Here is a 112,585-nt window from a genome sequence, read left to right on the forward strand (position 1 = left end):
AACATCATGATGGTTAGTTTCAATGTCAGTTTCACACTTTTTGACATGGAATAAAAGGAAGATATTTAAAAATATAAAATATGCCAATATATTCATGTGTACATGTTGTTTGTGATTGGTACAGTTTGTGCTTGGTGAGGTTACTGTCAGCTCTGTGTTCAGTGGTCTGTGTCAGAGTCTCTTCCTCTTCAGCAGCTGCCGTCGGTTCCTGCTGTAACAGCTCAGTGTCTCTGCAGACTGACTGAGGGAGGTTTTTGTACGACTACAAATCACTGCGTGAACACCCAAGCACTGTTTATATAGTGTCCACTCTGACAGTAGTAAACTGCTGCATCTTCAGTCTGAACTCCACTGATGGTCAAAGAGAAGTCAGAGCTGCTTCCACTGCCACTAAACCGAGCTGGTGTTCCTGAATGACGTGTGCTTGCAAATTTTATTAGGAGTTTTGTAGTCTGTCCAGATTTCTGTTGATACCAGTGCATATAATCTCCACTACTATCTCTATAAACAGCCTGGCTGGTTTTACAGGTCAGAGTGACAGTGGATCCTGGAGTAGATGTCACTTCTGGAGGTTGAGTCACAGTCACCTGACCGCTGCATCCTGCAGACAGAAACAAATCTTTCATTTATCAGCAGAAATTAATGACAGAAAAGGCAACACATCATGTTTGAAATGTTGCTGAGTGAATGAACCTGTAAAACAGCAGCAGGCCAGCGTCCAGATGAGGATGGTGATGAGAGTCATGGTGGTTGTGCTTTCTGCTGTGTTGACTGACAGATCTGAGTCCTGCAGTGTTGTATTCACAGGACTATAAACCTTCTCAGTTCACTGGAGGATCAGCTGACGATGCAAAGCCTCCTCTCTATGGAAATGATTTCTCTGCTCTCAACAGACTGAAGAATATTGTCAATTCAATATAATATTAATTCTGGTGTGTTATTAAAAGAGAAGAGATATTTTAATCACTTAATGAGTTTGTATCACTGTGGTGGACATTTGGTGGAGGAACCAAACTCATAAAGTAGCACAGATTTCTATTTTGTATGATTTATAGTGTATATATCTTATACCAAATTGTGCATAAAACTGTGAGTTCAGTGTTTGCATGTTGTTATTTTTGTTATTCATCAAACAGGGCTGATCTCACACTGATAAGAACCTTTATAGAGATCAATATTCATTCATATTGCATCTGTTTACGTCTGTTATGGTAAACTCTATCTGAGGTAGGCCAATGACATTAGTTTAATATTTCTTCAAAACTACATACAATGCATTCTCTATTCCTTTATTGCTCAAAAATGTACAAAACAGTACACAGATTCTATGTTGATACAAGAGAAATAAGTATATTCCGCATTCATTCAGGATCCGTGCCACATTTTTTTTTCTTAGCGAGGACGACTGCTATAAAAGGTAACAAAGTCTGAATGTCAGGCTGATGAAAATCAGTTTCACTTCCCCTTTAACTGGAGATGAACTATCAAGAGGTTTCTGTAAGTTGTGGTTTTGTCTTTGGGAAACTATTCGGGTGAGCAGTCGTGCATATCCGTATCTCCTGCAACAGGTCACAGCTGCAACACATCGATCTGTATGCAGCCTAACTAAGGGAGGTTTTTTTATGACTCCATATCACATAATGAGTAGTAATCTTCTGCATCTTCAAGCTGGACTCCCCTGATAGTCAGAGTGAATTCAGGTTGGGATCCACTGCTGCTGATATGACTCAGAGTATCAGATTGATGACAACTTATTTTGTAAAACAGCTGTTTGGGAGGCTGTCCAGGTTTCTGTAGGTACAAGCTGAGATCATCATCGACTCATGTACTCAGAGAGACTGTCTCCCCCAGACTGACTGACTTTGATGCAGGAGACTGAGTCACAGTTGGATTGCCTGTCGATCCTGCAAAACAATAAAAAATTACCACTGTATCTAACATATTACATGAAGAATAATCCAATGTGAAAACTTAACTAACTGTAAAGATTGGTTCGTATATTTGAGTCAAATCAGCATCAGCACTTGGACTGTTAGTATCACAAAGAAAACCAGTAACATCTCCGTTATGGATGAATGTGTGTGAGGAAAAAGAGCAAAATTTTATGATACATAAAACTTGGCGCCTTTAAAGCGGCTGATAAGCAGGGAGGCAGAACAGATATTCAAATTATAACATCTGTGGACATCAGTGAGTTGTTTCTGCCATAAATGCTTAAATACCGCCCTCTTGTGTCAAAATAGGAGATCATAAATACATTTGAATCATTCACATTGAAACACGAGCCAATTTAAGTCAATTTTTAATAATAATTTACATACTATATGGATTTGGTTTCATGATGAACAACAGCACATTCATTTTAAACTCTTCAATCATTCATGTTATGCATCTAGCTGGAATGTGTGCTCTGGTCACATAATGGTGTATTTCATTCTGCCAATAGTATTTGGAAGCACTCTTTATTTGTGTGAACCTGTTGAGATCCATAGGAGTGTGTTTTATTGAATCATGCATCCGTTAAAAACAAATTCAATGAGACGTTTTAAATGCTTTATAGGGATTGTCTAAACATGCTGGAAAATGAGGTACTGTCCCATTTTGAAACTCATTCGGCACCCCAATACAGGTTAAAACAAACAATTATTTCCAAATACTGCTCGACTCAGGTCTGGCTAGAGTGTCTCAGGCTTATCAATACATTTAATGGTTTGGAGTCCATAATTGTGCAGATCAGGGAACTAAAGATAAATTGGTACATATAAACAAGTTGAAAAAAAAAATTGTCCTCTGTTGTGTTAGTTACAAATATAAAACAATGATATACATACTTTTAAAAAGCTGCTAAAAATACAGGACATCACCAATACATAATATACAAAAAAAAAAGCAAAGTCTTTCTCCAGTTCAACACATTCAGACAGACAACTTCACACAGTATTTGTGTTGTACTGACACCAACACACCAATAGTAAGGCGTCTATTGGAAAAAGGCACGACTAAAGACAAACAGAACATCTAGACGAAACATCATGGTGAGAGAAATGTGGTTTTCAGGTACAGTAATCTTGAGAGTTCAAGGTTTAAGGAAATGTTTCAGACGGTAAACATCTGAGTGATCAGATGGATTTGCATAGTTTGATAACAGAGGTGTATGAAGTTGGATTAATGATATTGTGTGTTTTGGTTCCTGGTGACACCCTAAACTCCCGACACCCTTAACAAATGAAATCTGGACATTTTTTATCTACTATTATAAAATAAATGAGTTTCATGTATAAAAGCAGACTGAAGAAAAACTAAATCCCATCCCTTTACTGGAATGGGTTAATTTCCAGTGAGATCCAAGGTCAAACAAGGACACTTGAATGGCTTTTTCCACTGCACAAAGACTGCATTGTCCCAGGCAGGGCCACAGTACACTTTCTAACCTATTGGACCCTGTCGTAATGCACATGTGTAACCATAGCAACAACCACAGAAAACCAGTTGCAAAGGTCCAAGTATCTCCATACACCAAGAATCCTCACTATCGTTATCCTCATGATGAGCATGTCTGATCATGTCAAAAAACTCTTTAATTTGATTCAAAGAATGTTTAATATTTTAAGATTTCCTTATTTGTAAAATATTCTAAGGCAAAAATTAGATACCAGCTTGAACTGATAGTGTGTTTTAAGTCTTGGTAACACCCTAAACTGCCACCAGAGGGCAGACACCCTCAAAAAAAAAAAAGAAATCTGGACAAATTCATGTTGCAAAATCCCTCTTGGTGCAGGGAAATGAGTAACATCACCCTTTTCCAACTGAGGCCTGCCCACATTCCTTAAAACCTGCTTTGAACTACCATGTAGTATGGATTCAGGACACAGTTACGTGTAACGTTGTCCATGTTTCTCAGCTTCTCAGGAATAGTTGCTTTCAGCAGCTTTGTGAAGAGGTCTTAAGATAAAGAAAAAAAAACCTTTGTGAATGTTCCTTGGTGTGCAAAGAGTCTTGAACCTTAACAACAGTGATCCTGTGTTGCTGATATGCATAGTAACCAGTGTCAACATCAACAACATACACATGCTATGGCTGCGACAGACATTATGGCTGCCTGCAGTTTTAGAAAAGGGCACAGAAGGTGCGATTAATCTGGCATCAGTACAGAAACACTGGGAAGAGTCGAGAGGCATTTTATGACTCTTTGAAAAAAAAAAACAAAACAAAAAAAAACACTAGCAGGTTGCTGACGACCGTCATACGTAGACCAGTAGGAGATGCTGGTTGGATTGGCTGTCGCTGGCGAAAGCTCTCATAGTCTTTAGAGACTGGGATTTAGCGGTTGCTCCTCATGGCCTCCTTGGCTGCCAGGATGAGGGGGGTAAGACTGGACAGAGGCTTGGCCAGCTTCAGGAAAGGATGCTACGGACACACACAAACAAAAAGGAGCGAACACATGAAATATAACTGTTGAGGAAGTTAACTTTATTTTCAGGATTAACTCTGGCGAATATGTGCAGTTACCCACATTAAGTGCAAGAAAACTAACTTTATGACTCTAGATGTGTCATTTTTCAAACACAAATGCCAAACATTCTCTAGTTCCAGCTTTTTTAGTAGTTATCTTAAGGTTTTGGGCTATTGGCTGAAAAAAAACCCAAACAATTTGAAGATATCATCTTGGATTTTAGGAATCATCTTTTGATTTCAACCTTCTTAAATTTAAGAGTATGCTGCTTTCTTTGTTTTATAAATTAGTATACCCCAAACTACCAGTTTGAACAAAGCATTTTGAATGTCACCTTGGGCTCTAGGTAATTGTGATTCACTGTTTTTTAGAGATGTTCCAATCTATTTTTTTTCAACCCCAATTCCGAATTCTCTGAAAATGAGATAATATCAAACTTACTTCATCCAGAAATACAGTATTTTTTGTGCCAAAGATGCTCAGTATACATAATAAAAAGAATTCTATTACCTACACAGCAGTAGAAGATATGCTGTGTTGATTAAATATGTATATAGCACAGGTGTAGCCGATATTTAGCACACCTTACTTTTCATGAGCTAATTAATCCAAACACTGTCACTCACTGCTCCCAAGTCATTTTTCACATCGACAATTTTCACTCACATATGCAGTGAAATGCTCCAACTGCAGGCTGAGGTTAAAATATGCCCAGTCTAGATATGGGACATCCCCACTATTTTCTAACATTTCTTAGACAAAAATGATCAAACGATCAATCAAGAGAATGATCAGCATATAAGTTGTTGTTGTTACAGCGCTAATGCACAGTAAGTTTTTTGAGAGACAGATACTCGCATGTTGAGGCAGTGTGCGAGTGTGTAGGCCCCCTTTACCTGCAGCAGTTCTCGGCCCGATCCTCGTTTCTCCACGTCCATCTCCAGACAGCGGGACAGGAAGGATCTGAAGACAGGAGACAGCTTCTCTGGACTCTGCAGCTCAGGAGTCCCGTTGGTGGCAATTAAATACAAAGCCTACGACCAAAACAATATAGCATGGTAAGAAAAGCTGTTTCATATTATTTTAAATTACATATCTTTGGGGTTTAAACCGTTGGTGAGGCAAAACAAGCAATTTGAAGACATCACTTTGGGCTCTGGGAAATAGCGACGGCATTTTTCACAATCTTCTGACATTTTATAAACTAAAAGATTAAACAAAAAATATTCAAAAGATTAGGTTCACACTCACCCTGAGAGGGTTCTCGTTGAGATATGGAGGCTCTCCCTCCACCATCTCTATGGCCATAATCCCCAGAGACCAAATGTCCACTTTGGGTCCGTAGGCTTTCCTGGTCACCACTTCTGGAGCCATCCAGTACGGAGTCCCCACCATGGTGCTGCGTTTACTCTGCTCTGGTGTGATCTGGGCACAGAAGCCAAAGTCAGCTGCAAAGAGAGAAAAAAAACAAACACACATGGTTTAAGATCCAAAAATCCACGATTCTTACTACAGTTAAAAGCACACATTCATGTGCTATTCAGTCAGATATGTAAAGTATGTGTTTGGGGATCTGTGCATGTTTGCGTGTGTGCTCCCTCACTGAGTTTGACTGATCCGTCCATCCCCAGCAGTACATTGTCACTCTTGATGTCTCTATGGATGACCTGGTTGGCATGAAGAAACTCCAGAGCCTGGAGGACCTGGACACAGAGAGGGAGGAAGGTTAGGATCCCCAAAAGTTAACACACAAGTATCACTAACAAATAAATGAAAGTAGAGAAATGCGCACAGCTTTTTTAGAGTCTTTGTGTGTTTCGGTGCAACAGATACAAAGAGGTGAGAGCCTCATATACTATTATTGGATTTGTTCATTACAGTAAAATAAAGCCTTTCATCTCCTACGCATCTGATGGAACAGATATGCTTCTACTTTAAGCAATACAGCTGTCTGCACAGGCTGCGTCGTAGCTTACTGAAATCGATCTAGTGTGGAGCATGTTTGGGGCCCTGCGCTCAAATAGTGTTCTCGAACACATCCTGTGCACACACAGACTAAGGACTGAAGCTGTTGCTGCTGCTGCTGCTGCTCTGCTGACATGCTGTGCAACACAAGTGCTTTGACAGGTTTTCACTGATGTTTCAAAAAGATTTTGTTAACCACTTTCATAAGCTAAGCTGTCTGAGAAGAATCCCACCTCTCTGCACACGGCGGCGATCTGAGCTTCGTCCATGCACGTCTCCGTCACAACATCAGTTAGGGAACCACCAGCCAGATACTCCATCACCACAAAAAGCTCATCTCCTACAAGGAAACTAAAAAAAAACAAACAAAAAAAAACGCACACACATTCATAAAGCAGTCGACTCACAGTTGTTGCTGTGTTGATGTGTTGTATGTCTGTCTGTACAGTTTGTGTTAGGTCAGTGTTACCTGTCTACGAAATTGACAATGTTGGGGTTCTTCAGCTCCTTCATGACCAGGATCTCGTTGATGATTAGCTCTTTCTTTGGCTGCTTCTGCAAGTTGATCTGTTTGATGGCCACCTGCAGAACACAATATCGGGTAAATTGAACGGTACAACTAATTAGCTTGTAATGCTAACAGTCTACACTGTTTAAGGAATAGTTTGAGTTAAGTCATTTAAATCCCTGAAATTTGCTCAAAGTCAAATTTGGACAATGTAAAACTGTCAAGACAACATACATGGATAGGTTAGGTTTTAAAACTGTCTACTATTTCACAGTTCAGTCCCACCTCTTCATGACTTTGAGGGGAACCTGACAGGTGACTTTTGTAAATATGAGGACCCCTTACCTCTTGTCCTGTCGCAACATCTATAGCTGTGTAAACTGTTCCAGATGCCCTGAAAGTAAAAAAACAGTGGGACATGATATAAAAGTCTTTTCCTTATTTCTTTCCACTCTTGTGACTATTTTTTCAGTGTCCATACACAACTCAGAGTTGGTTTCCCTTCTCCTTTGGTCAAGAAACCAGTTTGGATGAGCGACCTGCTTGATAACCTCTGTTAAATTCCTGCCCGTTTTCAATGTTTACATGATTTTGAATTCTGACTCACCCCTGGCCGATCTTCTCATAGCGAGTATATTTCTTCTTAGGATCTCCAATACTGACAATCGTTCCTAAGAATCACAGAAAAAAGAATTGTTTAGTCAGCTCTGGAGCCAAAAATAGATGTGGCTCTGCCTGTGATGTGTCATATCCTGTGTCTATCTGTGTTTGTGTGTGTGTGTGTGTTTTACATACTGAGCTTCTCCATGATTTCCTCATCAGTCATCTTGCCCCCCTTCTTCTTCTGTTTGTCAGCTGCCTTGGAGGCTGCGTCTCCCTCTGGAGCTGGAAGTGGGTCTATCACCGACCTCGTGTACACCTGACACAGCAAAGGAAAAATTCCTTTTCCTTTTGTTCTAATCATTTCCCAAGGAACACTGAACCTTGGCTGACCTTACCCATCTTATTTTTGGCTGCTTGTATTTTTTGGTAATTGGATTATAAGCTGTAATTCTCACTAAACCTCATTATGGGAAACAGTATCAACTGGTTTTACACTTCCCAATTTCATTGTTCATAGTTCAAAATGACAACATGTACTTCTGTGTTGCTTTCTTGTACTTTCATGTTATAAAAAAAACAAAACAAACAATCTTTTTATCATGACTCACTGATTTTGTGTGTTCTGGCCGCGGTGCCACAACTGGGGGTGGTGTATCGTCATCGTCATCATCGTCGCCATCCTTGCCGCCTGACGGGGAGGTTGTGGTACCCTGCTTGCCTGGCTGCAACAGCGAACACACCCAGATATAACACAAAAACAGTAAGAATATACTGAACGCATGTAATGTAACGTTAGGAATGAGAATGGAAGTAATGAGTGAAACCACTCACCGACTGCGAGTCTTTATCTGAAAGAGACAAAATTACAGAAGAGAAAGTGTGAGAACATGGTGAGGCTTGCAAATATTTTGACTTTTAATAATTTGTTGAGCAAAAGAAAACTGACCCGAGGCGGAAAGACTGAGGTATTTCTGTTTTCCACTGGTGGAATCGTAGAACTTGAGAATGTCGAGGACGGCCTGAGGATTCTGTTTCTGCTCTGATTTACTGATGTTAGAGGTTTGAAGGAGACGGGCCCACTGCTCTGGCATGCCCTGGACAAACACACACACACACACACACACACACACACACAGACAGACAGACGCACAGTGAAAACCTTTTACATAGATCTAACCGGAAAACAAAGAAAACAAGTGTAAGAAACAGGAGGAGCAGTTCCTGTATTGGAGTGAGTCCATCCAATTTCCTGATATTAAGTACTTCACCACATTTCTAACTTTTAGGAGCTTTTTTTGCAAATTAAATATCATATCACTTTCGAACATATACAGAAAAGGTTGATCAACAAACATAAAAACATATGTTATGGACTTAAATATACATACGTCTGTTACTAGCTCCCAAGAGTACATTATGTATGCATATGTGCTGTGCTTACACATACAGGTAAGCATAGACTACTAAAAGTACCATTTGAGGGTTACAAGTCTGTAGCTAAAGCATCACAGCAACAATACACACAACCATTAGAGAAAAAAAGAACTATATAAGCCTTGGTATCACAAGAGGCTGAGCTATAGATATGCCTTTAAAGTCCATTAACGTAATTAACTTTCAGTTTTCAGGAGTTAAAGAATAACATACGCTCACTGTACATAAGCATTTTGCATGTCTGACAGAAATTACAGCAAAAAAAAAAAAGAAAATTCCTTTGAATTTCATTGTGTTTTTACTTGACTCTGGAAGACTGGCTCAAGGTTTATAACCACAACACAGAAAATCCCATTAGCTTGTTTTTGTTTTATCCTGCCAGCTAAATGTCTATGTAGCTGTATGGATTTCTGAGTGAGGCAGCAAGTCTGAAACAAGAACATGAACTGAAACATGTTAAATTACCCTGGCTGAGTTTTGCAATAATCTAACGGCAAAACTAGAGTTATTTATTTCCAATGAGTCAATCACTCATTTGGTCTATAATAAAGCATTTTGTACAGTATTAAAGGGGCACTCTGCCCATTTTACATGTGAAGATATGTTTACTCAACACAGTACAACTGAACCTGTAGAAGCAGTTGTGTAACGTCTTCTGTGGCTCTGTGTTAATAACCCAGATGATATTATCTTGCATCTCAGCTCAAATTTTTAACAGAAAGCCTGCGTTACAATCTGGAGATCTAAAGGTCTAATAAAAAGGTGCTTTTTAGTTGCATTATGGGAGTTTTAGAACAGAGAGAGAGAGACAGCGTGACAGTGGGCCATGCACAGAATTATATAATTAGTGTTACATCCAGGTAATTTCAATTTCACCTTGTTTTCATTACTAAATAGAAGACAACTGCCGTGCAGTCACAGAATTTGCATCCATTCATTCACTGTTATACAGAGCAATGACCACAGTGGGAGGAAGGTTTAGAGTAGAGAAGGCTTTGCAAGGTGTGTGTAACTGAAAAGGAGAAGACTGCCAAGCCTTTCTTCAACTTCCTTATTGTTGTCTTCACTATCAACTGTTACTAACTACCTGTGTTTCAATTTATATGAGAAACACAAGCAGCTGATAACAGTTCTTGTGGTCCCCGTGTGATATATCAGTAGCCATTGTAACCCTGACGTGTAGCAACGTTTTTAAAAGGAGCTGCATGCCAGTTATGTTGTAGCCTAAAGCTTCAGAGCCTATGCATCTTGCTGCCAAAAGCATAGAGTATCCCATTAAAGCAGAAGTATAGATAAAGCTTATAAGTCAGGATATCTCTGCCTCTCTTGCATCTGTTTTTGACCAATTTTTTAAAAGTGTGTCACTTGCTATACTAAATCTCTGGAGTAGCCCTTTAAGGTTAGGTACTTACAGTGAACTCTCCAGTGACAGCATCAAAGCCCACATGGATGGTGTGTTCAAAGTCCGAAGGGGAGGAGATCTCAGGCCTGTCCTTATCCCGATCTTTCTTCCTGCCTCCTGCAGGTAAAGGTCAAGGGTCAACATGTTGGTCATCCACTGCCATGCATGTGGTTTTTTTTTTTTTTGCTTTACAGTATGTACGTCTACATATATGTGTGTGTATTCATCATGTCTCTCACCTTTCTCAGAGGCAAACATGGATATGATCTTGTTTCTCGACTTTCTCTCCTCCGGTACAGACGGCAGCGGCCGAGAGCTGTGATTGGCTGACTGGGGGTCCTTGGCTCCTCCTTGGCTGCTCATCCTGACAGGGGGGGCGGGGGGCTTGTCCTCACACACTCCGCTGTCACACATCTACACACACGTACACCTGCGGAGTCGCACAAATGCAAACGTACACATGAAATACATTAAGTCTGTTGCACGCTCAATCACTGGCTCACTTCTTCCTGTTTTTTTTTTTTTTTAACCTTTCACAATGCTAGTCAAAGCAGTACATGCTAGCCCAAAATGCTACTGAGAGACGCTCGTTTCCCTTTGACAAATCAAGACAAGCTTAGCCTACATTACACAGAGTAGAAACAACTAAACAACAAAGTCAGAAAAACACACAGACCTAAGTGATCCATCCATACCACAATCTGTGGATCAGCAGTGAGTGTTGGAGCGAAGGGAACAGAGAGTGTGAACAGGAAGCAACGCTGAATGGGCGAAATGACGTGTTGAGTCTCGCTCACATTTAGCAATGAATGAGGAAGGAAAGGAGGCAGAGAAACAGAGAGAGAAACAAGAGTGTCGACGAGAGAGTGGGTGACTGAGAATGGTATAACAAAGGATTTAAAGGGAGAGGAATGAAGAACGGCACCGTGTGAAGAAGAAGAAGAAGAAGGAGAACTGGGCTGTGTGGTGTCAGACATCAGAAACATGATATAGACACCAGTGGTAGAAAATAACTGAATATATCAACTAGTAGTAATATGCTTAAGTACAATTTTGAAGTATTCTCATTTCATCCTACCTAATAGTTCTACTCCACTACATTTCATAGGGAAATATTGCAGTTATACAACGTATAATAACCTTATAAAATACAATGCATTGTTCCCCATTTTGACCAGTAGTTCCACTACTTTTTGGCTTGTGGCCTTCTGAAAAAAAAAAAAGCATTGTGTCTTGGGGCCCCATTTTCAGCTGTTGGCAGTTCCACCAAAGAGACATTTCCACTTTTAACTTCTGTTTCAAGTCTCAGAGAAGTAAAATGATCCAATATTTCACAGAAAAGCACAGATCTGGTAAAAAAGACCCTATCTTGAGACCCCTTTGGAGGAGGCCTGACCCCTCTGTTTTTGGAGGCCACTGGACTAAACCTCTTAACTTTACATACAGTAGTTGAAAGTAGCTCCACCTCAACCAGCTTCAACATTAAAATTATACTTATTAATGCATCAGTATTGACAATCTAATAATGTCATATTATGAATCATATATTAGTCATAGGGGCCAATTTTCTGCAGAATGAGTGTTTAGCTTTTTGATGCTTGAACTGCATTTTGCTGACAATACTTCTGTATTTTCACTTAATGATTTTAAAGTGTTTTACTTGATTTTTTGGCACTTTTACTTTGGTAAAGGCTTTGAATACATTTTACACTACTGCTTGTAAAGAGTTGAGTTTCACCCATTAGCCTAATATGGTGAAAACTGAGATTGTAGAGACACATGCACACGCACAGTCACACGGACATGCACGCACACACACACAAACACAACCAACCACAAGAGCACCTTGCAGAGCAAGCAATTTGATCCACTCGGAGCTGCAGTCTGCATTCTTGGTGACATCACAGACAGGAAACAGGAAACAAACAAAGGTTTCCTCACTTCCTGTGTCTGACCACCAATGACACAGCTCGTAAGGAACCCGGATAGTAAACGTGGCTAAGGTTTGTATTGCCTATGACCTCGTCTTCACACATAAACCCTCCACCTGCAGCAGCCGCCTCTGCTGACCTCATTTACCTCTCATTCAAAACACCACAAAATAAAAGAAGTCAGGTACACGATCACCAAAATACACCATATTAGGCCTTTGAGGTTATTGAAAGAGTCAACTCACACAAAATGTTTTGTGCTGTGTAATAACCGAGCCTTCGGGCCACGAGCTGAAACACATCTGCACTATCCTCCTCACTCGAGGCTAGAATATTCACAACCCTGCATCATTTCTGAAACATTCGCAGTACTGCATGTCTAACATTACTGAGCGCCCTACTGTGCAATGATTTTCAATTTTCCTGGTTGGCTGTGATGGTTTTTTCCACCTTTAATCATGTAAACTGATCTTAAACTTAAATTTCCCAGCGTGGCAAGACAGTCAAACTATTATAAAGACACAATCCAGTGAGCTAGTCCAAATGGAAAAAATGAGACACTCCCCTAGCTCTCTTTACACCCCAAATATCTTTTTCAATGCCTTTCCTTCTCCTGCATTAAGTTGCTAAGTACTCACCAGTTTGTCGCCTCTTCTGCGTCTTACAGAAGACCACGTAAACAATAAAAAATAGTTGTATTCCCAGCGAGTGTGTGTACCTCTTTCTCTACTGCTCATTTATCTACTTAGCTCTCGCTGGTTCCCTCTATCTGTCTTTTCACCCTTCTCAGGGCAGGTCCTAGCAGGCTGCCTCATTCCTCAGCGATTTTGGATGGGACAAGTGTATTCTTGCCCAGGCAGGATAAAATTAGACCCAGTCCAGCCTTAATGTGCATTTTCAAAGTCTGTGTGTGTGTATGTGTGTGTGTGTGTGTGTGTGTTGGACTGAATGTTGGGTGCTGGCTGGCCAGGCCGCGACAAGTTGTCTCTCAGTAGGAATTCCATAGCTTCGGGGCTGCTGGGGTTTGGGCGTGTACTCCTCTTCATCTCACACACACTCACTCACACACACACACACTCACACACACAAAACTCCTCCTCATACAAGCCTCATCTCACACACATTCCCTGCCCTAAAAAACACACACTCCCCTTGCCAACAAGGGGCTCCATTGTGAGCACATGTAAGTCTTTTATGAAGTGTAGCTCGGAGCTAAGCTTACTGAGCAGCAGCAGCAGGACAACTTTGAGGGGAGCAGGCAGGTGCAAACATCAGCACTGAAGGCTACAGTGTTTGTATAACTGCTTATTGCTGCTGAAATGATGAAATTAAATAATCATCTAAAAGGAATAGTTCAACATTTTGCACAAATACCGGAAACAGGAGAAAACAACTAGCCTGGCTCCGTGCAAAGGTAATAAAAATCCGCCCGCAAACACCTCTAAAGTTCAACAAATAATACGTTATACGATTTATTTAATATGCACCAAAACTTGAGTGTAAATATATCAATTCTCTGTTTTCAGGGGGTAATGTGCCAGAATATTTCTTGACCGGGACCGGTTACAAAGACTCCAGGAAATTGCTGGTCTTTGCAACAAAATAGTCTGGCACAAAAGTAAAATGCTCAAGTAAAGTTTTGGACAGAAGCAGGCAAGCTGTTTCCAGTCTTTTACGCTAAGCTACGTTAACAAGCTGCTGGCTTTGGCTTCATATTTAACAGACAGGTGTGAGAGTGGTGTCGATCTTTTCGTCTAACTCTCGAAAAGAAAGAAAATACGCTTATTTCCCCAAAACTATTCCTTTAAGTCGTTTATCAAGCACGAAGGCCAAAGATTTGCCGGCTTCAGACATGTGAACAGCTTTTCTGCATTTCATATCGTTATACCATAAGAACCAGTGGTTCCCAAGCTGGAGGTGGGGACACCCCAAAGTGGTCGCAAGATAAATCTGAGGGGTCACAAGACGATTAAGAGGATAGGAGAGAATCTAAAACATAGGCTATTCCTTTTACACAAAATTATGTTTACTTTTTATGACTTTTCTCTGGATAGTTTTACCCTTTCAACATATGGATGGGTGGCGTTAAGCAATCGTAAGACTCTATTTTGTGTTTTGCCAACTTGTGTAGGGAACTGGTGATCATCTTTATGATTAATGGATTCATTATTTAGTCTATCAAGTTTTAAAAACAGTCAAAAATGCCAACAACATTGTATTTAAATTGGTTGTTTCGTCCAAACAAAATATAGTGATTTACAATGATTCAAATGATCAAAATTGTAGTTTGTTATTTTTCTGTCATTTGAGAAATCAATCAACCGACTAGTTGTTTCAACCCAAACTTTTGACCTGCGTTTATCATTATTTTTGACATGTTATAGAACAAAATATTGGTTTCATTGCTATAATTAAAACTATTACTGGCCAGCTGTCTATCCCTCACTGATGTGGATATGTTCCTTTTAAAATTGCAGGCTTCAGTCTTTCTTCACAGTCCTGCCTCTGGGCCTTTATATTTCCAAATTTATCTCCTCAAACTCTGCCTACTTGGCTACCAAACAGGCTATCTTACATCCAGACAGCACACTGCATCTATTTTACATCACACTGAATCTCCTGTTAGATTCACAGACTCTCTTCTCATCATCGCTGTGCCACAGAGCCTGTCACGTCTGTCTGTCCTTTATCATTTCTACTCCTCAGTCTCTGCTCTCTCTCTCTCGCCGCATCCGAGCACTTTCTATTCCCTATAGCTGGCCACCGTCAAGGGAAGCCCACTTCCTCATCCTGGAACTCCCCCGAGCCCCCGTGGGTCACAGGACCAGGTTCGTCCAACCAGAGCGTAGCAAACACAGCCGCTTAGCTGTTTACAGGAAGTGGACAGCAAGTCTTTTGTATTCGGCTTCTATAAAAGGAAATTCTACAGAGCACTTCCTGGAAGGAGTGATGAAGCCTACACACACACACTGAAACACACATTCAATCACACACTCGCACACAAACGCTGCTCCCTTTCATTCACTGACACGGAAACATACTGTACAAATCACCACAGACAGACACAAACATACATACACACACACTGTTTGAGCTCACCACCTTCTACAGGCACTTCACTGATTATGGCTCTGGCCTGCGAACAGGAGTGTAAACACACTGCCCAGCCGCCGCACGCCCACACTCAACAGCTTATCCTGTTATTGAAACAGCTGGCCTCAGCCCTGTGTCAACATTTTGACAAATCAAATTACCAACACTGTCATAACTTGAATTTATGATTTGAAACCGGACCAGGTACAACAAAAAACTAGCCTCAGGACTCAAAGTCGTATGTTAGTTTCATGGTCTAGTGCATGAATGACTGGCACGATATACCTGCAGGATTACCGGCATGGACTGTTTCCATCAAGCAGAAAAATAAGTCACAGATGTAATCTCGGTGTCCTCAGTTATAGTAAAAGGATAGGTTCATAATTTTGCTGTAGATAAACTTTTAAATACATTTTTGCACAGAAGAAGGACTGTGGATTTCGGCCTCCCCATCACTTAATTGTAAGTGCATTATGAAGGGATCTTCTAATGGTCAGTATGAACAGGAGGAATGATTACAGCAAAAAAAAAAACCTATTTCAATGTTCATTTGAGCACCTGACAGTTGTTTTAAGACAAACTTGAAAATTTGTGAACCTGTCCTTTAAAACCCCTATTTGCAGGTATTAAAGTCCCCCTTCACTGAAAATGTGTTCTGCTTATTTTTACCTTAATATGATGTTTGAGCTTCACTTTGCACAACAATGTATGTGCAAAGTTTGTCACATTCATCAGCCGAAGGGGGGAAGTTTGTCCGTGCTCACCTTAAATCAGAGTTTAGGATATGTACATATGGCGTGGATGAGCATGATTTTGTGACATCACAACCGGAAGCCAATGGTGGTGGTCCAGTATGATGTGGATCAGACACATCAGACAAATTAGCGCTCAAAGCATTTTAAAGGATGTCTGGAGTGGATCTTTAAACATTTAGGAGGTAGCAGAGGAGGCAAGCAAACTAAACTTACTAGGTAAAATTGTAGATTTACAATACATTTCCAAGTGCTTCAATCTGTACTGAGACAGCTTGCTCCTTCTTTTAAGACTCTGAATAACAAATATGTCCAGTATGTTCAGACTTCACCTTGAAATTGATTTAGATTCCAGCTGGCTGAAGTCACAAAAGAGATCATTTCCAAACCCAGAGCTGAAAAATCTCCATTAAACCACACTGCAAACATAAAAAAGGCACTGTGCACATACATTAAACTGTATTTTTGTACAGAATACACTATAACTTAAAGTAACCGCGCCTTCTGCTTCATAAAAACACATTTTATTGATCCAGCTTATCAACTTATCAGACATGTACAGGCCGCTTTAGACCAGCTGACCCCATTGTCTATTATCGCAGATGTTTTGTATTAACCTCACGTTATTTCAATACTACAGTGCTCTCCGGTAGACTGTCATTACTTCGGTTTGAATTAAAAAGAAAGCAAACCACAAATCCCACTAACATCTGGATCTCCTGCCTGCTGTGCTTTATTTTTATCCCGTTAGACAGGAAAAGTGTCTCCTTTCCAGTCTGAAACCTTCCAGTGTCAAAGAAAGTCTTTTTAAACAACGTATGACTAAATTAGTAACGTGTACATAAGACAAAAGTCGGACTGTCTGTGTTGAATGACCAAATCTAAACTCACCGGTTGCTGTCAACCGCAAAAACTCAACCGCACTCCGGCCAAACTCCCGAAACTCCGCCCAGCTGCTGCTGACTTTCACGCCGTTTAAATAGCCCAGATTTGCCGCAGAGATTTCACTAACGCTGCCTGAGGTGTGAAAAACTAAATCGCCTTTTACCACACTCACTTTTCTCTCTCTCTCTCCCCTCTCTCTCTCTCTCCCCCCGGAGTGGTCTCGGCTTGGCTCTTCGCTTGTCCCGGGGAGGAACCCGGCTGAGAGGAAGCGGAACGTCGTAGAACAAACCGAGGAATCGGAACCTGTCGGCTTCCGTAGTGCTCATTGGGCAAAGCGTAAAAGGCGCGTAATACGCAGCTGGCAAAAAGAGAGTGCAGTTGCTACGTGTTTACGCAGCGTCGGGCTGTAAAAGTTAACGGACACAACACCAGAAACAACGTGATTTAGATTTTCAGAATAAAAGACCACTTATACTTGTTTTACCCATGTAGAATATAAAGAAAGATGTCTTTTTTTTAACAGTTAATAAAATTCAATTAGTACGATATATATTTTTTAAAATCTCAAGTTCCATAAAAATGATCACAGTGGAATAAAATATAACTCAGTGCAAAAAATATGACACAAAGAATTGAAATATTACAATGTCCAGAACAGTAGAGCTGCAACTAAAGATTATGGAACTTGACTTTTATTCTTAAAACAACTCAAAATGATTAATTGATTATCAAAATAATCGGTGATGAATTTAATAGATTAATCAACTAATCATTGCAGCTCTACAGAACAATATTGAGTATCAAAATACCAAGAGGAATAATATTATAATATTAATATGGAGTTAAGCATTTTAACTTATTTCTTTCACAAAATATTGATGTTGACACACACAGGGTTCCACAGAGTTATAAGTATCAGTGAGTAAAACTGCAATATAAGCTGTCTTTTTACATTAAGAACAAAAAAAGTCAAGTCATTTGGTTACTTTAGTCATAAAGCAGGTTTTAAGACACATTTTAAGCTTCACCAATTCCGGCTTTTTAATCTGTTTCAGTCGCTTGTAGAAGCTATACCATGACCTGCATCACAGCATTATCACATGCCAATGTGGTTATTAATTTGACTGCTACATGACAGCAGCGAATACATATTTGATAATGATAGAAATACAAATAAATGTTTAAAACAAATTTATTCTACTAATAAAACATAACGATTTATTTTTAAGCTAACGACCGGAAGTTCTATACTGACTGCAGCTAACTTGACATTTCCGGATCGCCAAAGCAACAGAAAGCAGCACCAAAACAAGCTGCGCAAACAGTAAATCTGCCTGAAAAGGGGAATTTAAAAAAAAGGTATGAAACTGTTAATTACAGATAAACAACGCACTTTGTGTATAACTTTTTACAGAAATGTGGACGAGACAGCGTCGAACTAGCTAGCGTTAACAACCTAATTACTCAAATCAGCTAACGTTGAGATTAACTAGCTGCACATCCAGGCAAATTATTCAGGTTCAAGACAAAAAACATTTTCATTGCAGGGTACAAAGGAGTGAAGTCTGCACACAGGGCATAAAATTAACACCAGCCACCAGCCAAATACTTGTAAAATATGCAAGTGGCTGGTAGATTTGCTTCACTCACCAGCCAAAAAAAACCAATAACAATCTGTTGAGTGGCTGGTAAAATCTGAACATTCACTAGCCATTTGACCGGTTGACAAAAAAGTGAATTTTGCACCGCATCTGCACACTCTTAAGCTCCCAACAAACACTTTTATTCTCTTTTTTGAGGCAATGTTTTGATCTGTAAGCTCCTCCCCAGGCAAATGTAAAGGAGAACTTATGGAGGCAGAAATCACGTCAAATCATTACCACCTGCTGGTCAGCAAGCAGCAGGGAAACAAACACCACAAGATTAGAGCTAGATGACACTAGATATTATCTTAGTTATTGGATATAGTAATATCGTGATATGGCATAAATGTTGTCTTTTCCTGGTTTTAAAGGCTGCATTACAGTCAAGTGATGCAGTTTTCTGAACTTAACAGACTGTTCTAGCTGTTCAATTATTTGCCTTCACCCACTTAGTCATTATATCCACATTACTGATGATTATTTATCAAAAATCTCATTGTGTAAATATTTTGTCAAAGAACAAATCTTAATCCCTACAATGTTGTTGTAATATCAATATTGAAATATTTGGTCACAAGTATTGTGATATTTGATTTTGTTCATATCACCAAATCCTACACAAGATGCTGATTGCTGCCTCTTACAAGAAAGCCTTGTTCTCTTTTACTTTATTGAATTAGCTGACATTAGATTACCGTTATGTTATTTTAACGGTTATGTTATGCTATTAAACAACAAGTGTACCATAGTTAAGACAATCTAGTGTTAGTTAAACAGCTCATCAGTCTGTTGGGAGACATGGGTTTCTCTTTGTTAGCTGGCTTTACTATTTATCAACATGTAACATTTCGGAACATTTTGATGTTAGTGTCCTGCACTTTAAGCAATGTGTCCTGATTTTTAAGTAGGTACCTGGAAGGGATGTGCAGGTATCAAACTTTCATGCTACGATTATTGTGGCCAAAAATATCACGGTAAACAGTATTATCATGATAATCATTAAACTTTTCTGAAACACTACTGTATAGTAAAATTACTTCATACCATGGCTGGCCTGGATTTAGCTAAACCAAACAAACTGAAGAATGAACTGTATTTTTCTGCACCCTGCAAATTAACTTGTGTCAAAAACACTAAAAACACCCCAAACAAAAGCAATCTGGTTGTTTAAAGTTTAAGTCAGTTGACTGGAAATGACTTAAAATCTAGATGAGTGTTTCTTTCTCTTAGATTTTCTGCACGTTCTGATTAATTTTGGGTTTTAATAGTGTAATAAAATAACCCAAAAAGTGGCCCAGTCTGGCTGTGTCTCTGTTTGACTAGTAAAAAGGACAAGAGAGCTGTGCTGTGTTCACAGTGCCCTCAGAAAACAGTGATAATGACAGTAATGGAAATGGTTAGCGGTATTGTAACCATCAGAATGTTTCATCACGGTAATAAAAACAGTATAGCAGCACATCTCTACATTTACTGTAGTTACAACCTGCAGCTCCAGCTCTGTGCACCCAAACGTCAGGAGCTGATGGGTCATTGTGTCAGTTGAAGTTGCTTGTATACAGTCTGTTCTCTGTCTAAACTTACATCCTTCTTTTTTGTCTGTTTGTGTTCCAGGCATTATGTTTCCCAGCAGGTGGCGGTTCAGTTGGGACAGGTTCACTGAGGTGGACCTCTTCACAGACCGCTATGACGCCAACGCAGAGTCTCTCTCTCAGGCCATCAGAGCTGCGGCGTCTGAGGAGCCGGACGCAGACGGCAGCGTGCTGTTCGGCCAGCTGAAGGGCACTGTGGTCGGCCTCAGATATTACACGGGGGTGGTGAGTCCTCTAGTTTTTCATAAAGGAGACAAAAGAAAGAATTGCCACACATTGACCCGAACTTTAAATCATGTGTGTTTTGCTTTCTCGGACAGGTGAACCAGGGGGAGATGGTCGGTTTAGTGCGAGAGCCGCAGAATCCATACGACCGCAACGCAGTGAAGGTGACCAACGTTTACGGCAGCCAGGTGGGGCACATCAAGCGGGAGCTGGCAGCAGCTATGGCCCACGTCATGGACAACAAGTTGGCTAAAGTTGAGGGGTGAGTTATTGAACTGTCAGTGTCGTCCACCACTGACACGTAGCAGGTCAGCATCTATCAGGAATGTCATCTCTCGCACTTACACCCATCCAGTTATTCACTCCATGATCATCTATGAACATCAGCGTGTTTGTGTGTATATTGTTACATGCCTCATTGCTTCGTCAGGGTGGTGCACTCGGGGACAAATAACTCATTCAACATGCCGGTGATGCTGTCCTTCTGGGGGAAGGAAGAGAACAAAAATGCTGTGAATGAAGTTATGGCACGTCGTGGATATAAACTCAACACAGGTGGAATTAAACCAGCAGGTACACACACACACACACAACCATCTAATCTTTCTTTTTTTTTCTGATGTATGTGTCCATGTATCACACATATCATCAAACATGTCTGTGTGTTTCTGCATGTGTTTAATTTCAGGTGTAAATCAGAAATCATACAACAGTTCAGGTGCTCGGGGGCCAATGGCGTCTAAAAAAGGTTTAACCATCCCACTAACTGCAGACGAGGTAAACCACTTAAATTTAGTTAATGCTATAGAGTGATCACAAGTGCATTTATAAAGAAAACTGCAGAGCAACATCCTTTCCTGTTAATATTCTGGTTTATCATCCACCTCTCTAAGATTATTGTCAGAATTTTTTTTAAGTGCCAAGAGAAGTCATTGTTTTTTTACATCAAAGTGCCGAATACTTGTTATGATAAATTGATGTTGAGCTAACTGGGTGTAACAGACTTGGATTAAACTTGTCACACCTTTGTTTGCATGTATTCTTTTCTCTCAGCTAAAGAATGCATTTGACAATCTGTTTGAAGGCTTGATGGAAAGTAAAGATGGAGAGAAAGAAGCAGCCAAGGTATGTATATTATTATTATTATTATTATTATTATTATATTAATCTGTGTTTTCAATATTCAAACAACAATTTTGTCATTTCCTAATAATTGCATGATGTTTTTATTTATTTATTTTATTTTATTTTATTGTAATATTGGACACATGTCATGTATGTCACTGTGGATATTAGCTAAATGTCTAAAATCTACAATGTATCTTTAATTAGCAATATTTATATCACAAGTTACTTTGCTGAATGTCAACAAAGGTAACAATGCACTCTGGCAAACCCTTGTGGTTGCAGTCTTTAACTGTTTTAAAAAGTTTAAAGGGTTGATTTCCCAGAAATAATGTGACATGATATCAGCAAACCATAAATGTCTCGGACCTGAATTTGTTCTTCCTCCTTTCTGCTTTCTCCGGTGGAGAAACCGCTTCTCATCTCTCGAGCTGTCAGCTCCTTGCACCCTCAAATAGTTACTCATCCTATAAAGACTGTATTTTTTTCCTTCTCTCGTTCTCTGCAGTCCGTGGGTACTCCCCTCCTGCTCCACCAGAAGCAGGCGCTATCTTGGATGTGCGCCCGAGAAAACAAATGTGCACTTCCACCCTTCTGGGAGAAGAGAGGCGAGCTGTATTATAACAGCCTCACGTGTTTCTCTGCCAAAGAAATACCGGAGAGGGTTCGTGGGGGGATACTGGCAGATGACATGGGGCTTGTGAGTGGCGCATAAACGCACAAAAATGTTTTATGTATGGTTCCAGATTCAGACATACAGGATTACGTGATATTTCCTCCCATGAAAAGACCTGCATTTACTGTGATAACAATTATCACACTGCAGCTATTTAAGCAGATATGAATCAACACTAAAAACCCTGTTTGTTTGTTTGTTTGTTTGTTTGTTTGTTTGTTTGTTTGTTTGTTTGTTTGTTGGTTTGTTTGTTTGTTGGTTTGTTTGTTTTGGGGGGTTTTTTCAGGGAAAAACTCTGACAACCATCGCTCTGATCCTCACCAACTTCCACAAAGGAAAGCCCCTGCCTGTGGAGAAATGTGTAAGTGCGACCCAGGAGTTAGCACAATCCTAATCACAGAGAATTAATAATAATAATAATAATAATAATATTAATAATAATAATAATAGTAACGGGCAGCATATTTAATCACTACCACAGCAGTCACAATCATATATGGTCTTATTTACCATCCTACATCATTAAACCCTCAAAACATTACAAGTTTAGGATAAAATGGGGAAAAAAGTATGTGTTCTCGTCCTTTTTCTGTACTTCCTCTTTCTTTTATTCTGACTCAAGAGGCTTTAATGATGTATAAGTGTGCCTGTTAAGGAGCGTCTGGGATTACAAATTATTTATCGTCTCCATGTGTGCAGGAGGAGCAGTCTTCACCTAGAAAAGCGAAATCACAGATGGCCTCCAAACCGGAAGGTACCCAAAACTTTCAATAAATTTCCTGTAGCAGATTTAATAATTTCAGATTTTTTTTTAACCTGTCTGATATCCAGTCTCCATCTGTCTGTCTGTGTGACGGCGTCTTTGTTTCAGGAAGCAGCAGTGCAGGTGATACAGCGGCTGGCTCTCTGCGCACACACCCGTAAGTGTGATTTAATTGATTATAGCGTGCTGAAATTATGTTCAGATGTTGATGGGTTTTTTTTTAATTAATGCTTTATCCTCTAACATAACGTGATATGTTTCTGTGTGGGTCAGTCCACAGGCGGAGGTGATCTGTGTTGATACACCGGATGTCGCGGAGAAAGCAGGCAAGTCAGAGAAAAGTAAGAACAAAAAGTGTCGTCTTTTTCGTAACACCTCGTCGCTTTTAAACATGTGGTTATGCAGTTTGTGCTTTTTTGTCTTTTTTATTTATTATGTGGCGACCATACATTTTTACCTGACGTTTCCACTTACAGGTACAGACAAAGGAAAGATGAAAGCCACCAAGCGAAAGCCCAGTAAAGGTGCAGTAAATCTTTGTATTTGCGCACTAAAAAAAGATCAGTGAACCAGTGTTTTATTTTAATTTTGTTGGGGTCGCATAACTTAATGCTTTTGTTTATTTGGCTTATATAAAGTGTAGTATAATGCTTTCTGTGCAGAGGGCCCAGTATTGCTGGAGGATCTGGACTTCGCTGCAGCGCTGGGTGGCTCAACATCGGATACAAGCTCAAAGAAGAAGAAAACTGACAAGAAGGCAGCTCCCTTGCCGAGTAAGTTTTAGCAGCGTATTTCTGCCCGGTGTTGTTTGTTTGACATATTAATTTAATGATAAAAGTCATAGTATGTAGTGATATCGGAGATGTTTGTACATCTTTGTTGTCGCAGGTGTGGTATCCTCCTTCACTGAAAGCGCAGATGACTTATCAGCCAGAACGACTCTCATCATCTGCCCGCTCTCTGTGCTCAGCAACTGGCTGGTAGGAATACACACAAAGACACATTCTGTCAATTCATTCCATCTACATGCAATTTGGAGATGAAACCATTAGTCCATTGATTAATTATTTGTTTGAAAGAAAACTAATCTACAACTATTTAGTTTCAGCCAAACATTTGCTTGTCGCAGCTTCTCAAATATGAGGATTTTCTGTTTTTCTTTGTCATATATGATAAGAAATTTCAGTTTTTGACTGAAATACATCACTTTTGGCAAATCATAATGGGCATTTTACACTACTTTTTTGGCATTTATAGACAAAACAATACACCAAGATAATTATCAGTAGATTAGCAATAGTTAGTTGTAACCCTAATGCAGTCACAGTCCTGTTATTAATATTGTAGACAAGATAAAGAGAAAGGATAGCTTGTAACCTGCTCGCCATATTGTAAAGCAAGTGAAAGATGAACAGATGGCCAGCATTGTAAAGAAAAAGTCGTCTCTATGTTTTTGGGAGTTTTTTGCCATATAAAATAGTAGATTAGGCATTTATTAGTCATTTCATAAAACTTTTAAAAACAGAGATGCCAGATTCAATGCCACCTTTGCATCCCTAAAATCAGCATGTGTAATGTTTTCTTCCTCTGTCCTGTGTGTGTGTGTGTGTGTGTGTGTGTGTGTGTGTGTGTGTGTGTGTGTGTGCGCGTGTGCACGCGCTCAGGACCAGTTTGAGCAGCATGTGAGGGCTAACGTGAAGCTAAACGTGTATCTGTATTACGGCTCAGAACGCAACAGAAGCAAGAAGTTCCTGTCCTCCCAGGATGTGGTGATCACCACTTACAACGTCCTCTCTGCTGACTTTGGGGTGAGTGAACACAAGTCACACGTACATCAGGAGCTTTGAGGTGAGCCAACGTGTTCACACAGTCAATATGTTGGTACAGATTATGCATCCATTATTCTGATAAACATCTGATTGTCACAAAGGAACGTCACTCTGAACAAAGACTGTACATTTCAGTTCAGTTGAGATTATACATTTTTATAACAAAGTGTGTGTGTGTGTGTGTGTGTGTGTGTGTGTGTGTGTGTGTGTGTGTGTGTGTGTGTGTGTGTGTGTGTGTGTGTGTGTGTTTCCCCTGCAGAATAAGAGTCCCCTCCATGGGATCAGTTGGCTGAGAGTTGTGCTAGATGAAGGACACATCATAAGAAACCCCAACGCTCAGATGAGCAAGGCTGTGCTTGACCTCAAAGCTCAGCGGCGTTGGATTCTGTCTGGTATACATTTACCTAAAGACACACACACACACACACACACACACACACACACATAATCCAACATATCAATACACAAACATGGCTACGTGATAATTTGACATTACTGTTTGTTTTGTTCTAATATAATCATAGTTCACTGTCACATGATAAAGCACATACACATACAGTCAATCGTGGGTGTGTTTGTCCTTTCACCAATCCAGGGACCCCGATCCAGAACAGCGTGAAGGACCTGTGGATGCTGCTGGCCTTCCTGCGTCTAAAGCCGTTCGATGTGAGGGAGTGGTGGAACAGAGTGATCCAGAGACCCGTTACACAAGGAGACAGGGAGGGCCTGCAGTGAGTGGCCATACATATATACATGCATACATTATATTACACTGCTGCAATGTAGCAGCACAAACTTGATATCATTTGGGCACCTCTACAAGTTTTTGTTCATCTAGAGTTTGGAAAAGTATATTTAGTCACTTTAGATTAAATTGATTAAAGCTTTCTTCACTGTTTCCACTCATAGTTTTATTTCTAGTGTCTTACATGTTGGCCTTGTCTATTGTCAGAAAAAGCCTTTCAAGCCTAAGTTAACATATTCAAAAGTGCTGTTTTATTTGAGCAGAAGTCCCAAACTAAAATGTTCAGTTTATTTTCATATATGACAAATAAAAGCATTACATTTTGGCATTTTTTCTGGAAAAATGACTGAAACAATTTTTCGATTAAAATCAGAAATAGTTGCCGATTAATTGTCTGACGATCAGCTAATCAATGAATCATTTCAGCTCTAGTAACTCCTCAGTGTCAGTAACCTAGCTAAATGTCGGAACGAAAGTCTGTTATTTATGCAGACAACTGTTATATTCCAGTATTCATATTCAGACACAAGATATCGGTAAACTCAGGCGAGTGATAACTGTGTGCAGGAACCTTCAGACCCTGGTGAAGTGCATCACCCTGCGACGGACCAAGAGCAGTGAGGTGAATGGGCGCCCTCTGGTGTGCCTGCCCGAGAAGACTGTGTGTGTGGAGCAGGTGGAGCTGAGTCAACCGGAGAGGGAGGAGTACGAGCTGGCACGCAACGAAGGAAGAAACACCATCCGCAGGTGTGTCGAAGTTTGTTAAGTTCAAAAATCAAAAGACCAATCAGAGAGAGAGTTAGTAGATAAGGACATTTTGACAGGTCATGTGATTGTTGGTAGATACACATTAGGTGTTTTATAGTGAACTTTTCCATATAACTGTATTTTTTTTTAATTGTTTTAACTGTGTGTGTAGATACGTGGCTGAAGGGACGGTTTTGAGGAATTATGCTGATGTCTTGGCCGTCCTGATGAGGCTCAGACAGCACTGCTGCCATCCCGATCTGCTGGCAAAGACATCCTCAGATTTAGGTAAAATCTGCAGTTTGATATGATAACGATTTATTCATTTGCTTGATATACTGTGTATTTAAAAAGAAATCATGAACCAGGATCTTTCTGTATAGTGTTGTGGAAATTTTCTCTCGAGAAAGAGGCACATGGAGACATAAAGAAAGCATTAAACATTGTTACTTGTCGAAGCAGTTGTAAACACTGTACAATCTATCACATCATCGGTAACAATTATACAAATGTCCACACACAAACAAAATAAATCATCTTGTATTTTTAGAGTGAAAGCATGTTGTTCAGCTGGCCCTTTCTCTAAAGATCGAACTCAAACTAGACCGCTTTATACCTCTGCAGAAGCAAAACTAAAAACAGTCTGGTCCCTAAATGGACACCTCCACAAACCGTTACACCTTCTTACAAACAAGTATGGTCTCTAAAACAGAAGGCTCAAGACAAAGATATCTCTAGCTAACCCCAGAGGTCAGCAAGCAATCCTCAGATAGAAACAGGTTCAAGAGGTCAACTAGCCTAGGAGTAGGATTTCTTCACCAACACGTATCCCCAAAATGACAATGACATTACATCACATTCAGTTGACAACAAACATAGACTCCTTAGTTTGAAAACATTTGTAACATATATACAAAAGATTTATAAAATGATAACCTACTATTCAATTTTCTTTCACAATAGTTTTTGACTTCAACAGTCTTTTCTATTTAGATAGTTCTTAGATAGTTCTACATATACGGACAGTTACCCCACTAAAATTTAGTAAAATTGAGTATTTAAGTAGGATTTATTCATTTTAACTGTTGGTTTGCATTTTTTTGTAAATCTCATCTCCATAGATAATTGTCAGGTGGCAGGCATTTTGGTGGAGTATAAATTATTATTATTATTATTATTATGAATATTAAATTCATTTTATTTTCATTTAGTCATTTGCCTAAAGACAAGTGAAATTTAGTCTAAAAGTATTGAATCAGAATTTTTAAGAAAACCCAACATGTGTAAATATAACAGAGCCCAGCCCTGGCCTCAAAACATGTTCATAAAGATTTCTTTTCCTCTGTGTTCATCTCCCCATGTAAATTTCTCAAATATTTTTTTCTTGCAGGTGTTGCAGCCACTCCCGCAGAGCTGCGGGAGCATCTGATAGAGAAGCTGCGGCTGGTGTTGGCCAGCGGCTCTGACGAGGAGTGCTCCGTGTGTCTGGACTCGATCCGTCTGCCCGTCATCACGCACTGCGCCCACGTCTTCTGCCGGCCCTGCATCGCGCAGGTCATCAGCAGTGAGCAGGTACATGTGCTGCCCTCTGCAGACAGCAGGGGTTTGTAATTAGCAGCTGATTAGTATTTAGCAGCTACTTATTAACATATTCATCTTTTTTCCTATGATTTGTGCATGTGTGTGCGTGCATAGGAGACGGCCCGCTGTCCTCTCTGTCGAGGCGAGATAAAGGCCAGTGAACTGGTGGAGTTTCCACAGGAGGAAATCGAAGAAGAGAACAGCGCAAACTCTGTGAAGTGGAGGACCAGCTCAAAGGTAGAACGCACATATCTAGGCTGCAAAATTAACCGGGTGATTAAACACTGTAGACTACAAAAAATGCACAACTATGTCTTTAATACTTTGTCTCTGCAGGTGCAGGCACTGATGGGAAACCTGTTCAGGCTGCGATCTGAAGACAGCAGCGTCAAGTGTTTGGTCGTCTCTCAGTTTACGCGCTTCCTCAACATACTGGCGACTCCACTCAGGTAACACACACACACTCACAGTAGAGGTTTGGCTTTTTTAGAAAGTCTATGCTATTGGTTTGTTTTTTTAGAAATAAGCACTGGCCTTGTGTTGGTTTTCATTAGCATCATTACTGTAAAAAGCTCTCATAAGTGCCTTCAGCTCTCTTGCTTAATGTTATTAATTCATACATTTATTGGATTTCACAATCACTTTCATCAGAAATCGTGGTGTATAAACAGTTACATTTGTGACTTTTAGGTGACTTATATGTTTCTATCTTACACGACTTCTATTTATACCCTAGGAAGATTGTAAAAAACATTAGTAGTGCACCAGCAGATATTGTCTTTTAGTTCATACATAAACTGGCAAAGATTTCTTTCAGTACTTCCTCTTCAGCTCAATGTATCATCTACACTTCGACTAACATTCCCGCTCCTTTCAGCACTTTCACTTCAACTGATACTTTAACTTCACCCAGCTCCTACACTTTAAGACTTCAGTGTCATCCAGTCCTTACACTTAAACTTCTTCCATCACTTCCATTTGAACTGCAATTTCAACTTTTTTCAGTATTTGTATCTCGACAGCTACTTGAACAACTTGAAAAATCTCAGCCATGAGCACAAGTACCTTTTCTTCAGGATATTTTGCCTTTTCTAGTGTTCTAATACTTATTTGATTTTGACTTGTCTCTTGGTATTGTTGTCCTCCGTCCTCTTCACCAGAGAGCACGGTTTCAGTTTTGTACGTTTGGACGGCACCATGAGCCAGAAGAAGCGGGCCCAGGTCATCCAGGAGTTTCAGAGCTCTGCGGCCGACAGCCCTTCCATCATGCTCCTGTCACTCAAAGCCGGAGGGGTGGGGCTTAACTTGACTGCCGCCTCTCATGTTTTCCTCATGGATCCTGTAAGTACTGGAACCAAACACATTCAGACATACAACTGCACTTACAACAGATTTTATGTCTCACATTGTGCATGTTGAAGTGAGTGTGCATGAATATGGTACTGTATGCTTCTTACGCTGACCTTTGGGCCACCAGGGCAGCCTGTTCTAAAATTATTTTTATGAATTTTGTTACCACATAAAACCTCAAATAAAAATATCATCAATGCAACTATGAATTATCGCTCCTAACTCCTGGTTTAATTACTGGAAATACTCTGATTTTCTTTACATCAAGGTTTCCAGCAGTGTTTACAGCAGATGTGGACCACCTCATAAAAAATTAATAGTTTTATGGAGTAAAATATGAAATGAGAAAAGAGCAAAACATCCAGATGTTTATCTTCATAGACCTTTTTCACAGCAGATATTTTGACTTGTCCTAGCAGGAAAAGCACAAGTGGAACTGATAACATCAATGATGGTTCATGTGTCCAAGGAAGCCATAGTGGTGAACCAACATGAACTATACCAGGGTCATGACTTTGGAAAGCCTAAATGGCATCCGGCCATCATTTATGTTAATAACTGCACCTGTACTTTTCCTGCTTTGGCATGTCACAATGTCTGCTGTGCAAATATCCAGTTGATTTTTGGTCACACGGACCTTTGTTAGAGCATTAAATGATACATCAAAAGGAGGGAAAAGAGTAGGGAAGAAGCATGGGAGTACAAATATATTATCAATATATCTGATAAGTGTTTTGGGGGTGTCATAAAATGTTTTCAGGTGAAAATGAACTGTGCATTGCATAATCACTTGTACTTAACAGAGAGTGTGTTTATGTGTCTGTGTGCGTGTGTGAGTGACTTAAGTCAATTTCAAGGACACATGCCAGACTTAAGACCAGTTGATTGCAGACGGCTTATGCAATTGGGGACAAAAGCCATGTCCCCAGTTGGTAAAACGCTGAATTTTTTGGTCAGAGGTTAGGGTAGTTTAGGCAAGTAGTGGTGATGGTTAGGGTAAGTACCCAGGAAATTAATGTAAGTCTGTAAATATCCCAGAAGTGACTTAAGTAGACCTGTGTGTGTGTGTGTGTGTGATTGTGTTTCAGGCATGGAACCCAGCTACTGAGGAGCAGTGTATTGACCGCTGCCACCGTCTGGGTCAGAAGAGAAAAGTCTTTGTCACTAAGGTCAGACAACTGGGACTCAGTATGTGTTTACTGTATTATTATGGTCTGCACTGAGGGCTTAGAGCACATCTTTTTAGTGGCAAGGCACATTTTCAGTAACATGCTTTGTACTGTGAAGACCTATTGTATGTGTTGTATTGCCTTCTGATTTATTATTTTAAATATTAGGCTAACAGCATTTTTAGAGGCTAGATACTACTCATACTAGACAAACAATTATGAGAAAGGTTACTGGTTGTGGAATATTATGCTTCAACCTACAGTACCAGTCAAGAGTTGTGTGTGTATGTGTGTGTTGCTGCAGTTCATAGTGAAGGACTCAGTGGAGGAGAACATGGTGAAGATCCAGAGGCAGAAGCAGGACCTGGTGGAGAAGGCTTTTGGCTCCACGAACACCGACAGGAAAACATCTCGGATTGATGATATCAAAGCCCTGATGGAGCTGTAGATATCTGACAATGGACCAATCTCATGTTTTGTCATGGAAACAACACAAGTGTTGAGTTGTGTTTAAACTGTACCAACAGTGTTGACTGCTCCTTTTTTGGGAGGGGGGGGCAGACCGTTCACATCTGGAGAGTCTCAGTGAACTTTTCCACACTGTCGTCTTTCTATTCATATTTCAGTTTCTTTTATACCTGATCATTAATGTGCAAAATTCTGTTTTATTTCTACTTTTTTGTAAAAGTTTTTTAATTTAATGATTTCTGATTCATTTACAAGATGCACCACTAGTCAAGCTTTCATTTTTGTTCATTTTGTGATGCTTCGTGGTCTTATTTACAATTTGTTCATGAAAACATCACATCGTTTCTATGCGTGGAGGTGAGCTGATGAGGATTTTGTCAAAAACTGTAACATTCTGGGATAAAGAGCAGAGAGAAAAACACATCTGGTCTAGCAACTTTTTTATTGAGGAAAACTTAATTTTAATAGTTGTGAAGATTCAGATGTTTGGTTGGTTGGATTTGCAGACTACTGATTTTATACATTTGCTTTCAGTGTATTTAACCAAAAATAGAGCAGCTTTCAGAGCACTCATTGCTTTTCTATGTACATTAAAGGGAAAAATATGTTTACTACACAATAGTGTGCATTATTATTCCAGTTAATCAATTTTGATAACTGATTAATCATTTAACACATTTAGTCAAACAAAAATGGCAAATGTTTCCTGGTTCCAGCCTCTCAGGTGTGAAGATTTGCTACTTTTTGTCTTCATTTGTCTGTAATATAAGTTTTGGACTTTTGGTTCAGAGAAAAAACAGAAATTTAAAGAAGTCACTTTGGGCTCTCAGGACATGCAAAGGTCATTTTTCACTATTTTGACATTTAAAAGAAAACAAAATGAATTGGTAGTTGCAGATGATTAAAATTATAGCATTTAATAAAAAATGAAATTCATGACAAGAGGGTGGATAAAAGTTGTTTTTCACCTTTCTTTATTAGCAACATGGATGTACAGTTAACAGCTGGGCAACAGGACAGATCTGCATTAATTTAACAGCACTACGTTGTTCCACTTTCACACTCATGCATATTTGGGTTTAGCAAACTGACAAGATTAGAAACTCATATCATTGCTCTCAATCTTGCCAGTTTCACGGAGTGAGGAAAGTTTTATTATTATAAGAAGCTACATTTATTTTAAGGGCACACAGCTGGAGTGAATTAAAGGAGGTATTGGCAACAGGAGAGGACGGACTCAAAAAAAAAAATCTGTTTTGCTACTAGCAGCAGTTACAGTAAGTGAGGTTTTGTAAACAGTGAACGGCAATAAGGCAGCTGGTTACACTACAGACAGAAAGTGATGAAACTCAGGTCATGGCACAAAGATTTACTGATGTGGGTCTGGAAAGGACATACATGCAGTCACAAATACAGTTGACAGATGTTCGGGGAGCGCACTAGTGTTTAATCCCACACAAAAACATAACACAAAACTGACTATCAACATCACTTTATGATGTGGTTCAAAGTACTTCATTACTGACCCACGTTTCAACTCTGTGCCATGCAAATAGAACACAACAGGCCTAGCCCTAATACAGTGTCAGACATTACAAAGCAGAAGTCACGAGGAGCTGGTGAGTGTCAGAGGCACAGATAAGGACGTTCATCTATGTACTCCGAGGTGAACACTGTCAGATTAAATAAAGCAGGATTGTCGGTTATAACTGGTTAAAACGGAGAGCAAAGAGACTGCAAAAGGGACGTGAGCCACTGGCTGCATATCTGCTTCGAAGTGGTTTGGAAAGACTTATTGCAGGATAGGAACTGTGGTTAAATCCAGGAACAACAGCTAAACTTATTAAATTCCCTTTCCTTCCAAAAGTTTGCATTGTTGCTGAATGTTTCCACAGGCAAGGAAGACTCAGGACTATGAATCCATTTCCATCAGATCCACAAGAACACTTAAAGGAGTAGCTGACTGTTTTTGACATTAATGAGCGTATTCGCTTTCTTGCTAAGATTAGATAAGAAGATTGATATCGCTATTAAATGCGTGATATCAAAATTCTCATCTGACTCTTGGCAAAAAAAAAAGCAAATAAGAATATTTCCAAAAATGTCAAACTTTTCCTTTGAAAGACCAGTGTGTAGGATTTAGAGGCATCTAGCAGTGAGGTTGCAGATTGCAGCTAACTGAATACACCTCGTCCTCACCACTCCCTTTCAAGTGTGTAAGAGAACCTACGGTGGCCTTGAAACTCGCCTTAGCGTAACCCCGACCTTAACCCTAAACCCCAGACCTGCCAACACTCCTGTATTAACCAGGGTTTCTCCCGTATTTCAAGGCCATCTCCCAGTGCCCTTCCGGGAAACTCCCCAGATCATCTATGAAACACAATCCACACACTACAAATCATTTCAACTCTTCTGTCACTGCAACCTGGCAACCCACAACCTGATTCAAGAGGCGTATGTGCAGCTGCTGTCTGCGCAGGTAGGCGAGCCAGCTAACTTAGCTGTTGTCAAAATTCATGACAAATTGCATGACAATGTTCCACCTTAAAAAAAAAACCCAAATACACTTGCAAATGATGGAAATGTGATAACTTGATGTTGATGTTTTGTCATTACATAAACATAAATACAAATAAATTAATCTGGTTATTTATTTACTATCTATCCCCCCCGCCAAAAAAACCTGCCTCTACTTTGAAAGCTAAAGTAGGCAGGCATGTCTAACCTAATTGATCCAATCTAGCATTTACCCTTTTTTTCCCCCACCCACCTTCCACAAAGACCCGCCCTTCTCTGCATCTGATTGGCTAGTACTCGTTGCCTTCGTTGGTTAGGTTGGTTAGGTTTAGGCACGAGGAGTGAGATGGTTGGGGTAAAAATATCTGGGTCAGAGCCAATCAGAAGCAGAGTAGGGGTTAGGGTTAGGGTTAGGGGGTTAGGGTTAGTGTGCGGGTTGGAAAAAAACTAACATGGCGTCTCTGTGGTTGAAGACCCGCTCCCTATGTATGTATAAAAGGCTCATTCTAAGCTAACGAATCTTATTTGCAGGTGATTATACACTAATGACAACATACTTATGAATATTATATTCCGTTTCTGCCAATAGATCCCCTTAAATCTCACACACTGGTCCTTTAAAGAGAAAAGTGAACAGTATACTCTCTGTAATTCATACACACACTGACAAGATGCAGAGAGTGAGGCTCAAAGTTGCACAGAGGCATTCATTCAGTCACCTGCTAATCAAGCCCCTGTGATTGGCTGAGCGGTGGTTAATTCCCGACCCACACAGAGCTTCAACTGGCGCTCTCTCTGTCTGTCGCACTCCCTCGCCCGCCTCCCCCGCTACTTTAAGAAGGAGTCAAGTTTGCGCTCGATGTTGACGAAGGAGTCGTCACCCAAGTAGTCGATCTGGCCCGCTTCCCAGCGCTTCTTCCTCTCCTCTGACGAGACCTGAGGACGAGGAGGAGGAGGAGCGGAGGGCGCCGAATGCTCCCTCACTTCCTCGTGAAGCTTAACCTGCATGACACACAGACAGAGAAAGAATGAATGAATCATTAAAACGGTTGTAGAGAAATACTTTATATGGTCTGCTTTCCCCAAGTTCAGCCATGCTCAGCACTAACTCAGCTGGAATTACCTCACAATGGAGGAATTTTGCACATACAGTGCTTGCAGGCGTTTCCTCAGAGGAGTCAGAGTACAACAAGAGTACAACAGATTTTGCAACACACTTGCGGCAGATAAGAGTTGAGTATGTTTCTTAGATAATATAAGCAGTTTATGGTAAAATTATTTTAAAAAAGATAAGCTCAGTTTCTTACAGTAGATGTACATTCAAGTCAATACCAATTAAATTAATAATGGCTGCAGTGAGTAGAGAACACAGAGTGCAAGATTCAGAATAAAAAATTAAGGACCGCCTCCAGACATCCTTTCAGACATAAAAAAAATGCTCGAGTGCTTTGAGTGATAACTTGTGTCTGATATGTTTTTTATTCCACAAAAAAAGTTAAATGACCTTATTAAAAACTTCAAATCACACAAAAAAAATCACAAAGAACCAAGTCTAAATGTACAGCATTTGATCAATACCTTTTTTTTTTTTTTTAAATTGTCCTTAATCTCTAGCTTACTTTGGTCTACAGGAAAAAAACCTTACCCTGAGCCAGTGGAAAACTTTCCCACAGTAGCCGGGATGTTTGCCTGTATCAACTTGTGACACAAGATGACACAGCTTTGAGTAATTGGGCAAAGCAGCAGGTTTGCCAGGATTTCTTGTACCACCTGCTCATCTATCATTTGTTTTGACTAATTCACAACTATTTCACTGCTGCACTATTACAACAGACATCAGGGCAACTTCCTGCCATTCTGCGAAGTGCTGAACAGTCGTTGGAGGCCCGGCAGCACGTTCGCCCCTGCATCTTTCATTGACGACAGAAAGCTTTTCATAATGTCTTGACGCTACTGAGGAGACTGGCTATACCACCGGGCCACAAACACGACTTTTGGCAACAGATGGGAGGCCGAGGAATGTGGAACCAATCAACTTTTACTTGTTACTATGACAACTAAAACTGGCCAGCTTTTTATTTGGAGCTGAAGAGGAAGCTTCGATATGTAGCTCTCTAACCACTTGGTAATTGCAAACCGCGATAGACTGACACATTTTAAAATATGTGCTAGAGAAGCAAGAGTTCACCTAACAATTAAAGGTTTCAACACACTCGGTGCATGGCGATTATGCAACCTGCTGCATCAGATAAACACACGAGCACACACATTCACAACCATCCCACTATGTGCCTTTACACATGCACACTCACAAAAGCCACACCTTAAATCAAACACCCTGCTTTCATACACACACACACACACACACACCACAACCGGTGACATACTTCTTCATTCGCCTCCACAAAGCCGCTGACGAAGGGAGTGTCCCCGTAGGTCTGCTGCAGCAGAGGCAGCACAGATTTGGTGTACAACTGCCACCACATGAGCAGGTAGTCCGGGTGCAGATGGCACTGGTCAGGGGACATGGAGTGACCTTTGACTTCACCCTTCTGAGCGTCGTAGGAGTAGCTCCACGGCTTTGCCTTGCCAAGGAAGTGCACCACTTTGGCTTCATGGCCGTACCTGTGAAAATACAGCATTGAAAACATGGGATGGCAGGAAGGAAAAATTCTTTAATTTCAGGAAAGCTTAACAGCAAATAATAATGTAATTTCCCCTCTAATTGTGTTACAGGATGATTCTGGTTTATTAAAATTTGAGTCCTAGTTTTGTAGTTTTGGTAATAATTCAGTCATTTCTATCACATTAGTCATGATAAAACTTTACAAACTGGAGTAAAAGCTGCGATCTGGGGACACAGCAAGAGTCAGATGGGGGAAAAAACACAAGCGCTTTAGTTCAACAGTTTATCCAGATGATCAAAACCACTTTATAATGATTTTAGGTAAAACCAAAAGTGCCTACAGCTGAAATGTCAGTAATGATCCCTCATTACACCAGAAAACTGTGTGTGCACCGGTATTGGAAGTATAGTAAATCAAAGTTAAACCAGAAAGTCTTTTTGTAAACCGGGATGTTTACAACAACAAACTTTTTGCAATAATTTAACAGTTTGCCTTTGTTTATTTTCCAAATTGGTTTGGTTAACCAGGAGGTTTGTTTAAAATCTGTGATTTGACTTTTTTGTAGCGATGTTGCCATATTTCCAAGTCTTGGCAGTTATTATGTTATTATTATTGATAGAACTGATGACTAAAACATAAGACCCAAGTTGACATGTCTGGATTGCACCATTAATATATTAATATTATTGGGAAAATACAGTATGATTCCTTGCACTGAACTAAACATCTAAACAGAAGGACACGTACACAGAAGTGTAGCTCGCCCCTCTATTTTGTAGCTGGTTCTGGAAAAATGTGTGTGGTGCTTGCGGCTTCTTGTAATTCAACACCCACACACTCACACACACACTCACACACTCACACACACACACACAAATACACAATGACCTTGAATAAGCATTACACCTCCTAACACACAAACACACAGAGAAAACTACAGAATGAGGGCAATAAGCTGAGCTAAACATGGACTTGGACATGTGTGTGCATGTGTGTGTGTGTGTACTGACTGTTTGAAAGCTGGCAGATAGGAGTAGATGGCGATACTGCTGAGGTTGTAGATGAAGGGGAGGTGTTTGGATATGTCTGCCGTCGCCCAAGTGTTAAAGAAACTGTTGAGAACCCCCTGATCTCCACCTGCAGACGTGGAAAGACAAAAAAAAAACAAACAAACACAAAAAGTATTTAGACATAAAACTAACTTCTGGCAAAAGCAGGACAAGATGAGAGAAAGCTAGGAGCTCTGATATGGCATGTAAAAATAAACAGACCCACAACCAGGAGAGCAACGGTCATGTGAGAATGACTTGGCGTTCTGCTTCGAGTAAAAGGAGCTTCAAAGACAAGAAAACAAGCTGAACAAGCTTTTATTCATCGAATTTTATTCTGATCAGCTTTAGATTATCTGAAAGACTTTATACATTCTCATTCAGTAACACTGACCTTATCTGACACACGCATACTGTACCGTACATTCCCACAGACTGTGTCCTTTATCACGTGTATTAATAGAAATTGAAAAAAAGGGTGTTGACAATGCTGTGAGAGGATGCTGCATAGAGTGAATGACAACGTATGGCGAAATCAATGCGCTCACTCACAAACTGATGGCAGTCTATGTGACAGAGTGTTAATGGCAGGCAAAGGGCAGGGGTGAGCTGGCAGGCAGAGCGAGGACAAGGTTAGACCGAGTCAGGGTTAAGATTAGGACATTTACAGTGTGTGAGTGTGTGTGTGTGTATGTGTGTGTGTGTGGAGAGGGCAGCTGCAGGAACCTCTGGGTATCAGTCTAATGATGTAGTGACTGTCCAGACAAACAAAAGTGGCATATAATCATATATACTGTAACTTCAACTGAATCCTGTCCAACTTGTCAACCAGTCCTCATCCCTGCAACTTTAGTGAGGCATTATGAATGTGTCTTTTTTATTGTTCTATTGTTCAAACAATGAAAACTCCCACACAGTTTTACAAGTTTTCTCTCAAAACATCAATATTTTTTTCTGCAAGAATGAGTCATAATGGCAAACTTCATTTTTTGCGTGTGTGTGTGTTTTTGGCGGAGATTTTCCAAAATAATTTTCCAGTAAGAAGAGGAAATTAAAGGGTACGTTTGAGGGTATAGTTGCATCAGTAGACAGGCTTCGACACTCGATCGGGGCGGTTGCCGCTTGTTTATGCAAAGTTGGTTATACGCAGAATGTGGATTTTCATGCCTCAAATAAGTGGTTAGGGGCTGGTGTAGTAAACCAAAACCTCCATGATTCAGAAGTGTAAAATGTCCCTTCAGAAACCTGTGGTTTAGGTCACACAGACTGTACCTATGATTTTAGTTTTCTTATTACCGATATCAGCATCTGCGTTTCGGTGTAAGTCCCTCTGATTTGATTAGAAGTGAGATTATGTTCTGATTTATTTCAATGGATCAAGAAAGGAAAGAGATGAAAAGAAGAGAATAAAAAAAAAAAAGAAAAAAAGAGGGAAATTCGGGTCTCACCGTCGAAGCTGCCGTTTTCAGCACAGAACGTGAGTAGCTTCTCGTGTGTTTCGTTGGCCGGTCTGAAAACGAACACCCCGGAGTTGAAACAGTCTGGCCAACCAGGATCCGGCGCTGCAGATAACTCCTCCCTCTCAAAGAGTTCATCTATATTTGACAGCACCTGAATACATTTAAATAAAATTACTTATTTACACAAATATATTGAGTTTTATTTATCAGTATTTCCATTTTTACCAAGAAGAAATCAGACAAAAGTTCCTCAACTTATTCAATATTTAATTACAATTACCTCACATTTACTCCAATAACAGTGCATTTCCTCTTCTAATTTTTCACTCAGAAGTCAATAAATGCATAAAAATAATAATGAAACATAGACTGTTTTATGTTATTGAAGGACAAAGAATTGTAAGAGCACAAACAAAAAAATGGAGAAAATCTGACAGAAAACATATTCAAACCTTCTAAACTACACTGTGATTTTTCATTGTTCGTTTCTCACCAGTGTGTCTGCATCCATAAACACACACTTGCTGTACTGTGTGAGTGTCCAGCAGTGCAGTTTTGTGAAGGTCACTCCCAGGTCCGGACGCTTCATCATGGACAGATGAGCCGTATCACCGGAGTCCATAACATCTACCACACACACCTCATCGAAAATGGAGCGCAGCGCATCTCTGCAACACACGGAGTATGATTTACGTCAGTGTGTCTGTTGACTATATCGTTTGTGTTTTGAGAGAGAGAGAGAGAGACAGCGGAAGAGACAGAGTAATAGCTGAAGAGCTGATAAGTGTTACCTGCTAGGTTCTGCAACATGAGGTCCTACAAGGACGACAAGTTTCTTTGTTGTGTGAAAGTTTCGTAATGACTGGCCAAGAACCATCGCTCCTTTGGCGTAGCTGTCGTTGGTGGCCAGCGTCACAAAAGCTTGGTCTGCTTGGAGAAAAACACACACACACACACACACACACACACACACAAAATGATCAGCCATGATAATGATTGTTATCATATTGGTGTTATCACTCTTTCCTCTTTTCAGAAAAACCAAAAGCAGATTTTTGGCCCTGCCTGTTTCTTATGGTTTTTAAATGAAGCTGCATTGCACATTGTCTTATCAGAATAATGACAATGAAGAATTATTTGATGAGAATAACTGCATTCATGATAAATTGTATATATATAAACTATGCTACAAACTGCATTCTGTAGGTGACACTTATGATTAGAGCTGCAACAATTATCTGAAGGAAAGAAAATGAATCTGCAACTACTTTGATTATTGATAAATCATTTCTTTATCACATCTTTCAAGCAAAAATGCCAAATGTTTGTTGGTTCCAGCCTCTCAAATGTAACGATTTGCTGTTTTTCTTTCTCATATATGACAATGAATTGAAAATCATAAAGTTTTTTCACCATTAATCAGACAAAGTAAGAAAATTGAAGGCTTCACAATGAACTCTGAGAAACTGTGAATGCTATTTTTCACAGCTTTTTAGTATTTCATTGAAACAAATGATTAATCGATTAAATAAATTGGCAGATCACTCGATAATGAAAATAATCATTAGTTTCGGTCCTAATTATGATTGTTCATTACAGAACAGTGAGCCAATTAACAGTTTTTTTGGTCAAACTGACAGCAACTAACAACAGCCTTATAAAAATTAATAAAGTGCAACAACAAACATTTACTCAGTGTAACTTTTCCTCAGGTTTCACTCCAGTCGAACCATGACTTCTCTGACTTCACAGGGGACAAGAGTGAACACCTAGACTGAGAATAGTTTATAAAACCATCATATGCAATAAATTACACAGGCAACTATTTAACAAGCACTTCACAGCTTCCCCCCCGCCATTAAGGAGAATGATATACAAGCAGACCTTGATGCACACATGCTACTTGAATCGCTATAGCAACACACAAGAAGGGGTTACCACCACACATTATAGCTAATTTTGCTCATAAGGAACAGGGATATTTATATGAATAAGTTCATTTGCAAGAATCACATGAACAGCCAGCAGCGACTGACAGGTGTTTCCCCAACTCTCCCGGATACTCATGTTGTCAGGCTTATCTTCTGTGCTATAATATGTAATGTGTCTGTGTCTTTGCTATATTAAAGTAATGGATGACCTATTAATCATGCTCGTGATTAAGATAAACAAGTTGGCACCAGTTATGTAAATATATCATTTTTCTGTGTTCATCACTTCAAATAAACATGCAGCTGACATATGACTGTTTCAGCTTTCATTGTACATTTAAATTTGCTATTAAAGTGAAATTACAAATTGTAAGAAAGCAGTCAACAATCAATCAAACTTTATATTTGACATTAAACTAAAGTAACTACTACCTAACTACAAGTCAATAAATATTTTTTCCACTTTTTCACTGTCTAAATGCTTCCTGTATGTACTGTACAGCTCACTGCAGCCTGTTAGCAGTAGCCTATGTCCCATTCAGCTGCAGGCCTACTGTGTATAAAGTGTATAAATTTGGTGGAAATGCCCGTCTGATGAGTGCCCCATGAACACATTAACAACAACGGGGGGGGACACACTGTGTTGCTGCTTGAATGAAAGTGGGCCCAAAGCCAGCAAGATAGTATTCATCAAGTTGATTGAGTGTGTTTTCGGGGGGGGGGGGGGGAGTTCTGGGAAACCTGATCGATGAGTGTGCGAGTGCTGCACGGTTGCTAGGGTCTGATTCAAGGAACTATAACCCAACTATCAGAACAGTGTAACGCCTGTTACACCCTCGAGGCCATACAGGAAGCATGTGCTGTGTTTCCACAGAATCTACAACTCACATCTGGGTCCGATAAACAGTTCATAAAATTATATTCAGTAGTAACACATTCAGTTTTAAGTGTCGCTATGTGGCTGTAATTTATCTTAGAGTGCATAGAATGGAGTAAATACATTAATAATCTATAATGGGATACATTTATATATTAAATAAGTAAGTAAAATGCATAGAGAACACACATAAAGTGCCTTTTTCCAATCTACATTGAATACTTAAGTGTATTTTACTATATATGTTTGAAAATATAGGCTACAGTATTCTATATTTTTGTATATCATTACTGTTGGCATTCCTTTATCGCACAGTAACTTTTTATTAGTGCTTATCATTTTCTGTCTACTGACCACATTAGCAGTAATACAACATATGAGGTCTGACGATTACGGCCTTTTATAGTATTAGGGAAAAAAAAACTTCGAGGCCACACACTGAAGCGCACGTCCGCACTGAGAAACAGCTGTGTCAAATCCTTGACAACGACATTGAACCAGGAAGTCAACAACACCTTCTTTAGAAGTAAAAGAGAACTAGATGAGCACTTTATAATTCTTACTTTATAATGAACTTTTTATCGAAGGGTGTTCAGACCCAATTTCTGCACAAGAATTAGGCTAAAGGTTTCTTCTTTCTTTCTTCTGACTTAATACAATTTATTTTTCAACGTAGGTGCTTTAGATATATGGGATGATAAATAATGTTTATATATAAGATGTATGTTTGATATTTTGAAGTATGGCTTTTGTATTACTGCTTTTTTCTATGTACTTTATTGAATTGTTCATTGTTTTTGGATGTTTATCACCCTAGGCAGTTTGGATGGTTAACCACACCTGCCATCATAGAGCTTTTCAGCCTATTAGTGTGCATGATGTATAAATATGAGTGTGGTTTCCATCTTTTAAACATTCTGACCTGACGAAGATCTAAGTAAGATAGAAACATTGTTGTTATTAGACTTTTGTGGCTTAGAGGAGTTGTGCAGGCGTTACCTGTTTATCATTGATGGTGTTTACTGATAGCCTTTGCACCTACGCGCATTATTCTGCCAGAATTCTATCTTTTCAACAAGTGTGCATAAAACTGTGTGTTAACCAGTTAAAATGAAAAAGAGCCATCGGGTTTTATGACGCAGGGCTGGAATATTTCCCACCATTTCTCGCACTGTCTGTGCATTTTTGTATAAGTAACGCTGCAGCAAACAATTATTTTCATCGTTGATTTATCTGACAATTATTTTCTCGATTAACCGTTTGGTCTGTAGTGAAAAAGAAAAATCACATTTTCTTGCACCAAAACACAAGCTGACATCAAGTTGTTTTATTTATTTTGTGTGTGTGTGTGTGTAACAGTCCAAAACCCAAAAGTATTTAATTTACCATCATAAGAATTAAAGAAAACCATTAGCCTAAATATTCATATTTTAGGAGCTGAAACCAGTGAATGTTTGATTAATTGTTTAAATGATCTTTTACAGTAAAAATGACAAATCATCAAAATTGTTGCAGATTCATTTCCTGAAGAGAAAGACGCTTATTTGCTTTCTTGCTAACTGAGACAAGAAAACCATGACTCTCGTTTCTGTATGGTAAATATGAAGCAACAGCCATGCCGACAACTGGTTTTTTAGTCTAAGCTAAGACAACCGTCTGCAATTCAAAATGGAGAAATTGGCAATGTTGGTGATGCAATGTGAGCAATTTCCACTTACCCACTTTGTGTCATCCAGTGTCACAATCCACACTTCCACTTTGACTTCACTCTACATATTAGATCTCAGAACTACACCAATAAATCCACTGGGCCACAGTATCAACCAGTATCAGATTAGATATATTGGTACCAGTGTCTGGCTATGTGTCGGCCTATAACTTACATGAAATTGAGAGTAATAGCACTGATAACGTTATTTTTCAACTGTAAAATGTAGAGCATGAACAATTAATCTTTTAATCAATTAGTCAATCAACAGAAATAAATCTGCAACTATTTTTTAATAATCAAATAATTGTTTTAGTCAATTATTAAGTAAAAATGCCAAGAATTTGCTGGTTGCAGCTTCTGAAATGTGAAGATTTGAAGCTTTTATGAGTCACACATGATAGAATACTAAATATATTTGAGTTTTGGACTGTTGAGCTGACAAAACAAGACATTTGAAGACATCAGTTTGGGCTTTAAGAAATTAGAAAGGGCATTTTTCATTATTCTCTGACAGTTTATAGTCAAAACAATGAACTGATGAGTCGATAATAAAAATAATTGGGAGTTGCAGCCCTAGAAAAAGGCCTCACCAAGTATATATATCTTGGTCATTATAAGCAAATTTGAGTGATCCTGTCTGTGTTGTCATATATCACATCAGATTTTTTTACCCAACCCACAAATATTGGACCAAAACCAACATTAAAATGTCAGTGACAATCTAGGATTAAATGATGTGACAAAAATCTATTCATAATATGGCATTTTAAAGAAAATTTATGTATTTTTTTTCTCAATATGACCCTTTTTTTTACATTTTGTGTTGCTCAACTGCACTAGTTGCATTCAAAACGGTTTGACTTTGAAAACTGTGGGCGGAAGTGCTGCTGTTGATGATCAGCAGCTTCACTGTGGTCCAAACCGCTGCAGCAAGTCATCAAATCAAACACATCGACCCATAAAATATCCACAACATTGACTACACCGAATATTTAATCTCAACGCCTCTTCTCTGTCCGTGTGAGAAGAGCAGTGAGCGTTGTAGTTTATGTTTTCCGCAGCGTTTAATAAATTCGCGATATTCTGGGAGGATCAGTTCGCGCAGCTCCGGTCCGGTCCGGGGTCGAGGTGTCCGGTGACAGTGCACTGCGGCGGATGCGAGTGACGGCGGAGAACCGGTGTCTTACCCGACATGATGCGCTGAGGAGGGTCCGCCCGTGGGTCGGGGGTCGTGATGGGGCAGATGGAGGGTTTGCACTGCGAAGCGCAGAGGCTCAGCAGCTGAGAGCAGTCTAACACAGGAATTAAGTCCCACATTTTCCGGGTCAGGTGGTCAATGACAGCTGACACGCCCCCTCTCTGCGTAGCACTCAATTGTGTCTGGATGATAACCCTCAATGTGCGACACTCTCGCGAGATTTATCATTTTAATCTGAATCATCACATTCCCTAACCCTAATCAAGTGTTTTTTGTGCCCAAACCCAACGAGACCTTTACCTCAGCGTTGTCACATCATAAAAACATAATTGTTTTGTACAATGACGAATTACGCGCACAATGAATTAACGTCTACAAATCTCGCGAGACCTTCGTAAATAGGGTTACCATTTGAACATCCGTTACATCTTCTCTCCCTTTCTCTTGTCAGTGATTATTGTGATGGGCAAAATCACAAAAATCAATAAGAACAACAATAACACCTGGTAGGAGACTAATCTAGAATTGATAATTAACAATAATGGTACTCTTTAAATTACGCTTTTCAGAAAATATATTTATTTTTAAATGAATTAAAAGAAAAAAATAAACAAAACACATAGGCCTGTGTTCCTACTTAATGGTACCCAATGAAAAAAAAAAAAACTGGCCCATGGTAGAACCTAATTGCTGACTCCTGCTTAGTGTATGAAAATGCAAAAGCTGAAAACCTACGAGGCCTATATTTAACTATACCTGCAGAATTGCCTTGAATTTTGAAAAAAAAGTGTCACAAGAGGGGCTGGAGGTCTATTTCCTGGACATCTATGCCTCTCACTGTCTGTGCAATAAACTGTTGTAATCTGGCTTTACGGTTTGCTAATTTAATACTAATTACTTTAGGAATGTCTAACATGTAAGCACAAAATGTAATGTAGCTACTTAACTTTAATAATGTAACAGGAAAATGGCAACAAACTAGGACATTCAGTGCGTTGTGGATGTATTAGTAATTAGTTAGTGGTTAGTGGCATTATATATAAATTAATAAAGGACTTCAAGCTAAATTTCAATTTAGGGCCTCTCTGTAGTCCTCAATAGTGTGATGCAGGTGTAAGGCCTGTATCATTTCCCTTCATAATGTGCTTTAGTGGCAAGTATTAATACTTTAAATCAACAAATTTGAAATTAATCATACCACAAACTAACTGCCTCACCCTGCGTGTCTGGCTTTTACTTGTTACAGGATATTTTTAGAACGTGATATTGTTACTCGAGTGATAATGCATAAAGGATTTGAATACTTCCTCCACCACTGGATACAAGGTAGTGATTGTTTCCCTCTGGTGATCAGGTTTACAATGCAACACATACACTACAGGATTTGCAGAGCCTGATGTTTATTTATTTTCAGAAATGTCATCTAAGTATATAAAACACATGTCCTCTCTGTTGCAGTTTAAGCTGCGACATGTCAGCAGCAGGATGACCTTCACTATACTGGTCCACTTTTCTAACAAAAACAGGAAGATCCTCTGTACTCCAGCAGCTGAGCAGCTCAGCCTCAGATGTCAGATCAAGCCAGCACTGCCTCTGAGTGGACATGACTTCACATTACACATGAGCGAATCATCACAGGCTCAACCAAACATGGACATGCAGGCTGGTGTAGGGGTGGAGTATTCTTCATTACAGTTCCAGCTACTATGACAGTAAAAATTTATAATACAATTGGAAGACATAGAGTATAATAAAGTGAATGTTTTGTGTACGTCTTTCATACGTTGTTTTAAGACAGGCTTAAAAAAACTAAACCTAACTTTTAACTTTTGAAGATGAAATGATGACAAATGGATCAAGAATAGAGAACGAGAGTTTTAAAAGAAGGTTAGGGTTTCTTCCTCGTGTGTTTCATCCCATATTTTTCACATTTGGTCAGTGAACATCTAGATTTCCTATTTTTGGTTATTGAAAATTGAGTAAATATACCTGCACAAGTAAAACTCTACATGTGAATTTAGACAATTTTATGTTCTCTATAGTCTCTGTAATTCTGTATGTCTGTATGGTTTTCACTCTATTCACCTTCCTGCGCATGAGCTCTTAGGTGCCGGTGAATAATGCAGGAGGCTTATGAGAAAGTCTTTGGCCGTTACGCTTTTACACCAACGACTGATCCTGGCTCAGGAGCCGAAACCAAAGCTATGGCTGGTACATCGACAGCCGGAGGTGAAACGCTTGCCTGAGACCGGCAGTTAGGAGGAGAAAGTAACCGGAGCGCACCTTTCACAGAGTGAAACTGGGCTGATCAGGTGTCTGAGGAAGAAAAGACCTGAACTGGAGACAGAAAGATGGAAGCCTCGGGCCTTGTGGATTCACAGGAAAAACTCAGATATAACTGCGTAGTGATCAGGTATGAAAATGTCTTCAGTATGTTTGTCTTGGAGCAAAGAGGGAAACATTTCATGCAGTTCTGTGTCTTGTTTTAGAGTGATTATGGGACTTTATGAGGAGTGGCGGAGGTGAAAAGAGAGGTTGACAGGTAAAAAAAAGAGAAGAGAAGGGGAGGTAAGAGAGAGAAAAGGGTTGATAAAAAAGGAAAGAAGTGAAAAGGAGAATAAGGAAGAAAGGGGCCCAGAAGTAGCCCTCAGCAAGCTTCTTTTCTACTTTGGACCAGCCCTTGTGACTCCTCAGCAGTATTCTGGACTATAAACCCTTCAGCTTTCCTGGAACTAAATGTAAGCTCCTTACTCTCTCTTTTCTTACAATTTCACAACTCTCAAACACAGGTGAAGTTTGCTGCACAATTGGCAATGGAAAGATGTTGCCTCTATATTTTCTGGCCTAAACAGACAGGTGACACTGATTTAAGAACAAGCATCATGAATTAAACTAAAAGTAAATGGAAACAGTCTGAAAAATACGAAAAGAACATAGTCTGCTACTGTTGTAAAGCACTGCTGTGTATTGAGTGCTGCAGTAGAGCGGCGCTGTTGTTGTGAAGTGGGGCAGTTTCATTTAAGTGATGCATTTGGCTCCGTGCCTCAGGTTACAGGGCATTGTGTAGCAGTGAGGCAAGCTGTGCAAGCAAACACAGGCCTCATGTTTTAAACATGTGCGACAGAAATGCAAAATGTGACCATGGTCTGTTTAAAAACCTGTGACAGAAGACGTCATGACAGACAGTAGAAGTGCTCCTTCTCAAATGCTATATGTGCAGCAAGGTGGACAACAGTGTAAGTTAGGATTTATTGTTTCATATTTACTTATATATTGTATATTTATCAACTGAAATGCCCTCTTCCACTGATGACTGTTGGAAATTTCCGCCCTGAACTGATCCTCATAGGCAACCCTCATAGTCTGAGTACAGGTGCTATAACACTCTACCAAGTAAATGCTATAAAGGAATAGTTCAGCATTTTGGGAAATACTTTTATTGAATGTTGATACCACTCTCATATCTGTCAGCTAAATAAGAAGCTACAGCCAGAACAGCTTTAGCTTAGTTTAGCATAAAAACTGGAAACAGGAAGAAACAGTGAGGCTGGCTCTGTTCGAATGGTTACCAAATCTGCCTGAGGAGCATCCTTGCAACATCTGCAACATCGGTGGTTCGAATTCAGTTGATTCGATGTGTGTGTGAGTAGCAGGACTTGGTGGTCAATCCTGAAAAAGACAGGGAGGCAGTGCGATGAAAACAGAATTGATGTTATATATTAATGTTTCCTCATCAGGATCCTGGCAGCACTGTTGTGAATGTACTGGAGCTTCTGGATACTCCTGCCAGGTATTCCAGTGAAGAGCACATTGCAGTAGTCAATGGGGAGCATGTAGAGGGTAAACAGGATGGGGCTGAGAAGCAATGCTTGTGGAACACCACAGGTGACATCTAGACCTGTATCCTCTGAGTGAAACCACTTAAGTGTAGTCCAACGGTCTAAGGGTGGTGAGGAGGTGCTCTAAGAGGACAGTGTGGTCCACAGTGTCAAATACACTGCTCAGATCAAGGAGGATCAGGAGAGAAGGGGACCCTGCATCAGCAGGTTGTTTCAGTGCTGTGTGCTGAAAACCTGACTGAAATATTTCAAATAGGTTGTTGTATTTAAGGTGCTCCTGAGGCTCAGAGGCAACCACCTTCTCCAGCACTTTGAACAGGGAAGGGAGGTTGGAGATAGGTCTGTAGCTGGCAAGAACTTCTGGGTCCAGGGTGGGTTTCTTGAGGAGGAGGTGGGTGGGTGACTGCGATCTTGAGGGCAGGTGGAACACCCAGTTTAAAGGGAGAGGTTGACAGTTTGGTGTGACAGTTTATAGAAAATAAAATGATGACACAGCTGAGGTGTTAAATGTTAACCATCAGACTACGCCTGTCTCAGGGGCCAGGCAGGCCAAAGGTCCATTCTGTTCCTCTCCTGAGTGACTCCTCCTAGACGAGATAACCAGTGCTCTAGCCTCTCAGGGATCCAGCTTCCTCTCTGAACTGGTCTGAAGCATTGCAGAGCTCTGGAAAACCACAGTGCTGTACCCAGGCCGGTGGGATCTGCACTGAGAGGCAGCGGACAAGACTAACTGGAAACACACAGGCTCTTATGAAGGTATCTATCTGCCTTTCCTTTGTTGTCTCAGTTTGGTTCACCTTAAGCAACCAAAATATACTTTACTGGAAAACGCTAAGATCTCAGAGTATTTATGAGAAATCTATGTTGTGTGAATGTGCCTATATGTGTAAATAGTTCACACAAAGCTGAGAAATGTAAGTTCTCAGCTCACTGCTGGTGTGAACACTCACAAGGTTACCTGGACAGGTTCCAATAAATAACCTGACACTGACTTTATAACATCTAGCTTGTCAAACTTCAGTGAGCAAGGTTTCAGAGCTTTTAATGATTTTAAGTCTCTACATCTCAAATGTAGATGATATATTGTTCTCTTACAAAATCAGTTTCTACTTTGTGCCTATTGTGACACAGAGCGGTATGTCTGTGTGTGTGTGTGTGTGTGTGTGTTTCAGGTGCACACAGCAGAAGTGACAATGGATCATTTCACACAGATTTCCCGAGAGGGCCTGGAAGAGCTCAGAGAAGCTTTTAACAAAATCGGTCAGTTTCACAACCCCGTGCACACTCTCTAACACATAACTAACTTAACGAAAAAATTGTATTGATGGGAATTCTGACCAAAGTTAGTGTTTTACAGCTAACCATAAAATACGACTCTTATATAAGTGATTTTTATTGCTGGGATTATGAAGTTTATGTAATTAGAGTGTGCGCTATCCCCAGATTGCCAGATTTTATCAGGTAATTGTCTATATAATTAAAAAAGATGCTGATAATAATGAGCAATACATAGTAAATGCAGTGTATCATCCTCCCATTACTCTATGATAGACAAATACCTTGTATGTAGGTTTAATAGGCAGAGGGAGGTGAGACAGAAATTTTGTCCAGTGTAAAAATACCTTTGGAAACTTTATTTTATTCGTCCTATAGTTTCCTACAAAGAAACAAAGATATGTAACTGTAAATTTATGAGAAGGATCCTGGCAAGGACTATGTAATTTGATACCGCTCATAGGGGAAATAGATACAGTGTTTAATTGGTACATTTCCAATCAAGTTAATTCCAATTAATTGCTAACATAACGTAGAGCAGCGACCTGGGAGTAGGTGTCCTCCCCAAGGTGTCTGAAGACAAATGTGACAGGATCATTGAAGGGATGAGAAAGAAAAGATATGTTAAACAAATTTTCTAACTTTTCTCTAATTTCAGCCTACTTCATGTGTAAAAACTGGATACTTTGTCCTCTTGAGGCCTGTAAAATCATTCAGACGAGACTCACGACTCTTGTCCACACTGAGGCAATAACATGTGATGAGGGGTCATAAATAGACGTTGCTTCATTTTAGGATGTTGCAAGCCAAAGAGTCCGGGAATTGTGGAGGTGGCCAGTTAGTGCGCACGTGCAAAAATGTAAAAATTTGTCTGCATACATTTGTCTGGCTTGTACAGTGTTCCTAAAGTCCAGGGAAATGATTGAATTTTTTGTCTTGTCTGCACAAGTTATTTCAAGATGTGGATCTTGTAATAAGCTTCCAATAATAAATAATGAACAATGGAAGATTTATTATGGGTTTGAATTGAGCAGTTCTTTCATTTGTCTCAGATCATCATTCAGATCATCTTGTCCTTATTTTCCCTACATTAAGTACCAAATTACATGGAAACTATTAGGGAATTGTTAGAAGATTACAGACCTGTTAATAAAGCATTACCAGACTTTTTTTGTCCTTGCTTTTATCATCTGTAGATTATGTTTACCAATAAATATTCGGCTCACATTATTTAATGATATAAATATATTTGTGAAGTAAATTGACTGACTGTATCTGTGTGTGCATTTCTCTGTGTGTCTGTTTGATATCAGATATTGATAACAGCGGCTATGTGAGTGACTTTGAGCTTCAGGAGCTGTTCAGAGAGGCGAATTTCTCCCTGCCAGGGTACAAGGTACGAGAGATCATAGAGACCTTCGTCGCTGGAGACACCAACAAGGACGAGAAGATCAGCTTTGAGGAATTTGTTTCTGTAAGTTCTAGTACAGATTGTGAAAAGATATATGCATATATGTGTGATTGCCTCTTTCTCTCCAATAGTGTATAGAGTAACACTGCCTGTCCATATTCAGATCTATCAAGAGCTGAAGAGTAAGGAGCTCAGTGAAACGTTTAGAAAATCCATCACAAGGAGAGATGGGATCCGCTCCTTTGGAGGAATGTCAGGAATCTCCAGCGAGGGAACGCAGCACTCCTACTCTGGTGCGGGGGAGTAGATGCATTTTGTGTGTTTGTGTTTGCTAAAAAATTGTTTCATAATTATTGCATCCATGACTGAAACTAACGTGTTCATATATAATAATACTCATAATTAGCTCCAGGTTGTGCCTCTCATGAATTACTATTACATTCCAGTCATAAAGTTAAGGATCTGAAAAGAAAATAGTGATCTTTAAAAACCATCTTCTTCTAACCAAATCATCTTCTAACCCTCTGGATGAAAAAATATTCTGTCTGTTGCACAATAAACAAGATTTTTAAGCCGTTTCCCAAGGTGCACCTTCCTAATCCGAACAAAGATGGAAGCCGGAAATGACATATCTCCTCGCTCAATTTGAACAACATGAAACAAAGTTTAAAAGTTTTATTATCAGTTATATTTGACTACACTGATGTTACATTGTATTATAACGTTTTCTTACAAAACAACATTTATATTTTTCTTGTGTTGTAAAAATCCGACAGTAATGTACTGTATGTCATTTCCAGTTACCTGGGTGGGAAATAGTTGCAACTTGTAAAAAGGGTTAAAAAATCTTTGTTTATCAAGCCGTGGACGCCGTTTTTTTTCATCCTGATGGTTAGAGGAGTCTTTGATTATTCTGGAAACACCTCCAGAGCAAACAACTTTCTGGGTTTTTCAAAGGTCAATTTCGGAAAATTGGATGTTTAGTTTATTGAATGATATACTATCAATATCAATTTTGTTTACTTTACATATGACTATGAATGACATCAAACTTTCACATGTAGGGCCTGGCATGATTTCCTTTGTTTTCAACCATACATTGTTGGGCTGCAACTAACAATTGATTTGCAGATTTGTTTTTTGATTAATGGATTGATTGTTTTGCTTATTAAGCCTCAGAAATAGTAAAACAATCTCCCAGAGCCTACAATGAAGTCTTCAAATTGCTTGTTTTGTTCGACGACCAGCCACAGATCTTCAATTTACTGTCATATAACCTTTGACTGGTACTGTAAGACAAAGAAAAGCATCAAATCCTTTACAGTAGAGAAGCTGGAATCAGAGAGTATTGCCAGTTAATTTTCTGTCAATCTACTAATCAACTAAGCAAAGTGTTTCAGCTCTAATACATACTAATGTGTGTGTGTGTGTATGTGTGTGTGTGTGTGTGTGTGTGTGTGTGTGTGTGTAGATGAGGAGAAAGTGGCATTTGTCAACTGGATCAACAAATCCTTGGCAAAAGATCCAGACTGCCAACATTTTCTTCCCATGAACCCCGACGACGAAAGCCTCTTCAATTCTGCCCGCGATGGCATCCTGTTATGGTAACACACACACACACACACACACACACACACACACACACACACACACACACATACACAAACACACTTGTACTCACGCACACACACACACATATAAACAAGCCTACAGTAAATGCATATATAACCATGTGCACATCCATACAGTGTGTTTTATATGTTTGTTGATAAGTTCAATAAGCAGGTTGATAAGCAGGTCTAATCTGGGTGGTCCCTCAAGAATCCTTTATCTGCCATTTTACTGATTACAGTTATCCTATCTGTAAATGTAAATTATTTTAATGTTTACTCTTCTTAACATATTTCATTGTTGGAATATGGTTGGAAAGACAAAGTACATTATAGTCTTTTACATGGCAACAAAGATTAAAGTAGTGATGGTGTGATGTCAGAGATTACGCACTTCTGGACATGAAATTTAGCAAATAGCTCACAAGCTAACTCAGTGTTTCACCAGCTCGACATTCTTGTTCTCTTTCAGCAAAATGATCAACATGTCTCAACCTGACACGATTGACGAAAGAGTCATCAACACTAAGAAACTTACCACCTTCAAAATGACAGTGAGTAACGTGAGGATAAAGGAGTCATTGCATTAGGAGGAATGGTCTCAATCAAAAATGTAAAGTGCAAGTGTCCTTCAAAATGATCCAAGGCACGCTGTTAGGGTTTGTGCAAAATTAAAATGCCATTATTTCACATGGCAATATGTACTTAAAATGAACAACATTTCCCTTCTCAGACAGTAGGTAGCATTTTTAGTTTAGTAAATACACACATTAAATGCACTGTGACACTGATGTGCATAATGAGGGGAGAATTAATTTTGTATTATTTGTATTTTGTATAAATTGTTTTCATTTGTAATAGTTGTATCATCAATTAAAGGAATAGTTTTTGAGTTAAATTCCTCTCTCGTAGCAGCTGATTTGCTTAGCTTAGCATAAAGACAGGAAGCAGGCGGACACAGCTAGCCTGGCTTTGTCTGAAGGTAACGCAATCCACCTTTCAGCACCTCTAAGGCTCACCAGTTAACACATTATATCTTGTTTGTTTTAATCTGTACAAAAGTATAAAAACAACAATTTGTGGTTTTACATGGGGTGTTGTATGCCGAACTATTTCTTGGACGGGAGCTGTGAGTTGCTGGAGTCTTGTTATCAATGTTATGTTGCCAGGCAACCAACAAAAACCCCACTAATTTGATTTTACACTCCTGTTTTTGTATGGATCAAACAAACAATTTATTAACATATTAACTAGTGAGCTGTAGAGCTGCTGGTAGGCACTCTTTTTACCTTTGGACAGTGCCAGACTAACTGTTTCCCCCTCTCTCCAGTCTTTATGCTAAGCTAAGCTAACCAGCTGCTGCTGGTAGCCTTATATATACATAGTCGTCTTGTCTAACTCTCTGCAAGAAAGTAAATATGTCGAACTATTCCTTTAAATAAGAAGTCATAGAGAACTAGAAACTCAATTATAGTATAACTTAAGTATACTCAGACTAGTTAAGAGGAAATGATATGACTTAGAAACATAATGTATTTTGTTTTATTTGGCAGTTTCACATACAATTCTTGTGATCCTATGCTATGAAATGCTAAGTATTCTCTGTATGAATGTTAACAGTTATAAGTGTAAATCTGTAAGACAAAAGAGTTGTAAGGTTGCTCAATAATTCTGGACTGTGAAAAAAGAAACTGTCATAGATTAACTTTTTACTGCACACTTTTTCCATATCTCTTTTATCTCTGTGTGATTCTGTAGCTAATTGCTCCCTCATTGGAGGAATTAAGAAAATAGTATGGTGTTCCAGTCTTGCCATTTATTTCTGACTGGTTTTGAGTGAAGCATTTTATTGCTAATAAGTCAGCCATTATTTGGAGGATTCAGGCCCCAGTCTTTGTTTTTGCTGAGCTTGTCAAACAAAGAGAATTAAGTTTTACCCAGTGAGTTTTACTTTGAGCAAAAATGAACGCACTGATACACAATTTGTTTGTGTTTATAGGAGAATCTGGTCCTCGCCCTGAACTCAGCCTCAGCAATTGGCTGTACGGTGGTGAGCATTGACGCCCATGATCTGATGGCTGGAAAACCCCATCTGGTCCTGGGACTTTTCTGGCAGATTATCAAGGTTGGCCTCTTTGCTGATATAGAAATCAGCAGGAACGAAGGTCAGCACACACACACACACACACACACACACAGTCTCACACACACACACACACACACACACACACACACACACACACACACACACACACACACAGAGTTTCTAATCTAGTAATGCAGTTGAAATGCAGTTCATGTTCTAAATATTAAAGCTGGGGTAGACAGTTATCTGGAAAAGACAAAAAAACCCACCAGAATTTGAAAATACAGCCCTCCTCCTGCAGCTCTTCCTCCCTCCCCTCTCTGTCCTGAGCCTCTCCCACCAGACAAACACGCTTCATATGCACATGCAACACAACAGTTACTGCACTGACTCACACACATGACTTCCTCTCAAGGCACAACCACCTTTTGTAAACAGTAAACGGTAAACAGGATCACCTCTCACCTGTTCGAAGTCCCCCACAAAAATAATAAGTGTCACATCTATCTGCTTGAATTCGCTTCCAATCATTTCATGCGGGCGCCGAATGAAATGATCGGACGTACTTATTACACGCCTGCGACAGCTACAGATACCAGATTTTTTTCTTTTTATAGTCAGAGAATTTGATTTATTTATTGTTGTTGGAATGTAAAGAGAGTTTTAAAAAATATAACAAAAAAATGCTTCTAAAATAAGTTGCCTACCCAAGCTTTAAGGATGAAGCTGAATCAACAGAAGAGTCAGTGACAAAACATCCTGTACTCAAGGTTCACTTACTGTACTGTGCTTTGATTGATGAGAAGCCTTTGATCATAACACAATCTTCATCAGCAGATGATGCTTGCTCAGATCTCAGGAAACTGAAAATGTTAAAACTTTCCATCAATCTAAGCACTTCTGGGAGTTTTGAGGTAGTGCATTTTTAGTAGACGTTGCTGTTTTCAAGGTCAAGAGTGAACTCTCGAGCTCTACAAAAGAGTTGTTTAATGTAATGACATCTCATTAATTAGTGTCTGTGTTCCAGCATGAAATTGTTATATAATAGTAATACAAGCTGTAATGCAATGTTTATTTTATTGTCACTTTCACCAGGGAGTATAGACATTCACAAATTTTATTGCATCAGTTTCAGAGATCGTTTCCTCTCCTTTCCTCACTTGCATAACTTTTCAGGTGAATAGAGACACTTTTAAATGCAGGGGTGAAATACGACGAGGACATTGGGGGAAGAAATGGTCAGATTAGTGCTCACAGTAGACAGAGCGCAAGGATGTGTTTGTGTGTGGGGTGTATAAACAGCATAAATCTGACACAGCCTTGCTGGTGTCTACTTTCATGTCATTTTGGCTCAATTTGTGTAATTTAGTGCTGGATTTTTGACAAGATATGAGAAAAAGTTATTTACAAAGCCTAGTAATCAGACTCTATTGCTATTTTGTTTTATTTATATTATTTATTCTGTTAACTTGCTCTACAAATCAGAGGTGTTCTCAGCAATTCAGAGGTCTGAAAGCAGGCTAGAAACCAAGTTACAACAACATTTCTCTTCTATCCTATTTTTGTAGTAATAAATGCATTTACAAAGCAGAAAAGATACACAAGATACCAACACAATCAAATGTATGGTGGTGATATAGGTTGGGAACCTCCAAATGTTAGATATCCAGCCCTTTACCCTTAATGGAGAGTTTTACTGTGGCAAAGTCTAAAAACTATCTCTGATGAATTTCTATTCAAAACTAACACTATACATTCTGTATGTATATAGGTCTAATTGGCCTTATGACAGATGGAGAACAGCTGGATCATCTAATGTCTCGCTCTCCTGAGGAGTTGCTGCTCCGCTGGGTCAACCATCATCTACACAACGCTGGAACAGAGACGATCGGCAACTTCAGTGAAGACATCATGGTGCCCTGAGGAACACACACACAAACACACATACCCAAGCAAACAGTCATATCCAGTTTGTAACCCCCCCCCCCATTCTCCCCTTCTTGTACTGCACCACTGTAGGACTCACGGGCATATTTCCACCTGTTGTACCAGATAGCTAGCCAAGAAGAGTATGAAATGGGCGGCAAAATCGACATGAGAGGCCTGCATGTGAGTCAGTTTGTTTCTGTAAAGTTTTCAAATTACAGCGAGAAATTGATGAGTGAAAAATGAGAATGAGAAGCTAATAAATTAATGAAAATGTTAAAAGTGAGTGAAAGTTGCTGTGAAATGTGATTGGATGATGCATATAATGCAGTAGACGGTGTCATATATTTTTGTTTCAACTTTAAAATGTTATTTGCTGATCTTCTGATTAATGACCTTCCTTTTGAATTCTGGCATGACTATGTGTCTTTACTATGTCTGTGTATGTGAAGGAGCCTGATTTGGATCAAAGGGCCGAGCTGATGCTGCAACAGGCGGCCCGGCTGGATGGCAGACAGTTTGTTTCTGCTCACGATGTCACATCTGGAAACATCAAACTCAACTTGGCGTTTGTGGCCAACCTGTACAACATGTACCCTGCTGTGAGGGCTCAGATGAACGGAAACAGCATAGACGCTGCACAGATAGAGGGTGAGACACACTTGTCATTGAACAAAAGCTTTTGTTTGCTTTTTAGCTGTATTCATTGCATGTCCTTGAGGCTGTTTCAGTGCTTCTCCATCAACACAAAACCAAAACTCATTTAAAAATGCTGACATGTACACACACTTCATGTGATCGCAATATATACACGTCGCATTCCAATAAAAAGTCCAAGAAAATACATGTTTCAGGGTGTGACAAGCTATGGCAGCCATAAATTTTTATTTAATGTACGTAGGCTAATAGCTGAACTTCAAACACTCCTATCAGCTGACAGCATGGGAACAGCTGGGAGAAAACGTGATTTTGTCTGTCGTATCATGATGTCTTTACAGGTGAGTCCAGAGAGGAGAAAACATTTCGCAACTGGATCAACTCTCTTGGCGTCTCTCCATATGTCAACCACCTGTACTGGTATGTCATTAGTCAAACATCAATGTGACTAACCTTATCAGGGATTATACGGGCACCTTTTTATACCCGGGGGCTGCCCAGTTTAATCAGTATTTAGGGTAGTAAAGAGAGGGTAGAAGGGCACTTAGTATCTGGGCAATGTGGAAATCAGGTGTGCAACATAAAACTCAGCTTTATGCTCACCTTTTATGTTTATATATTCAATTTAAATGTTCTTAATTACATATTTTCTTTTGTAATGTATTTGTATTTATCATGTACGTTTTACATGCTCTTGTGAGTACATTTATTGTTTTATCTGTTCTTATGCACAACATGAACAAAGGTTATTATTATTATTATTATTGAGTACTTCTGGTAGAATTTCTGGTTCTGTTCACATATTTTGACAGCCTCTATATCAGCACCTTATTCTAAAACTGCACATTAACTTGTACAAAATAATGATTTTGTCTGTAATACCTACATTACATGGCACATACATGATAAAAGTCTGTGACAGAGCTATAGCCAGGATTCCAAGTCCAAGTGAATCTAGTGGGGAAATATTGAATCCTACACTAATTGATTTATTGGTTGGCCTGAAAGTAATCAAAAATGTATTGGTATTAGCCTGTAGAATATGAGTGTACATAAATGAATACCGTTAATTAAATTATATAAATTGTCAAAGTAAACATTAACTAAATAAGGTGATCTACAGAATGGTTATTTAGAAAAATAAAACCATGAGGCTCTGTATTTCAACATATATGACATTTATGTCAAGGTTAAAGGAGATAAATAACTGGATAAATAATGTAAACCTTCCTTGTAAACTATCCCTGGGTTGCTAAAACTTCAAATTCTCAGAAACGTGCCCTTGTTGTTATCTCAAATACTTGTAATCTAACTTTCTGGATATGGATTATGTGTAGATTTTTTTTTTCAGTTTGTCTATGTGTTTGTTCTCTACAGGGACCTGTGTGATGGTTTGGTGATTATGCAGCTTTATGAGAAGGTTAATGTACCTGTCAACTGGAAGAAAGTCAACAACCCGCCTTATCCTGTCCTGGGGGCCAACATGAAGAAGGTACAAACATACAACAGAAATGCAACCCTGAGGAGCACAAAAAACATTTTTTGGTGGAAAAATGAAAGGAATGTATCATTGCTTTTCTTCACATATCGCAGCTGGAGAACTGTAACTACGCTGTGGAACTGGGCAGAGACGTAGCTCACTTCTCTCTGGTCGGCATCGGAGGGGAAAACTTGAACGAGGGCAGTCGTATGCACACCCTGGCGCTGGTCTGGCAGCTCATGAGGAGGTACACACACCATCCAGGGCTGTGGGACATTTTACTGGTTGTAGTATATTGTTTGCGAAAGAGAAATTGTCTATTTTCAGTGAATTTTAAATTCTTGTCATGTTTTACTGTATTTGATTTTTGATCAATAGTGTCTGAATTTGCACTTTGCTGAGCTGAAAGTCCAATTTAGCTGTGGCACAAGCTCAAAACATGTTCCTTTATCTCTCCTGCTTGCTCCTTCAGGTACACAGTGCTGGTTTTGTCAGATCTGGGCGACGGAGAGAAGGTTGGAGATCAGATCATCCTCAACTGGGTGAACACCACCCTGAGCCAGAAGCGCAAGGACACACAGATCAGCAGCTTCAAGGTATGTGTGTGTGTGTGTGTGAGTACGTACAGTATGTGCATATTGTATTTGTGTAAACACATGGCTGCATGCACACTCTGTTTGACTGTCACAGGACAAACTGATCAGCACCAGTCTGCCAGTGATTGACCTGATCGACGCCATCGCTCCTGGTTCTGTCAAGTGGGACATGGTGAAGAGAGGAGAGAAAGGAATGCTGAACGATGAAGATAAACTCAGCAATGCCAAGTAAGAGTCCCGACTGGTTGAGTCACATTTAATCATTAACTTCCTGCGGCTTAGAAACAATTTCACTGCCTTTGTCCGACTTCCCGCCTCTTTGTATTTTTTACTCTTCCTTTTCCTCTTCCAGGTATGCAATCTCACTGGCCCGCAAGATTGGTGCTCGTGTCTACGCGCTGCCTGATGATTTGGTGGAGGTGAATCCCAAGATGGTGCTGACGGTGTTTGCCTGCCTGATGGGCATGAAAAAGACCAAACCACTGAACCAGAAATGAACAAACCTCTTGAGTACTATCTACATTTCTGCATTTTGTTTCTACATGCTACTTTTGCACATTTTTGACATCATTGTGATTTCTTTTCTTTGACCTTCAATCTTGCTAGTGGCATTCACAGCAAGAACATCTCTCATTCTCTGTTATTCTATCCATGAAAACAATACACGGACCTAAAGTTAGAAATTATGTCTCATCAGCAAAACTGATGCCTTTGTTTATCTGTGATTTCATAGAACAATCTCTTAATTGTTCTTTGTTGTATGATATTAAAGAGGAGATGAGCAAAAAAGAGAAAAGCAAAATTACACACACATCTCTTCCTTTGGCAAAGATATTTCTGTAAATGTTGTGCATTGAATATTGCTATTTAATTATTAAAAAGAATCTATTAAATGTACTGAAGAGCCTTGTATATGTGTGTTGTTGTCTCTCAATAAAAAATCTTTCACAACTGTCAGAAGTTTAAACCAGCTTATTTATATGTTAGTCCATAAATCCTGTTGAGGTCATGTGTCAGTGATGTTGTGAGTAAAAAACAGAAGTATTACTGTGCCAAGGGTATTTATAAAAAGACATAGTGTCCCTGCAAGCCTCAGGAGAAAATAACCTAATGAAAGACTAATGAAAAGAAAGTTACAAGAAAACTTCCTACTCCATTAAATATTTGTACATTACCAATTTTTGACTGATTATAAGTAAATCAGAAACCTACTTGAGTAAAAAACATTGCTTACTTTAATTTAGATATTTTTGGAAAGTCATACCTGAATATACATCTTAACTAAATATGATTTATACTCTTGTTGTGTGAGTTTTCTTAGCCTTAAAATGTTGTCTGTATTGCATTTATTGTAACAATGTTCTTATGCTCTTGGCTATGTCTCTCTTGTTAATCAGATTTTAACTTCAATAATGAGACTTTTACCTAAAGGAGAAAAAAAATACTAATATCAATTAAAAAGAAAGCTGAGCTACTTTTTAGAAGCATTTGATGTGATCTTTAGTGCTTTTAAATCCTCTGGAAACACAGTTTAAGACCCATCTTTTTAGCCAAGCTGTTTCATTAGCGTAGTTTTTACGTGTTTTCCGTATGTTAAGTGTATTCGGTTAAACGAAAGGTGCTTGAAATCAAATTCATTATTATTATTATCATCATTATTATCATGAAAGCGCACAAACAAAGAAACAGCTTTTCACCTCTTGGATGACAGAGTGTTTTCTACAAATGCCCCCATTCTTGTTCAGTGTGTGCAACGTACCCTAATATGACTTTAAAGTACATTATTGAAGCACACGTTCACCTTAACATACATATAACTGCACATGCGCAAAAGCAGACAAGCTTTCTCTTGTTGGTTGGACGTCAAACAGCCTGCAGAGCCCATTCAGATATTGTATATGAAAACTGGGTTATGCAAAAATAATTCTTGCTTTGGCAAAAAAAAACAACAACAGACTTTTAGTGTGTGCCATTTACAAACATTTCGCCAGGGGGAGCGGTTTGCAGTTCGAGTTTGTTTCAGTTTAATGTCCCTCGGTGGATGCCGTATGAAAACAAAAAACGTAATTTTGGAGCGAAAGTTTTGACAGGAGATGTAGAAGTTTCCTAGCCTGACATCGCCAGGCAGCTGGTGCCCAGGCTAGAAGTGTGCTGGTTAAATCTTCCTTGATATGGTGTTTTGAACAAGTTATTTATAAAGCGACACGACATTTGTTGTTATAAAAATGGAAGGGCTGGAGATGTCTGCGATGATACCGGCTCTTCAGGAGCTAGCAAGGTGACTAACCGAGCTAAGCTAAGCTGCTAACATGATGTCAGACTCAGCATGTGAAATAAAAGTGGTTTAAACTGCGCTTTCCTTTTACACCAAGTCGTTAACTAGCTAATTAGGTGCCACATTTTTATAATTTCATTATGTTGGTATTTGCAGTGCCAGTGCAGGTGAATACAACCAGGCGGTGCAGAAACCTCGACAGATCCTCTGTCAGTTCATTGACAGGATACTGACTGATGTGGATGTCGGTGAGTCCGTCAGTAACTTAAAATATTAAGTTAACACACAGGAGGTGGACACAATGAGAGAAAATGCCAGTCTGGTAAAGTAGTAAAAGCTGTTGTGTTCAGATTTGGTCATATTCGATTAATCTATGTTCTGCTGTTAAATGTCTTACAATTATATAAGAAAAAAGGTGGTTCACTAATAGCTAAGTTACTGTTTTTTTTTTCCAACCAAATCTTTGTGTTGTGAACTATTTGAGTCAATACTTAAGGGGATAACATGTCAGAAAGGTAGTGGTGGTTATGCTATTCAATATATTTATTTGCTAATTATATTTAAGTTGTTGTTTTGTATCTTTATTCCTACCTTAACCTCTTGCCTAGAAGCTCTGTATAAGAGAGCTGACAAGTTGCTTCCCTCTACTTCTCCTATTTTTTGGGAAGTTTTGGACTTAGATTTAGTATTTTAACTTGATTTAGTTGGGTTGTTGATTCAGTATTGTTGGTTTTATTTGTAGCCGGGGCTGGTTGGTTTGTTATTTTGGCCTGGGATCTCCCTCAAGTTTAACTTACACTTTCATATTTGACAATTAAACATAAAAGAATAGACAGTCAGGCTCCTCATACTGTATTCTACATTTGGTTGCACAGTATATTACTACCTCAGACCAACTTCAACAGATAGATCAACTACCTCTGTTTTAGGTCGCCACAATCTTATGACTGTAGTTTAAAAAAGTGCTTTGAGAAAAAAAAAAGCTTGTCTGCACATTGTGTGTTTATATTGATTGACCTGTCAAAGGCTCTGTATTGTTGTAAAGGTTAATCCAGTGCTTCCCAACCTATTTGACTTGCGAATTTATTTTTGACTTCTCAATTGGTTTAGTTTTCTTCCTTACCCTGTTTATTAGCTTGTGAACCTTCACCTTTAGCTTTTGAATGACCGATGTTCCAGACACCCAAACCGCTGGGTTAATCTAATTTATTGTCTGTGCTCCTCCAGTTGCTCTGGGCCTGAATAAGAAGTCCAGTTCAGAGCCAGCCTGTGTGATGCTGCTGGACTTTGTGCAGCATATAATCAAATCATCGTCTCTTATGTTCGCCAACCCTGCCTGCCAGCCTGCTGAGTATCCAGACGCCACACAGAGCTGTACTGGTAGGAGATGCTTTTGAAAAAGCTGCAATATTAAGATAAAGATTCATGAGATTTGAAATGTATAAAATCAATAAGATAATTTTGATAATTTGTGCTTCTCTCTTTCCTTTTACCTCTCATCTCTCCTCATCTCTCCCTCAATTCAGACTTCAGTAAGTGGGTGGCAGTGCGTTTGCTGCGTGTGGCGGCAGCTCCAGACTGTGACGTCATCCACAAGCGGGTTTCTGCTGTGCTGTGCACTTTACTGCACACTCTGAGGGTCAGGGCACCATTCATCTTCAGCTGCCTCACACAGGAGCTTATTCTTTTGGCCCAGGACCTGAGCAACATCCTGTACAATCATATTTCCACACTGGCAGGGCAGGGACACCACAGACAGAGCCGATGGCCTGTAACACTCCAGCGCTTCGGTATCTCCCCAGCGTGTGCCTCTTCTTACCTCACCCCGTCTCCTCTCGTACTCTCCTCACCGGCTGCCTTGGAGTCGCTGAGCGCCGTGACGATTGGTGTCATTACCGATGCCCTGAGGGGAGTTGTCTCCCGTCGTGACCTGAGTGTGGCCTGGGAGACAGCTTGCTCCATCCTGGCCAATGGCAACGTCAGGCTGAGGAAGATCTCCTTGGTGATGTTGAGGGAACTGGTGGAGCTGGGAGGGTTTCCTGAGAGTCAGGGCCACATGTTCTTCACGGCCTACTTTCACTTACTGGAAACACACTCTTACACATGCACATCAAACTCAAACTTGGATAAGCAACAGCCGTATGAAGGAGAGCTGCTAAACTTGACTCACTGTGTGTTTCACTCATCCGGTGTCTCTCACACACACTTCGAGCCCATCTGTCTCTCGCAGTTGTTCGAGTGTGTTTGTTCTCTCGGAGGGGCGGGTGTCAAGTTGGGGGCAGAAGTTACTGAATCACTGTGTCTGCTGTTCAACTTCCTGCTGTCCGTTGCCCTGGGTTACGAGAGTGCCGCGTTGTTAAGGAGGCAGCGAGTTACAGAAGTCTGCCGGATGCTGGCATGCACCGTTGGAACAGAAAATCAAGCTGAAGTACTTTTTTTTCTGTAACTGTGACTTTGTCTGTCCACCACTGACACACTTTTTATTTTTTAAATCTCTCTCCCTTTTTAACATATCTGTGGTGCTTTTTTTTTGTTTTGCAGTGTGCAGAGGGGTTTCTCCAAGCTGCTCTGAAGGCTGAAACTGCTATTGTGATGCAGGAGTTAGGAGACGGAGAGACGGTTGCCAAGAAATCCCGCAAATCTGCCACCAATTCAGTCAGCAAGATAACAAAAACATCGTCAGCGTGAGTTCATGAACATTCACAACTCAGTCTGTTGGGGAAAAAAAGAGTTGTAACAACCAAGTTTTTCAAGCAGTGCAACATTCACTCACTCAAATTGTGGCATCTTGTGTTTTGGTCTTTAAAGTGGAGAATGATTTATCGATGTACAAATCTTGTGCGTCTCTTTGTTTCCTAAGTGAGGTGGACATGCGTGTTCGCAGTGAGGTTTGGGCTGTGGTGAACAGTCGACTAGAGGAGTTGCTCACCTTTTTGAACTCTGACACTGATGAACCTGAGATCACGCAGACTCTCTCTGCTCTGGAGGGTCTGGCACTCATCCTCCATCTGGCAGCCCTCTGCTCTTCTCCCACCAGGTAATACACAAACATACACACACGCTGTCACTCTTTCACAGTTTATGTCTGTCTTGCACACAGAAATACCAACTGACCCATATATTTTATTCTTTATCAACAGACTGTAATAATAGATATTCTACATCTTTCTTTTTCTCTTTCTCTCTCTTTAAACCTGTCAGTCTGTCTCCTCTCCTCTGGGTGTCGACTGAGACTCTGGGCAGGGCCTTGAAGAGCTGTCAGTCAGTATTAGAAGGAGGTGCTGATCCACTCTCAAACCAGAGCTACTATCAGTCTGCTGTCCAGACCGCCGTCAGGGTCCTTGACTCCATCCTCTACCTGTCAAGTAAATATACGAACACTCACAAAATACAGCCCAGATGGTTTTCATATGTTTGTTATTTACTTCACTGTCTGTATGTTTGTATTTAGTGAGCAGTCAGAGCGAGGACGGGCTCCAGCGGCGTGTGTGTGCTCTGTTATCTCTTCCCTGGGTGTGTGAGAAGTCTGCCTCAGCCTATAAGGGTTCAGGAATCCCCTCATGGGTGCCTGCTTTGGCTCAGAGAGTCAGCTTCTGTTTCTGTGAGTATTCCTGTCGCATGACAACTCAAAAACATTTGAATCTTTGATGTCGCAGTTTTGTTAAAAAGCTGTCCAAACATAACACCAAGAACCTTCAGATGATGTTCTGGGATTGACGTCAAACGTGCGTTTCTTTCCAGCACCTGATGTCCAGGCGGACTGTGTGTGGCTGCTGGCCCTCCTTCGTCGTGGTGTATGTGAGACGTGGCGTGTGTGTTTGTTTTCCAAGGCACTGAAGAGTGAAGATGAGATTGTGAGAGCGGCGGCAGTCAGGGCCTTCCCTCTTCTTCTTCACCACCTGGGAAATACACACCATAACCTCATCAATACTACTCTGCTGTATGTAGATATATATGTATATATACAGTGACACACTTGCACAAACATGACAGTGTTGCCTCTCACTTTGCTTCATTCTTTGTTTCATTTATCTCTTTTGATTTTATTGTGCTTATTTTAAAAAATAAGCATGTATTATTATATTCACGGGGTACATTGTACATTTGCAGTCCCACGCTGGAGGACAGTTCGGAGCAGGTGAAGACGGAGCTCGCCAGGATCGTTGGTCAGCTGAGCTGTATCCAATCAGAGCTCTCCAAGCTCAGTGACACCCACGTAGAGGCTACTCATCCACCTGAGATCCTCTGCCGCCGCGTCAGCCTTGCAACAGAACACGCTGGGAATGCAGTGCCATCCCTCAGGGCGTCTGTTGTCAAACCCTTCCTTCCTCTGCTCACACAACAAGCTCCAAGCACTGTTAAACAAGGTATTTAGTTATTTTATGTGACCCTCTATGTATTACGACACTATGTGGCTAAGGCTATTCTTCCGTTGCTCTATTCATGGATTATTTTCAAATTCAGCATTATGTCATCTAGGTTTTTTAAGAAAGCAATGAACTTATTTGCGTATTTATTTCACTATCCTAGCTTTCCTAGAAGCCCTCCCTCATCTCTGCCAACATGTGAATCTGCTCGGTGGAGACAGCGACTCCCGAGCTGTTCTCTGTGCTCTGATTGATCTGATGGAGGACTCAGATCCAGCGGTTAGAACATGCTTCAGTCGATCAGTGCGTTTTCTGCTAACAGATCCCACCCGAAACTCCGAGCAGGGCTCTCTGAGTGAGGTGAGCATTTCCAGCACTAAGACACAGAAGTCTGTGCTTTATACTCTTTTATTGTACATATATGTTTTATTATACATACAGTATATTATTGTAAGACAAATGTTTTTCAATAATATATACATATAGAAGTCAGATTTATATTTTTCCTTAAAATAATGATACCTTCTACAGCTGTTTTGAGCTTCTTGATGATGTTTGTGCTCCTTCTTGCCATCCCAGCTCCTGGTTTCACGTCTTAAAGAGGCATTCAACAACGCTAAACACAACAGAGATGATAACCTGCGTAACACTCTCATCCTCACCACTGGAGAGATCGGCAGGTATAGATGCCCCTTTTTTCACATACAAACACACACCACAGTTTTGTAAAATGCTTTGTAAAAGACTGTTCTGGTTTAATTTGTTCATTCACACGTTCTTTTCCCATCCGTCTCTGCTCTTCTGTCAGAGCCTCCCAGGGTAGTTTGGTGTCGTTCTCCCTGCTGCGGCTGCTCCACTGTCTGCTGTCCAAGTCATCCCCGGTGTCTGTCGCTGCTTACACTCAGATCAGAGCCTTGGCCAAAGCCAAAGGCCTTAAACTGCAAACCCTCTTCAGTCAGTACAAGAACCCTATTTGCCAGGTGTGACAGGTCTACGCCTATTGCTTTAGATGATTTGCACATGCAAGTCTGATTAATTTTGGGGGCAATGCCAGTTTATGATTATCTGCATAATTAACTACATGTGGACAATAGAAAACACACACTTTATATTTCAAAACTGATGTAAAATGATGAATGAAAACACTGACTTTTCCCATATTTGATAGTGGTTGCAAAACTTTAGGTCTTCTAGTCTATACTACTGTGAATTATAATTAAACATAGTAATAACAAACCATGCAGCAGGGTTTCTGTTAATGTGTTTGGTTATTTATTATGAATATAGTTCAGGCATGATATTTTTGTATAATTGTGTGTATTTTTAGAGATGGTGATGTGAGAAAAATGTCAGATTCAAACAAAAATGTGTACATTACATGCATATAATGCAACATATTCACCAAATGTCCCCAGCATAGTGTGCACAATGTAACAGTGTCTTTTGTCAATGTATCTTCAATTCTCTTTATTGAAATGCATCATTTAATTAGCTCTTTCTTCTGTATGAGTTTAGTTCCTGGTGGAGTCGCTGCACTCGCGTCATGCATCGGCCCTGCGGAGCACACCAGATCAAGGAAGCGAATCAGCCAATCAGAGAGAGCTGGCCCTGGACATCCTGGCTCAGATAGCACACGCTTTTGACTTTCCAGACCTTCACCGCTTCCTCACTGTATGCACACATATCCTACTACACAATAATACACAGTACATAGGTATACAGTTTACAGTATGTTAGATATGAAAGCACATTGAGACTGTAATATGTATATTCAGGTATGTTTGGGTATTGAGGATTTACTGGATACTTGTATATTCAGCGGACCCTCCAGGTGCTCTTGCCCTACCTGGCAGCCAAGGCTAGCTCTACAGGCTCCGCCCTCATCCGTACCCTGGCCAATGAGCTGAAGGCAAACAGGCGAGAGATCCTGATCAACAACTTCAAGTACATCTTCAGCCATCTGGTCTGTTCCTGCACTAAGGAGGAGCTGGAGAAGGCCTTCCACTACCTACAGGTATTAATATTTCCTTGCCTCTAATCTAAAATCGCAATCCACAACTGTCTGTATGTTCAAACTACAGCAAAGATAACATAGTGAGAAGCTATTAGATATAAAGTTAGATATCATTGGTGTTCTCAACAGAATTTCAATGACACACATCTCCCAAATTAAGCCTAAGAAGCAAATATCCTGTATGATTTAATGCACTGGAGTCCAACCACTGGGGTAAAACAAACCTTTGACAGAGATTAATATTGGTGTTGTGCAGTTGGCTGAAAAGTCCCAGCTGTGAGATGAGGCTGATAAATAAAGCAATTGTCCTGAAATTGTTGCCCTCCATAATAAATAATAAGATTACCACACTGATATATATTTTTTTAATCTATCTAAACCTTTTACCATGTCCCAGAGCGAGACAGAGATTGAACTGGGCTCTCTGCTACGATTAGACTTCCAGGGTCTTCACAACGAGCTGCTGCTGCGCCTGGGAGAGCACTACCAACAGGTCTATACTGTTTTTTATATATATATATATATATATATATATATATATATATTGTTTAAACATTTGTTCCCCTACAAATCAAGTCTTTTTCAGTATGTATTCTTGTTGCTCAGTGAGCGCCTACAAATCTGTGATGGGTTCACTTACTGTATGTGGTTCACATGTGTGTTTCACTTTGCTTCGTAGGTATTCAATGGCCTTGCAATCCTGGCCTCCTTTGCGTCCAGTGATGACCCTTACCAGGGTCCAAGAGACATCACCACCCCAGACCACATGGTACATATCAGAGTCACTTTTTCATATTGCTGTCTTTATTTTGAACATTTTTAGAGCTGCAACAATTATTCGATTAGTCAATTGACAGAAAAACAATTTTGATAATTGATCGTTTTAGTTATTTTTCAACCAAAAATGCAAGATACTGACTGAGGATTTTATGTTTTTCTTTGTCATATATGATAGTAAATTGAATGTCTTTGGGTTTTGGACTGTTGGACATTTTATTAACAAAATAATCAATCGAGAAAATAATCTTTAATAATATTAAAGAAGAACAAATCAACAGTTCGTTCTTTTAAACATAAACCTGCTTTGTTCTTACTTGTCCTCAATCATTCATTGTGCGGCAGGCGGACTACCTGCAGCCAAAGCTTCTGGGAATTCTTGCCTTCTTCAACATGCAGCTGCTCAGCTCCAGCGCAGGAGAGAAAGACCGCAAGAAGTTGGTGAGTGATCCAGTACTAAGAGAACCAATTTAATTATTAATTATTTAATATTTGAGAATGTATTGACTTAATCTGAAAGTTTACATGTCACTAATTGCAATCAATATTTAGTTGACAGTGAGAATTACACAAATATTTTTACCTAACAACAATTCTGCCTAGTTTGTATAGTTTGAAAAGGAGATTTCTCTTTTCTGTTCAGGCTTTGACTAGTGTGATGGCTCTAATGAAACTGATGGGCTCCAAACACATCAGCTCTGTCAGGGTGAAGATGATGACAACACTCCGCACTGGCCTCCGATACCGAGAGGACTTCCCTCTGCTCTGCTGCCAGTCAGTAAAAACACACACACACACACATACAAACACTTTAAGGTCACATGGAAACTGCATATCAGTGGTATATTGCTTCTGTAACTGTCAAAATTGACACATTAACTTATTAACCTCATTACACCCTTCTTTAATAGACAGAAGCATTTCTAACAATTTGACTACATGCATTCTGTGTAATAATTCCTGCTTCCTGTGTGGACAGGACATGGGATTGTTTTGTGAGGAGCGTGGAGCCTGCACACCTGGGCCCTCTACTGAGTCATGTGATCGTTGCACTCCTCCCGCTGATTCCCCTGCAGCCTAAAGAAACTGCTGCTATTATTCGCTTCCTGATACTCGACAACAGGTAACACACACACACACAGACAAATTAAAAAATTACCAAACAGGTCCCTCACAGAAAGTTAAAGTACAAGGCTTATTGTCAACAAATCTCATGTGCAGAACCAAACCAACAGTGAATTCATCCTAAAAATCATCAGCCTTATCCTTTAAACATCAAAACTTGACGAGTGCACAACAAAACTGTATTTTTACATTACAACACATGCAAATGATAATGTTCTAGTAGGATTGATATAAAATAAGCACTCATTTTCACATGATTGCCCACAGGGAAGAAGTCAATGACTACCTCCATGAGATTTACTTCCTGCCAGATCACCCTGAGCTGAAAGACATCCACACTGTTCTGCAGAACTACAAGAAGGTCTGTTATGGATAGAAAAAAGTAAAATGCATATGGTGATATGGTTATTTGTTGACAGTGATGGTATTAAAGATGGAGATGTACATCAAATGGCAAAGTTTTTTGTTTTTTTTCCCCCCTCTCCTCCCAGCTGACAGCCAGCAGCAGCGACCGGGCCGCAGCGCTGCAGCTCTCTATGAGGGCCGTTCAACATGAGAATGTTGACGTCAGGATTCATGCACTGACCAGCCTCAGGGACATGATGCACAGTAAACAGGTACACACACACACACACACACACACACACACGGTAAGATGAGGTAACAGCTCAGGGTTCAAGTCCCCTGTTTGCAAGTTACAATTAACTTATGGGAATCAATAATATACCCAATAAAATAAAATAGTTGATTATATACTTTGGGTGATTTTACAGTGTTAATATAATAATCTAATACATCTTACTCACTGTTTACTTCAATAACACTAACTACTTCTACTACTATTGTCTTTGGCGGTCTACCTGTTTTCGGACGGCAGGAGTGGCTGCTGCGGCAGGTTTGCGCAAGTGAGGCGGTGGAGCCGGTCATCTCCAACTTAGTGTCGGTGCTGCTGAAGGGCTGCCAGGACTCGTCCCCAGAGGCCAGACTCCTGTGTGGGGAGTGTCTGGGAGAGCTGGGGGCCGTGGATCCTGGACGTCTGGACCTGTCGCACACACACACCCACGGCGACCGCAACACTTTTGTGGTAAGCTAGGATAGGCCGAAGCTTGGCATTATAAAATATACAGACAGAATTTAGCTATAATAACAATATAATATAAACACAGGATGGTGTATACAATCAAATGATACATTCACATTTTTAGGTATTTATTTGTGTAAAACAGTAGTCCTCTGCCTAAGGAAGAGGACCCTATTGTTTTTCGTGTGTTTGTTTGTTTCTTTCTTTATTTCTTTATTATTACGGGACATCACACCTAAATTTGACCCTCTAAACATGCTCAAAAAGTCACCAAAGTTGTATATCTTTAGCAGAGCTCTCTGTTCAACTTGTCTTAAGTTTATATGCAGAAACATAAATAGGTTTGTTTGATACTGGACATGCAGGGACATTAGAACACTTGTTTATCTTTCTGTGGGACAGAGTGGGGTTGATGACCCTAACTTCGCCTATGACCTGCTGATTGAACTGACCAGAACATTCCTGGCTTACGCTGATGATGTAAGAGCACAGGACTCAGCTGCTTATGCAATTCAGGTAAACACACATGTGAATATATACACACTTTACAAATCTGGTTGTTTTAATTAGTATGTGAGCTTTTCTCTTTTTCCACTTTTGTGTGTATTATGTGCATTCATGCGCGCTCTAGGAGCTGCTCTCCATTCTTGAGTGTCGTGAGGGTCGAACCGACTCATCAGGTCGCCGTCTGTGGAGGAGACTCCCAGAGCAGATCCAAGAAATACTGGAACCTCACCTCAACAGCAGGTATTCATACACAGAATTCCAGAGGCCAAATCCAGCAAGTGAATGTTTTTCATCCTTTCCTCCCACCCTCTTTAACTCTGTATCCTCCTCTATTTACAATCCATTCATCATTTCTCCCTCTCCTTCCTTTCCTCTTCAACCCCTCCTCTCAATCACCTCCTTCTCTATCTGCAGGTATAAAAGCAGTCAGAAGGAGGTGAACTGGTCTAAACTGAAGAAGCCGGTGTACCTAAGCAACAGAGGCAGCAAGTTCTCTGATTGGTCAGCCACATGGGCCGGATACCTCATAAGCAAGGTTAGCTGAACTCACCTTGTACACTTTTTTTTCACAGTGGACATTTTTATTTGTCAAACATGTGTAATTCAAGATATTATTACAATGAAGATTAAGGGAAAAACAAATTACATGAAAGGAAAGTATTTTTTTTTAAAATATCAATTTCACATGAAGCTAGAAATTTCTCTATGAGTGAATCAACTTGTCCTTTGCATCAAGGCTCATGGCTTTTATGTGTTTCAGGTGAGACATGAGCTGGCCAGCAAGGTGTTCACCTGCTGTAGTTTCATCATCAAACACGACTACAAGGTGACAATCTACCTGCTGCCTCATATTCTGCTCTACATGCTGCTGGGCTGCACACCTGCAGAACAACAGGAGGTACGGATACATAAACACCCATACGTGTACGAGAAGTCAAGGACAGGAAGTTAAAATAACAACACACCTTCCTCCAGGTAACAGAGGAGATATTGGCTGTGCTGACGGAGGGTGATGGACGAGGAGCAGGGCGAGTCCAGGAGGCGGCCTCCAGTCTATCACAGCTCAGCACTCAGACTGTGTTCAGCATGTTGTCTCACCTCACGCAGTGGAGCCGACACATCCTGTACTCCAAACCCAAAAACAACGGTAAGTGTCACATTCAGCCAGTGCACTTATGCTGCATTCACATGCTCCCTGGATGGTCCCATTTCCCATTTCTTCCGACTTTGGTGTATTCATGAACTTTTAAGTCGTACTGTGGAAACAACATGGATGCTGCAAAGATGTGTTGTATTTTGTCCGAGACTTGTTGCTGCACCAGTACATTCCCTAAAACCACCAAAATATCGCTTTACTTGACTTGTTATGAGGTAGAACGTTTCTTGCCATCATACAAACATTTACTTTTGTCCGCCATGTTTCTACAAATATGATGTGAACTTTCAGAAAGTCGTGTACCAAAATTTTTGCAGATTCTCCAAGTTGTCATTCTGACTTGAGGGGGCGTTTACGTGAATTTTCCTAGTCGGGAACTCATTTTTCCAATTATTCCGACATCACATGAATGCTACATTCATCTCTTGAATCTGCATTTCACTGCTGTGCTGAAACACATCACTCAGTGTAATGGACAATAATTTACTGAGCAGTTGACCGCATTTGTCCAAAAAAAACATAGATTTGTATTTGGAAAATCAGCTGCAACTTAATGTGAATTTCAACTCATATTTGAGTCTGAAATACTGTTTTGTTTTGTTACAAATCTTGAGTATCAATCCATGAGGTCTGAGTCTTTTATAGATCTACCAGACTGTTTTGGATATGTAAAATCTTCATCAACTGGCTAAAAGTTTTAAATCATTTTAAATGAACAGTATGTAAATGCATGAATCTTTGATGTCAACTACCCCGAATGATTAAATAATGTTTGAATTTAAAAAAATGGATGTGTTGTTGCAGAGAGTGGGGAGTATCAGCGTGTGGTGGCCTTCCTGAAGGGTATTCCACAGGACGTTCTGGCCAAGGCATCTCTGCGCTCCAAAGCGTATACTCGTGCCCTCATGCACTTTGAAGCATACATCTTAGAAAACAAAGAAGACATCCAGGACCACCTCACCTTGCTGCAGGTCAGACAGCAAGTTAACAGTCATTTACTTCCAAGCATGTTACCAACATTTTCTAATGCCTTTTGGACTCATAGTAATTAGTGTTTTGTTGTCATGTGATGGCAAAAATAATTTTTAAAATGGTTAAATACATTTCAATGTTTGGTTTGTTGCACATTTGATTGTATGTGCAGTGACACTGTGTGCGGTTATTAAATAACAAATTTGCGTTGGACATTGTGTGTATCATAAAAGTTATTTTGATTGCTCCATAAAGTCCTACAGTGCAAGTGTTCAATTTGGCAAAGTTGTAGATGACGGGAAGTAAAGTTTGTTTAATGATTTGCTGTTGCAGACGCTGTACGCTGCGATGCATGAGCCTGATGGTGTGAGGGGGGTCAATGCCCTGAGGAGGGAGGAGCCGTCGCTACGGGAACAGATTTTAGAGCACGAGAGCATCGGCCTGCTCAGAGACGCAACCGCCTGCTACGACCGGGCCATACAGCTGGAGTCAGACCAGGTACGCACACACACCAGGATCACACCCAAGGAGCTACAATAGAGAAGACTGTGAAGACTTATTTGGCATCACTATTTTTTGTTACTTCCTATGACATAAGCATGTGTCAACAGTGTTTTTGTAATTACTTTCACTGCCAGAAGGGGGAGACAAAAATCCTGCACTCCAGCTTTAAGTTGCAGAGACATGATTATGATGAAAAGCTGCATGATAAATACACTTAACTTGAATTGATCTCATGGTCCTCCAAGATGTACTTTAAAATGTATGAAAACATTTAAAATTTGCTCAGAAGGATCAGAGCAATAGTGTAAAGTTGAAAGCACTGCAGTTGACAGTGAAAATACTGCATAAGAAATTCATGAAGTAAATGAAAGGAGAGAGGGGGCCACATGAGATGTAACTTTTTCTGTTTACCCACCTATGTTGTATGTTATTACCTCTGTCAAGATGAAAGATAACAGTGCTGTCTAGTTCAGGAGGCAATTTTTTAAGTTGCACCTTCATATAATTTTCATTGTCCCTTTCTGTATAGATCGGTCACTATCATGGAGTGATGACTTCTATGCTCGGCCTTGGACAGCTGTCCACAGTCATCACTCAAGTTAATGGAGTACTGGCCAACAAGTGAGACACACACACACTTATGCTTGCATACATAATGAATTTAGACTCATCTCATCATAACAAAGGATTTTTTAATTAAAAAGAAACTCACTTTGAATGTGGTGTTAATCTTATTCCCTGACCTCTTATCATTATATTTTATACTTGGATAATGTTAAAAAGCACATGAAATACACACATTTCTGGACATTTATTGTGCCTTTAAATTAATTATGATATACAGTAAGTCAGTTCAGTTCCCTTGAACTGAACTACATACAATACCAGTCAAAAGTTTGGACATGCCTTCCCATTCACCTGAATGAAAGTGTGTCCAAACTTTTGACTGGTACTGTATGTACACATTTAGGCACCAGTGGAAGTCAGAGCTGAACACCTACAGAGTGGAGGCAGCCTGGAAGCTCGGCAAATGGGACCTGCTGGAGGATTACTTGAGTTCAGGTAATGAAACTGTCACAGATGATCCTTAAATGCAGCAGCATCTTGAGCCATTGATCACCTTATACTGTCTGCACTTGAAAAGACTGACACTTTATTACCCTGAACTGTATGTACTCATGTTTGCTATCCTGCCTGGAAACTAGTAATCAGTAGTTAACCAGACCATTTATTGGCACCAATTTTCTCTCCAGACCATCAGTCCAGTACCTGGGGTGTGCGGCTAGGCCAGTTGCTGCTGGCAGCTAAGAAGCAAGACGGTGAGACGTTCTATGAGAAGCTGAAGCTGGTTAGGAAGGAACAGGTTGTCCCTCTGTCTGCTGCTAGCTACGAGTGTGGAACCTACCAGAGAGGATACGAGTACATTGTCAGGTCTGTCAGCTGTTTTGTGTTTTATTTGTCTTTTGTTTTAATTTCTGATGACCAGTATCAATAACTGATGAATCCAAAATCTGTGTGTTTGTGTGTTTAGGCTCCACATGCTCAGCGAGTTGGAGCATACTTTTACTGAGCTGCAGAAATGGAGGAAAGGCCCTACCACCAGCCTCAATCAGCTGCCTCCTCACTGGTCGGATCGACTGGAGATGACCCAGAATTCCTTTAGGGCCAAGGAGCCGGTCCTGGCCCTTCGTCGTGCCCTGCTCAGCTTGGGATCCAAGTAAGGATGTAGAAACATCTGCAGGCACACAGACGCAAGTTGTCACAGCTGTGTGATGGTGACACCTTAAAGACTTAGACTCCTCAGTATTTATTTCTTAGTCAAATTAGCATTAACCTCTTACCCAAGCTTAGGCCACATCACAAATCCATGTTTACTTGTGTTTACTTTACAGGCCTATGAGCAAGGAGCTGGTAGGAGAATGCTGGCTGCAGAGTGCTCGCGTGGCCAGAAAGGCAGGACACCACCAGACAGCATTCAACGCACTTCTTAACGCAGAGAACACACACCTGGCAGAGCTGGTCACTGAGAAGGCCAAGTGGCTTTGGTCCAAGGTATAACACTATCAACATTTAAATACAGCCAATATAGCAAGCAGGATGTCTTCACAAACCTGCACTGCTATATTTTGGAACTGTAGCACTAAGCCATTAGTCAGCCGCATTATCTACAGTAATATGGCTTAAAATATTTAACACAGTTTGGATCTTCTGGTCTGAAGTACCAGATACATAAAATATCAGATATTGGTCTCAAACATGTGTGCTTTCCTACTCATAATTCACTTGTTCTGTAATAGGAATTTCACACATGTGCACACACATACACAATACAACACTAAAACAAACCTGTCGGTCTGTCACCAGGGCGATGTACACCAGGCTCTGATCGTCCTGCAGAAGGGAGTGGCCCAGTGCTTCCCCGATGATCAGCCCCTGATGGACCCTCGCAGTCTGCAGACCAAAGGCAAGGCCATGCTGCTGGTAGGACGCTTCATGGAGGAGACGGCCAACTTTGAGTCCAACGCCATCATGAAGGCGTACAAGGTACACTGAACCACTGTGCGCGAAAAAAAATGTGTGAACCTTACTTTTTTGTTTGATTTTTATAGAAAAGGGTTTGATTACGTTAGTCAGAGAGTAGTGCAGAGTAGCACTTGTTGAGACAACAAAAACGTGGCTTTCTTCATCACTGCTTTCACAGTATGTGTTGTGTGTTTTTTTTTTTTTAGGATGTGACCAACCTTCTGCCTGAGTGGGAGGACGGAAACTTCTACCTAGCCAAGTACTACGACAAAGTGATGCCTATGGTGACTGATAACAAGCTGGAGAAACAGGGGAACCTCATCCGATACATCGTCACGTTCTTTGGAAAGTAAGAACAGAGTTACTGCAGTGTTTACTGCTGATACCTAGCTTTTAAATCTAGGATTAAGAATCTTTTCTTAAGCTGAGACTCATCAGTTTCTTTATCAATCATCTAATTTGAGTTCTTTCCCTCTCAGAGCCTTGCAGTTTGGAAACCAGTACATCTACCAGGCTATGCCTCGCATGTTGTCTCTCTGGCTAGATTTTGGAGCTAAAGTGTGTGAGTGTGAGAAAGGTGGGTGGCCAATATGGTCTGTGTAAGTGTAAAAAGAAGATGCACACAGGCCAATTCACCAGTAGTCCCATACATATATACTTCTCATATTAACTTTTACCTTGTATGGACTGTTGAAAATAGACACAGAAACCCAACACATGTAAACACTTACTATCTCCATATCGCCTCCGCTGCAGCTGGGCGGACAGACAGACAGATGCGACAGGAGTTGGGTAAAATCAACACGGCGGTGAGTGAGCACTGTGCCAACTTGGCGCCGTACCAGTTCCTGACCGCCTTCTCACAGCTCATCTCCAGAGTGTGTCACTCCAGCGACGAGGTTTTCACCGTCCTCATGACCATCGTGGCCAAAGTCTTCCTGGCGTACCCCCAACAGGCCATGTGGCTAATGACTGCTGTATCAAAGGTAGGTGTGTGTGTGTGTGTATGTGTGTGTTTATTTCCCTTGATAACAATGAGGGCTTTGTGTACTGGACGTTTACAGTTTAATTCTTCAAGACATGGCCGCACACTCCTATATTTGTGATTAAATAATGCCTGTTTGTTTGAATGCATACATATTTTCACATCTACTAAACAAATATAAGTGTATGCATGCATCTGTGTGTGAACACTGACTTTTGTGTGAATGTGCATGCATTTACTCTTTTTCTCTTGACTTTTTTATAGTTTCTTTTTAAAACATTACACAACCAACATACTATATTTTGTGTGATTTATTGAGAGGCCAGATGTTTAAACACCTGCAATTACTGCACCACTAAACTGCTCTTGTAAAATGCATTCCATGCACTCCTGTTTATTTAATTTTTTTCAGTCATCCTACCCTATGCGTATGAACCGCTGTAATCAGATCCTTAAGAAAGCCATCAGCCTCAAACAGTCTCTGGAGAAATTCATCGGAGATGCAAACAAGCTGACTGACAAGCTGCTGGAGCTCTGCAACAAGCCGGTATATACACACACTTAAACAGAGAGTTTACAATTTAAATATCTGAATTCAATTTACATTTTAATTCAAATAAAAATGTGTGAAGGCAGCCATTCTTCCTTCACACTTGTCAGAATGTGTAAATGATTGCAGTGAGCCTAAGTCTGTCATAAAAGTAAAAAAGCATGTGTTCATTTTCCTGTTGTGCAACACATACTCTATTTTAAGGTACTATTCATTTCATAAAAGCATGTTATTTTGTAATCAGTGTCAATGGAGTATGGAACTATAAAGATAGAGTTGTACACACTCTTCATAAGCTCACTATAAAATAGCAAACGCATTTTATTGGTGGATAAGGTTAGATCAAAAGTTCATTGATCACCTTAAGTTAAATGGGTTCTTGCAGGAGTGGATAGGAGAAGTAATATTTTTGAATGTGTCTTCCAGGTGGATGGTAACAGCACCACTCTCAGTATGAGCGTTCACTTCAAGCAACTAAAACGTATGGTGGAGGAGCCAACCTTCAGCCAGATCCTGATCCCCTTGCAGTCGGTTCTCATTCCTACGCTGCCCTCTACTGGCGGGGCAAACACAGAGCATGACGCTTTTCCTGGACACTGGGCCTACCTGGATGGCTTTGAAGACATTGTAAGAGATTGGGAATGAATGATGAGTGTTGTCATACATATTTTTTGGTATTTTATCTTGCCTGATGGTAAAAAGGAGAATAATTTGTACTGTATACAGGTTTTCTCTCACCAACTCAGGCAGAAAGTGATGATACAGCAACAAGCTTTTAGAAAATTTGACCTTTTGATCACAAAAATCATCTAGAGTAGAGATGATCAACACCATTTAACTCTAGCGTGTTTGTGCAGGTGGAGATCTTGGCCTCCTTACAGAAGCCTAAGAAGATAAGTCTGAAGGGGTCAGATGGGCGGAGTTACACCATGATGTGTAAACCTAAAGATGACCTGAGGAAAGACTGCAGACTCATGGAGTTCAACTGCCTCATTAACAAGGTGTGTGTGTGTTTTTGTGACTGAAATAAAGTACCCTAAGTTATTGTTGTACCAAGAATGCCTGTACAATTGTTTTAATCAGTTATTTTGGATGGTATTGCTTGTATATTGAGAGTTAAAATCTGTCCTTCTCAGCCTCACCAGCCTCATTGTATAATAATTCATTTTTTTCTGCCTCAACAGAATTTTTAGCAATGCATACAGCCATATTCATTAACTCATAGTACAGTGAAAGTTCACAATCTGGACAGTGACCATCTGAACAGCCCAAAAAGGAAGAAGGCGAAGCGATACAAATAGGAATAATACATTACAGTAAATGAATACATTTATATTATGATTATATGAACAACTAAGTTTAAGAAAAAAGGAAAGTAAAGGAAGAATAAAAACTTTCTACTGTCTTTTTCAAAAGTAGTTTGTATAGTATGTGTACATGGTCTCTGTGTGTATTTTTGCGTGTGTAGTGCCTACGCAAAGACGCCGAGTCAAGGCGGAGGGAGCTACACATCCGTACCTACGCCGTGATCCCCCTCAATGAGGAGTGCGGCATCATCGAATGGGTCAACAACACCACCGGACTACGGCACATTCTCACCAAGCTCTATAAGGAGAGAGGTACATTCATATATATATATATGTAAAGCCTATAAACAGCAAAATAAATGTGATGAAATGATTTTATTGTATCATATTTTGTGTGTGTTCCAGGTATCTACCTATCTGGTAAAGAGCTGAGGAAGCTTATTCTTCCTAAGACAGCTCCTTTTGAGGAGAAACTACGAAACCACGAGATGCTGTGTGCTCGACACCCCCCTGTCTTCTACGAGTGGTTCCTCCGGACCTTTGCTGACCCCACGTCATGGTACGACCCGTGCACAATTCTCCTACAGTCACAAGAATCAGTGTTTCCACAAGCCATGTCTGTAATCAAATGTTTTGTATATTTGTGTATCCGTTACATTTAAGTTGATTAATACCAAATGTTTACAGGTACAGTAGTCGCTCTGCATACTGTCGGTCCACTGCTGTGATGTCCATGGTGGGCTACATCCTGGGGCTGGGCGATCGCCATGGAGAAAATATCCTCTTTGACTCCTTCACGGGGGAATGTGTTCACGTTGACTTCAACTGCCTCTTCAACAAGGTTTGTATTTGTCTCAAAATATAAATTGATAATTTAAATTACACCTTGTTGATTAAAAAACATGAAAAATATGAAATTCACTTCTTTTCCATATTATCGTTCTTGTTTTGTATGTCTTTTCTCACTTTTTCCCTTCATCTCGCTCCTGTTCCTTCCCTTCTTCTCCACTAGGGGGAGACGTTTGATGTGCCTGAGGTGGTTCCTTTCCGTTTGACCCAAAACATGGTCCATGCCATGGGACCTATGGGCACCGAGGGCCTCTTTAGGCAGGCCTGTGAGGTCACACTGAGACTGATGAGGGACCAGAGAGAGCCACTAATGAGGTACAAACACATGCATACTGTTTGATTGTCAAATAATCCTGTACAGACCTTTTTCATAATCTGAGCATATACATATGACTACACACAAATAACACAAAACCTATTTACTAAGCAAAGAGTAAATTACTTAACTAAATTTAAATGAAAGTCCATATAGAAATCAATGTATTTCTAATATACTTGACACATGCTTGACTCTTAATAAACAATTATACATTTGATGATAACTCCAGGCTCACTAGCACATTAAATGTAAGTTTTTTGTCTGTTTCTAAATTCAAATTTTTATTTTTTTTTCCCCCTCTTAGTGTTTTGAAGACCTTCCTTCATGACCCGCTGGTGGAGTGGAGTAAACAAGCCAAAGGACTTTCCAAAGCTCAGGCCAATGAGACAGGAGAGATAGTTAATGAAAAGGTATGTATATGTGTAAACATTTTTGGGGAATTTTTGATGTGTTGTTTGTATTTTGCCTCTGAAAGTATGTTTATGTGAATTTACAGCAGCATGCTTGTCTAGTATATCCTATAAATGTTACAGTTTCATCATTAGTATTTTTTATATTGTCTTTTCTTTGTCTCATCTCCACTCCTCTCCCCACCCCCATCCCTCTCTGTTAGGCCAAAACCCATGTGTGTGACATCGAGCAGCGTCTGCAGGGAGTGATAAAGAGCAGGAATAAAGTGCTGGGTCTGCCTTTGTCTATAGAGGGACACGTCCATTATCTCATACAGGAAGCAACAGATGACAAAATGCTCTGTCAGATGTATCTGGGCTGGGGGCCCTACCTGTAAAACATACCTCAGTTTACACAGTGAAAGGAAAGGAAAGGCAAGCATTTAGAAGTCAGAAATATTTGCACTTACAATTTGTAAAAACACAAAAACATTCCCTACACCTATGAGTTTGTTGAAAAGCTCCTTGTTTAAGCTCTTTAAAAGCTTCTCTTCTGCCATTTGCATCATTGTTTAAAGTTTCCTGTTTTCTGGAAACATGATATTTTTGTTGTTGCTGTTCATTCTCTTGTAATAAAGGGTGTGTTTTGCAAATTTGTATTTGTAGGTAAATGTGTTTGTAAGAAGTGTGTCCTCTAATCTCTTAACCCTCCTTAGAGTCACTGTAGCAGTCACCTGGTTGGTTTAATCCCCTCTCTCTGTTTCTGCACACACCCAGTGGCCCAATCAGCTCACCTTTTTCACACAAGCACCAATGAGAGCCAAGTGTTTGTTTATGGAAGCCCTAAGAGGCTGAAGAAGACTGTGCGAGTTACCAGTATTAAGCAAAGTGGCGTGGACTTTCTTTATGTGAACACGATTCTTGTCCAGTCATGAGTTCAGAGACTCAGAAAATCACTGTATTTTTTGTCATTACTTTTCTCCTTTTTGTAAATGCATGGCTGCTATTGCAGCTTGCTTCCGGATAGAACCAAGGGCCTTATTACTTTGTTCAAATCAAGGCGCTTTCCTACCGGATACTGGCTGGATACTGAACATTTTTGAGGATGTCCATAAGAGACTTTTGTCTTCTTAAATTCTGCAGCATAGCAGGATCCTCCTCCCATCGGTGTGGAACTTCTCTCTCTGGAATAACATTACAAAACTTACTGTACCAGACTGTGCAATAACCTGTGAACTGCTCCACACATTATCAAAATGTCATCTTTTTTTTTCCTTTTTTTCTTTTGCTTGGGTAAGGAGCTCCAGTCATATTTCTGAAGACAGAACATTTCGTGCTTTTTGCAGGTTAATTATTTGTTTCTGCTTATGTTTGAGTCATTGAGTGGTGTGTATTTGCAGAGTTTGCTTTTTTTTTCCCTGCGACCGGAAGTCTTGGACAACCTGTCTCATTTTGTATCTGACGTCATCAGCTAGATTTATGTTTATCTGTACCATAAACTTTATATAGCCTGCTTCTTTACACACAGTTTAAGGCAGCTATCAAAATTCATATTCAGCTATTGAAGCTAGTTAACTGTCGAAATGCCCGGTATTTGAAGTTATATAGACGCTCATACAGGATAAATAAGATAACGGTAACCATATAGCGCTTGCTAACGACAAGTGACCATTCCCTTGGCGACCGTCCGTTAAGGTCGCTATGGCCGAGCCGAGATTAATTTATCGGTGACACGGACTCCGAAGTAACCAAATTGACAGAAGGAGAGTTCGGCATGGCTGAAGGATAAACAAACAACACAGGTTGCGTGCACTTGCGCCGTCTTCATGGGCTCAGTCGGTCAGTAACCGTAATCTGCTGGCTAAAACAAGAGAGTGGCGGTTAGCGGTTGAGAGGCTATGGCGAGGTCAGCGTGCTGTTGTTGGTCATCAAGCGCAGTTCTGCTGGACCGTTAACCGACCGTTGGACGGCCGCCGAAGACAGCGCGCGACCTTGGGGACGTTGTCATGGATTTGACGCGGTTGGCTGTGGATGCTGGTCAGTTCATCAACCGGGCTGTTCAGGTAAAAGAAGACCCATCCGAAAAATAAATGCTTCTACTCGAGTTTAGCTAATGTCGGATTCTCTGTTAACTGCTTAGCACTGAAATGTAGGTTAGCGAATGTTCACCCTAATGACATCACTAGTAATACGTTTATGAAGTGGCTGTAGCTTTTAATATCATCCTATATCTTCACTCCAGTACACGGGGGAGAGTCTTGGACAGGCGGACAGGACAGAGTTGGAACCCACTCTTGAGGAGCTCGTCAGCCGGGTAGACGCAACCAAGACCTGGACGGACCAGATAATCTCTCAGACTGAAGTTTTCCTGCAGCCCAACCCAGGTGAGAGACTGTTGTCTATAGGTCCTGAAAAGAGACTTGTCATTAAAATATCTTCCTTTTGAATGTCTCATTTCAACATAGACAAATGTTGATTCTGTGTTTGTCAGAATTAGTTGATGTATTGTGCAACAAATTCAGAAGAAATACAGTTTGATGATTACACTGACCTACATACTTTAATACACCTCTGTCACTAGACATTGGGAAAAGGTCTATTTTGGATACTTATCTGCCATACTTGACCTCGGAGAGAGGTCAACAACCAGTATTTATATATATGATTATCATTTCCTACATATGATACATGCACATGTAGTCTTGCACACTGTTGGTAGATAAATATTTGGACAAACGTGTTTCCATGAGTACCTTTTATTCTTCACATTTACGTCAAACCAGAGCCTGTTCTCAGCAATATCCCAATAGCCATAATCATTATTACCACTGAATAATAGCTATCAGTCTTTACCTATGGGACCCGATATTGCAGCTCTCATTTGTCCTCCCACAATAAATACATCCCTTGTCTCTTCTTCAGTTTGCTTTGACTGTAATTGGTCTGGTTGGATGAAAAGGAACGGTCATTATTTTGCCTGTTTGAATCCAATTACCTCAGCTAATGGAATCATGAGTGGATGTGGTCTGTAATCTATCATATAAGGGGGGCCATTCTGCTGCCAGAAATAATAACCTCTTACAGTTAGGAATATTCAGCATCAAGGATGTTTTTAAAGATTATGACTTCTTACAGGCGAGGGCTTTTTTAATTTTATTGAATGTTAGTTTTCATACATGTCCTAGTAGGATATTACAGATATGAAGGAGGTTAAGTAGCCTTGTATAGTAAAATGTTAATGGCGTGCTTTGACTCCAAACTACCATCTCAAGGTTAAACTGTGTGGTATTGTCCTGGTTTTATGAGTGATAACCTTTGAAGCTAAATTAAGCTCTTTCGCCCCTGATGAGTAGGAGCACGGTTAGAGGACCGGCTGTATGAATACCTGGATTGGAGTGTCCCACCTCGGCCTCATGACCATGAGATGCTGGGAGAGCAAATGAATCAGGCTGGATTGGAGATAGGGTCCAACACACCCTATGGTGAGTGTACATTGATATGGATAATGTTGGTCTAAGTTCACTTTACACGCACATCCATAAAACTTAAAAGATAACAAATATACACACTAAAATAAGGGGGAAATATCCACACATTCCTGTCTTGTAAGCTATTTGTCTTTAACATGGACATGCTGAAATATTGTCAGTGTGTCTTGTTTTTAAACTGAAGTTTGTTTTGTGTTCAGGAACTGCACTGCTCAGGTGTGGAGAGGCTCAGAAGCAGGTGGGCGAGGCAAAGAGAAAGTTTGTCCAAAGCGCTAACATCCACTTTCTCACACCTCTGCGGAGTTTCAGTGAGGGGGAATACAAAGCCATGCAGGTAACACACACACACATTATTTTTTGGATTTGTGTATTTTTATTCTGTCATTTATTCACATTTTTTATTAGCAAATTAGTTGTATACTTAAGCCTTTTTTTTCTTCAAATATGTGTGTCTTTGCTCATAGGATGAGCGCAGGATGTTGCTGAATAAGCGTTTGGATTTGGACATAGCCAAGACCCGGCTGAGGAAAGCTCACGAGGCTGAGCGAGAGTCCAGAGTGAGTTACAATGACGGTGTCTAGTATTAATCAGACCTGGATCAAAGCTAAAACACACCAAAATCCTTTTTTTCTATATTCATCTACTCATCATACTTTTCTGCTCTTTTCTGTCTTTTTGTCAGTCCTTGAATGCAAACCCGCTGGAAGACGACTACATAGCTCATGTCTCCTACATGTTCAGCTTCCTGCGTGTTAAATGGTTAAAGGTCAGTGGTTGTCTGATGGGCTGTGAACAATGATAATAATTCAACTCCTCTTGTTTATCACTAAGTCAGTCTCTTCTGTCTCTTTCTTCCGATCAGATGTGGGCTCAGGAAATCTCTCAGGTGAGGTCATGTTTATGTTGTATTCCTTATAAGGTCACCCATGGAGCCTATGTTAACAGTGTCAGAAGTTATAAAACTTAGTATGACTCTGTTGTTAGTGTAGACAATAGCTTTGTTTTGATTGTTTGGTTCATTTAGATAAGCACTCCAGGGATTTGGAACAGGATTTTGTTTCTGCTAATGGAACATTTTCAGAAAATACCATAAAGATGACTGTTTGCTTGTTTGTGTGTGTGTGTGTGTGTGTGTGTGTGTGTGTGTGTGTGTGTGTGTGTGTGTGTGTAGGCAGAGATAGAGCTGAGGATCTGCCAGTCTTTGTTCGATAGGCAGTCAGAAATTACAAGACGTCTTCTGGAAGGAATTAGCAACACTCACGTATGTATAAACACACACAGTTGGATAGTAAAAAGATTCTGTTATATTGTTCACAGTGTGTGTATTATTGTACTGGAACATTTTCTTTTTGTAATTATTGTAACATGAGCTGTATACACACACTCAAAGCAAAACTTGATAATGTTTGGAAAATGAACACATTTAATTATATACCGTAGTTTGTCAATCAGTCTGCTAAAAACAATAATTTATGTGTTTTTATTTTTTGGTCTCTGATGTTTTGTTAGAGTAGCTATTACTGCTTTTTATAATGCTCAATATTTAGGGCCAAAACTCTGTATGATTTATTTTTTTTATCAGACCAACCACATGCGGAGCCTGACTGACTTTGTGGAGGCTCAGGCCTGTTACTTTGCCCAGTGCAACCAACATGCACAGGAGCTTCAGAAACAGCTGGCCAGGTCTGTATAGTCTGCCTTATAACATCAAAAGACAAAATCTTTATAGAGCTAAAATAAAACATGGAAGTCTCCCGTTGCTTCTTTATGCTATTTGGTAATGGGTATGGGTTTAAATTTTTTATGCCTTCAGTTTTTTGATCTAATTGAAAATGGATGTTTTAACTTTTTCAGGCAGCACTACCAAATGCACTTTTAATGAGCTTTCATCAAGGTCACAGGGTTTTTACTTGTTTGCTCAGGAAAGAGGAAAAATTATTTAAAAACTGTTTTAAACAGAAAGGTCTCTTGTAAATCCAGAAGCCAAAAACCAGTAAAAAATGTATTCCAATCCATTATGTTTTTTATTTGAATCTATAACCCAAATGGCAAAAGATCTCTGTTAGCAAGAAGATGCCCAACTTAACCACAAGAGATGTAGTTGCAGTGTCCAATGTAGCATTTTTTCCCCACTGGCCCACTTGGCCAGTCGATCAGAGTTTTACTGGCCCCTTGTATATTTTCACTGGCCCAGCAGCCATAAAATGAAAATAAATCTTTTTTTCCCCCCATAATCTGGGTGATTTATTTATTGTATACATAATACATACAACAATAAAGTTTAGATTTGGTTGTTTTCCTTTATTTATGGATACGTAATGTTGATATATTACACAAATTTGCAAAATATAAAATTAGGTATATGGTGTATAAATGTAGGTTTCTCCATATTTTCTGTAAAGCCAAAGAGTATGGACTACATAGGGAGAAGAGAGCAGAATTTATGAGTGTTTTTACATGCGCACAAGTATCCTGGTTATGATCAGGCTTTTGGAGTATCTCGATTTTGCATTGTAGAAACCTGGATTAGCCCTTGTCCTGGTTTGAGAAACCTGGATATGCTACCTGGAGTACTCCAATACAAACAATACTGTTGCATATAAACCCCTTATCCAGGTTACTGAATATTCTTTATTGGTAGAGAAATGAGCAGCTGAGATGTTGAGGAATAAAGACACAACTGGACACAGATCATCAGAAACCTGGATACTGTTAGAGTCATATAAACAGGGACATTAAAAACCCGGTTTCTTATGTTCCATGTAAACGCCACGTCCAAAATATGGTCAAAACCAGGATAAGACTCAAAACGGGGATACTCGCAATGATGTAAACACACTCTGTGATTATAACATTTCAGCGAGTACTGAGTACAGCAAGAACTGAGACAATGCTGAGAGATCTGCAGAAATGTACTTGTCAAGATAGAACAGTGAGAGAAAGAACATATTGGCATTTGTTTGTGTGCACGTGTTCACTCCAAGCTCCTTCTGTCTGCTTCTGCGAGCCACCTGTCCGACGTGGAATTGAACTGTAATGAATGAATGAAAAGGAGAGGGTCCAACATCGGTTATGTCGGACCCTAATTTGTAGGAAAAACTCAGGACATCTGGTCTCAATGACATACTCATGATTTTGTTTCCCCTTGCAGCATTCCAGCTGTCCTCTGCTCCAATAACTGGCAGTCAGCAATTACTAATGCAGTCAATCAGCCATCAACAAGCAACCATGTAGCCGATGAGCCTGTGGGGTTAAATCAGGTCACTCCAATTCCCGTACTCATCCACCAACTTCCAGACTTCGACCAAGACTCATGGACAGCAAATCCACCACCCGGAACTGTGAAAGCAACAACAGATTCCTCCGTGACCACACGGCCATCTGACCAGACAAATAACAACAATAACAACAACACCTTCCCCACTGACAGCCAAACCAACCAAGCATTCGATCATGTCTGTACATCAGATTCAGACAGTCACTCAACAATTCAGCTCTCAGCACCCAGCAGGACCAACACAGTGGCCGCTGAGCCTCCTGCTTCAAGCCAGACACTGACACTCAGTGAGACAGCTGCAATAACCAACGGCGCAGGTAGTGTGACAACAGCAACGACTCCCCCACCTTCACAACTCAGCGGAAGCGAGTCTCAGACAGCAAATGCAGTAGCTCCCGAGATCGTGACAACCAATGACGTCGCTTCTGAGCCCCAAACGGCTAATGAAATCCCGAGCGAGCTGCCCTCCATTAACGGAGAAGACACTCAGGAGTCATCAACAGGCAGTCAGGATGTGGTGCAGTAGAATCTAACGTCCGGTGGATGATGTGACATCAGGCCAAACATGTCAGCTGCAATATACTATGAATGGAGCTTCAGCTGTTTTAGACCAGTGGTAATTGTGACGTCGTAGATCCGAGATTACAGACTGTAACAGAAAGGTACAGATACACAATTATTAATACATGTGGTATGGTTAAAAAAAAAAAGATTTAATTGATCCCATAGGGAAGATGATGTGAAGTTGTCGTAAAAGTGGTTATTTTTCTAAACGTGATATAGTGCCACAATCATTTTAGCCTCTAGCCATTAACATATTTTATTCATGTTGTATGGAAATAATGACTGTCCTCTCTTGTTGCAGTAGATATAATATTTGTCGGCCTCAGGCTGTAAGATGAGGCCTGTCTGACTGTTATATCTGCTGCAAATGACTGTGCAGAGTTGTTTTCAGTTGGTATCTATGAAACTAAATCTTTATTTTTACATTTAGAGAACTAATCAAGCTTTGTGCCAAGTCCACGTGTGTGTATTTGTTGGTGTAAACACATAAATGTCTGTGTGTGTTCATGGATGTTTGTGTCCACGTATGGGCTATATGTCTGTCTTCACCCAAACCTGTGACACCTATAAGGAGAAGTGTGTGTGTGTGTGTATATGTATGTGACTCCGCCACCTCTTGACTCGTGTTTCTACAAGTTGAGGTCATTTTCCATATTAAAAACACAGTGTCATTAAAGTGTGTGTTTTGGTGTTGGGGGGCCCAGAGAAGTGACAGCACACCTGAGACTGAACAGGACCTTTATGCTTGATGTTGCATATGACCATATGCTTCCTCATGCACAACTCTGGGTGTTTCCCTTTATATATCTAGCACCCTTAAATACACCCACTCAAATCACATACTCACTTTTACCCCCTTAAAGCCCCCACTGGGTGAAATGGGTAGAAGTTTCCACGTCCAGATGTTGTTCATTTTCTTTGTAAAGGCAGCCCAGATCTACTGTGGTGTGAGTCCACTCTTGGGACCCTGTATGGAAACACACACACATTAATTTAGCATTGGCCTACTGATGTAATCATCCACCAGCCCAAGCTTTTGTCCCAATATGTAAAGATGTGTGTGTGTTTGGATAGTATTCACATTCGCTCCACTGCCCGTTATAAACTGCACGTACATGCAGACGTAATCCAGTCACATGAGTCAGTGTGAGGTTGGCGGTTTCATGTGATTCATCTGAAAATGTGGAAATAAATATGCAAACGGTGACGTAACTTCCAAATCGAGTGTGGATTCTATCTTTGTCCTCCAGTCGAGGTGTTTTCTGTTATTTACTCATGAGGATCTGCTGCTCGTCATTCACTCATTCACCAACCGGACCTCCTGACCTAGATTTGCTCACACACAGACACACAAGGATATCCAGGTTGAGGTCTTGATCAGGCTCTCCGGGCCAAGTAATATTTCTCCTCTCAATACAACCATCTTGACACGCTGCAACTTGTTGTTAAGCTTTGTTTGCCTCACTGATTGCAGTACTACTAATTATACTAACCACATAACAAGATAATGAAGTCTGGTGGTGCATGACACTTAACACAACTCTTCAGCACATGCACACATGTTGAAACACTGATGAAAAGTGTGTTTCTCCTGCATATTGTTCCCGCTTTGTCATTCCTTCCTGCCTGGAGCTGTTCAAATAGATCGGATCGATTAAGCGGAGGTTGTGTGATATCGATCTGAGTACAGTCAGGAGGCCCGTGGTTAAATAACATCATTAACGCTTATATCACACCACTGTATCAGCTCTACATTTTAGGGGGCCTCACAGGAGGTGCAGTTAGTGCTTAAAGACAAATTAAATAGTGATACATTGCTGCCATTTTTCCTATGACTCAGCCAAACAAGAATAGATTCTCTTCAATCTGTCCCTGACTGCTCATGTTAGCCCTTCCACCACACTGTTTACTGAAACAGCAAAATCCCTGCTACCTTTCCAATTTATTTTTTTTATCGTTTTCGGTGTGTACTCTGTCTGCAGCAGCTCTCTCGCTAGTCTCTTCACATGAGGCTCCTGTGTTATACAGGAAGGAAGGGAAAGCTGAAATGATGTTTTGCATGTCTCATTGAGATGAGTGAGTTATAGAGGCATATCAAGGGAATTGGGATGTTTCTAATTATATTTGGCACTGCTTTTTTCCTGATGGGGCACAGACAGATAATACTTCTATATTTAGGTGCAATGCATTATTTTATTTGCTGTTTATTTAACTTATATATAACCAGGTAAGTATTTATGAGATTGGAAACCTATTTTGCAAGAGAGATCTGGCCAGGACAGCGACATCAAATGTTTCAGACAAAACCATACAAAATCAGATAACAGTACTAAAACAGATAATAATACTAAAATATGGCTTATAGTACGATACAAATTGACTGTTAAGAATTGTGGCATTTAATAGTGTTGGAGTCTTGAATTCTGCCAGAAACATCAGATTTATCAATTGAAATTTCTTCCTTGCAGACTATTCTAAGTAATCATGAAGGCTTTCTTTGCCATCTGTACATTAGAGACAGACAGCAGATATACTGTATGTCTTTTGATCTGAGATAATGATTGGAAGATGAACTGTGAATTACATTTGCAGAGATATGATGTTAATGTAAATTGCCCAGACTGACTTTATAAATGAAAAAATACACTGTTGACTCAATCAACAGACATGGCCAGCCAACTCTGGAATATAAGGCACAATGATTTATGAGGGTTTTATGATAAGCATAGTCCAGCATGTGGGGACACTGTGCTGATTCATTTATATACAGCAAATCACTACATTGAAGAACCAGTAAAAAGCTGGCTGCCACCAGCTTTCTCCCAGCTTCACAAGAGAAACAGGACTAAAATTCTAACTCCGGTCTCAGTTTCATCACAAAGTTTCAACATGTGGTTTATGGAAAAGAAAACCAATTTCCTTGATATTTCTAACAGATAACTTCTATTGTCCTCCCCTGAGCTGTCTACCATAATGTCTTCTTCTTAGCATTAGAAAACAACTTTATCTGCAGTCAGTACAAGTTTGGGTTATGTGAGGGAGAATGAAAAATATCAAAGGTCGACTATAGTTTATGAAGTACGTTTGGGAGAGAAGAGAAACAGTATCATCTGCATAAAGAATGCTATTAGTTCAATGCGTAATAACACCTAAATTATTTGCGTAAAGTGAAAATAAAAGTGGGACAAGCACAGAACCTTGAGGCACTCCATTAATAATCATACTGAAGTATGTTCTTTGACACACTGAGTTCTACCTGAGAGATAATTACTAAACTGTCTAATTTCATATGTTGTCTTATTTGTTTTTATATATGTAACATCTCCTTATTTTATGTTTTATTTGATATGTTTTATATATGTAATATTTTTGTCATGTATGAACTTTACCCTTTTGGAGGTTTTTTGCTTTTGTTTTTAAGCACATTGAGTTCACGCCTGTCGTATGAAATGTGCTATATATAAATAAAGTTGACTTGACTTAAATCGGCCTACTGGCTGATCAGGCTTTAACCTTAGATTAAGCAATAATAAAATAATGTAACCCATATTAAGCAACCTTTGCTTTCTCAGGGCATAATCCACAGTATTAAAGGCTTTGCTTTGCTGAGATATCAATTATTATGAATCTTAACTGTGCCTCTCACTACACTGTTCTTAGAAAGGCATTAAGCTATACCATAATCATCAACTAATACACTCCTTTTGAAGTGATTAGATATAATTATAAGTCTGCTATATTTGTACAATGGCTCTATTGTTTGACAGCATGCTGTATTTAAAACAAATGGTCTTCTCCCCTCCTCTCTACATATTCAGGACAAAAAAGGGAAACACCCAAGAACACCACACAGTTCTCATAAACTGGCTTGTGTTGGCCGACTTTACTGTGTTACTGTTTTTATGCGGTTTGTTCATTAGTAAAGTCCTGTTGCTGTTTTAAACTGACTGTTTTTAGCCTGATTTTTTTTTTTTTCTGCTGACAACACCCATCATCCAATTTTCCCTTGCATCTCTGGTTTTATCACAACCAGCCCCACAAAAATCCCTGCTCCTTTCTCTCTTTTGGAATAAAATGAGTGCTAAGACACTAAAGTTACTTTCATCATCTCTATCTCTGTCTTTCCCTTTCCATCTTCCCTTTTATGTTTGTCGAGTTTTCTTATTACCTTCATCTCTCGCCACTCCTCCCCTCACTGCCAGCTGGAAGTGATTTGTGTGACAGCTAAACTGTAGGTGTGGTGTGTGCAGGTGGGGGTGGTAAACAGCGTCTGGCGGCTGCTGATAAATGTCGCTCCCCTGTTATGGAGTCATATGATGACCAAAATAGAAAGATGATATATAGAGAGGAGAGGAGGAAATGCATCAGATGGGCACCAATGAAGACAAGTTTATAACTTGTATGCATACACAGAATTTTACACCCAACCTGCAAGTTCCAACATAAAAACATACAAATGTATTGCTTTGCTGGAGGGATCCTAATTACTTGCATTTTATGGAACTGGGCCAGAGAAATGCACATACACAAGCCACACAGGGAGGCATTTTTGCTGCAGTGAGGAAATTCTACAAACACAAATTCTACAAATATCACCTGACCCTCCGTACCCCCCTCACCTCTCTGTCTGTCCATCTTTTCCTCTGCAGGTTCTCTCTTTTCCTGATATAAACCTGCCACCACCCACGTCCAGCCCCCCCACCACAAATAGTCCCATTACAGCCTGAGAAAATCCGACATGCTGACTGGCAGACTTGCTGACGTCTGCAGAGGGAGCTCAGTCTGGAGGTCTGTTGGGAGCAGAGAGGTCACAGCTTTTCCTATGACCTTGACATGTCCTACTTCTGCTGCTTAACCCCAACACCTGTTGACCAGAACCCTCTGCCTGGAAGAATAAGGTCATTTGGCCTTGCTGAGTATAATTCATCCTCACTGAATGTTTAATCGACAGTGTCACCAGGCAACAAAATATAATCACACAGCCAGAAAGCCAATTTTGCAGTGTTACTTAGCAACAAAATTTGGTTAATACATACTTCATAGATAAAACAGTGAATTTGATCATCATCCTTCTGCATCTTGCAGGAAACAGAGGCAGTAAACACAGGCCTGCAGAAAATTGTATCACCATCAGAGATATGTCGCAAATTTCCAACCAACACAGGATTGGCAAGGTATAGTATATAGTATATATAGATTATATAGTATTTCTACGCCCCTCAGGTTACCAATAGCATTTCAAATAATGTCTTTCTTACCTTTATTTGGTCAGTTACATGGTTAGCAAAAAACTTAGGGAAACAGGATGGAAGTACATATTAGACATGAAGTACAAAGACACCAAGGGCACAAAGAGGGGCACATAGGTGCAGCTGTGTGGAGGCCTCCCTTCCACAGAGAAGAAAGATAAAGAAAGGAGTGCAGCACACAGTGTGGAATCTCCAGGTACAAAATGTTTTGCACAAACCTTCCCTTAGCAACAGTATATGTTTTTCTCCCTCAATACTCATTGTAAGCTTAAAACATAATCCAGATTCTCAAATGTTGCAACTTCTTCTTTAGGTTAGGGGATTTTGTGTTGACACAGAGCACAGAGTGACTGACTCATCAGTAAAAAGGTTAAAGAGGCAGACAGACCTGTGTGTGTGGACTGAGATGTCCTGTGGAAACAATGCGATGCGAGTATGACTGTAAATGACTCTGGAATGAGGCACAACAATATTATGCATCTTGCGATGAGGGAATAATATCAGTTTGGACTGAACATCTGGTCACTGATAACGAAAAATGTTTTTTAAGAAGAGAAAATTCAAATTTCAAATTCAAAAAAATTATGCAGTGTTATCTTAAAAATGAAAGTACAAGTCAGGCAGTGGGCGATTTTAATACTCAATTATTTAATGATATGTAGTACAAACAAAACAATCTCACCTCAAGGTCCATTTAGTAGCTGTTCTAGAACATTTGATCATATCGCATGACCTTCATCAGCAGATTGAGTTTGCCCAGTTTGTAGATGTTCAAACTGGAACTTTTCATTCACGTTGGCTTAAAAGTTGAGCTTCAGAGTTCATTGACCTTAGAAACAGCAAAACAATCTCACCTAAAGGTCCATTTAGTAGCTGTTCTGGAGCTTTCAATCATATCGGGATTATGTGACCAAGTTGGCAATCTCACAGCCAGAGAAAACATTCCCAGAATGATTCCAGTGTATAGTACGTGAATTTGACAGTGAGTCAATGTGAGAGTTGATAAGAAGAGGGAAAATTTTGGTATACGTGGTTGGGTATACGTGTTCCTATCTGTAAACGTACACACATTTAAATGGTTCACTGTTCCACCCTGAATGTCTTTATTTCTCCATCTTTCTCTTCTCTTCTGCTTTCCACCCTGCCTTCATTGCTTTCTTCTCACCCCAGCTTTCCCATTACCCCTGTAACTCTCCTTCTCTCCCCATAATGCCCCTATTTCCCACTCAGTTTGACTTTTGACATATTACCTCCACTGAAGCATTACTCAACCAACGTCCACAGCACCCCCACCTCTGTCCCACCCTCCCTAACTTCCTCCCTCCTTCTTCCTTCTAGCTCAGTTTATAAGTGAGCACCCGCAACAGTTGGCTCAGTGTGGAGAGCTTTACATATAGTGAAGGGGGTGGATAAGGAAAGAGAGAGCAGCTCTCTAACATCTTAAGGAACCATCACACTTCAAAACTTCAGAGCTCCATCATGTGTGTGTTCAGGATCTGGCGTGTGCTGTGTGTGCTCTGCTACGTGGGTGCATCCTTGTGTGTGAATCAGGTTGAGTATGAAGGGAACTACCAAGACAACTATGACAACGAGATCTCTCAGGATCAGCAGGAGGGTATGTTTTGCTTATTTATCCTTTTGTCACTTTTGGTTCGTGCTTGTTAGAACAGATGGCTCATTGTGTAGAATTTGTCCTCAGTTGCCATGGCAGATTTCATTAAACCATTGCCAAATAAAGTGTTTTTTTTCTTCCACACAAATTGGTTTATTAGTTTTGTAAGGTGAGGAAAGGTGTTCCACAGGGTTCTATTCTCGGTCCACTTCTATTCATTTTATATATCCTCCAATCCACATCTCTGCCAATCCACATTTTTATTCAGATGATACAATCTTTAGCCAACTGAGGGGAGTTTTCCTGTCAATTATCTATCTGTAAAGCGCTTCTTGGGAAACTGCTGTCTAAGCACATCAAAATACAGTAATTATAATTTCAGGACACAGGGCATTTTGACTCATACAGCATGTTCAAACAGAGAAAGGGACAACTGTTTATAATTATTTTTACAAATGGAATGAGTTACAAAGTGTTTTGAAAGAAAAATCCCTCATTTCTTCTGAAGATTAAGACATACTTATAAATCTTTCCCATTCTGTGAAACCATATTGTGTATGTAAATTTCTGTGTTTGTCTACACTAGTACTGTGTGTGTTTAGTCTTGTGAAAGAGACACCTTGATCTCAATGAGAATACCTGTTCAAATAAAGGATTAAATCGAATAAATGTTAATATTTTGGTTATGTTTGGTTTATGTCAATGTTAATAATCTTTCAGTTGTCTATGGGATTGTGCTGTTGATGCATCCCTCTGGTTTTTGTCTGCAGGGGAGTCTCCAAATACACCATGCCAGACTGCAGATTTCTCCCGCTGGGACAAGCTTTTCATCGCTCTGGAGGACTCCCACATGAGGCAGAACATGCTGCTAGAGTCTCTCGAGCAGCGCTGTGGAGGAATGGTCTCTCTCAGGGCGCAGATGGACAAACTGGTTAGAGGGACATGCCAACAGTGTCTACCCAGCATGGAGTCAGCATGCCAGAGGCAAACAGAGCAGGCGAGTCTCAGGCTGCAGCGAGGCTTGCAGGAGCTCAGGGAGGAGGGAGCAGAGAGAGAGAGGAGGTTAAACTCTACCTTGCAGATGCTCCTGCACAACAGTCACGAGGAGAACGCCCGGCTGACGCGGCTGGAGGAAGATAGCGTTTACAGAGTGGTGCCATCGGCAGCAGCGGACATCTTTCCGGGGATGGGACATGAGCCAACACCGAGACCTGGAGGTTTGGGGACAGCTTCTGGCTTGAGCGTGAAGCCGTTGCCATCTGGCCTGAAGGAGCAGGAAGTGACTTCACCACTGGACATGGCCACAATGGGAAGGGCCCTGGTCTCCATAGCAACAGAGCTGCAGAAGGTTCACCTGCAGCTGAGCAGTGTGATAGAGCAGGCAGGAACACTGAGGAAGGACAGAGGAGACACATGAGGGGAAAGAATAATGAAAGATTGACTGGGAGCTCTCCAGTGATAATGCTTTTGCACATATTCATTTTTGATGTTGTTTTTTATATGTGAGGTTGGTTTTGTCTGGTGACAATGACTTTAAATGTACCATAAAAGTTGTGGGTTTACTGTATAAACTGTATATATAACTGTTTACTGAATAAAAACTAATTAAACAACCAAATCAGCCTCATGGAAAGGTTTCCTCCCTCTTCCCACACACACTAATCAACTCATTTTCAGTGCTGCATGCTTACGTTCATGTATATGCCTACAGTCTTGTGATTTTTATGTGTTCTAGTGTGCGCTAGAGTCTACGCCACCTTGATATTTATGTAGCTGTGGTGATTTCTGCAAATGTGGACGACCGCAGGAAAGTGTGTCAGAGGTTTTGGGTTGTATTTAATTCTGGGCAGGCCTCTCCCACTCATTAGCTGCTTTAAGAGTGTCTGTATGCAAAGAGGCCATGACTTACAACACTTTGAATGTTTATGATTCATGAATCTCTGCCAGGCCTATTACTCAGCTGCCCGTCGCTCACACACACACATTCATTGTTATAAACCACATGGAATGGCCAGTGTTGGCTGGAGGTACTTTCATGTATTATAGTTTCACTGTGATGGGTTGTAATGTTGTTGTCCCAGATCGTCTCTTCATTTATTTTTAACATATTAATGCTTTTGTTTAGACTTTTATTAGAGCTGATGAAGAAATTGGGCAAACAAGAGTGTAGAAAAAAAGTAGACTGTCAGAGAGAAGTATAGAAAACAAGGTATGGTCTTGTGATTTTAATTAGGCCAGCGCACTGACATCACATGAACATATTCACTAATGAAAGGTTTATAACCATGGCATGAATGCATGCTTGTGCCCATGCCCTTGTATGTGTGTGTGCATGCACCTTTCTTTATAAATCCGCAGCTGGGTGGAAAATTGCAGGCAAGATCTGAAGGTTTTTTTTAAGGTCTACATGTATTTCTTAAATGACACAACTAACAAGATGCAGATGAGTGTAGAGCACGAAGAACAACAGTAGTTCTATGTCATAGATTTCTCATTACACCTGTTTCACCACAGTCTCCACACACATACACACACTGGTCTATTCAATGCGGGGACACTTGTTTCAATTGAACATCTCCATCTGTGCGGCGGGTGTGGGGATTTCAGTGATTGGAAGCTTTGTCGTGTCATCTCATGTTGGCACTTCATTGATTTATAAGGCCTTGCAAGAGAGGAAAACAGACAAGGCGGGGAAAAAAGGGAAGCAGGAGGCTAATGATGAGTATAACAGAAAAGAAGAGTGACAGTGCTTGTGTGTCTGACAGGTGCTTATTAGACATAATGACTGTTCCTGCACACAAAGCAGGGTTTTATCAGCCAGCTGGCCAGACACATTTCAATAACCAGCCTCCCTTTCTGCCCTGGCTTCTTTTCGTTCCGCTCCTTCCCTTTCATCTCTGCTGTCGTCATCTGCCGTCACTCTCCTTTCCCCCCTGCTTGTTATTTGTATGCCAACCCCATCATCTTCTCTCTCTCTCTCTCCCTATTTATCTTACTCTGATTGTGTGTCTCGCTCTGTCCTGCTCTCTCTGCTCTCCCTTGCCTCCCATCTCCTGTTTTTTCTCTCTCTCGCCAGCAGCCAGCAGCCAAATAGATGGCATCAATCCTTGGCCAACCTTCAGCTGGCTGGTCGAAGTGACTGACATTACACTCTTGTGAAGCGTAGCCAATATACACACGCACACTCTCTTAAGAAGGCGAGAACTTGATTACAACTGACTTCAGGAGTTTGTTCATCACTCAGATTTTAATGTCACATCACATGGTCATGATAACAGACAACACAATATCGGCACTTTCCCAAAAGCAAAGAGGACAATACAAAATAGATAAAGCTCCAATAAACATTTAGCAGTCTCTTATGTACAACAGAAAGAAATCTCATAGAGGAGAGAGTGGGGTGAGAGAGAGGGGAAGTGTGAGTAGGAGAGAGGAGGTGTCTATTTGATGGGTGAGTCCAGAATCTCCTCGTACTCCTCCCTTTGGTGGCGCCCAACCCCGCGAGAGGGCAGCAGCTTCATTGCCACTAGCCAGCCGACGCTCAGTATGACCATCACATTTCCGACAACCTCAGGGGCAGTGGGAGCCAATGGCAGCACGGTTAGATACAGAAGCAGGGCAACAGGTACCTCCAGGCTCTGAGAGGCGGAGACCAGAGCCGGGTGGAGTCGGGTGAGGGCATGCGTCATCCCCAAGAAGGCTGCAATTGAACAGGCAACCAGGCCCAGGACTAGACCCCAGGCTGTGGTACTCGTAGGCCAGGACCAGCCCTCCTGGAGCAGGGCCAAGGAGGCTGGGGCCAGCAGGCAGCCCGTCCAGCTTACTGTGAAGAGAGCCGTGCCAACTCCCACTCTCTCCTTCAGGGAGCGATATCCAACCAGCGCCAGAGCCATCCACAGCCCCGCCAGCGCTGAAAGAGACCATCCGAACGCACCCCTCCAGAATGCAACCGGGTCAGTTGATGAACCTGTATTGCTCTCATCTGCTGTGGGAAGCAACACAAGCCCCAAACCGCACAGCCCTGCAGCTATGGTGATGCCATCAGCCAATCCCAGCCTCTCCTCCAGGAGCAGGAAAGCCAGAGTCGCCGACAGCGCCGTGGTTGCCAGGCGCCAGGTTGTCGTGGCATTTCCAGGGGAGACGAAGGTTAAGGATGAGTAGGCGCAGCAGAGGGAGAGAGAGTAGGCAATGCCATAACCGAGTAGACGTAGACGATAGCCTTTTGGTCCGAAAGGGTTCTCCCCCTTCTGCAGTGGTACAGCCACAGATAAGAGCTGGACGATGGACCGAACCAAGAGCAGAAACAGGGGGCCGAGGCTGAAGCGCTCAGAAGCCACACGTGTCAGAACGATCAAACAGCCGTGAGACAGCGCCGCCCCGAGCAGCCCCACCCAGGTGAGCCGAGACGCAGACACAGAAGCCTCCCCGAAACTGGCCAGCTGTTCCCCCACCCCTTTCCCAGACCCCTTTGCTGCTTTAGCTCCACCTTCGCTCCCCTCCCCTCCTCCGGCAGCTTGGGGTTTATGGGTCGTGTCCTTGTCTTTGTCTCTGGAGCCAAACAGAGTCAGAGGCCACCTCTTGCTCTCCGTCAGCTGTTTCCTGTCTGACGTCTCTTCCAGGAAGGAGCCAAAGTCCTCGAAAGACGGAGCATCATCGTAGCCATCGTCCCCGGGTTGGGGGAAGTGTGTGTGCACTCCAGGTTGAGGGGAGTAGGGGGTGTGCGTGGCGTATTTGGCTGTGACAGTGTGAGGGTGGATCTTTACTCTTTTCTTAGAGCCTCCCAGGAGGTGAGTGGACTCCATTGTAAAAGTTCAAAGAAGACAGACACCTGAAAGGGAAGAGAAAGGACACTTTTAGAGCCACATACAATATATATTTTACACACGCTCTCTCTTCCTCTTTCTCCCTCACGCTGTCCCTCTCTCTAGGATGCCGCTTCTTATCTCATATATCTTTAATAGCCTATGCGAGATAATAATAGCAGTGACTCACATCTCCCCATGTGCCCCGTGAGTTTGGCAGGGAATGTACCTATACGTAAGCTTCGCCCGTCTGAACAGTCACCAGTTTAATTGTTATTTCTGTGTCGTGAGAGTTCAAATTAAATCCACATTAGCAGAAATATAACCATGATGGCAGATTAGCAACACTATTATCACGCCTTTTAGTCTCCTTGGATAACATGACCTTGATGGGAGGGGGGGGGGGGTGGAAATTGTTGGCAATGACAGTTACGTAAGCAAGTGCTTCCTGCCTCATTTGTCTTTCATCTCTGTCTGTCTCGAACATTTTTTTTTCTTTCCTCCGTCTCTGTCTCCCTCTTAACCCCTCCCTCACTTTAAACATTCAAGCAGTCAAAAGAATAAATATAAATGTTCTGTACATCTGTTCTGTTATTTGTCAGTCTGTCAAAATATGATATATGTCAGCCTTTACATAAATAACAGGTACCAGAATCTACCATCTCTCCCCTCTTATACCTCCATAATATTCCTGTCAAACAGCTCCCTTTCTCATTTCAGCTGATTTACTCATCTCTTTAACTTTTCTCCTCAAGGTCCTGCTCCACGGATGACTGACTTGAAACCAAAGTAGTAATGGCTCTCTGCAGCAGAACAGTACGGCTGTGCAGGTGCTATAAGGGACACAGCCGCTGCTGCATCTCAGGTTGTAAAACACTAAGCAGTCCACTGGTTTCTCAGCGAATGGGGAGTACTTTCACGTGACATAATGTTCATACAGGTAAAAGGCAGAGGGAGAATGCTGCTCAGTTATTTCCCTGGAGTTGTGAGGAATTGCTCAACAGTAACAGTCAGCAGCTCAACATTTTTTGCTTCCTTGACTTCAGAAGAAATCCATATTTTGAACGAACAGATACGGAGTGAGATTCAAGCATGCAAAAAACGTAAGACAAGACAAAACACTCAAAGGCAAAATGGGATTTTGCGCATTTAAATATATCAAAAAATCACATTTTAAAGTTTACAATGAACTGAAAACTACCTAACACTGGATGTCACACAACAAAAAGTGAGTGTAACCACTCAATCTCATAGTCAAGCTGAGAAACAATTACTCTTAAAATCACAAAATGTGTGATAATAAAAACACAAGAACAGGGAAACACACTTAAAAACATGACAAATATTATGAGAAGATGATATGGATAAAATCTTCAAACAAAGAAATTTAAGATGTAAATGAAATGTTATGACATCACGATATTCATATATATCGTGATGTCATAAAATTTCAAATCAACTAACAATTTATGGATAAAATAACCAGACAGGGAGGTATGTTTTTAGCTAATCCAGCAAATGAAACACCTGACAAATCATAGTACTCCATCACATTGATGCAAAAATCATAGAAAAATCCAATATTGTCAGTCAGTCCTGTGCATTGACTGCCTAAAATATACCTTACAGTTATCTCATGGTATATATCATCACATTACCCAACATGTCACTCCAGATGTGTCAGATTATGAAAAACATGGCTGCAGTTTTGTTCTATTTCACTGAGTAGTTTAAAGGTCTAGATGAATGGTGTGTGACTGCAGCAGGTAAAAGTCAGACGTTTTGGCAGCTCACTGCTGTTTTTCACATCGTAAATGGTGCAGTCCCTTTGATTTGGTAGGAGCGGGGTGAGGTTATGAATTTGGTTTGTGTCTGGCTACGTGGCCTTTGTTCCCTCTGGAGATGTGGACTGTTCCCACCTAACAGCCTGGATTGCCATGTTACAAATTACAACACCTGGGGAGGTCATTGCTGTGTGTGCTTTTTCTCAGCTGTGTGTTTCTCACTGGTTAATGGTAAAGTGCTCATAAAAGATCTAAATTATCATAACATGTGAAAACCTGAATATAGAGGTTTTGGGGGATATTCTACACCCTGAATGACATCCCTTCTAAAAATCACACTGACTTAAAGAATTGTATTAAAATGCTGAATCAGGGATCATAAATTGAATGATAAACTACGACTTTATGATTTCACAACTTCACAGCTCGTTGAATGAAGCATAAAAATAGCCACAGGCTTGAGATCGCTCTGATGACATTTGAGAAGATCGAGTCATTCTCTCTCACTGGTGGTTAGATGAAACCCGATCTGCTGCTCTATATGAACACACAAAGAGCAAGAAGAGATCAGGATGTTCATCTCTAATTCTTCCCTTCTCAGTCAGTAAAATTTACTCATCTGGATGATGCTGCCTGCCTCTGCAATGCTGCTGCTGCTGCTGCTGGTGTTACCACTGCTCTAAAAAGCCCATTTCACACCTTTACAACCTTAAAGTGAGCCGACACCAGACCTGCACAATGTGGGGACGACAGCAGACGACGCTCTCATGGACAGTATGCTCTTCTGATGAAATCTGGCAGAAGAAATGTCTTCCTGGTTATGTCATTTATGTGCATCACCTGCTATATTTCTATTGATGAAAGTCTTACATCCCTTTTAAAATCGATACCATCTTTAATATGGAATATTGAGAGTAACAGACCAGTCACTTTTATGAATGATACTCCTTCTCTTTATATATTCAGAGTAGGACTGATGCGAGCTTCACAGTGCACAGTACCTGTTGTATCTTGAAGTTGGGAAAAAACTGGTAAAATCATGCCAGTGTAAGAGTTTGCTTGGTGGTTATTGTGGAAATGTGTGTGTGTGAGTGTGTGTGTGTGTTTGTGTATTCCTGTTTGTGTAAGTGGGTGTGTGTCTGTGGCCTATGTGATGAGGGAGATGTTATTCTCAAGGTTATCTAGGTTCCTCAGTGATGCGCCCCTGTGACGCCAGAGGGTTGAACACACACTCAAACACACACACACACACACACTGACACATATGGAAAAAACGGAAGGGCTGTGGTTCGCGTTCACATTCAATTAAATACTCATTTAACATCATAAAACATCCCAACCTCGCTTGTTCCATCACTGTGCGGCTCACGCAAGACGCAAAGATGACGGTTCGATTCCCGCTCCAGACACACTGTGAGGTTTTGTTCAGCGTCCACCAAACTGCATGTGTCTAACCCATGTAGGATGTATGTTGTATCTCATAGGCTACTGATAGCCCGACCCATGACCCATGACGAATTCTTGAATGGAGACAAGCGCGCGCTCGCTCAGACGCTGCATGCGCCCGCGGATTGGCACAAAACAGCTCAATCAATGAACCCCGACTGAGTCTTCAGACTGTTCCCCAATTAGTGACGTGGTGTAATTTCGTGTTATTGTACAATGTGCTCTAATCAATAAACCACCAAGTGGAGTGGGTAATTTATAGTCTATCACAGTCGTCAGAAAAAGCCGCCTCCGCCCTCCGCTCACCTGCTTTCCCGCAAACCAGCGGATCCCGCCGGGTTGAACTTCACTCTCGGTCAGCCTCAGTCATTTACTGAGCATCCCCGACGCTCCATCACCTCTTCTTGTCCATTTGTTCCCCTGCTTATTCTTCTTCTACCCGCTCCACTCCTCTTTCTTCTGCGGCAGTCTCCTCAAGGGCACCGCGGCGCGCCTCCGCCCTGCCAGACCCGACACCTGCGATCACCTCACTCGGCTCTGCGGGAGGAAAACGTGTGTTTTATGGCGACCTGCGGCTCGTTCATCACTCTCTGAGCACTGATACAGATGCTCCTCCTCAGCTTCACCAGAGAGAGAGAGAGAGAGAGAGAGAGAGAGAGAGAGAGAGAGAGAGAGACTTGGGGGGATGAGAGAGGAGGGGGGAACTAATCATGATGTCTGAGCATGCGTGACATCCATTAAACCACCAGCACTGTCCCCTTTGATCACTGCGTGTCACCCCAGAGTGTATTTTCAAGTGTGTGTGTGCGAGAGAGACAGACAGTGGGAGGGAATGAATGAAAGCAAAGTGGAAATAATCAAACAAAGCAAAAAGACAACTCAATTTCCTTGTTTTGCATGAAAAGAGCTTTACAGACTGTATATAATGACCTGTCCCTTCCTATTGCATCTCTTGTAACCAGATTTCTCCGTCTCTCACTCTCTTTTAAACTTAAATTGGCTTTAAAACGGGATTACCAGGTAAAGTGGGCAACTGTTGGGGTCCATAGACCTTCACGACCCCCACAAGTCCCAGATTCTCTCTATTGATTGTTTCTGGTAATTTGATTAATTGCAAATTTGTTACCACTGAATAAGAATATCAACCAATGTTGAAATATGGGCCTTTAATCAGGTGCATTTGCATCAATACTTAATTTTGAGGCCCAGATTTACTCAGGTCTGTGTCACAAGCCATTTTTAATACCGTTTTCTAAGATTGTTCTGTGCTCTCATAGTGCATATCCCTATACTGTATAAATCTGTAGAATTCATTTATGCATACACAATGCACAGCATCACATGATGCTGGTGGTGTCGGATGTCAATAGGTGCCTGCAGCTAATTTTTTTCCCTGCGGCCCACACAAGAGGTTAATCCAACCCTTAATCCAATTTATATGTACAGTATTGGGAAAGTGGGTTGTATGGATTTACAGTGTTTGAAGACCTCCTCCAGTCAAAAATATGTTTTTCTTCTTGTTCCTTTAGTTGGATGTCTGGCCATCACTGTGCATAATGATGTGTGTGCAGAGTTTGACACTAGAAGGCTGTTTTCACATTTATCTGCTGAAATACAAGAATGATTTGAGACATCGCAACTAGGTTGAAAGCCAATCGTGGTGCAGTAAAGAACATACAGTGCACATACACTGAGAATGGACTTTTCAGTAGGAGTAGAAATAGGAGACATCTTGTGTCCAGCTGTTAAACTTTTGTAATGAACAATATTTGCATATTCATAGACTCTGGAATTTTTAATGAAGGAGAAAGACTAGATGTAAACAAAATATTTTTTGATGAAAAACAATATCAGAGACACAGTTTATTATTCCAAACAGAGGATTTTTTTATGTCTTAAAATGTAACTGGAGGGAATCTTTAAGAAGTAAGTATGAATATACAGACAGGTGACAAATTAAAGTATAAACAGGCCTGAATGTTTGACCCCTACAGTGAGGGGATCTGGTGGCTCTGTTATGCTGTGGGGGGCATTTTGCTGGCATGGTTTGGGTCCACTTATCCCCTTAGAGGGAAGGGTCACTGCAAATCAATACAAAGTGGTTCTGAGTGATCACCTTTATCCTATGACGCAATATTTCTATCCTGATGGGAGTGGTCTCTTCCAGGATGACAGTGCTCCAATTCACAGGGCACGAGGGGTCACTGAATGGTTTGATGAGTATGAAAATTATGTTAATCATATGCTATGACCTTCGCAGTCACCAGATCTCAACCCAATTTAACACTAATGGGAGATTTTGGACTGACGTGTTGGACAGCACTCTCCACCACCATCATCAAAACACCAAATGAGGGAATATCTTTTGGAAGAATGGTGTTCATCCCTCCAGAAGAGTTCAGCGACTTGTAGAATCAATGACAAGGTGCACTGAAGCTGTTCTGGTGGCACATGGTGGACCAAGACACTTTATGTTGTTTTTTTCCTTTAATTTGTGATCCGTCTTGTATATAGTATGTTATAATAACTCAGATTTTTAAAAGTAAAAACACAATTTGTATGCACACTATTAAGTCATTGAAAATGAATAATGATACACTGTATGTCCAATCATGTTTGGTCTGGGCTGTTTTTTTTATGGGTTGGGTTAAGCCCCTTATTTCCAATAAAGGGTCTTGAAGTTACAACCTACAATACTGGTTTAGACAGTAATGTGTTTCCAACTTTGTGGCAACTGTGTGTGTTTTCCCTTCCCTGGTTCAACATGAATATGCCCCTGGGCAGAAAGTGTGGTCCATAAAAAAAATGGTTTTCCCAGTTTGTTTCCCAGGCATGGAGAGTAACGGAATACATGGAGCACCGTTACGTAATAAGGATACAAAAAAAGTACCTTGAAAAATGGGGATTATTAACAGGATTACAATTTTAAAGAACAACGTACTGCCATGCAAGACAAAAGTAAGCACTGCAGGAATGAGAGGGCTGAATAACTCACTGATCCACGATGGTGTGAGTAGAGAATGATGCCACATAGCGCGCGCAGGTGCGCACAGCAGGCGCACGTACACACACTTCACACACAGTGAACTTATGTTGGTAGGGCAGGCAGGGGCGGTCGTTTTCCCCCGCTGCTACACACAGTTTGCCTGTGTGAGAGCTTCACACAGCCAGTGGGCCAAGTGTTGGTTCGTAAGAGGCTTTCCCTGAGAATGTTCTCTGTAATGAGCATCATGTGTTGTGCATTGGCAACTGCCTGAATTTGCAAGTTTTTCTTTAAAAATACACCGAGCAGAGGATGCATTTTTGATGCTAAAAATCTCGCTTTCCCCATTTTTTTAATTCTAAGGTTACATTGTTCTGTTGTCTTACAGAATACAGTGTCTTTATTTGCATATTTGGTATTGATGTAATCCAAAAGTAAGGGAAAGTCAAGTTATGTTACTTTAATAGTGTGATACTTGGATAAGGTAACTGACTACATTTTCTAACAGGTAATTAGTAATTGTATTGTAATACATTTTAAAATGACCCTCCCAACCCTGCTGACCTCACTAACAATTATGTGGCTGAACAGGAGAAAATCCTGTTACTGTAACTTTTGGTAGAAGTTTAAGATTTGAATATGATGATGATTGAAAGACTGGTGAGGAAAGATAAAAATAAGAAGGAGGCAGATTTCAAAGGATCTCTGTATGTTTCTCTCTGCCCTCTGTCTTCCACTGTTTCACTCACAAACATTGCACAATCTCACACACTTTCATCAACCTGACAGTAATTGCTTTGACATTTTGCTGCTATAACACTTGTGTGCTCTGCTCCGTTTCAAGCTGTATTAACCTTTGCCAGATGCAGCTGGGTTGACTGTTGTTAGGTTTCACCATCCTACTGTTTAATAAGAAGCCTCGGGCTGCTGCTACACTGTTAGCACAGGAGAATGACTTCTCTGCTGGGACTGTGAGAGACGCACAGTGGTAAACAGCAAGATCAAATAAAGTATGTAACCATGAGCATATGATGATAATCAGAATGTTCACTAATTGCCCCAGAAATTAGGATCATGGGAATAAAGCAGCCCATAAAAATCAACAACAATCTATGAAAGAAAATTAACCAGTCTGCATATTACAGGGTTTGCTTTTTTTCATATCAGTGGTAATCAAATGAGTGCCTTGGAGAGTGTGTAGGTTTCCTTGCCAACCAATTACTACACCTGGTGATTTCACTTTTAACTCTTGACTGTGATGACAGTGTGCCACGCTAGATATCAAATTTAACAGTGCCAAGATAGCATGTTGATGATTTAACAAGGAGTCTTGAGGCTTTGCTGTCATTCTCGTTAGTCAGTTCACTGTCTCAATGTGCACAATTGAGCTCATAGAGATCATTTTTCCATCCTTGCATTATTTAGTTTCTTGTGTCAGTAGTTATATATCTGAGTTATATAGATGAGCCATCTAGGAAGAAAAACATGAATTGAGAGTGATTTGTTAGAGGAGGAACTTTTAAATTATTTGAAATTCAGCAAAGTCATTTGTTAAGAAATTGAATTTAGTGGTCCCGTTTACATAAAATAATCCACTTAAGTGGCTTAAAGGGCAGATTACATTCACATTCAGGTACCTTTTGACCTTCAAAGATTTAAAGGATCCAGCAAAATGATTTCATTCAGTCAAGAAATAATTGAAATTAAGTTATTTACATCAGCAGTGTGCTTATTTCAATTTTTAATGGTGATGACACAAGCTTGCACAACAGAATGAGAGTGTAATTCTTCCTTGTAAATACGCCACCAACTATACCAATGTTTTCATCTACAAAAACAACACATTACTGGTACAACACTCATGAAAAACAAAGCTGTGGATAGTTTTGAAAGCTTGCCAGCTGTCTCATAATTTCGATCTGAGCTGTTACACAATCTAGCTTCAAATAGACAGAAATGCACACACACACACACACACACAACATACCACACCTGGTCTGGCTCATCCTCTTGTTTTGTAGATTTTTTAGAACAATGTTCAGACAAACCGAGATAAAATGTATGACAAATTATGTGTGGTGTCAACCAATCAGAACATTCATTAAAATCTGGTTGTTTGTAGACCAGTTTTCTAAAATTGTCTGATTCTCTTGACAACCTGAGTTTCTAAAGAGGCATCTGTCAGATTTCCAAAAAACAGACATAATATCTGTCATGACTTTACAACAGTAAGCTACTAATGGATTTTTTTTTTGCCACTTGGTACCTGGCCACCCAACAAATAAGAGTCCAATATTCACTCTCGTTTTACCTCTGTTTTGGTCTCCACCAGCTCCTGAAGGAGATATCTGGCTCTTTAGCTGCTAAATGCTTCACCAGCTAACTGCTAACTTTGTCTATCTGTTGTTTGCGGATGGACACATAGCATGCAGAGGGTTTATCAGAGCTTTTCTGATTAAAAGAAAACAAAAACTGTTGCCTGCTGTGACTGGAAACAAGGTTGATGACAAGTTGCAAGTCGGCAAACTAAAACAATGAACTGATGCTTGAGATGCTCCAAAGAGCTGAGGGGAACAGCAGGTGTCAGGTGATAATTCTCTGTGGGCTTGTCACTAAGAGCGAGCCCTTTTACATAGTAATTTAATCCATTGTTGATATAAAAATATTGATTGGTGCAGCTTTAAGTTACTCAAGTATTCAAAGATGCTATTTGTTAATTAGTACTTTGTGCTTGGGAAATGCAAGTCTCATTGCACTTGGATTTTCATCAACAAAGAATAAGGTTTATGACAGCTCTATTTTTTAATGTTAATTAAAAGAAGCCACCCATTTAAAGCCCATTATCTGAGCCATGTTTTGTCATGCAGCAGTGCTTTCAAAATCTAGTGTCTAGTTGGAGCATGCTGGGATATGTCTGAGATTATGGATGTTACTTTTAAGTACTGACTGTCATAGAGCTCAAAAACTACCCTGCTTTGACTTCAGAAGACAAAAATTCAGGAGACAAAATGTAAGCTTACTCTCAGGAGCCCTGTTCCCCTTCAAAATCACAAACAGCACAGTGGAAAATAGGGATGTCAGACTCTGAACTTGTACTGTTTATTTATTAAACACAGCTGGGGTGGTGTTTTCACATAATTGCCCTGGAAATGCTTCCCAAATTGACTGTTTAAAAATGAGTCCGACACGGAAAAATGGAGCACTGATGGGAAAAGTTAATTTACTCGTGTATTGTTTTGTAACGAGTCTGTCCCTTGGACTATATCTATAGTGACCAGGCTGAGAGACAATGTAGATCTACAGATCCTTCTTTCTTTCTTTCATCTATGCATTTGCTTTAGGCTGTTTCTCTGAGGATGAGGAGGAATATCTACTGTTTCCATGGTTACGTCGAATAAGAGTACATTGGCCCCAGCTATTTAGGGCACTGTTTAAATCCAATCGACTACTCCTTCGCCAGGTTTTGGGGAAAAGGTTCATATCTAGATTCGAAGTCACAGCCTCCGGGGAGGAGTTGGTGACTTGCTGTGATAAGAATATGCTAAGGGAAGTAGAGATGAGCTGACAGCAGGGAGGAAGTAGAGACGGAGGGAGGCAAGTGGGGGTGATGAGAGCGGTGTAGTCGAGTGGAGATGGAAAGGATGGAGAGGATGGGAGAGGCAGGGAGGTTTTTGATGAATTCAAGGACACATGGGAGAGCCAGAATCAAGATGTTTTCTTTACTGTCCGCCCCTCTTGTTCCATCTCTGGTCAGGATTAAATGAATTATGGAGTGGGGAGGAGGAGAGGAGCGGCAGTCGGAAGGGAAAGGTTGACTTTGAGTGTGCTAAACTTGGGTTTTTCCTTAAATCTTTGAGTATATGCTGCAACCTCATCTGTGTTTTCCTGTGTGAATCTTTCTTTCTCAAACTCCCCCTCAAACACATTTTCAGTCTGTCTGTTTCTAACTTATGCTCACACACACACAAACACACACACACACACACACACACACACACACACACACACACACACACACACACACACACACACTGGCACACATGCAGGTTGGTATTGTGTTTCTGCCAGTTTCACACTTGTTTGACACTGGAGCATCATGATTCTCAGTCTGTCAGATATTACCATTCACGGACATCAGACTGAAATGTTGAACAGTTTAATCAACAGTTTGGTTTTTTCTATAATAAATAAAAAGTTGATATTTGCTCATACAGATTCATCTTCAGCATCAATCAATATTCCTCTGTCTCAGGGGATTATATGGGTCTGTTTTGGGGCATTGGGTGTTAATGAACTATAAACAAGATGTCATTATTCAAAGCTGGGGTCCTTGGATGTCTGAGCGCTTGTTCTCATTACAGGAAGAGCTGATGAGAGCAGAAATAAGTGAACCGCAACCGCAGACAGGACACATTCATCAACAAGCCTCTGTGGTGGAGGGGAGAAGCAAGGGAGTCAAAAAACTAAAGTGGGATAAAAACACCACCACTGAGATTCACATGGGGATAAGATAATGATCTTCAGTGGAAATGGGAGCCTGGACTGATGATGTACAGTGTTACACACACATACACTGCAGCAAAAAAACTTGGCTCTGTCAATCACTACTGGTGTGTGTTCCAGTGAGAGAAAGAGGGAGGTGGATGTGATGGACGATGAATGCTTGATTCAGGAGTGAGGTTGGGATAGACCGTAATGGCTTTTTCCAGCTAATACGGCACTCTGATCTCTCATACATTTTGCATTACCACAGCAGTGGAAGGGAAGAAAAGAGGAGGGGAGGTGGGGAGGTGGGGAGGGTAAAAACAAGGGTAGACGGGGGAGAGGCAAGAGAGGCATGTGGAGAGAGTCAGAAAAGGGGTACCAGAGAGGTAGAGAAAAAGAAAAGGCCTCTGGAGTAAAAAAAAAAAATACTGCAGGCAAGGTCAGAGGGAATTAAAAATAGAACAGGCATACAGGCGTAGAACTGCCTCTCAGTTAGTCAACAGCCCCAGAGATGAGACAGAGCAAAGGAATAAAACAGACCTTCATTACATAACTCTCCAAACGTCAAACGACTGTGCTTCATCCAAAATAAAGGGAGAAGGTTTGAAATGAGCCATCATCAAAGAACCCTCTGAGCCCCTGAGGCCTGTGTTTTCCCACAGAATTGAGATGTTTGTCTGTACTATCGACTATTGGAGTGATAACCTGTGATTACATTGACCGTCTAAAAGGGTTCGCTCTGCTTACAGCCTCTGTTGCCATGGTTACAGCCCCGGGAAAAGTTTTTAGATCATGCTGGATGCTGTGATTGCATCCAATTATGCCGGTGTTTGCGTGTATATGTATATATGTACGCACTTAAGGTCAATGTCTGGCGTACTGCAAAATCTGTGTTAAAACAATAGGAACGTGGATCCAGAAATTTTGATTCACATGCCATAGAAGTCTACTGGTTATGTAACTCAACATTGCACCATGCATACTGAAAAAATAAGGCATAGTCTGAATAAAACACCATCATAAGCTTAAATACCAGGTAGATTTTAGAGATTTTATCCTGGGCAGGTGTCTGCAAAATGATGTTTAGAAGATAAAACTGTTTATATTGAGGTTTTTGAGATTTTTTTTGGCCCAAAGGGAAGATAAAAAAGCTTGCAATTCACAGCAAAACACTGCAATATATTGCAATACTCTGCACAGACAGCCCTGCTTTGTCTGAGTTTGTCTGAACCTTGTTCAAAAAACTCAACAAGACAAGAGGATAATCAGCCAGTTTATTTTCAAGTGTGGTATGTAATGTATGTGTGTGTGTGTGTGCTCATTTGTACCTATTTGAAAGTTAGATTGTGTAATTTCTCAGATATAACAGATGAGATTGTAGTTGGAGGTTAAATATGCAAAGTTATGAATTTATATTTGGAGCTTTATTTAATTTAGCAGTTCATAAAAGTAGGTTCATTCATACTTCATCAGTGTTTATTAATTAATACGTCTAAATGAGTGCACTGACAGCCCCGAAATCAAACATTTAGAACATACAGTATGTTAAAAATTTGAGCTGAATTTTTTATTTCAGGGCTATTCAGGAGGTGAGGCCTGAAATGTAAAATACTGCATTGTATGTGTCAGTGGCCAGAGGATACAGTAATGTTATTGCTGGGCTCAGAGCTGATATGTTATTATGGAAGTATATATTTTTAACTACAACAGAGTGTCATTATCCTGCAGAAATAAACTGCTTATTCAGTTTGAACCAGGGACAAGAAACAATTTCCGCATGTGCTGTAAATAAAATCTTGTGAATAAAACATAAAAGATTGCTGCAGAGTACAGATGACACAAAGACAAAAATAAGAAAAATATGTTGCCATCCTATCAGTGATGCTCTGCTGCAGCAGATCTTTAATACAGGTGTCATTCAAGTTTTGGGGCATATTGGTAACCTCAGGTGTGTTTATGCTGCTCTTCTGACCTAGTTCTTATATCTTTGTCTAATGCTGGTAATCTAA

General features: G+C 40.5%; 8 protein-coding genes across 12 annotated transcripts; 5 read left to right on the top strand and 3 right to left on the bottom strand.

The window, feature by feature from the left end:
* Positions 1-2,285: 2,285 nt before the first annotated feature.
* Positions 2,286-17,321, bottom strand: LOC122998161 (serine/threonine-protein kinase PAK 2-like). 4 transcript variants are annotated; one of them, XM_044374891.1, is made up of 15 exons: positions 17,199-17,321; positions 10,605-10,795; positions 10,376-10,482; positions 8,476-8,623; positions 8,361-8,377; positions 8,138-8,251; positions 7,722-7,845; positions 7,534-7,597; positions 7,272-7,320; positions 6,888-7,000; positions 6,652-6,769; positions 6,057-6,156; positions 5,705-5,901; positions 5,350-5,487; positions 2,286-4,407 (listed from the first exon to the last, which is right to left on the bottom strand). In XM_044374891.1, the coding sequence occupies exons 2-15, from the start codon at positions 10,777-10,779 to the stop codon at positions 4,321-4,323; spliced, it is 1,551 nt and encodes a 516-aa protein (XP_044230826.1). In that variant the 5' UTR covers positions 10,780-10,795; positions 17,199-17,321; the 3' UTR covers positions 2,286-4,320. The 4 variants fall into 4 exon arrangements, with proteins under 4 accessions (XP_044230826.1, XP_044230824.1, XP_044230825.1 ...); XM_044374889.1 differs by having other exon boundaries at positions 17,033-17,321; XM_044374890.1 differs by lacking the exon at positions 17,199-17,321 and adding an exon at positions 12,935-13,061.
* Positions 17,322-18,278: 957 nt separating this feature from the next.
* hltf (helicase-like transcription factor) lies at positions 18,279-31,555 on the top strand. 2 transcript variants are annotated; one of them, XM_044374883.1, is made up of 25 exons: positions 18,279-18,385; positions 20,281-20,483; positions 20,579-20,745; positions 20,914-21,056; positions 21,172-21,260; positions 21,537-21,608; positions 22,117-22,308; positions 22,571-22,645; positions 22,984-23,038; positions 23,156-23,204; positions 23,321-23,388; positions 23,524-23,571; positions 23,710-23,820; positions 23,936-24,027; positions 24,712-24,855; positions 25,136-25,268; positions 25,472-25,607; positions 26,189-26,368; positions 26,541-26,656; positions 27,759-27,940; positions 28,064-28,186; positions 28,286-28,398; positions 29,110-29,290; positions 30,388-30,468; positions 30,773-31,555. In XM_044374883.1, exons 2-25 carry the CDS (start codon positions 20,286-20,288, stop codon positions 30,914-30,916), a joined length of 2,892 nt encoding a protein of 963 aa, XP_044230818.1. In that variant the 5' UTR covers positions 18,279-18,385; positions 20,281-20,285; the 3' UTR covers positions 30,917-31,555. The 2 variants fall into 2 exon arrangements, with proteins under 2 accessions (XP_044230818.1, XP_044230819.1); XM_044374884.1 differs by having other exon boundaries at positions 23,321-23,373.
* A 338-nt stretch (positions 31,556-31,893) lies between these two features.
* gyg1a (glycogenin 1a) lies at positions 31,894-44,521 on the bottom strand (the record flags this gene model as incomplete). The annotated part of the gene is made up of 7 exons (XM_044375488.1): positions 31,894-34,455; positions 35,841-36,078; positions 37,091-37,217; positions 38,578-38,740; positions 39,083-39,257; positions 39,381-39,516; positions 44,296-44,521. Coding segments are annotated over 7 exons (1,239 nt in total), but the record flags the coding sequence as incomplete, so codon positions are not given.
* Positions 44,522-48,719: 4,198 nt separating this feature from the next.
* Positions 48,720-60,143, top strand: LOC122998158 (plastin-1-like). Its single transcript, XM_044374886.1, has 16 exons — positions 48,720-48,901; positions 49,318-49,405; positions 50,734-50,894; positions 50,995-51,124; positions 52,303-52,435; positions 52,914-52,995; positions 54,441-54,606; positions 56,299-56,441; positions 56,547-56,636; positions 56,906-57,104; positions 57,452-57,530; positions 58,488-58,602; positions 58,704-58,837; positions 59,063-59,186; positions 59,281-59,414; positions 59,539-60,143. The coding sequence occupies exons 1-16, from the start codon at positions 48,896-48,898 to the stop codon at positions 59,681-59,683; spliced, it is 1,929 nt and encodes a 642-aa protein (XP_044230821.1). The 5' UTR covers positions 48,720-48,895; the 3' UTR covers positions 59,684-60,143.
* Positions 60,144-61,165: 1,022 nt separating this feature from the next.
* Positions 61,166-81,539, top strand: atr (ATR serine/threonine kinase). Its single transcript, XM_044374862.1, has 48 exons — positions 61,166-61,464; positions 61,618-61,709; positions 62,689-62,841; positions 62,988-63,889; positions 64,003-64,145; positions 64,322-64,498; positions 64,663-64,826; positions 64,913-65,062; positions 65,203-65,401; positions 65,572-65,828; positions 65,992-66,188; positions 66,408-66,508; positions 66,637-66,808; positions 67,344-67,499; positions 67,648-67,842; positions 68,240-68,335; positions 68,522-68,611; positions 68,965-69,060; positions 69,263-69,393; positions 69,599-69,742; positions 70,012-70,105; positions 70,236-70,361; positions 70,622-70,828; positions 71,228-71,341; positions 71,457-71,572; positions 71,747-71,867; positions 72,093-72,230; positions 72,308-72,479; positions 73,293-73,459; positions 73,794-73,958; positions 74,494-74,585; positions 74,935-75,026; positions 75,218-75,395; positions 75,496-75,681; positions 75,857-76,016; positions 76,329-76,508; positions 76,694-76,836; positions 76,967-77,064; positions 77,244-77,473; positions 77,885-78,019; positions 78,449-78,649; positions 78,880-79,023; positions 79,491-79,641; positions 79,735-79,888; positions 80,017-80,170; positions 80,342-80,493; positions 80,802-80,907; positions 81,111-81,539. Exons 1-48 carry the CDS (start codon positions 61,412-61,414, stop codon positions 81,282-81,284), a joined length of 7,818 nt encoding a protein of 2,605 aa, XP_044230797.1. The 5' UTR covers positions 61,166-61,411; the 3' UTR covers positions 81,285-81,539.
* A 492-nt stretch (positions 81,540-82,031) lies between these two features.
* Positions 82,032-89,435, top strand: LOC122998163 (endophilin-B1-like). The gene is made up of 10 exons (XM_044374893.1): positions 82,032-82,949; positions 83,129-83,270; positions 84,240-84,368; positions 84,575-84,708; positions 84,839-84,931; positions 85,057-85,140; positions 85,237-85,260; positions 85,546-85,635; positions 85,957-86,057; positions 87,526-89,435. The coding sequence occupies exons 1-10, from the start codon at positions 82,893-82,895 to the stop codon at positions 88,175-88,177; spliced, it is 1,506 nt and encodes a 501-aa protein (XP_044230828.1). The 5' UTR covers positions 82,032-82,892; the 3' UTR covers positions 88,178-89,435.
* Positions 89,436-94,174: 4,739 nt separating this feature from the next.
* Positions 94,175-96,637, top strand: LOC122998175 (pentraxin-related protein PTX3-like). The gene is made up of 2 exons (XM_044374912.1): positions 94,175-95,079; positions 95,847-96,637. The coding sequence occupies exons 1-2, from the start codon at positions 94,944-94,946 to the stop codon at positions 96,491-96,493; spliced, it is 783 nt and encodes a 260-aa protein (XP_044230847.1). The 5' UTR covers positions 94,175-94,943; the 3' UTR covers positions 96,494-96,637.
* Positions 96,638-98,304: 1,667 nt separating this feature from the next.
* On the bottom strand, positions 98,305-103,728 carry slc35g2a (solute carrier family 35 member G2a). Its single transcript, XM_044374897.1, has 2 exons — positions 103,415-103,728; positions 98,305-99,904 (listed from the first exon to the last, which is right to left on the bottom strand). The coding sequence occupies exon 2, from the start codon at positions 99,876-99,878 to the stop codon at positions 98,517-98,519; it is 1,362 nt and encodes a 453-aa protein (XP_044230832.1). The 5' UTR covers positions 99,879-99,904; positions 103,415-103,728; the 3' UTR covers positions 98,305-98,516.
* Positions 103,729-112,585: the final 8,857 nt, after the last annotated feature.

The sequence above is a fragment of the Thunnus albacares genome, chromosome 15, assembly GCF_914725855.1.
Source record: "Thunnus albacares chromosome 15, fThuAlb1.1, whole genome shotgun sequence".
NCBI lineage: Eukaryota > Metazoa > Chordata > Actinopteri > Scombriformes > Scombridae > Thunnus > Thunnus albacares.

Bases quoted from the DNA above. Each gene is read 5' to 3' on its own strand.
- LOC122998161 (XM_044374891.1), bottom strand. From the start codon at position 10,779: ATGTGTGACAGCGGAGTGTGTGAGGACAAGCCCCCCGCCCCCCCTGTC. The intron at 7,846-8,137 runs GTGAGTCATGAT...TTGCTGTGTCAG, and splicing joins GGCCAGAACACACAAAATCA to GTGTACACGAGGTCGGTGAT. The intron at 5,488-5,704 runs GTGAGTGTGAAC...TTTTGGTCGTAG, and splicing joins TCAACGAGAACCCTCTCAGG to GCTTTGTATTTAATTGCCAC.
- hltf (XM_044374883.1), top strand. From the start codon at position 20,286: ATGTTTCCCAGCAGGTGGCGGTTCAGTTGGGACAGGTTCACTGAGGTG. The intron at 24,856-25,135 runs GTGAGTGAACAC...TTTCCCCTGCAG, and splicing joins TCCTCTCTGCTGACTTTGGG to AATAAGAGTCCCCTCCATGG. The intron at 26,369-26,540 runs GTGTGTCGAAGT...CTGTGTGTGTAG, and splicing joins GGAAGAAACACCATCCGCAG to ATACGTGGCTGAAGGGACGG.
- LOC122998158 (XM_044374886.1), top strand. The intron at 54,607-56,298 runs GTCAGCACACAC...GTATGTATATAG, and splicing joins AGAAATCAGCAGGAACGAAG to GTCTAATTGGCCTTATGACA. The intron at 57,105-57,451 runs GTGAGACACACT...ATGTCTTTACAG, and splicing joins AGACGCTGCACAGATAGAGG to GTGAGTCCAGAGAGGAGAAA.
- atr (XM_044374862.1), top strand. From the start codon at position 61,412: ATGGAAGGGCTGGAGATGTCTGCGATGATACCGGCTCTTCAGGAGCTA. The intron at 62,842-62,987 runs GTAGGAGATGCT...CCCTCAATTCAG, and splicing joins CGCCACACAGAGCTGTACTG to ACTTCAGTAAGTGGGTGGCA. The intron at 68,612-68,964 runs GTACATATCAGA...ATTGTGCGGCAG, and splicing joins TCACCACCCCAGACCACATG to GCGGACTACCTGCAGCCAAA.
- LOC122998163 (XM_044374893.1), top strand. From the start codon at position 82,893: ATGGATTTGACGCGGTTGGCTGTGGATGCTGGTCAGTTCATCAACCGG. The intron at 83,271-84,239 runs GTGAGAGACTGT...CCTGATGAGTAG, and splicing joins TTTCCTGCAGCCCAACCCAG to GAGCACGGTTAGAGGACCGG. The intron at 85,141-85,236 runs GTCAGTGGTTGT...TCTTCCGATCAG, and splicing joins TGCGTGTTAAATGGTTAAAG to ATGTGGGCTCAGGAAATCTC.
- LOC122998175 (XM_044374912.1), top strand. From the start codon at position 94,944: ATGTGTGTGTTCAGGATCTGGCGTGTGCTGTGTGTGCTCTGCTACGTG. The intron at 95,080-95,846 runs GTATGTTTTGCT...TTTTGTCTGCAG, and splicing joins CTCTCAGGATCAGCAGGAGG to GGGAGTCTCCAAATACACCA.
- slc35g2a (XM_044374897.1), bottom strand. From the start codon at position 99,878: ATGGAGTCCACTCACCTCCTGGGAGGCTCTAAGAAAAGAGTAAAGATC.